Below are 122,257 nucleotides of genomic sequence, written 5' to 3' on the forward strand. Positions count from 1 at the left end.
TGCTGTTGAAGGACGAGGGTTGCGCGGCCCTCGCCTTCAACGATCTAGGATAGCAAGACTCTCATTTTGAAGCTTAGCCCCTTATAGCCGTTTTAAACTGAGGCGAGATGCCAATAGGCGTGTTTCGCATGCAAAGGACCGTACTGAGTCGTGGAGTATCCAAGCATGTTCAGAGGAGACTATCGAGCTGTCATGCCGACTCGGATTCAAGGAGCATGATGTTTGAGGTTCGAGAATGGGAGCGTCACACATGCTCACTGCGATTGAGCGTCAAAGTCGTGGCGGAGGGCAAACCCGAAAGGACTCGCCGGCAGTGACTAGATGTATGCGGAACAAAGATAATACCTAATCTTTTGGATGATAGAGCGCGAGTGATAAAACCCAGAGAGGACCGAAACCGAGCGAGAAACTCAAACGCTATAAGGGAAATAGAATCTAAGATTCCGGATTCGAGTATATGAAAGACAATGTATTAGAGTGTAAATTCAGTAGCACAATGGGATTCAATTGACACGATGACAAGAATTAGGGATCACAACAAAGAAAGGACGTTTTCGATGCAAAGCACCCATTTTTTTTACGTCTCTTTTCAAACTCAACTCTAATATAAAAGGCACTCACTTGTTTGCCACAAGAACGTTGAATAGCTTGACACGTTATATTCTATTCCATGTAGTAATCTCTCTCTCTCTCTCTCTCTCTCTCTCTTCAATCATCTCGAGAAAAGTCGGGAATGTTGATTAAAAGGGTTAAGTCGAGTCGTCGAAATATTTGGTACGAACGCCGGTAGCTCCCGCGTTCATAAGATCGCTTTCTCTTTCTCGAGAGAAGCTAAGGGCTATGGCTTACAGCTGTTGTTCTACGGATGGAGTCTTATCCGATAGCCCGTTGCTTGAGAAATTCGTACGTATCCGTGGCATAATCAAGCCAATAATTTGTGCCGTCCTACGTTAAGAAAACGAAAAGAAGGAAGCAAGAAAAGGCGTGTGCGTCTGTGCAGAATATTTTCTGCATCGCATCGGTTGGGCAGGAAGATCCGAATTTCCTAGCACGCGCATCCCCTCGTTCGTCGACTTGACGACAAAGAACTTTCCTCCTCGCCGGGGGTTGTTGCCACTAAACCAATTAAGTAAAAGCAATTGCTTAGCATGGCATGATTTGTCAAATTATAGTTGCGCAACATTGAAATTGAGTTCGACAAAAAAAAAGAAAATAGACATCGAAATCGTGTCATTAAATAAGCCATATGGTCGTGTCCCTTCTTGGTCCCCTCGAAAAACTCCAAACATTATATTAGGGGTAATTGTCCAAAAAGTCTTAAACCTATTATAGGATGATCAATTCAGTCATAAATCTTTCAATTTAGTTGATTTGGTCTTAAATTTTTTTTATGATTTGCCAATGTAGTCCTTCTGACCAATTTTAACCGGCAATTACTGTAGTGAATGTCAGCAACCGGTGGAGGAAGAAGGAAAAAAGAAAAAGAATAAAAAAGAATAAAAAATATAGAAAATCATAAAAAAAATTGCAAAAGTCGTCCACGTCGACACCGATCATTGCCATGTAGGATGGCTGATACTGATTGGATCTCAACATCAGCGATTTCCGGCCAATCATTGGGAAATTTTCAAAATGTTTAAAATTAAATGATCAAATTGATAATTTTAGGACCGAATTGGCCGCCGAATAATAAGTTTAGGTCTTTTTAGATAATTATTCCCATGAAATTACTCCAGAACGGGTATTATCACAATCGCATATGGTTTCGTCTCTCTATGCATAGCTTCAATATAATACTTGTCGTAATTTGTGTGATCTCGTGCCAGTATGACATAAATTTCATGTAATTGGACCCATGTCGATCCTATTTGTGAAAGAGTTTGTTAATTTGCTCGGAGTGATATCATCACTAATATGATTTGATGGGTTTTAATCGTTTTTAACTATGGATTTGACCGGGGAAACTATCCTGTTCGATTACATCAACCTCAAACAAGCACCAATTTTGTCCCAGTATTAACGATAAGAGCATGGATTGAAAAATTGAAGATGGAGGATCGCTCCGGATAGGAGAGGAAAAGCCAACCGAGTTAGGCGTCTTTTTTGCGAGCCAGAAGTTCGTGTCAAGTCAATTGAGAGTCTTTTAAATATACTTTAAGGTTTATGGGCTAAAGCGAGAGCTAATTTTCCCCATTTTAATCTTCCATTAGCTAAGTGCTGCTCATTCAATCGGGTTGATCCTTCCATTGGTCGTGACCACTCCGGCCGAGTCATTTTTTCGGACAGACCTGCCCCTGGCAAAGGAGCGAAACATGCACGCGTTCATAGACCGACGATCATCTTTATCGGCATTAAGTTCAAGGGTCATTTGGATCCAATGGATCAAATTTCCGGTACTTTAGGATAGGGGTGGAACCAGGAATCAGACCGGGAGAGTTGGTTCCCAAAATTGGGGATCGGAGATCGGACCGATCGGTCTTAAGACTGAGAACCGATCACTTTTTTTTTTTTCCACTACTTGATACCATGGCCACTATACATAATCACAAAAATAAGCGTGCAATTCGAGCCAATGCGATAATAAATTGTGTTTCCCATATTGACTATACAAAATCACAAAAAAAGAGTATATGTAGTCGATCTGGTTCGGTCTGGTTCTCCTTAGAATAGGGAATCGGATCGCCTGGACACTGGTTCTATTTTTGGGAATCGAGAACCGGACCAACACTCCGGAAACCATACCAAACCGGCCAGTCCAGGCCGATCTTAGTAGTTCCCAATTTGGGCGATTCGTTTTGCACCGACCATCTTTAGGACAAACTCAACACATGTGAGGAACTTTGAAAAACGGGCCCTTTTACCTCGCAAGCGGTTTTTGGAAATTTCCCCCCTCCGTGCACGGAAGGGCAGGTGAAGATGTTTTGTACCCTGCAGCCGCATCTATTTTAAGAACATCCAACCCCCCCCAATAAAAAAAACAGAAAATCCTCAGCCTCATAGTTTTGTCACTGATGTCATTTTCCATTTTCATTTATATATTCATTATACTTTTCAAAAATTTCATGTAAAGTGTGAGTTACTTTTTCCCAAATTCCTTCGCTACAGGGGCGTGCAAAACGGACCGCCCGAATCGGCCGATTTGGTTCGGTTCCCGGGAGTGTCGGTTCGATTCTCGGTTCTCAAAAGTGGAACTGATGGTCGGACAGTCCGGTTTCCGGTTGCAAGGACCGGACGGGACTGAACTGGACTGACTACATATTCTTTTTTTTTATTTCTTCAAAAAATTAGCAAAATGTGAATTAAACTCACATGCAACGCTTTCCCCTTGTTGTCGCATCACAATAACTCTTCATTTATCATTGCTTCCGTTAATATGTTGAAATTTGTCACTCTCTCTCATTAAGGTGGGAAAAAATAAAAAAAAGTGATCAGTTCCTAGTCTTATGACCAATCGATTCGGTTCCCGATTCTCAAAATTAGGAACCGGAGTACCGGTTCACGGTTCCATTTTAGAACCGGACCGGATCGGAAACCGATCACCCCTACTTAGTAGGTGTCGTCTCTTCGGGGGAAGATGCCAATAAATCCCTTAAAGTGACTTCCTTTTCTTGAAATTTCGCCGGACTCAATTTTACTCCAAAAGAACCTGATCACTTTAATCCAATAAACTCCCCGAGCGCATCGATCATGGAAAATGATGACCTGCCGATGAACACGTGCTTGCCATATGCATATTTCACGTCTTTCCTAGGACATCTTCGTCCGAAAAATACATATTCCCCCCGTTGCACTCACCTGCACATTAACAACCTCAAACGAGCAACCAATTTTGGTCCCGATATTAAGGACAAAAAAGAGAGGGCTCTCGAGCATGGATTGAAAAATTGAAGATGGAGGATCACTGCATAGATGTGAAAGGAAAAACATCGTGGAGTGAAGCGAACCCAGTTAGGCGTCTTATTGCGCGTGAAAAGTTCATGTCAAATCAATCGAGAGTCTTTTAAATATACTCCGGGGTTTCCGAGTTAAAGCGGGAGCTAATTCTGCTCATTTCAATCTTCTATGGATTAGGAGCGCCTCATTCAGTCGGATTTGATGCTCTGATTGATTGTGACCGGCTCGGCCGAGTCATTTTTCTAGATAGACGTGCCCCCGGCAAAGGGGCGAAACGTGTGCATGTTCATCGGCCGACAATCAATCTTTCCGGGCACTGAGTTCAGGGGCCATTTGGATCCGAGCGATCAAATTCCGGGGCACTTTGGAACAAAAACTCAATACACGCGAGCAACTTTGGGAAAAAAACGGGCCTTTTGCCTGGCCAAGGGGTTTTTGGGAATTTCCCCCCTCCGTGCATGGTAAAGGCGGGTGAAGATGTTTTTTTATATTCTGCAGCCGCATCTATTTTGACCCGACCCGACCCGACATCTGATCGGTCTCAGATCATCATCAAGCACGGGGCCCGAAAAAACGGGCGGTGATCCGCACATCGGTCGCACGGCACTAACTTAGTCGCGCCCGCACCTGAACACCAGGAAGGTGCGCAATGACCTGTGAAGTCGAGTCGAGTGCGAGCGAAGACAAAGAAGAACTTAAAGACTGCACTCGAGAGAGAGAGGGAGACGGACTGCGAAATTTCGCGAACGTACTTGTGGCCGGAGAAGATGCCTCGGGAGCCCACGGCGGTCGCGCGTCGGAGAGGAAGGTGATCGGCGACCGGCCGGCGAGGGAGGGATATCGCGATCGGGTCCTAGGGTTTTCGCGCGGGGGAGGATTCCCATGGCCGACTGTGGCGGCTTTCGCGACGGCAACGTTCGCGATTTGGTCGAGAGCAGATGCATCGACAGGCGCCACGTAAAAATTCTCGTCCTTTATTCGCGCTGGCGCTTTCGCGAGGTTTTAATCTTGTCTTGGATGGTCGAGGTCGGGCTCCGTGATGAGCCCGGGGGAATGCGCGACCGGCGTTTTCGAGTCGGCCGGTTGTGTCGGTTGATTGTGGAAGTGGGGGGGGGTGGGGGGGGCAAGAGCTTCGGCTGCGGTCTGTGGTGATCGGGGGAGTTTAGGTCTGTTGTTGCCGGTGATCATTTGCCGGGAGTGGGATTTCGCGATTTTCGTTCGCGTTCATTTGTGGGGGATTCCGGTGAGAAATTTTCGGAGGCATCGGACGCTGTGATGGGTCGACTTGCGTTTCTTCCCAACGTAAATGTTGCTTGGAAAATTTTGGACTTTTGCTTGGATAGTTATTCTTTTCAGCTAAGAAAGGCAAAGTTAGGATGTGAATAATGCTGATTACCCAATGGTATAATCTATTGCGGGAAAATAATCGGTGTCCATCAATGCACGACTTGTGGTATAATGAATGTAGGGCATGGTTTTTTGATTGGGATATGTATAGAATTTTGGAAATGGAGAGTCCCATGAGCCGGTGGGAAAGTTAAACATGAAGATCGGCAAAGAATGTTTAAGAGGTGTTGACAATGGCTCCAAATTTAGGCTGGAGTGGAAGGTGGATTTTAGGGCAATTGACATGTATTTAAGAGATTTAATGTACTGCTACATTGTTGCCTGAGGTAAACAGGTGATGGACCTGATAAGGTGCACTTCTCTGGTGTTGTGATGGGTGGTGATTCTTTTAGTTTATGGTATTTGGGTACCAAAAATCGAGTTTGAGCAAGTGAAGTTTGATACAAGCTTGATTTTTTTTTTTTTTTTCACTCTAAGCATCAACATGTTTATGTTTCTGCAACGTTCTTTATTTGATGAACCTCTGTAATGTATGAAAATGGAAGTTGGGATAATATTGGGCAAGTTGTTTCATTTTGGAAGAGGAACAAGAGTCATTATTTTATTTCTCAAATAGAAGTAAAGGGACTACTTTCTTTGTCATGTTTGTTCTCTCTCTCTCTCTCCATACGTGTGTGTGTGTGTGTGTGTGTGTGTGTGTGTGTGTGTGTGTGTGTGTGTGTGTGTGTGTGTGTGTGTGTGTGTGTTTATATGTTTATACATGTATATATATGGTTTGGTTTATGCTATCTGAGTTCTCCTTGATACTTTGACAGGATGCAAATCGTAGTCTGCAAATGCACTCGTCATTAGTTCAGAGGCTCTCCCATGAGAAAGCATTGGAGGTAGTTATAATCCATACTTTTGGTAACTCTATTTAATGGTTCAATGTACTTGGATGTACATCTTTACAATTTTTGTTTAAGTGCTTTTGGTTTGGGATAAATGTACTTTCATTCTTGTTATGGGCATAAATTGAGGATCAGTAGCGCATGTCATTCATTTTGACTTCTATTAGCATAAGCATTCGTATGTAACTTTCTCTTATGTGAGTTTCATATGGATGCATCATTTGGACGGCCTTTTTTCTTGTAAAACTTTACGAGGCAGAAGTTGGTTATTATCTTGTGATTGGCAAAGCCGACTGTTTTACTTGTCCCTTTCAGTTGGTTCCCTTTCTACTAGACTTTTTTCACTGCCAGGACTATATTATCTTAAGTTTCATATTTCTGTAGGATAAGTGGATGAATTTTCTTATAAATAAGGACCTCAACAATGATTTTCAATGAACAGAATTTTAGCAGCTTTCCAGTTTTCATTATTTTTCTGGAACCACAATTGAGGATGGCATACGAATTATGATTTGAGTTATGTTCTCATCTAATGTGTAGAACTCATATACTTCATATTTTTTGTCTATATATTGTATAGATAAGGTTTTGACTCTCACTAATTCATATTCTTTTTCAGGGACATCAAGGTTGTGTTAATGCTATTGCTTGGAATTCTAGTGGTTCACTTTTAATATCAGGATCAGATGACACTCGGGTACGACTTAATTCGATTCTTGAATTTATCTGAATGTGTGATATAGCTTAGAACTTGTCAATTTTGGAGATGGTGTATTGAGGCAGTGGAATTAAAGTTCTAATTAATGTTAGCAGCTTAATGTTTGGGAGTGAATGTGGATTTTCATCTGTGAATGGAAAGATGCAGTCGGTTCGGGTTGTGTATTTATTGGTCACATACTGCAATTAATGTGTAAGGTATGACTTACATGAGAGCGGGAGTCTTAAAACTGCATTAGAGGTACATTTTGAATCGGTTTCCTAACATTTTTAAGCTTTTAGGATTGGCGACATCCCAAACATTGCATGTGAAGTTGTTAATTATCTTCTTTATATGTCTTGGAAGCATGGTGAACCTGGTCCTAGTTCTGCATAGTAGATAGCTATGTATAGCAGTTATGGCCCTTGGTATAGATTGGTGTATGAATGGGGTGAGCGGTTCCCGGTCCGGTCCGGTCCAACCCAAGAACCGGGAGCCGGATCGAGAGGACCGGTTCCCAGTTTCTAGAATCGGGGACCGGACTGGCTAGTCTTGGGACCGTGGACTGGTTCTAATGGGACCAATATTAAATATTATTTGTGAACCGGGAACTGATTGTTCCGTTCTTTTCTTTGTAGTTCTGATTTGATCCTGTAAGGCCATGGAAAAAATTGGAAAAATATATATAATATATGAAAAAATTGAACAATCGGTTCCAATGGGATCAATATTAAATATTTTTCATATATATATTAAATATTATATATATAAAAAAATTAGAAAAATATGTATTTTTCGGTCCGGTCCGGTTCCCACCCTAGAACCCAAAACCGGACTGCCCGGAAACCGGTTCCACTTTTAGGAACCGGGAACCGGACTGATATTCTCGAGAAACGGACCAAACCGGTCGGTCCGGTCCAGTCCGGTCCGGTCCTGGTTTGGGTGGTCCATCTTACTCACCCCTAGACATGATGCTGACAACAAAATCTCACAAGACGATATTCGTTCAAATATTGACGTGTCTATTGAGTTTTGAGGAAGATGGACTTTACAAATCAAATATAAGTCCTAAGGGATGAGGATTTTTCTCATAGATAAATTTGCAGTCTTATGTCATTTAGGATTTGACTCTTAGTAGGATTCTATTAAGATTCGTTTTTAGTTTAAGTAGGATTTTATGTTTCCCAATTCTATATTATTTTTCTCATTTAGAGGTTTCCTATTTCAACGAGGAGTAGAAATTTAGAGTCTGTAAATGTCATTGTAACTCTTCCTTGTAGATTTGATGATTATTTGGAATTGGCGATTCTTTGCCTTGGGATTGTTTGATGCAGTTCTTCTCTTAGGGATGATGCTTAAGAAACCCTAGGTATGATGCTTAGGAAGCTTTTGGTGTAAAGCCTAAAGATTAATTCTTTGTTTTGGGACTCGTCGTCCTACAATCAATTTGGTATTAGAGCAAAGGTTCCTACACTTTTCCCCATAATGGTGACCAATGTTGAGTTGAAATCCAAGGTTGGGGAGTTGGACGCTCTGTGTAAAGATTTTGAACACTTTTCAAGCAACAAAACAACTTAAGCAAATAAAGAACTTGTTTATTGCCCTAGGAGCACAACCAATGTAAATAATAGTCGATCAAGGCCCTCCACAACATGAAAATACTAGAGGTGTTCAAGGTTTTTAAGTATTGGAAATATCCGAACTCAAGAAGGAAGATCTTGAATCACATGACGCTGTTGATTGCATGAAGGAGATAAAAAATAAAAACAGATCAAGCAAGGAGGATGGCTTAAAAGTTGTGTGCTTCAAGTGTGGAGATTTCAGTCATGTTGCTAATCAATGTCCAATGAACGTCCATGTTGGGCAAAAAAGGCCATTCTCTCTCTCTCTCTCTCTCTAAATGGAGAAAACCGAAAGCTTTGGCTGAATCAGGGACATTAGCAATTTAACAATCAATCTTATAGTATCTAAATTAGTCCACACGAGGCCAATCTTTCTGGCTGTTGTTTGTGTTGTTTAAAAAATCCTTTATAGAGAACTCGGTTTTGTTTATGTCTAATGTATAAGAATAGTCCACACTCTATTTTTATGGTGCTTCAAGTAGTGGGCAGATTATCTTGACTCTTGATTGTGAGATGTGCAAGGGAAGTCCCACATTGCACTGGAGTGCCAGGAGGACTCCTTGCTACGGTCTGAGATTTTGTGGACTTAATAAGAAAATTCATGTGTTCAAAGCAGTATAGTCTTGTTTGCGTTCAGAGAGGAAATATATGCTGGTCAGTAGGTGCTCTCTTTGCAAAAATATGCTGTGAGGCATCTTCTAGTTCATTGTCCCTCGACGAGTATACTTTGGGCAGCTTCTTATGCATGAAGTTGGTTTCTTTAGGTGGTTCTACTGAGCAAATATCACGGGCAGGAGTCATTTGCCATGTGGCAAGAAAAAAAGGATTACTTCAATTCCTCTCTGTTTGTGTTTGCTGATTTGGAAAGAGTGGAGCAAAAAACTCTTGAAGGAGAGGTCTTTTGTTATTGTAATTTATCAAAACTGGCTCAAAATCTTGCATTTTCAAATAGTAAAAACTTGCTGTAGATGTAAATGCATTGATTGTGGATGCTTTATCCTATATCTTAGCTCTTTCTGGCGCTTGAGCTCTTTTTTAAATTAGGTTTGCACATCTTTGGTGCCCTAAAGTGAATTTCTCTTTACCTATTGAATGAGCATATGTCTCAGCAATTAACTATTGTAATTTTCGTGCGCTTTATGTTTCTAGAAATTTCTATACTGACTCTGCCTTCTTGAGATTCCCATTCCTCTCAGCTGCTTTCTGTAGATGTATTTTGGTGTAAGGAATGAGAAATTAGCTACAGTGAGTTAACACTTGTGAAGGACAGTTGGATTTGGATTGCTAAATTTGAGTGCATGTGTTTCTTGTGTCCATTTTCTGAGGTGGCTTTAAGCATTAGTGAGTACACTTAGCTTAATGTTGCAGACCAGATTAGCAGCAGAAAAGTCATCATACCTATGTCATGACAGTGATTATATTTTTCTGCAAACACATATAATGTAAGTTTCTCTATGGGGAGCATCATGGACTTTCTCCTTGCACAGATCAATATTTGGAGCTATTCTGGTCGGAAGCTTTTGCATTCAATTGATACTGGGCACTCTGCAAACATCTTTTGTACAAAATTTGTCCCTGAGACATCGGATGAGCTTGTAGTCTCAGGAGCTGGAGATGCAGAAGTACTGTTTCCGCTTCTGATATTCATCATGATCATATTTGCTTCCAATAATTAATGCCTATAAATTTGCATCGTTACTGCTGCAGGTCAGGTTATTCAACTTGTCTCGATTAGATGGGAAAGGAACCGAGGAAAATGCTATTCTTCCATCAGCACTTTTCCAGTGCCACACAAGAAGAGTTAAAAAATTGGCTGTGAGTTATGGCAATTTTTAATTATTAATTGGTGAATATCCACATTTTATGCGTCTTCTGCTGTGAATAATTGTCCTTTCCTGTTTCACGTAGGTTGAAGTTGGTAACCCCAATGTTGTCTGGAGTGCAAGTGAAGATGGAACTTTGAGGCAGCATGACTTTCGGGAAGGTAATTCTTGCCCTCCTGCTGGATCTCCGCAACAAGAATGTCGAAGTGTTCTGGTGAGTTATAATTCTTGGGAATGCTTGTGTGCTATTATGATTGATCATTCTTGTGATGAGTGTATTTCAAAGTTTTTGAAAATCACATGATAATGTGGACTAAGAAGGAGAACTTATTCTTGTTATTTTCCTGCCGTAGCATTCTGACAATTGTTGGAGAATCTTGATTTGAATAATCGTGCTTGATGCATTTCCTTCATGTACTTATTACTGAGCTTATGTGCTTTTGCCTGCATAATGTTGTCACCTTGGTTTCTGGATTGGTTTTTTGTTTTTGTTTTCCTTGTCTTATATTGCAGCTGTCTTTGCTTGAAAACTATGTGTGAAGGGCACTGTGATTTAGGCAAAAGATGTATCTGGTTTGCTCTTGGATACAGATGATCCTGCATTTGCTGCATTTCTGCCATTCATTTGGCCGGTTAGGCTCTAAATTAGGAGAGTAGATCCATTCATTTAAATTTTAGAAAAGGGACATGAAAACTGACATGAGTTGAGAAAGATATAGTGTTTCCATCTTATGGTCATGGATGAAGTCCTTTATTTCCCTCTAATTATTTTTGTTCCTTCAATCAATGTGGACACTGCGCAGTTTGTCATATTTCTATATGCTAAGGAGGGATCAATTCATTGAACAGGGGGAATGAAGATATGTTCAGGCACATTTTGTGCTTGTAAACACATAATGTTTTGTTGGTTGTAGAGGCCAAAGTAGATCATGCACTAGGAGTGACAGCATCTTGAAGATATCAACTGTGATGTCATCATCTCGAAAATTATGGTTGTCTTTTTTATGACATTTTGAAGTCATTCTTCTCTCTTTGAATTTTGGCAGCTTGACTTGCGTTCTGGGTCCAAGAAATCACTAACTGATCCTCCGAAAGGAGTCCTCGCACTAAAATCTTGTGATATCAGTTCCACCAGGCCTCACTTGATCCTAGTTGGTGGGAGGTATTTTGTTGCAGCTGAAGCTTGTTCCTTAATCTAAATTTTCTTAGCTTCAACTAATACTCCATTTTTATGTCAGTGATGCATTTGGGCGGTTATATGATAGAAGGATGCTGCCACCATTGACCTCCTGCAGAAAAAAGATGGCACCACCTCCTTGTGTCAACTATTTCTGCCCAATGCATCTCTCGGACCGTGTTAGTTCCGAATTTTGTATTATTGCATTTCTGCACTGTTTTGTTCAAATTTAGTGCTTTTATTTTCTGAACTTGTATTTGTGTGCTAGAAATATGGTCTGCACTGAGCTTTCTGGTAAAGGCAGTGCTTTTATTGTGCTTAATGATTGTGATTTTATCTATTATAAGAAAGATGCAATATTTGTTCTTAATGATAACGGTTTGATATAAATGAGTCTATCATTGTCAAGTTTACTGCATTCTTAAGCTTGGAGTGGATTTTGTTGGCATATTCTTGTCATATGTACTATTATAAATTTTGTTTGATACATCCTTGCAAGTGTGGCTGATTATCTGGATCTTCTGACTAAGGGTCTTTAGGAAAATTCAAGTACTCAAATTTTTCTTGAAGTCTCCATCTGCATTTTTTTATGCCTTCTGCTGCTCCATTTAGCCTCCTTCTTTGCATCCCTAATCACACAGCATCTTCTCACTGAACTTTCTAAATGCTGTCATCAAGTGTTCAAACCATATTGAACAAACTTTTCCCATTTTATCCTTTATCAGGGGCCAATTTTTCCTTCAATTTTTCCTTCAATGCGGTCATTCTAAAGCCACTGGTATTTTGGGTGTTCCAAGAAAGCATTCTCATTGTCAATAAACTTACTTGTAGAACATGTAAGTTCTTCTTTGGATAGTGCTGCTACTTGACCACTCTAACACTCGATTCGGTAAAGCACTACCGGTCCTATCGTCATCTTATAGGATTTATTTATGTCGCTTCTCTTGATTTTGCACTATATACTAGACATCATTCTCTATTACATCTATTTTGCCTATATCCTTTGATAAAAACTCAAATAATTTGTGCGGCTTCACTGTTGTGGATATGTGATAGTAGAATTGCTTCACTCTTTTCCATTTGTTGGTTTTCAATTTCACTTCTGGTCTGCGTAAACTTCTTCCTGTTTTGAACTTGCTGTTAGTTTGTTCCTTTGATTAAGATTTCCTTCCAAAATGCAACTTTCAGGTCATTTCTTCTTAATTTTTGTCTAAGAGCACTATATTAGTCTATATCATTACTGGAAAGTATAGGTTGATGAATATCATGCCAATATTCCCAGTGAACTAGTCTATACCAAAACAAAGATAGATTCCGGTTGTCATATAAATTTTAGGTCAAAACATCATCATTTTTTCACACTCTATATCTTAGTATTCCACTAGATAAAACTAAAAGTGGCATGAAAGCTTTGAATCTTATAATTCTATTTTATTCAAGTTGTAAATGATATGAATCTGTTGGATGAATCTGTACAATGCTGAAACACAAGCTAATCTATTAGCTGTCACTGTGGCCCAGACTGTTTGTGTTGGAAGTATGATATTTGTCTGCAAAGAACCAGTTTCAGAAGTATTTTGTAGATGTTTGTTGACATTGCGTTTGGTACTACTGAATATTTCTTAGACATCTTATTTTAGTACATCTACTTATCTTATCTGTATCTGAGTCTTTAGAAACTAAACTTAGATGTTTCACTGAATCCATGATTTGGTTTCATTCGATATGTGAACCATAGAGAGTTCGATTCAATATCTCTATCTCGATTTGGCGATTGTGCTCTTGGTTGATAAATGTACATGTTAAGACTATTACTCAGTTTGCAAAAATAGCTTTTTCTGCTGCTATGGAAGAAGATCAAGTTTGTTACTTTCCACTTTTTGCAGGGACGCTCAAGCTTGCACCTGACTCATGTTACATTTAGTCCAAATGGAGAAGAGGTTTTGCTCAGCTATAGTGGAGAGCATGTGTACCTAATGAATGTAAACCCTGGTATGCTTGATCAATTTGTGTGTCAGATTGTACAGATGCTATGAAGTGAAATGTTGGGGAAGCAAGGATGAAAGCAATGTTCCCTTATGTAGTTCTTAGATGTCACTGCATTAGCAGGCTTTAGTGAAATGGCGGGATGGAAGCAGATTCGATCTTAGTATGGATAAAGAGAAGGGAAAAGTGATAGGACACTGCGAATATCTTTTTCTTCACACTATTACTATTGGGAACTCTAGTCATCCACATGCACAGTCAAGATGCTCTTCTTTGAGAGAATTTTAATGACTGAGTTAGTGTGTACCTACTGAATTCCTTTTGTTGGTTGTAACATATGATCATATATGTGAAGTATGTATAGAATGATTATCTGGTTAAATAGTATAATCTGGTCTCAGATTGATAATTGTGATATGAGCATGCATCTGTTTTTCTCATTAAAGTGTGATGATGCTGAAATTGTGCAGTATTTGATTCGGGTTTGAGAATTTGTTTCTTATGTAGAATCATGATCTCATTTTCTACAGTAGGAGGAAATGCGATGAAGTATACTGCAGCAGATGTCTCAAAGCTGACAACCTTCACTCCTTGGCCAAATGGAGTGGAAATGCGACCAACAGTTTCCAAAAACTATCCTCCTCATCTTGCGGTGCCATTCTATCTGAACCTAGTCTTGATATGTTTTTGTGAAGTGGAGCTGATGCTCTTTCCACTGTCATTTTGGCATGTCTAATACAGGCTTCACAGCTTGAGAAGTTCCGGAGTTTAATGCAGTTTGCAGAAGCATCCTTGAGAGAGGGAACAAACTATTATCACGGAATTGAGGCATGCAATGAAGTATTGGATGGACACGGGCAAGTGATTGAACCTGCCTTAAGGATTGAATGTCTGTGTACACGTGCAGCTTTGTTACTCAAGGTCTTTGGTGAACTAATTGTGATTTGTTAGTTTGGTTTTAGCCCTGTTGCTGTTGTGTAATGGACTGATTTTATCTTCTCTCATCAGCGGAAATGGAAGAATGATGTGCATATGGCTATAAGAGATTGCCAGAGTGCTAGGATGATCGACACTTCTTCCGTCAGACCGCTTTACTATATGTCTGAAGCCTTATGTCAGGTGGCTATTAAGTTTCCCTGTCAATCTGATTTTCCAGACTACCTGTTGCCTGAAATATGTCGTTTATATAGTGGTCCCTTGAGCCACACTCATTGAATGTAGGATTAGATCAGAAATGGACAATAAGTATAAGCTAGTGAAGTTGTTTCATGTCTTCATGAGTTGAAAATATGATTTATTTGAGATAGATGTTGCTTCATTCACCAGTTATAAAATACTGGTGTCCTGAGGTACTTCTGTAGTCAGTTTTAGTGAGCCCTCTCATGCTATTGTTTGGGTCTTTCTAATGGTCTTGGCGGCCTGTTCAGTGTGAGACTTAGACCATGACAATGGAGTAGGCCTGTATATGGGTGGGTCGGGTCGGGTCGGAAATGGTTCGACCTAAATTGACCCATATTTATGCATCACAAATTTAGCAACCCATACCCCATCTAACCCATATTTCTAAAACACATCCATATTTAACCCTTCCTATGAAAACCCATACCCACGCATTTAACCCACTTTGAGCTCCTTATGTGAATATGTTACTTGGACAGAATTCCATATCAAATTAAAAAGTTAAATAACAAAATAAAAAGATGTTTGTGTAAAATAAAATAATAAAAAAAGCTATAGATGGATATGCTGATAAAAAACTAAAAAGTCTACATATGTAGTGACGAGAAATAATCCAGATGCAAACTTTATTGATCCAAGTTAGTTTAATCTTTTTCTTTAGTCGCCAAATCCAATTTGTCCTAGTGGAAGATGCAGAGCAACTTGTTAATTCAATCTATGGAAGAACAAGACATCGATTGTTATATATTTTTTTTCCCGAGTGATTGACTTTTATTTAAACGCTATTTGGTATCTGTGTCCGTTTCTTGTATTGTTTTTTACCTTGTCAAGATCGTATTAACTTGGTCTAATAAGATGAAGAGTTTCTTTTCTTGAATTGGAGGTTGAATTCCCAATTTCATGATCTTTTACCTCTTAGCTGAGAAGATGACCCTGAGGGCTTGATGATGCATCTGATTCAATGGTACTTGGGTGTTCACTTCTGTAAAAAATATGTTCTCCTGGTTGGTAACTTGGTTGGCAGCCACAGTTTTCTGAAAATGGCAAGGGGGGCTATAAGGCTTGATGAAGCGACTGTACAATGCCTAACAGAAAAGATTAACTGCACCTGATCTGGTCCTGCATGTGGTTGCTTTATAATTGTTTGCAAAATTCATATAAATAGTTATTTCTTGGGTTACTATGCCCTTTACATGTTGCAGTTCTCAAATATGTATATTAATGATATGGATTTTGTTCAAAGACTCGCTAAGTTTATTATCATGTCTGGTTCCCTGGGGGGGCTTGTGCACTCATTTCTCCATGCAAACTCTTTGGCAGTTGGGCAAACATAAAGAGGCTCTAAACTCTGCTCTTTCAGCACAGTGCTTGTCTCCATCAGATCCTAAGCTAGAGGAAAGGGTACAGGATATAAACCGGTGTCTTGCTGCAGGTATATAGTTTATCTACAATGAGTCCTCCCTGTTTTCACTGCTGTGGTTGATTTTTCTGATCATCAGTTATCACTTTTTACTTCTTCCTAGCACATATATATCTGCTATCAAACTGCATGAGATTTTGGACATATTTTCCTTTTTGTCCTGCTGTATATTACTACAGGTTTTCTCTTATTCAAATTTTCCTCCCTTTGTAAATAATGGCCATTGATTCAGTTGATTTCCTGTTACTCAAACAAGTTCATCCTTTGGGTATAGAGAAATACAATGAGTATTTACAACCTATCCATTGTCCTACCTTTTGATTTGTCTATGCCTGTGTTATCTTATCATTTAGCCGAAGCAGAAAAAAATAACAAAGTAACAAACGGAGCACCAAGATATGAGCCTCGAGGAGCAAGAGTGCTATCATTAAGTGACATTCTGTTTCGATCAGAGGCTAATAGTGATGCTTCACAAGATGGTCCAAGATCTGAAAGAGAGGAATCTGATTATGATGAGGAAATGGAGGTGGATTTTGAAACGTCCATTTCCGGCGATGAAGGGCGTGATGTTGAATCAAATGTTCTACATGGAAGTTTAAATTTGAGAATCCACCGAAGAGGTGATTCATCTAGAGAAACTGCCAGCACAAATGATTCATGTGGATCCCCTTCATCATCATCGCAGAATGATAAGATCCCGTATCAGGTTCATATCTGGAACTTCTCTAATTCAAGATAAACTGCCCATAAACTGGTGGAGGGTACTGGTCTTGCCATGTATATCAAAAGAATCTTGTCCACAAGTTGTTTAATCATTTCCGTTGTTTCAAAAAAAAATATTATGTGATCCTTCTGAACTCCTCCATGTCAATAATTTAGTGACTTCTCTGCGTTGGTGAGAAAAGCATAATTTTATGTGATTTGTAGCCGTTATGTCTGATAATCCCCGCTTTGGCGGTGTTAACTTTTGTTGGCAATGACGGGTACAAGTGCTTCATGACATCGTAGCAGTTTTTGTTATGCCATAGTGGCAGCGTTTTTGTTGTTATATAGATTTATGCTCTCTGATTGACAAGCAAGAGCAAGATCTTCATATCAAAACTGAAATATTGGTATCTCATGGCTCTTTTCTGGGTGTAAAATATTAAGATTTCTATAATGAAGTAAAAGGAAGAAAAATGGAGGAAGAAGAGCTCTTTTGGCAAATTGTTCTTTACTGATCACAAGACTCTCAAGGAATAAACAAAGCAAAAAGGAAGTTAAGAACCGTCACTTGTGTGCGCGCGTGAGAGAGAGAGAGAGAGAGAGAGAGAGAGAGAGAGAGAGAGAGAGAGAGAGAGAGAGCGAGGGAGGGAGGGGGGGAGATGCTTTTGTGAGTACTTCTGTTATCGTCACTTGTGTGTGTGTGTGTGTGTGTGAGAGAGAGAGAGAGAGAGAGAGAGAGAGAGAGAGAGAGAGAGAGAGAGAGATCCCAACCTGTAATGTAATTGTTATACTTTCTGTGCAAGTAGTTGCGACATTACTACGCTTTGCCCATAAGTTTGGGCTCATTGGGTTAACGATTTTGAGATACTTTTATGTGTACTTCTGTTATTTGTCATCTTGTGCCATCAACTTACTATCTTCCTCTGTTGCAGCCTGAGGCAGTCATTGATATGACGCAGAGATATGTTGGACATTGCAATGTGGGAACTGATATAAAGCAGGCCAGTTTTCTAGGGCAGAGAGGTACATTTTGATATGCTGATGCTGCCCATTGCTTTAGGTCTTTTGAGAATATTTATGTTTATAGTCTCAGCCCGATGACATGATGTCGGTATCATGTGTGAGTGCAGCATTTTCCTTATTAACATACTGGCTACATAGCTGGACTGGATTGGTTTTATCCACTTAGTGATGTTCCCTGGCTTTCTTAGGTTAATAAATATGCTATTGTCGGTTGATAGGGTTAACACTAAGAAGCCTCTAAATCTCCTTGTTCATGGTTTAGGCCATTTAAGTAGCTGATTTTACAGATGTGAGCTAATCCTGGTACCGGTTTCATATTGTTGGTTAAGCATTCAAGAAAAAGCTGAAGCCACTTTTCACATGGTTTAGGCCACTTTTCTAAATGTATAATCTTCGTAAATCAGCCTGTACTGCTTAGTTGCAGTGCCGTACCGCCCATTTTATGAGATATTTTCCTAGTTTTTTTTTTTCGTTTGTCTTTGTTGTAGAATCTTTCATTTATAGCTATTTGTGCATTAATCAATGGAGGTGTAGAAATTTTTTGGCTTGGTGGGCTCATGCTCATGGGCAAATGATTGTGAACCTAGCAAAATTGCGGCTCTGCACTCTTGGTGATGTACTTTCTGATATACTATCTGATGACTTACAATTAGCTCCATATCTTGGTTGGCTTTCCATGAGTTTAGATTCGGTTAGAAAACCACTCTGGCCTTGGTATTGAGGTGTTTTTAGTGAACATTTCATCTTTGGTTCTTTGTTTGCCTCCATAACCTGAGCAACAAAAGCATGGTGGTATGTCTGATGCTTTTTCCTTTTACCAATCGATATTTGGCTGATGTTATTGCAAGCACTGAGAAGATTGGTAATTTCTTCCAAACAGACTTTTAGTTCGTATATCTTCCAGATATGGGTATTCAAACTGCTGTTAGTGCACTGGCACAAAAAAAATACACTGCTGTTAGTGAAGTGATGTAGATTTGTCATTTTATTTTCAGGTGAATATGTTGCGAGTGGAAGCGATGATGGCAGATGGTTTATCTGGGAAAAAACGACTGGTAGATTGATTAAGATGCTTCTTGGAGATGAAGCTGGTATTTTCTAGCATTGATGCTTTCACTTCCATGGGATGCTTTTCCTATATTTTCTGAAGCATGTTACTTATGTTCCTTCACAGTTGTGAATTGCGTGCAGTGTCATCCCTTTGATTGTGTTGTGGCGACCAGTGGGATTGACAACACAATAAAGGTGAGTCTTGTGATGGATTTGTTTGAGGACAGAAAAGGTACTTGGGAAAAATATTAAGTGGTTTGTGATGCTAGATATGGACTCCAAATGCGCCTGCCCCATCAATTGTTGCTGGAGTGGCAGCTGGACCCGAAACTGCCAATGTATTGGATGCTATGGAAAACAATGAACGCAGATTGATGAACAATCGTGAGATAATTTTGTAAGGCTCTCCTCTCTTGAGTTTTCTGGTTGTCAACTAATTAGGAACAGCAATTGATATCTTCTGTATACCTAACTGATCTAGTATATAAGGTGTGGCTTTTGCTGTTATCTTGGTTGAAAAATTCTATATGCCCTAACTTGAAAAAGGTACTTAGGTATATGAATGTGATCTATTTGTCAATGTCATTGTACGATAGAGGCCCATGAGCCCAAGAGCGCTGTCCCACCTTTCATATTGTATGAAGTGTGTGGGGGGTGTAGAAGCTACAGGAATAAGATGGAGGGTCCAGATTCTGGATCTGCCCATTTCCCATATACCTATTTTTTACAAGGATGTTCGGTTGTGAAATGGCTGTTGTACACTATTAAATTTGTTTCAAAAGCCGGGATAATTCGACATTTTGCATATTAGTGCCAATACTTGCCTTTTAGTCCATGCAACATGGGACTGCTAATCTCATAACCCCGACTTACGTCTTTATTACTATTCAATAAGAGGCATGCATTTTCTTTATTAGATCTTTGTCACAGGGGTGACATGATTTCATTCTATTAAATTAGATTTAACTAGATTTAATGGAATAGAAAATCATTTTGCTTTAGCAAAAATTGATTAACTCCTAGAAATAGTAAAAGTTTGTCGCACTGGTAGTTCCATTCTTTTTGGGTTACACACACCTGTTCATCGGCTAGATGCGGAGTCTTAGTTTTTGTTTTGGCCAAATTACTTTTTTCACTTTTCTTGTTGAGATTCATTTTTCCTTCATGTAATTCTTCCTTGCAGGCCCTTTGAAATCCTCGAGCGGTTTAGGATGCATGAGTCTGCTGAATGTGCCCAAAGTTAAGAGCAACTGAGGTATGTAAGCCATTACTCCCATGTTCTGAAGTTTGCTTATTTGCTGTAACTGGCTTGATTGACAAATTTGAAAAGTAAGTGTTTTAAATTTAAGCACTAGACTTTAGCACTGAAAATAGAATTTAAAAATTCTTTGACAGTAGTTGAAACTTACATGGTGAGTATGATTAATTTCTTATCAAAACTGTTTTTGTGGACGTTATCGGCGGTTTTAGCAATATAAGTAGTAAGATTTAATTCTCATTACTACTTTTTATATTGATTGAATTATGACTACTTCTCTTAACACATGAAGTAAATTCTTGACTTCAATTTTTTGTTTTTTAAAGTTAAAACAAGTTGTGAGTATCAAACTTGCTTCATCTTATGATGCTGAATATCTTCATTTTCAGTACTTAATTAGGTTTTTTAAAAGGCAATGAGCGTACGCCTCGAAGTTGTTGGGTCCGGGATGCATTATTTATTTTATTTGTGCTTTTCTGGTTTTGCCTTTTATGATGAGCAACTAACTAATTCTCATTTATAGCTTGAAGGTCTGCCAGGATTTATTTTTGCGGTGGGTCAATTTCATTAATCCTATTGTAGGTGAAGCCCTTTTTTTTTTTCACGAAGTGAACTCATCGTTCACAGTATTAACACTTTGACCAGCTTGTGCTCTAAATTTGCGTAAAGGGTTGCATTTTTCCAACCAAGTAAAATGCTTGAAACGTTGCATCCAATCAATCTGTTTTGCATATATTACTCTATCTATAGTGATGAATGATTGTCGCATGGTCTCCCTGTCCCGCTTCTCTCACTTATCATGTGCCCTTGTTCTCCCGCTGTTGATGGTCTCAGCTTATCCAGGTCTCTATCTCAATCTCATGCCTTCTATATTTATCGGGGCTTCTCAGGGAGAAAGTATAGTTGGATGTATACTTCAGCTGTAGTTTTCGACAGAAGGGACGGAATGGTTTCTGTAATAAAGCTTGAGGAGCAAAGCTCGAGAAGGAGAAACACACAACATGGATGATAACAAATTGCATCATGTCGAGCTATACAGCAGAAGTTGAATAAACTTAGTTTGCTTCTCTCTCTCTCTCTCTCGAAACTCATTTGCCACAAGTCTCTGGTTCCGTCCCGTGTTTTGTTTTTATTTTGTTTCCCTCCTAAATTATCTCTATGTATCTAGCAATCCTTCTATCTATGTCGCATGTATATTTGTATAGTTTTTGCTTCTCAAGTAATCGTTAGTGATGGTTTACTGATGATTAGCAAAGGTGTAGTCAGGATGACCTTTTCGGCGGCTTTCGAGTGATGCGATCTTCAAGTGAATTCCTCCGTCTTAATTACTTGTGTTCGCTTATGTCGATGTCCATTTTAGTTGTCTGTCTGCATTATTGTGGTGTACACGGCCTCTGTATGATGAGCAATGGCATTAGGAGCGGACTATTTGCGTGACTAGATGCGGTGTCTAATGAGCTGAAATACGTACTTCTGAAACCAAATTGGATCAGCTATTTGTTCTAATGATGGTTTTTTGTTGAAATATACATGCATCACTTTGTGCGCGTGCGTTAAATGTGGTTACAGTTTCAACATAGCGATTTAAGTGGTACTAACGAATTCAGAATGATTCAGATACCGTTTGCCTTCAAAGAGACTCGAAATGGGGCAAGCAAGGCGTTGAGGTACTACTCAAATCTGGTTTTTCTTTCGGGCCTAGGATTCATTAGGGCAGTCTAAGCCGAGGGCTTCGAGTTTGCCATGTAAAGAGCTACATAAACACCCATCAAGGATGTACAAGACATAGAAGATTACATTTTACGACTTCTGCAAGAGCAGGGTTCAATTGCGTAGACTAAAATTTTGAGGACTCAACTGCGAAACCATGCGAGTTAAGGTATTAATTGTAGAAGTTAACAAATCGCGCGTCATTATAACACGTGACAAGGACATGCGGTTTGTGAAGCCAATAACAATTAAGTGACTAAAATTTAAGCATCATATAAGATGATAAACATATGACGCGAGCATTGTGACCGGTCAATGACAGCATATTGGCCGTTGCACCCAAAGTACTTTTCCCTCCTAATCCCGAAAGTATAGTTGGTGGTTCAAAATGTGGTCATGATTCTGGGTCACTTACGGTCGAAATTCAAATGCTCAAGTTTACCATTGTTCTAAGATGATGAGGCCAGCGTTCCATTGGTTATATGCTGTTGATTTCTAGCAGCATACTTACGGACTGTTTCCTGAGCAAGTTGTGGGCAGTCGTCCCTGTTTCCTGTGCATAGGAAAATTCATTCTTTCCTTCTGATCTCGACTTCGCAGCCCTTTAGAGTTCGCTGTTTTCTGCAGTATGGAGATACATCGGAGCTATCGCCCCATCGTTGACAATTCGGAAGTTCTAGCCTTGTGCGACCGAAGGTATTTTGATGGTCTAAGAATGACAGGTACGTGGCGTGTTGATTTGGACTGAAACGAGTAGCGTATTGAAAGGGTCCAAACTTACTTTTAAGAGCTTACGATTTCAATAGTTGCCACGTTATAATCAAGAAAGAGCGATCACTGAGCTCCAACAGAATCGAAGAAGAAGAAATAAAGATAATCGTTGGTTAGAATGAGTCCAACACATCGTTAGTCAAAGGGAAAATTGTCTAAAAAGTCATGAATCTTTTCACGTTTTGCCAATTCAGTCAATTCAGCCAATTTTGAACGAAAATTGATTACGTGGATGTTGGCCGTCCTACGTGACACGGCCGACACTGACGTGGATATTTTTAATAAGTTTTTATTTTATTTTGTTTTGTTCGTTTTTGTTACACCTCTGGTTGGTGAGGGCTGACCTCTGGCCGGTGAGAGCCTTGTGGCCCTCACCCTCGCCTGGTCTGGGCAAGGGTGTTTCAACCCTTGCCTAGCGAGGACATTGACCTTGTCGCGGCCCTCGCCAGATCCAAGCGGGGGCTGCAACACCCTTGCCCATACCCGGTGAGGGTCGTTGGCCCTCGCCTGTGGCTAGCAATTGTGGGCCGGTGAGGTGTAAAAGAAAAACAAAAGAAAATAAAACAAAAGAAAAGAAAAGAAAGAAAAAGAAAAATATTAAAGTATTATTAGAAAAATATCCACGTTAGCACTGACCGTGTCGTAGGACGGCAGGCGTTCATGTTAACAATTTCCGACCAAGATGAGCCGGATGGACTCAATTGGTAAAACGTGAAAATGTTTAGGACTCAATTTGCAAAATTAAATAGTTTAAGATTGAATTGGCAAATACGAAATAGATTCAAAATTTTTTGGACAATTTTCCTTTGCTCAAAATGAGAAAAAGAAGGAAGAAAACCCACATCGGATCCACGTAAAAGAGACGAAATTTCTTCCACGCATCTTATGAAGGGTCATCATCGAGACAACGTCAATGATGGCAACACAAAGTGTAAAGAGAACCCTTAAAGTCAGTGATTGCTATTTTGACCCTATTGGCCAAAAGACCTTCGCTTTCACGAGCAACGGAGTCAACTCCACATGTATGGGCTTCTTCCTGCACAAATATCATCCACCACCGAAGTTACCCAATTACGAAATTCACTGTGCATAAATTTCTATTTGCATCGTCTGATTTATAATTATAACCTTGCAAGTAATGTCGCGGGGCACATACTCGTGGAATCTGCATAACTTTTCATTACGTTATACGGCAAGTTTAGTCTTCTTAAAGCATCTAAATCAAGCCTATGTAGTCATAGGCTCATAACCGATGTCTCGTCGCAAAGAGATGACTGACTACTGGGCAGGAGCCTCCGAGTAATACAGCCTAATGTCTGAGACTTAAGAACTTGACTAACCCTAAAGATTATTGGGAGCGTGCAGCAGAAGTTCAATACCTTCTTCCAGAGAGATCGCCAAAAGGGAGTCGAATCCTGAGCCTGTTAACTTTGAACCCGCCTTCATTTAAAAGTTTGAGTAATTGGTCAACTAGGCCTGTTTCACACCAGGCCAATTCTCCGATGTAGGATTTTTATAATACAACTCATATGTGCAATCCTTACGGATGTTATCGATGACGTCCGGGTAACATGCAAGGGTGACAATGAGCAAATAGTCCCCAAGGTGTATAGCTTTCTTCGTACACCGGGGGAGAATGGGAATATTGCAAAGAAGGAGAATGCTTCTGCAATGCCTCATGAACACGGGAGATTGTACAAAAACTCCGTAGCATTTCCATTTCGCTGTGTTTTCTATCCATTTCTATTTTGTCCATTACCGACGAGCGACACTGGTTTCACAAGCGACGCCAGAGATGTTGATATGGGGATGTAACGAAGGGATATTTATCAAAATGAATGGAGATTTCTGGGCACAATTGTCAACGTCCTAACACCGCGTGTGGAGCATCCGCGAGTTTTAATTGTCCGACTAAAGATGGAATCGGAGAGAACAAAATCTCGAAGTTGTGGTAGGCGAATAAGTTGCTTCTTTATATGAGAACTTGCCAGGAAAGTAATGCTTTCTCCTGCGTCAATTATTAAACCTTCCTTTCGTGGCAAGACCCAAGAACTTATAAGATTATTGCCTTTCACACGCGATCGACATGGAAAACGATACCAACATAAATATATGTGAGAGAGAAAAGGCAATCAAACAAACTTGTGGCCTCTCTCCCTCTCTCTTTCTTTTCTTCTCTCTCTCTCTCTCTCCATAATGAAACACAAGGACGAGGCAAAGGGAATGACAAGTGTTGGCATCGCAACCTCAACAACGACGAGCAACGAGTGTTGCATGTGTGGGGATCACGGATTTGCTGAGGAGCTCCTTCAGTGCAAGATTTGCCATTTCAGGTCTCAACACAGGTCTCTCTCTCTCTCTCTCTCTGCCCACCACGACCTTAACACGGACTAATGCGCAAAAGGGTTTCAATTCTTGATCGTTGATCTTTACCTTTCTTTTTCCCTTTTCATCGAGTATATTGCCAAAACTTTAGTGGTCATTAAACACCCCAGAAAAATGTAGGTACTGTAGCAATCTCTACCCCAAGGCCAAGTCCTACCAAGTTTGCAACTGGTGTCTGGCTGAAAATCAGGATGGAACCTCCATGAAGGACAAGTCGAAGAAAACTTCAAATTCTTTGTCGTCCCTCAAGAACGGCACTTGCGAAGAGGAAAGCAATAAGAAGAGCAAGAAGAGAAATAACAACGGCAGAAAAATAGGTTGCCGTGATGATCATGGCGACCCGAAAGGCGAATCGACTAAGTCTTTGCGGTTTCTGCGTGCCAAGAAACAGAAGAAGCTGCCGGAGAGCTTGGCTCTGACCGCCCGAAAGAGGATCATCTCCAATGGCGACTTGGAAGAGAAGAGCAGAAGGAAGAAGGAAGAGGGGCGGTCAAAGGCAGACAGCAATGTTGGCATTGGCATCAGAAAGCGGGCGGTATTAAGGAGCAACAGAGTCGTCAGAAGGTATAAACTCCTGGATGAAGTATCAAGCGGATGACGCTGCACCGTGCACAAGTCGGTGAAGCTTCGGTTACATTTACAGTAGACCGCGATGTACATGAGAAATGGTCATGTTTTCTGTTCCCATTTTTGTGGAGTTTGATTTCTCCCAAATGGGATTACCAGGTCGTTTAATATAAATAATGGGGTCGTTGGGAGACAGATGTGAGAAACGAAGATTAGTGAGAGGAGAAAATGAGGGTTCTTCTCGACTTACTGTGCAATTGCTTCCGTCAATGCCGGTAAAAACGACATGATTCGGAGGAGAATAGCAGACAGGAAATGCTTACAAGTCTTCAAGTCAATATACTACTAGCACTTTATAGACTGACTAGAAACCCCACCTTAGATGATGGAGGAGTTCAAACCCGCGAAAGTAACTAAACCCGATACGACCGGGATTTTCAAAACTTTTAATCACGTCATGAAATTTCAGCAGTGCATCTTTAGTCCGGTTCGATCCATTAACAATCTTGAAAAGGAAAAAGAAAAAATTGACGCGTCAAAAGAAAATCACAGAGTGTCTTTTCCTTTATAGAAAGTAAAAACTGTCGAGGAAAACTCCTATTAATTTTGAAGTTGACAAAACCTTCCATATAATTATAAGTCTGATACTTATTCTGAACTAATTTATTCCAGGTATTTATGTTCTGGAAAGTCAGAAGGAAATTATTCAGACTTTACAAACTGTCAAGTATGTTTATGAAGACCCACATAATCTAGGTTCTGAGATTCAGACGCAGAAGTTATTCATATGCAAATGCAGAAGCAGAAGTTATTCAGATGCAGACGCAGACGCAGAAATTATTCAGACGCAGAATTTCTTCAGACGCAGAATTCAGAACGAAACACAACAGCTAGTGATCTGGCATGGATTTCACAGGAGGAATGTTCTGATTGTCTCAATCTCAATCAAATTGATTGACAATCAAACATCAAGACAAGAATGCATTACAACGGACAAAGCTCTACTTATGGAAACCAAGATTCTGATTGTATGGGCGATCAGAATCAGCGGGATTCAGAATCTGTCATCCAACGGCTACTCAATCCTTATTATACAAATCTGTCCAAAGTGAAGATTGGAAGATGATCCTCTGAAAGCTGTCCAACGGCTAGTAGAGGAGTATTTAAGGAGATCAACGAGCAGCAGAAGGGATACAGAATCAAGAATCAACAAGTCCAAAGTCTGAGCATACTCCAATCATTTCTCTTGTCGTTCTGAGCAAAATATTAAGATCTTGAGGAATACTTTGTAAGAGTGATTGTGTGAGATAGAGAGTCTTATCATACACAAGAGTGTTAACACTCAGAAGTTGTAATTCCTCTTAATTACATAGTGAAATCCAGCCGGTAAGCTGTAAGCGTGGGAGAGTGGACGTAGGCTTGCTATAAGCCGAACCACTATAAACTTGTGTGCAGATTCTCTATCCCTTATCTCTTACTTTACATTCTGCACATCAAAAGCACCGTCTATATAATCTGTCTTGAATCTGAATTTTATTCAGACTCTTCTGTGATTTATTTTGTTTCCGCATAAATTATTAAAAATTGGTTAAGATCACCTATTCACCCCCTCTAGGTGATCCTTGCTAGCTACATAAAAAACTCATAAAACGAACCTAGGATGGAAACTTCTCAGAATGAGTACAGAAAGACTCCGCAAGCTCTTGTTATTTGGTAGGTCTGATAGGAGGTCAATTCCTAAGCGTCAGCCTTCATGTATTTCTTTCATTCTACTGCTTGAGCTTCATTAATTGTTTTGATATGAAAGTATTATATTGCTTTAGGTGGACGTGATTGACGGTTCCAATGGTCTGCCGGTCAGCCCTGAGGTCAATGGTGAAGGGGAAAAACTTTTATTTATGTCGCTCCCGATTCACATTCTAACTGAAACAATACTCTTGGGGCCAGAAGTTAGAATAGAATTCGATTGACTGAAGGCAAAGACTAAGCATAAGTTGTGCTCGAACGAACCTTAAAAGACCACGAACCTTGAGAAGTCATTGCATGTACCCTTATTACTTGTATTGGAAGTACCTCACCAAGGAAGGGTGTTGCCACTTGTGCAGGCTGCAATGTCTTGTTTAATGATCCGGCGGCTGGTCTACTTGCACACCCCTTGTCCCTCCTCTCAGTCCTCTGTGTGTTTTTTCTTTCAGGAGGAGGACTGGAATACCTTCTTATTTTAACATCCCGGAGTCCGGATGAAACTTTTTAAGGACATGCCCATGCCCAAAAAGACCATGAACCTTGAGAAGTCACTACATGTACCCTTATTACCTGTATCGGGAGTATTTGAACCCACTCGCAGCCCATCATATGATGGATTCAAGTTGCAGGATCTGGATGGGCATCGTCACATTTTAGATCCAAAGCTTGAAGTTTTTTTCTTTTTCTTGCTGGGACAAACTTTCCTTTCGAACAAAACAGTCAAACATTACAAGGAAATCCGATACCTGAATTAAAACGATAAAGCAAAGAAGACTCCACCAACGTCATATTTTTAACTCTAGGTGGGAGATTGTTAAAAATAAACAAAGATGTGGTTCCTATCTAATGAATAACCTAATTTGCAAGCTCATAAGCAGTGCCATTGTTGGGTCGGCGAGTCCACGTCAGACTCCATCCCGGGTTGTTGCGGAGTAGAAGGCAAGAGTCTGAGACAAAAATGCCGAATACTCTAAGGGCAGAGACCCGTTTGTTGAATGGCATCAATTAAGACTTTGCAGTCACTTTTAAGCATCGCTTGGTGGATACCAAGAGCCTAAGCAAATTTGCGGTTGAAGAGAAAAGCTGCAGCTTCCACTTCCTTTGGTGAGTTCCATCTCTCGTGTCTTGTCCATGTTTGGACATCTGAGCCTCTAGCCAATCGTGCAATAATATCCATGGCCCCTCTATTATCCTTCTATGTATCATATACGTTGAACTTCAATCCTTGATCCAGCGGGGAGAGCCATGGTTCTGACATTTCCCCAGTGAATCAGCTTCTTCGCTTTTCATGACTTTGTTCCCTTCCCTAAACATGTTCGAAAATTCCATGAAATCTTGTGATACTAGCTTGACCGCCAGGGAAGGATTTGGAATATACTGATTATGTAATGTTGCATTCCTATAACGCCACATTTTAGCATATGGAATTGCTGCCAAAAGGGTCAAGAGATTGCAGTCTATGCCCATTCTTTGTGCTATTTGTCATGGGTCAAGAAAGTGGTGTACCATGTCCTTTGGCAAGCTGAAGTTCCAAGCAAACGAGATGATTCCCCATGATCTTTGTCAAAACAAATCTGGGCCAAGGAGTATGTTGTGAACATATGGATTGAATTTTCCTCCTAGTTACCACACAACGGGCAAGAAGGGTTTGGGATGTGAAGCAATCTACCTAGTTTAGCGTGATAAGGCAAAACATTAGTCACTGTCCTCCATAACATCATCTTGTGCTGCTCATGAATTTTAGCTTTCTAGAATTTGTCCCAAGTCTCTGAGTTGTTACCATCCTCTGTACGAGACTTGATGAGCTTGTTGGCGGATTTAACCATGAATATGCCATCAGTAGCTGGCTGCCAAATCAGTCTATTAACCCAAATGGAGATCGGAACATGAATATGAAGAATGGCTTGGACCGACGTTGGGCAAAACACCTTATTCAGACTACTTATATCCCAAGTTTTCGTCCCCATGATAAAGAAGCTCTCTATCTTACTCAGCTTCAAAAGAGGGTCCAGCAAATGGTATAGGACAATGAGGAATCCAAGGATGATTGCCGACTTCAATCACCTTACCATCCCCTACCTGATAAAAGAGTTCCCAATTTGAACATTTCTCTCGTATCAATAATTGCCTTCCAATACCTCAATGTCGTGATTCCAAAAAATTGGAGCTCCGGAGATATTTCTATTACGGATCAATTCCCATTCAAAGCTTGGGGCTGGAGACAGCAAAAAGGTGATCATTTTCCTACCTGTTGGTTTGGGGAACGGAGGGTTTTACTACAGACCTTGATCATGAACACGGGCCGGCCACTAGGCTCGACGGGTCGCTTAGGCCGCCTAACCCCATCAAGACTGCGAAGCACAATTTAGATGGATATAGACAAGTGTATTCTCTGTTGAGCCTCGTCCTGCCGACTTAGTCCCCGATCGATCTCGTTCAAGTCCCCTTATTTTATGTAGAAAATTTAACACCTTTCGTATCATGGGCGGCATAGGGTAAGGTCATTTCGACTCAATGCTTTTACGAGGCCCTCTTGCGAGCCCATCTTTTAATAAAGTCTTAAGTTACTATTGGGAGAGAATTTGTAAGACCATGAGAACCAAAGAACCTCGAATCCCTTGTGTCCGCCTACTTTTGGGCGTTCAATTGGATGGACCCCAACGGATGTTGCGATCCGTTATTCAATGGGGCGACTTGCTGGCAAGACGAGAGTCTCCCAATCGTGCTACCCATACCCATGTCGCATCAATGGACAGAACTTGAAGAAGTCAAATTCCGTGTGTCGCTGCGGTGCCACTTCTAGATTTTGCTTTTCTTCGCCCTTGGGTATAAAATAATCGCTATCAAATTACACGTGAAATTACATAAATTCACCTTCTGTGAAAAAGAAAATGATTGAAATCTAACCATAGTTTATAGGCAATTATGTATACTCTCGGCTCCCCCCACTCTCTCTAATATACTCCTCTCTCATCCCCCACTTCCTCTTCCATCTTTCTCTATTATGTACTATATATTGGAAATGGAATTGTTACTCCACTAACTTGAAAATGCATTGAGTGCTTGGTATAGTTCTTCCCTTCTCTTTTGACAATTACAAACTGTGAAAATGAATGCTTCAGCTTTGGTAAGGTGCTTGACGAACATTTCGCATCTTCATCCGTAGTCTCACTAAGAGCAGCGGCTCTACACTCACTAGCACCGTGCTTAACAAGCATTAATATTCCATAGAAAACATCTTATCATCCAAACTTTATCATTTCTTTGAATCGCGTTAGTGTTATTTAGCCCAATTCAGAATTAGAAAAGATTTAGTACAATCTATACAGGTGAAAGGCCACTTTGAGAATGCGGGATGTCATTCCTAGCTTACTTCTCGTGCAATTCGATGACAACAATTAAGAGGGCATAAGCGGTGCGTTATCCTCTTTCTTATGCCTCTCATGTCTCTTATATGCAAGATCGACCCTACGAATGCAAAACCTCCAAAGTCATTTCCAGGTCGAGTCGTAACCGAGTTTGCCACATCCGGGATTGCACAGAACTACCAACCTGAACATGAATTAAATACGAAGCTCTACAAAGTCATCACCGTAAACTCTGCACAGAAGTAAAATACTTGAATTGCATTATTTAATATTTCAGAGGAATGGAAAGAAGACTCATTTTACAATCAAAGAACAAGGAACAAGGGGCACCTTCTTCTCAACAAGGAATTCCATCACCATCTACCCAGTTGAAATTTTCAAATTCAAGTTTAACCTCGGTTCATAATATCTATATGACAGACAAAACTTACAAACTACGTACCCGAATGACCAAGCATTACAATTTTAACCAATCAGAGCAGAGTGCATCACGAAATGCATCTAGTTTCATATCACACTGTGCAGGATATAGTTTGCATATAACTCTTGGGGCAGGGTGCACCACAGGCCACAAATAAATATATATAAGCTACACAGTATGCAAGCTATTGGGCTGTACTGCTGCTTGAAGATTTTTCACGGCACTGTCATACTGAACGAAGCCCAAGAACCAGAATTCATGATTGTCGACAGAAATAACCTGGATGTACTTTTCAGCTGTCTTGACCCTGCTTGCTGATGGGTTGACTGCCTTCAGTTGATGCAACGGAATGACCACCTAAGTTCGGTACAAAACATCAACAACATTGAGAAAAAGCATCATCAAACGTAAAATATAACCAGAGATGACACAAAGAAAGATTTGCACTAGAAGCAAGACAAAAAAGTTTGGTCTATGACATGCTCCACACCAGCCTCATTCACAATAATCAACTACTCTTAGGTTTACAATCTGACAAGAAAGTTTCCAGTTTGGCAAGAGGCTAACAATGGCAGAGAGCAGGCAGGTTAGAACTTAGTTAACACACCAAGTGTTCCCTGCCCCGACCTGTGCAACATGCGGGGCCTGACCTTATTGCATGTACCGGCTGTGTGGTATTGTGGTCCCTGAACTGACTCACACCCACAAACCACGAATTCCTTCAAATTCCTTTTTTTCCTTGCAAGAAGGAAAAAGATTGCAAAGCTCACACTACCGGAGTGAAAATCAACCATCTTATTATTATCTAGAACTCTTAATTTTCACTGATAAAGAGAAGAAAAACTATTTACTAAATGGATATTTTTCTATGACGACAAAACCTCAAATATGCAAAAGTAAAAATAAACAATCAATCGAGTAGCACAGAGGTAGAGAGATGCATTGGTGGACAGTGCACCAAACTCCAGCTCAGGGTTAGGTAAGAGCTTTTGAGTACAGTTGGGTTTGAGTTATAAACTAAGTAGACTCAACTTGTCACAATTACATCATTAACGTGAATCTTACACGAGCATCCTTTTTTTGGGCCCATCCCTACCCCAATATCCTGTCCATCCCACTTAGTGTAGGTCAATACCGGTCCCTCTCATATAATAAGCTTAAATGTGATAATTCTAGCATGCAGGTCCCATTGAGGCTAAGCAAATTGTCATCCCTAGAAAAAAAGGGTTGCTCCAGTAGGAAGTACTACTTAGTAATCAAGCTGACCAAAATGCCAAACTAGAAGTTGAAATGACAGAGCAAATTGGAATGACAAGATGATCTCATTGATTTCATCTCTTTCTCCCCCAGAAACGATCATCTATTCTTCTCTGTAAGCAATTGCATACAAAAGCATCGAGATGAAACATCCACATCTTCACAAACATCAAACATGAAATCATGACTAAAAACTTAACTCGTTCATTAATTCATGGTACAGTAGCAGCAACTAAAATAGAATTTTATAAAGTTCACCCTTTTAATTTTCTAGCAGCTTCTTCAAAGCCAAAACTTTAAAAGTGCAAAGTTTCCCTAATATCATCACATATTTGTGACAAATGATTCTAAAGGCGAGGAAACTAGCTTATTATCTTTATGTGCATTGAGAATTTACATCAACCGTTTGCGATTCTTATGTCTTTAGTTGGTCAGAATACGACTATGAGGAAATCATTCAAAGAGGTAGGTTCAACTTCACAGGTAAAGAAAAAAACTTTTGAAGGCTGTCCATACATCAGGTGGAATATATGACTTCAAAGAAAAAAATAAAAAAGAGAAGCTTTGAGAAAGAGATCCACCTTTTTCAAAGAGAAACAAAAATTCCCGCACAACTCCTTTTCACTCTTCCCTGATCTAATCTGATTTTGTTTGTTTAGGATTTATGCTGCTCTGACTTTAACTTTTCCTTATACATTTCCTGTATACTAGAGTGGGACAAAATTGTTTATTTACATAGAAAAGAACCCACAGCTTGCCCTCTCTCCTCTCGACCAAATGCTGAAGTGGTACGAAATCTCCAACATACATACCAGTAGCAAGTGATTGTGTGTGTGTGTGTCATGTGTATATATACATAAGCAACAACCATGCAAACCTCATGTTTCAAAAAGCAACCTCATTATAAGCACATATACTGAATTTAATTGCTCACCATGGAAATCAACATCGGAAATAAAGATAATGCTTTAATTTTAGAATGAGGATGCGCACCTTATAGTAACTATATTCAGTCCGATCACCAGATTTGTAGGAAAGAGGATTGTCGCTACAAAATGCAAGCTTCGCCGTAGACAAGTATAGAGTGCCCATCACCGGACCAGCAGACGTGGACAAATAACACGCAAACGACTTCAGAAGCTGCTCCTCAGGAACAGTTTCAAAAGTAGCCTGGAAAACCTTCTCATAACCGCCTTCCGCCAGAAGTTTTGTTCCCTGAGCAATTCTGCTGACAGCGGCATCGGCAAAGCTGGGGCCGGTTTTCACTGTTCAAATAACAATTTCTTTTTTAGCAATAGGCAAGCAAATGATCTTCCTTTTTTTCGCTAGCTGCATCAGGTGGCTTACTAGGCAAAGTTCTACATAAAATTACTCACTCCAACCAAAACTGTCAATCAGAAATCGCGAGTATCGACCTTGCAGAGAATCATGAATTTATCAGGTCATATCGAATGGCATAGCCAAATCCACCATCAAATCCCTCGCGAGGTCCAGAGAATTCTTTCGTCCCCGAGCTCAAGCAACAATTCTAAGGAACTGAAAAGAGGCAGGGGGACTTACAGTGCTGCCACATGTTCCCGGCGAGGTCCTCGGCCTTCTTAGTCGCCTCGGCCGCCTTCTTTCCCCATCTCCCAAGCGCATCCTTCACCGAATCCATCGTATCTGCGCATAATCAAGACAGATTCACGAAACCGACAAACAAACTAACTTAAACGAACCAAAGAAGGCAATCGACAGCTTCCTCAATTCTCGAATCCAAAGAGGAGTCGAGGAACCGCAACGAATCGGTAACACTCACTCTTGGCAGACGATTGCGGAGCGGGAGCGGGAGCCTGAGCGATGTAGGGATTCGAGTCCGCGGGCATGGAGGTGGCGGCGCTGCCGGAGATCGGGGCACGGGGGGCCTCGCCGGGGACGGCGGCGGGAGGGGGGGCGGCGACGTCGTTGGGGTCGAGCTTGGGGTAGGGCGCGTAATCGGAGGAGTGGGGCTTGGGATCGGGGTCGGGCGAGGGCGAGGGCTTCGGCGGGTGAGCCGGATCCGACTCGGCCTGGCTCATGGCTCGGCTTGGCTGCGGCGGCTGCTCGCGTTTTCCGGCAGGATCGGCGAAGGAGATTGATCGGCGGCCGGGCGATGAGGAGAAGGTTCAAGGAGGAGGGAGAAGAGGAAGCGATGACGAGCTGTTTGTTGTTGATGCTGTGGGGGTCGTTCTCAGGGTTTGAATGGTGCTGATGCGACGGTCAATATCAAGCCGATCTCAGATTCTAAACGTACATCATCAGGAAATGGGAACATGCAACGTTTCTCCCTCTCTCTCTCTCTCTCTCTCTCTCTCTCTCCATCTTTTTTTCAAACAATTGTTTATTTTATTTTATTTTATTTTGGGACTTTTCGTGATATTTGTAAGAAGAAACCGGAGATTACGGGCTTGATTGCATTAGAAGGGGCCCCACAGCTTTCGAAAATTTTGATTTACAACCTGGGATCGTCCGAAAGACGTGGCACCGCCTCACGAATCATCATCATTGCGTAAGGGATTCACAATCATATGGCGATTTCAAATTTGAGGCTATCTTTTTTTCAAAAACGATTCATCGTATTATTTGAAATAATTAATTAATAAAAAATATTTTTATTATCGACACAGGCAGTCATTATTTTAAAAAAATATCTTTTTAAATCATTCATTTTTCGCCAAATAAATAAATCTGAAAGAGCAATAAACTTAAGACTTTAAAGCATTCTCTCCTGTGCTATTGTTCATATGTGGCACTTGAGATCTCTTGGCATTGTTTTTAATTCTTTTTCATAGCATATAAAAAAGTGCAGGTGCTGTAACACAGAAAAAAAGGAAAAGAGGAAAAGAAACAGGTGAACTAAAATATGGAGAGAGAGAGAGAGAAACAAAGAAAAATAAATTGGCTTCCATCACACAACATGCAATAATTTCTAGTAGGGTGCTTATTTCAACCATAAGGCAAAGATGCTGATTAAAATATCATAAGAGAAAATAAATAAGCTACAATCCAAAAAGTAAGTGTCATTACATTTTAATTCAAAAAATTTGATTAATTAGATTGTGTAACCTTGATATCACATAAATAGTGTAATTCTTGCGCAGTATAACTTCCAACTCATTTTTGCAGATTTCAACCAAATACTGAAAAATTTGGCCATTTTCTAAAAAATGACTTCTTCGAAAACATTTTCCCAAATTGGTAAATTCCATGAAAGAAAAGGAGCCAAGAAGAACTAAATATCAGTTATACACGGATCTACATACCACGTATCCTCCTTTTTTTGTTTTTGGACACTCGACTTAATTCTTGCATGATAGAAGTGAATGAGACAAATAGTAATAACATAAAATCTGCAGAGGCATGCAGCTGATTCATTGAAAGAGGGAGGGAATGATACATTCCTGCGAACAACTTATGATTTCATGTCACAAACCCCATGATGTTAAAAGGGATGTAATATTTATTCGGCACGATACCATGATTGATGAATTTCACAGCGAGGAAGCTAAGGAAGCTAGTCAGGGAGCCAGTCGAACAATTCTCCAGACTCGTCTTCCATCGACCTCTTGTGGACAATACTGCAACCTGTAAGAAGACCATCCACAATCAACCAAATACATTGTGTGAACCGAAACCAAGCATGCCTCATTTACTCGGCATTACTTCCACATGACACATCTATCATTCAAGAATGATAGTTTGAACATTTACTCGAACATCATCAGTTTCTCTTCTGTGCAAAAAGATCCTGCACCATGGGATTCCTAACGCTCCCATACAGGTTCTTTTATCATTTCATTAATAAAATTTGCTCACATTAGAACTCGTGCAATATTTTCTGGCTTACTCTTATTCACAAGAATCCCCATTCCAATGTGCCTTTTGGCCAGCATAGCATTGAGCCTTATTACAGACTATCTAATTGTTCATTGTTAACACAGCGTAAAGTGTAGCCATAGTGCCATACCAATATGGCATCAAGTCCAAGATTGCTTCCCAACTAAACGGAATGCAGTAAGGTGTCTACTCCTATGAGACTACTTATTTTAACCATGAAGAGGTAAAATAACTCCAGCAAAAATAGCAATGGATCACAGCCAAATAGTTAGTAACGACTAATACAAAGATGACAATATCCAATGTAGATTCCTGTGATTACATCATCATCTAGAAATTGACAATTCGCCAAAAACCTTCCATTAGTTTCGTTTAATGTGATTAGAAAAACTTAGGCCAGATTAGAAAGAAACTATACCTGTCATGCAGGCGAGACTGCTGGCCTTGCCAAAATTCGAAAAGCTCTGGCTTAAGTCTGTATCCCCCCCAGTGTTTAGGCTTTGGAATCAAATTCCTGCATCCCATGCAGTGGAAAGGAAATTTCACCCCACGTATGTGATATACACGTGCAACAGGATAAAAATACTTCACGCCAGATCATCACAGGTATCATTGTCAAGTAGCATAGACCAGATCATCTTTAAAATACACGATATTAGATAAGATAAATTTTCATACAGATAACTGCAGTTCTGAGTGCTCATATAATCTGGAAATCTAAGAAGACAGCTTATGGAGCTGATCGTATATGATGAAGGTATATGCTAGAATAATTGTCACAACTCACACATCAGAAAACTTTTCCTCCAACTCTTTGTACTGTTGGTGGAGCACCTGCCTTCCAGGAACTATAGAACTCTGAAGGGAAAAAAAAAGTTTGTCTCATAAAATGGATGCTTACAATATTATGTGCTTTACGTCAATAATTTAAACCAAAGATACCTGGTTGCTGACTATTGCTCCAATCTGACTTCCATGAGGACGGCTGTGGAAGTACAGCTCAGATTCTTCATTGGAAACTTTCTCGACAGATCCTTCCACTCTTACCTAGATTCAAAATTTTCAATCAAGCTTCTCGATAGCTGATTTTGGTTTGTATAGGCAAAGGCAAAACAGCAAAATGGCCAGAAAAATTGGTAAAAGGTAGTCCCCTATCATTCTAGTGATATCACTCGAGAAAATGGTGATCATACAGCAACATGTTGAAGCACAGAGTAAGAAGAGAATAAAGATCCTTCTGCTCGTGCCTTATTAGCTTTAATCAAGGATAGGGAGTAAAATCTATGACGCAGTAAGCTGCAATGTTGTGGTTCACATTTCACACTATTGGCAGCTAGCTGTAATATTTACACCATTGCTGCTGCACAACTAGTTTAGTCTCCAGCACGCTGGTTGCTGCCATCATACCTTGCTTTTTTTCTTCTTTTGTTCTTTTCCAGTAACCACAGTACCGCCTTACTCCCCATTAAAATTAAATCCCCACATAACCACCATAACCACACCACCCCCCCAAAACCAAACAAAAAAGGAAGTAGCAGCATAGACTATGAGCTCATCCTGAGGTCGAAGTTCACCTCATTCTAAATGAACTACCCCGTCACAATCTAACATTGTAATAGAACAATTCCAGATTCCACGCCTCTCGGAGAATTTAATTGATCTGTGATATATCAAGCGACTGCTTTACATCAATTCACTTCCACCAGGATATGTAGAGTCCTCCGGAATAATTCACTCATCACGAGATCTGACAATTCTTAGCACGGTCCTCAGATTTGCATGCATTACCTGACGGTTGAGGCTTTCCCAGTAGAAAAGCAGTGATGCCCAAGGATTTTCAGATAAATCACGTGCCTTTCGACTTTCATAATTGGTGTACCTAAAGGGGGGAACAACATATACTAAATATTCGGCTGTCAAAAAGGTCCATATTCAGCACCTGGGCAATATTGCAACAGCAAAAAAAATAGCACTGACCAGACAAAGCCATCCTCGTCAACTCCTTTCAGCAAAACCATGCGTGATGAGCTGTGTCAAAAAACGACATTTTTTTGAATCATTCTAATTCATCCATGTTTGTTGACATGTCATTGTCACAAGGCATACTACACAAATATGACACGTGGATGTCGACAACCCACTATAAGCTCTTAGCCATGAAAGAGCCGTCACTGCAGCAAGACTAAAGAGTTTTCCGTACCTTTCGTCTGATTACGAAGTTCTTAAACAATATCTGGACATGTCAAACTCTTATAAAAATAGACAAATAGAGTTAAGACTTTCATAGAGACCATCGGAAGTCAGTATCTGGACGATAGTCAACTCAACTAGAGAATTCCACTATGTGATAGTTAGAAGACTAAGAAGTGGGAAAAAAGCACAAACTTACGGTTTCCCATCCTTGCCAGCAGTTGACAATGCCATGGCATTTGGTTCCCGCAACCCAGCAGTCACTGCTTCTTCAAACCATTTGCGAAACTATAGGAAGTTGTCACTCGTTGGTGATAAAGTGGAAGGAATCGTGGTTCAATAAGAAAAACAATTTTCCGAGGTACAAGTTGAAAAAATGTGCTAGACATAAAAAATTAGAGCAGATGACAAACTCAGTGAAAGAGGTGATATGCTTCAACATCTAAAATTACCTGCTTCATGGGGTCAGCCTCAACTTCTTCCTCACGAAACTCTGGTGAAATGTAGTTCTCTCTCATAGATGATATATCAACTTGAGGAACCTTGCCAATACGGACACACATCGATGTTCCAGGATATGGAGGAAGGCGGAGGTTATATCTTTCTGCTATAGGTGGTGGGACAAATCTACCTCCTAAAAAGTGATGTGGACCACGAAATTGCTTGGCACACAACTTTGGAGCAGTTAGAGAAACCTAAACAAATGAAAACCTACGGGCATGAGGTTGTTTTTTCAGTAGCTTGTAAAGAGCAACCACTTTATTGGTTTGATGCATTAATTTGAACACTTCAGAAGTCCCGCAAGAAATATACCAACATATCAGGCTTGATGCCTTCACCATCGACATCCCCTTCTTCAACATGCCATCCGGAAGGGATATCAACGGAGACAATTACAGGAGACTTTTTATTTGTTGGGTCACTTTTCCGCATTCCAACCAATCTTCTTATTATATCGTCAAAAGGCGGCCTTGCGGTACCTGAGGAATTCGAAAATAAGTTGATATCTCAGAAAAATGAAAAAGGAAAAATCAGTTATACAAAGAAAATTAAGCCAAAATAGCCATAACATAAAGAGACAGACAGAGGAGTACAACTAAAGTGAAAGAAATACCTTCTGCTTGCATGCGCAGTGGGAAATTGACTATTTCAGAGAGACAATCAAGAATGCAGGACAGTGATATATCCGAGTATTCTTTACAGTGGGGAAGTTATTTGATTATCATTGTCCTAGTGTCAAATTCCATACGTAAGACAATATTTTGTCTTCAGAAGGCGAAGAATCATATTTTTTCCGTAAACATTGTACTCTTGCGTGTTTGGTTAGGAATTTTCACCTGTTTAAGCCTTTATGGAAGTTTAGTGGAATTAAACAATTGTTAGAGAAATAATACCACTCAAATATATCCCACATAATCGAGTAGGGTTAATATCCTCCAACGCCGCAAAGTGTAGCTCTGTCCATGAAGAACAAGAGAATCTATAGACAGGCATCAAGTGAGTCTGCAATGAGTACCCGAAGTCTATTCAGACTCCACGAGAATGGAAATGCTAAAACATAAAGTTATAAGTTAAGAGGCTTCACCAGGCATATTGACATTCTCCTGTCATCTAAACATGCCCTAGTATGGTAAGCCTTTGCTATTAAAGTCAAATTGCGGTATTCACATGTAAGCCTTATATCATCGCAAATTGTAGGAACTCGGGTGAAACTTAAATTCCAGAAATAAAACAGAGATAATTTCCAATCAACACGGAACACCAAAGAAACTACCAAAAGAGAAGCCTTAACGTAAACCTTAAACTTGAGACGTTAAAGTAATTACCATGGAATGAGAACCCAAATACTGCATCCAGCAAGATATCAAACTCCGTAGACAAGTCTGAAGGAAGATCTTCTACTGACAAGAAAGGAACTCTCAGAGATTCAAGCTGCAGACAGGAAGATACCAGCAAGGTAATGTAAAAGCTGCCACTGAAAAACTGTTCCAGCATATTGGATTCAAAATCGTGTCCAACCTGAGTAACCAGACCAGTATAAAGAGGCTTCGGAGTACGCTTAGGATAACAAATGTATGGCTTGTACCCAAAATGAAACAAATGACGAGCAGCTACCAGGCCATCACCACCATTGTTCCCGGGTCCACATATTGCAAGGACGCGCTTATACTCGCTGGCTTTGTAGACCTGCCAACAAATCAGATTCACAATTAGCCAGCATAACAGCTACCCAAATTCTAAATGCTAAGAAACCCAAGCAGAATTCAGCCAACTAAAGCTGGAGCAGTAACCACATAATTCCACCACAAAGTTCTGGAAATAATGTCATGGCAAGTAGCAATGTACTTCTCTTGGTCAACAGAACTAATAAAAACAAAGTTTGTTGGACTGATCAGGACACTGAAGTCTATAGTTACATTATCTCCGAAGACAAAACCCAACAGAATCACAGTACGGACACGCATTCTGCGTACATTAGATGCTTATAATCCAGCGATGCATAAAACAGAGCATAAACTCTAAAACTGAACATATCACTCAGCCTAGCCATCTGTCGACCACTTACTTCTTATCCCGCATTTTAATCTCAATTGTTTATGAAGCCTATCGCTCCCTGACAATGCGCCCGCGCCATGGCAAACAAATCAAACAGTAGCCACAGAACAGAATCAAAGGAAGCCCAAGCAAGGCGTTACCTCGGCGATTGAAGTCGCCACGCTCAGGCCAGCCAACTCCTGCAGAAATCAAAAGCCAAAAAACGTAATGATATTAACAATTAGAACTAGCTGCAAACGAGACTCCACGCCCCCAAAAACACGACAATCACAGACAACGCGACCCGCGGTGCAATCACAGGCATGAAAATCCGAACTCGGGCACTGACCATGAGCTGATCGACGCTGAAGCCGAGGGGGCCCATGAGGTTCTCGTCGACCTCGGCGGCCTCTCTCTGCGTAAGGTACGACACGGAGCTCGGATCGGCGAGGCTCTCCGACCGCTCCGCCATCGCTCGACGCCCGGAGCCCGACCCGGAGCAGAAGGAACGAATCGCGGGGCCCCAACCAGTACCCCAAAATCCCTGGCAAAGAAGAGGAAGGAGGAGCGAGCGACGAATGTGAGGTGTCGACAAAATGGCGAACAGATAGAGAGTAGAGAGAGGAGAGACTCACGGCGGAGAGAGGAGGGAGGTGGCGGCGGAGGGAGAGCGGAGGGGAGGGCTTAAAAAGGGCGGAGCAGATAAGGGGAGGGTGTGATTGGGCGAGGAAGAAGCATGTCATCGCCGTCGTGGTGGTGGTGGTGGTTTTGTTGCGGAGGATTGACCGCCACATGCTTGCGACGACATGTACGTGAGCGAGGAGGCGAGTTCGAGAGTTTGGTGAGCATCGTCGTCGTTCACGCCAGCATCGGGTTCTTTCCTTGAGCCCCCTTTCCTTTTGAGGCGCGGCCTTTTAAAGCTTCTGTGGATGAGCCTTGGGACAGCAAAGCTGGGGCAGCGAGCGAGCGAGCGAGCCAGTCTCTTCACGCGACGTGAATATGGAGCTCGAGGTTCCGGACTCGGCCGCTGCGATTTGACTTACTTGTTCACGTGCCGCTCGGGAATTGTAAATGCACCGAGGTACATCCCCGGTCGTGTGGCCCGGTCCTTCCCCGCCTTGGTGGGATGCTTGCCCACGACGCTTGGTCCAGCCTATTGAGTAACCAAGGTGCACTGTCGGTTTGAGGTTGATTATTGCATTTATTTAGGGAAGGATGATGCAGAGTCTCTGAAGTTTGATCCAATGTGTAATGTGATCCCTGCACTTTTAATTTATTCAATGTAGTCCCTGAACTTTAATCTAATATGTAACGTGATCCATAATCTTTTTAATTTGTTTAATGCCGTTCCCTGAACTTATGTTATATGTTCAATTTAGTTCTTGAACTATATGAAAATATTGAATTTAATTCTTGAACTTGAATTAATGGAAGAACCATATTAAATATTTTCATATAGTTCAGAGACTAAATTAAACGCGTTTCATAAGTTCAAGGAACGATAATAAACAAATTAAAAGTTCAAGGACCATATTGAACGTTAAGCTAAAGTTCAATGACTATATTGAACTAATTAAAAGTGTAAAGATCATTGCACATTGGACCAGAGTTCAGGGACTTAATTTAGAATTCAAAAAAAGAAAAACGTGAGAAACGTTTTAAATTTCTCACATGAAGTGCACGGATGAGGTTGATTATTGCACTCTAAGGACAGTTAAGTAATTTTACCAAGTGCAATTTCTTAACTTAAAATAGGTAGTTGATTTCTTTGTTTCACCTTTTTATCATTTTTCTTTATTCATTGTTACCTTTTTTTTAAACCTCTTTTCTTTATAATAAGAAAAATAAGTTTATAAGGGCCAATAGAGAAATATAAAAGTCAGAAAAAAGTGTGTTTTGGCTTAATTATAAAGATATATATAAAACATAATTAAGTCATGGTTCAATTAAAAAGTTTGAGATGAGAAAATCCAATTTGAAAAAGGTTGACGGATTTAAGGAGTCGCTTTCGAGTTTTGACCAAACTTTGATTCAAACGAATATCAAATCTATTTTGAATTTAATATGGATAAATGCGTATCGGTTAATGTCCTCGGTCTAATTTAACTGTCCTATTCGCGAATACATATCCTAATTTGATTGGACAACTACACTTGCGAAAAGGGATTGTCGAACACTGAAAATTTTACGCATTTCAAAGTTGCCTCATACTTTTGAGAAACTAAATTTAATAATTTCGTAATTCGTTAGAGATTTTCTCTATTTAATTCATTTAAGACACTACATTCAAAGTAAGACGTGTCAACGAAGAGTACAATTCGACCAAAAAAAAAACAAACGAAGAGTACAATCTTAAAAAGTTTTTTTTTGAAAAAACTTCATCTAATCTATCTTTTTTTTTATTTATCAGATATAAATTTACGGTTTGAATAATCGTCAACCGAGAAAAAAAAAGAGAATTAAAATCACACAGCCTATCACAATCCGCCACGTCAGCAAGGAACACCATTCTCTCTCCGCCAGCTCATCCCCCTCTCCCCGCGTGCCACTTTGCCGCGCGAAGTTCCAACCGTCCAAAAAAACAGAAAGTCTCAGCGGCGTCTTCAACAGAATCTCCACCGGAATCCCAGTCGTAAACCCTGCCAATTGCCAGCGCTCCTTCCTCCAAGGGGTTTTCCTCTCGTTCTCTGCTCGGAGCTCGAATTTCGCGTTCCGCGCTTCGATGGCGGGGAGAAGTTCCGGCGAAGGCCGTCCGCTATACGGCGGAGCCGTTCCCTTCCGATCACAGTGAGCGACGCTCTCGGATTCTCGCCGTGCTGCTAAGTTTGATACGTGCTTAGCGCTTTCTGAGGTCGAAACGTCGGTTTGGGTTCTGATTCTGGTTCCGGTTTTTCGCGGTTTGATAGCCAGGGGCTTATTGCGAGAGCGGTGGCTCGCTCGGACGAGATGGTGTTGCAGATCGATCTGGAGGACGGTGACAGTGGCTTGGATCAGGAGGTCGGCTGTCTCGGTGGGCAGGTCCACCAATTAAGAAACGTAAGTTTTGATCAATGAATGGGCTCTTTTTTCGGTAACTATTCGACTGCTAGATGGCCGGATGCACTGAGATTGTACTAGTATGTGTTAACTACGATCGAATTTGTGATTTTTGGCTACGGTGCTCACGGTTCTGTTGGAAAAGCATGGTTCTGCGATATCGATATACTTTGGGTGATCAAGCATAGCTTAAGCATATAAGCAAGTTCTGCGGAAAAGATTGCGTAGATTCGAGCACGAGAGGTCACCGGGGAGTGGAAACTGTTTCTAACATTCATCGGTTTTTGTTGACACTTCTTGTCCACGTTCCTCATGGTACCTGGGTCTCCCTCGGAGGAGATCTTTCTGGGCTTTCCTTGTTCGTCTGTCCTGTCCATCCTCCTTGGGAGAGATCAATCGTATTCACTGTTTCTTGAGAATTGAGAACGTTGTTTTTAAGAAGTAGCAGAGTTACTTTGGGAAGCTACCGTTACTTTTGTTCAGGTGGCCCAGGAGATAGACAAAGAGAGGAAGTTCCAGAATGATATGCTCAATCAGCTGGTATATGTTTTACTTTGAACAGATAGCCATCACTTACTGTTCTTTCCTTGAAATCTTTAGGTTGGGCTATTTTTTATTTTTCTGAAAAAATCATAATCAGTAGGATAAATTGCTGAATGATGCTGTCTCTTCACTGTACTCAAGGTCTTATCTAGTGGGGAAACGAAACAGGTGGAGTATACTTTTAATCATAATCGTGTAATTAGCTCTGTAGTATAAAGTAACCATGCCGTGCAATCAGGCTATCAGCAGCCCGGAAACGGCATTAATAACAAGCAAGATTTGGGAAAATCCAGACACCTTGTGTTTTGAAAGATTATTGACTCCCCCCTGTCAAAATCTCTTTGATCCACCCAATTAAGAAAGTACAATCATTTTTACCATGCTTTTTTTTTAAAATAAAAAGTTCAAATATATAGAAGCTAGCTGCTAACTAGGGATGTATCAGTATGTGTATTGGCAGAACCGGGTGACTACCATTGGTGTTAGACTAATCTGTCGCAACAAATGGAGTGACTGCCAAAACACGATTGTGTGAGATTAAGTTCCCTGATGAAAAACTGGGGGAATTCTAATTCAAGCTGCTTGTTGCCTATATGTTTATTCTTCTTGCGACTATGTAAAACATTATGACCAGCACTTGGTGACCTGCATATGCAGCTGAATAATATAAAAATTATCTTCCCCGTCGTTTGAGGGCATTGCAAGTCTTGGATAAGATAACCTTGAAGACAGACCTCAAAAGGATGGTTAGGGTAACACTTATCTATCCAATAGCCAAAAAATAAAAAAACCAGTTCATCCTCTCACTTTTCAACAAGTGAAATTTCCTGATGCAACTTCAATTGATGGTGATTTCCATGTCCTGTGAGGAGGCTGCTGAAGGTCATTGTCTTCATTGTCAATAGTTTTACGATGTTGGAGGTTATAATTTTGTCATTATTATCCGCTCTCTTTCCCTCCCGCTGCTGATGTCATATATCTGTTCACTGCTTCTGTTTCGAAAAAATTGTTATCTGGACAATTGAAGTGAGTAAACTATATGTGCCATGTAATACATGCTAATGCCTAAAATCCTCCACACCTTCGGCTTGACAATGCGACCCCGTTATTGAATGAACAACTAAAGAAATGAGAAGAGGATTTTCGAGAACAGCATCATAGATTTTGATTCAAGTTTCCACTTGAGGTACCAGCCGTCGCCTAGCTATTGTGCCATTGTCATATGTTCTCACTGATTGGTGTTATCAATGAAGCTTCACTGTCAGCTACACCCTGTACCAGTTCTTATATGTTATCTTGTCAGAATGCAGGGTCATAGATGATTGATAGTTACCGTTTTGGAGATACTAAAAAGGCCCGTGATTTCGTTTCTAAAGTTATTTGATGTCTTGACAGCAACCGACTCTGATCAAAGCTCGAGCAGGGGTTAAGAACAATGTCAGAAGACTGCACAAGAGCATTGTCCAGTATGGCTCAAACAATGTTGTACCCATCATCGTATTTGCATTGATTTGTATCTTCTTGGTCTACCTCTGGTACAAGATCTCCGGATGATCAGGAGTTGGCAATTTGCCTCAACACTCTGTTGGACGCACTCCCTAGATTTCAGTAAAGATCACTCTAGATGGAATTGTACAGGCACAAGTAGGACATCCCCTTTTTTCCTGTGGAATTTCTGACTGCTTGTTTGAGCTCTGTCTGCTGTACAGGCCAGATGTCATTCTTAACACTCTTACGGCTATGTTAGGTCGTGCGTTTTTTGTCTGGTCAATTAAGTACCTCTTGGGAAGCATTGATTCGAAGATATCGGCTCTTCAAAGTCGTGCGAAGGGTCGTGTGAACACCGGGTCTAGCAATCGAACGTCCTTGTATCCCGAAAGCTTCCAGATCCATGCATCCATCGAAGAAATTATCATAGGTGTCGAACTTTAGTCAACCATATGCCAAATTGATTGGGACTACCGTCATTGATAGACCTGCAACGTCATAACCTTGTTATCTCTTAAGCCGATCTTACGGGTTGGATGTACCAGCGACAATCCATTTTTTCTGGGTTAAAATTGCAAAATGCAAATATCCAGTTATTTCCAAGAGCTTTAGGTAGTTAATAATAAATCACTGCGAAAATAAGTGAAACAGTACATATAATCGTTCTATGAGAAATAAAGGAGAGAACTTGCTACACAAGCAGCAGCAGAAAGGCCAAAATGTTAATATGGGAAGCATCCAAGATTAACTAGCTCTTCCAATTTTGTGTCCTCCGACACGCTTATCATGATCGAACTACGTGCGGATATCGCTTGAGACACTTGTTGCATGCTTGGACGATACTCTGGTTTTGCACTTAAGCAAGAAAATGCCATCTTCACGATGAAAGCCACTCGCCCCAACACGTCATGTTCTGGGTGTGGAATTCTTTGATCTAGAACTTGTTTTAGTGGCCAACGTGAAGCTGTTGAATTGCTTGATGATGATGAAGATGAGAATGCGAGAGATGATAGGAGATCGCCCGGATGTCTACCCATGATTACTTCCAATGTCACTACTCCAAAGCTATAAACATCGCATTTCTCCTTTACCTCCATTGTGTATGCGAGCTCTGCATACGGAAAACAACAAAAAAAAATTTCAACTAATGCTATCTGTTTTTTGGGCCAAATTCTTAGTAATGCTATTTGAGTGATTGTTTTTATTGAAGAAACCAACTTACCTGGAGCTGAATATCCAAAGGTCCCCGCAAAAGAAGTCCAATTGGATGCATAAGGTTCTAGAACCTTAGCCGTGCCAAAATCAGAGACATGAACTTCATATTCTTCATCAAGTAAAATGTTCTTGCTCGTTATGTCTCGATGAATTATAGGAGGAGAGCATTCATGGTGCATGTAGGACAAAGCATAAACCAAACCTTTAACAACATTGAGTCTCTTATTCCAGTCAAATGCCGTTATCCTTCCTTCATTGTTCAATACATCCTTTAAGCTGCCAGGTTCCAAGAACTCATACACTAAAAATGAGTGTCGTGAACTCAAGCAAAAGCCATAGAGCTTGATGATATTCCGATGGCGGGTTTTGGTCAAAACATGAATCTCTCTTCCAAATGCTTCTCGACTAGCCATTTCGACATCCGGTGCTTCCTTAAGTTTCTTCACAGCAACAATCTCACCTGTTTGCAACTGGGCCTTGTAAACACTCCCATGTCCTCCCACACCGATGCAATATTTGGCATCAAACTCCTCCGTGGCTTCAATAATGCTCTCATAAACCATTCTTCCATCAAAGCTCCAAACTCCCCACAGGTTTTCACTGCTTCCATTGTTCGAACTGGGCCCCGTTTTCCTAACTCTTCGGCATACAGTACTTGAAGCTCCCACAATAAGAAGCAAAGAAAGTAGGCAACCTAAAGTAGGAATCACAATTAACAACAACTTTTTGGTTTTGTTTTTGCCTTTCGACATTTTTGCTGTACAAGGGTCGAGACAAGCAAAAACTCCACACAAGCCTTTGTTCCCTCTCACAACTTCAATTGTAGCATTACGAAAGGCTGGAATGTTTGGTAAAGGACCCTCTAACTCATTAAACGAAATATTGATGAATGTCAAGCTTACCATATCATCAAAGGTCGATTCAATTGAACCCGAAAGCTGATTGTGTGAGAGATTGAGTATTTCCAATCTGTGCAATCGTTGCAGTTGTCTAGGTATTACTCCCGTAAGCAAATTTTGACTCAGATCGAGAACTTGAAGAGACCAGAGATTGCCGATCTCCACAGGAATACTGTTTTCCAGATTATTCCCGCTTAAATTCAAGAACTCAAGGTTGGAGCACTCCTTGAGTTCTGTAGGAATTGAGCCACTCAAGTTGTTTCCTGCAATTTTGAGTTTCTGCAGACGGGACAACGCTCCAAGTTCTTGAGGGATGTGGCCTTCAAGATGGTTGCAGTCTAATGAAAGCTCCAACAGCAACTTCAATTTTCCTAGGTCTTTAGGAATTTCCCCAACAATATCGTTTGAAGAGAGGTCGAGTTTGCCCAATTTATTCATGTTTCCAAGCTGAGGTGGTATGGTGCCGGAGATTCTATTGTTGGAGATTAACAAGCTCGTCAAATTTCTACATTCAACCAATGTTGGTGGTAGCACACCGTAAAGTTCATTGTTGCTCAACTCAAGGTAATCCAAGTTGGGGTATACACCAAGAGCATCGGTTATATTTCCGGTGAGCGAGTTGTTTTGGAGCCTAAGTCTATGCAAACTAGAACAATTTTTTAGGCTTCTCGGGATGGGTCCAGTGAAGTGATTGTTCAAAGCAGTAAAATTCACAAGAGCTTGGCTACTGCATATTTCTTGTGGCAATTGGCCAACAAAGTCGTTATAAGATAACCTTAGGAGTGTGAGGAATGTGAGATTATTCAATCCGGTGGGAAGAAAACCCACCAGATTATTCACACGTATACTGAGCTCATTGAGCTTGCTTAAGTTTCCTATACTGGAAGGAATAGAGCCAGAGAAATTGTTCTCATCGAGGAGTAAGATAGCCAAATTTCCCAACTTTCCTATTGAATCAGGGATAGAGCCACTGAAGTCATTCTCGACGAGAGCGAGTGTCGAGAGAGATGTAAGGTTTCCAATTTCTTGAGGGATAGGACCAGAAAGCTTATTACGTGAAAACTCGAGAACTTGTAAAGATTTCCATGACCCGAGTTGAGTTGGGATGCTTCCTGAAAGGTTATTTCGAGACAAGTCCAGATGAGTAAGCTTGGCAAGAGAAGCCATGCTCGGTGGGATGTTCCCGAAGAGCGAGTTGTTTGACAGCTTCAGAGTGACCAAGTTTGGTAACCGGGAGAAATTGAGATGATGAAGCGTACCGTGCATGGCAGAATCTGAAAGTTCCAAGCTCGCGATGCTGCCGAGAGGGTCGCAATCGATTCCGCGCCACGAACAAGGGTTGCTTCCGTTCCACGACGACAACGCATGGCGGCTCTGGCGGTCTAGCGTAGCCTTCCATGCTAGGAGCGCCTCCGCTTCCTCATTTCCCGTTCGGTTACCAGCACCGGCAAGGGCCACAGGAGAAGAGCTTCGAGACGAAGCGAGGCAAGGCAATTCTGGCACGAGCATGAGGAGGACACAAGCGAGGAACAACATGGAGGGTTGTTTCTGAGATGAGGAGGCCATGACAGGTTTGTTTTGGTTTATCTGGGGTGGTCTTTTCTTCGTTTCTTGCACGAGCATGAGAAGCACATCCGAGGCGTCCTTATAGAAGAAGCTCGGGACCATCATTCGACAACCAAGTCAAATGATCATGGTTTTACGTTCCCTCCTCGTTGCGAAACTCTTCCATTCCTCTCAAGAAAAACTTACAAACACTCTCGGGAGATAACGCTCGCACCTATGAATGATCACCACTTGGTCTGGTTATTTCGAAAATACTCCCACGTGGATCGGGTCAAGCCTCACGTGCCTGGCTGGCGGCTAAGAGAAAATTTCAAATTTGGATTTTGTCAAGGTTGCAGAATTTGCGTTAGGACAAATCGGACTTTAGTGTGGGGATTGAAAGGTAAAGCTTGAAATTAGGGAAGAAGATAGAGGAGTTTTCTTGTCGGTTTTTACGTGGAGGACAACCTAGTCTGCCTCAAAATAATTTGGAAAATTACCAAAAAAAATCTTAAACTTATTGCAGTTGTGTCAATTCGCTTCTAAATTTTTTTTTGGCCAATTTAGTCCCATATCTTTTACATTTGTGCCAATTCAATCCATCTGGCCAATTTTGATTGGCGATCCTCCGCCGGCGCTGACGTGGATGCCATCCGTCCGGCCAACGCCAACGTGGATAATTTTTAATAATATTTTTTTCCCGATTTTTTTATTATTTTATTATTTTCCTTTTCCTTTTCTTTTTTCTTTTCTTCCTTCTTTTCCCTCAGTGGCCGGCTAGCCTCCGAAAAGGGTCACGGCCCTCGCCTTGGCCTTGCTGGCTGCGGGTGAAGGCGGTTATGGTCTCGCTAGCCATGGGCGAGGGCCGCGACTCTCGCCGGCCAATATGGGAAAAGAAGGAAGAAAAGCAAAAAGAAAAAGAAAAAAAATTAATTTTTTTTGAAAAATATTAAAATATTATTAAAAATTATCCACGTCAGTGCCGGCCGTGCCACGCCAGCGCCAATTGTACCACGTGAGCTCCGGGTGGCCAAAATTGGCCGAATGGACTCATTTGGCATAAATGAAAAATGTTTAGGACTGAATTGACACAATTATAATAGGTTTATGACTTTTTTTGGTAATTTTCCCCAAAATAAATTCAGTCTTCCTTCCCTATCGTTCTGCTAACGTAATTGCACTTATCAAATTAACGATCAACAACAAAGGTGAAAACACTTAATTTGTCCAGACGAGTCACGTCGCGACCTGTTTTGCGAATTTGCAAAGACTCATTCGTCGGTGGAGGAAAAGTCGAGAAGGTTTACCTCCGCGAAGAAGTGGGATATTGCAATTTAGAGAAGATTCTCTCCACTACCGAAATAGCGGCACCTAAAAGACTTGGACGGATTCTCGTACATTTTGCAACTTGACGTCAATGGAGGAAAAGTCAGGAATTTGGGATAGTGCTTGAACTTTGAGGGGGAAAAAAAGGAAGTAGGAAAATACTGCGAGGAACAACTACTGTCTATTTCAACTTACTTATTTATACGGAATTTACCGCCCCTTTTTCCGCAATCTCTAATGAAGAGAAAATTCCCTTCGACCAATCTCCGTTTGGTGGTGCGTACATGTAGATGTAGGCATTCTCAAATTAAACTCAGGTTCACTAAACATACAAGAAAATCTAACCGAACCAAGGGTGGCCTACCGGCATCCACACCCTCTCCGCCCCATCTCTTTCCCCCTCGCCATCTCCACCACGTTGCTGCCTCATCGTAACCACACAGTCGCCGTCCTCTGCGAGCTCCGATGCTCCTCTGGTGGCTCGGTCTTCAAATTGACATAAATCCAAGGTCATCTACGTAAGGGACAAAAGGGTCAACCCATCTGGCCTGACCAGGCCACCGTAACCTCATATCTAGTTTGACCAAATATGGTACTCCGTAGGTGATTTAGCCTCAATAGTGAAGTAGAACAGATGAAGACATTAACAGTATGGTGGGGCTAGCGATGGCCCCCGTGGTTATAACCTTCCAATCAAGAGTAAATATAGCAGCTCGTGGAAAGTTTTGTTTACTCTGATGGTGTACTTTATAATTGCTATGAGACTGTTGTTTATAAGTGTGTAAGAGGCGAAGTTCCAGAATGATATGCTCAATCGGCTGGTATACAGTTTAGTTTGGACCGATAGCCATTACTTAACGTTTCCTTGCTTGAAATCTTCCTGTTGGGCTGTATTTATTTTTTCTGAGAAATCATATTGTAGTAGGATAAACTGCTGAATAATGTTGTCTCTTCTGTGTTCTTAAGTTCTTAAATAGTGGGGAGATGAAACAGGTGGAGGATCCTCTTAATCATAATCGTGCAATTGCCCTGTAGTATACAGCAACCATGTTGTTCAATCAGAAGATGTTGGTATTAATGACAAACAAGAATTGGGAATATTAAGAGATTGATATGAAAAGCTGGGCAAATCATTCAGACACATTGTGTTTTGAAAACTTTTTGACTCCCCGTGTCAAAATCTGTTTGAACCACCCAGTTTTTATAAAAAATTCAAATATACAGAAGCAAACTGAGAATGCATCGGTATTGTGTCCTTGGCAGAACCAAGCGACTACCATGGGTGTTAGACTAATCTGTCACAATAAATGGAGTGTCCGCGTGATTCTACTGCCAAAACGCGGTGGTGTGAGATTGAGTTTCCTCATGGAAAAACTGTGGGACTTCTAATTCTAAGCTGCTTGTTGCCTATTTGTTTATTCTTCTTGCGACTGTGTAAAACATTTTGAGCTGCGTTTGGTAACGTGCATATGCAGCTGAACAGTATAAAAGTTATCCTCCCCGGCATCTGAGGGCATCGCAAGTCTTGGATAAGATAACCTTGAAGACCGACCTCAAAAGGGTGGTTAGGGTAACACTTATCTATCCAATAAATTAAAAAATAAAAAAACCAGTTCATAGTCTCACTTTTCAACAAGTGAAATTTCTGATGCAACTCCGATTAATGGTGAGTTCCATGTCCAGTGAGGCCGCTGCTGAAGGTCAGTGTCTTCATTGTCAATTGTTTTCTGATGTTGAAGGTCATAATTTGGTCATTAATAGCTGCTGTCTTTCCCTCCCGCTGCTGGTGTCATATATCTGTTCACTACTTTTGCTTCGAGAAACTTGTTAACTGGACAACTGAAGTGAGTAAACTATATATGTGCCTTATAATACATGCTAATGCCTAAAATTTCCCTCACCTTGGACTCGACAACGCAACCCCGTTAAAGAATGAACAACTAAAGAAATAAGAAAAGGATTTTTGAAAACAGCATCATGAATCTTGATTCATGTTTCCACTTCAGGTACCAACAGTCGCCTGGCTATTGTGCCATTGTCATCTGTTCTCACTGATTGGTGTTATCAATGAAGCTTCATTGTCAGCTATAGCCTGTAATAGTTCTTATATGTTATCTTGTCAGAATGCAGAGTCATAGATGATTGATAGTTACCGTTTTGGAGATACTAAAATGGCCCGTGATTTCGTTTCTAAAGTTACCTGATGTCTTGACAGCAATGGACGTCGGTCAAAGCTTGAGCCGGGGTGAAGAACAATGTCAGGAGACTGCACAAGAGCCTTGTCCAGTATGGCTCAAACAATGCCGTACCCATCAGCGTATTTGCATTGATTTGTTTCTTCTTGGTCTACCTCTGGTACAAGATCTTCGGATGATGAGGAGTTGGCACTTTGCTTTAACACTTTGTTAAACACATACCCCAGATTTCAGTAAAGATCACTCTAGATGGAATTGTACAGGCACACGTAGGACATCCCCTTTTTTCCTGTTGAAAACTTGGAATTTCTGATTGCTTGTTTGAGCTCTGTCTGCTGTACAGGCCAGATGTCATTTTAAACACTCTTACGGCTACGTTAGGTCGTGCGTTTTTTGTCTGGTCAATTAAGTACCTCTTGGGAAGCATTGAATTGAAGATATCAGCTCTTCAAAGTTGTGCGGAGGGTCGTGTGAACACGAGTTTAACAATCGAACGTCCTTTTATCCCGAAAGCTTCCAGATCATAGGTATCGAACTTTAGTCAACCATATGCCAAATTGATTGGGAATACTGTCATTGATAGACTTGCACTATCGTGACCTTTTTATCTCTTAAGCAGATCTTAAGGGTTGGATTTCCCAGCGACAATCCATTTTTTCTGGGTTAAAATTGCAAAATGCAAATATCCAGTTATTTCCAAGAGCTTTAGGTAGTTAATAAATCACTGCGAAAATAAATGATACAGTACATAATCGTTCTATGAGGAATAAAGGAGAGAACTTGCTACACAAGCTGCAGCAGAAAGACCAAAATGTTAATGTGGGAAGCATCCAAGATTAACTAGCTCTTCCAATTTTATGTCCTCCGACGCACTTATCATGATCGAACTACGTACAGATATTGCTTGAGACACTTGTTGCATGCTTGGAAGATACTCTGGTTTTGCACTTAAGCAAGAAAATGCCATCTTCACGATGAAAGCCACTCGCCCCAGCACGTCATGTTCTGGGTGTGGAATTCTTTGATCTAGAACTTGTTTTAGTGGCCAACGTGAAGCTGTTGAATTGCTTGATGATGATGAAGATGAGAATGCGAGAGATGATAAGAGATCGCCCGGATGTCTACCCATGATTACTTCCAATGTCACCACTCCAAAGCTGTAAACATCACATTTCTCCTTCACCTCCATCGTGTATGCAAGCTCTGCAGAGGCAAAACAACAATTTTTTTTCTATTTCTTAAAAATGCTATCTTTTTTGGCCAAAATCTTAGCAATGCTATTTAATCGATTGTTTTTATTGAAGAAACCAACTTACCTGGAGCTGAATATCCAAAAGTGCCCACAAAGGAAGTCCAATTGGATGAATAGGGTTCTAGAACCTTAGCCGTACCAAAATCAGAGATGTGAGCTTCGTATTCTTCATTTAGTAAAATGTTCTTGCTCGACACATCTCGATGAACTATAGAAGGAGAGCATTCATGGTGCATGTAGGACAAAGCATGGGCCACACCTTTAACAACATTCACTCTCTTATTCCAGTCAAATGCCGTTATCCTTTGTTCATTGTTCAATACATCCTTCAAACTGCCAGATTCCAAGAATTCGTACACCAAAAATGAATGTCGAGAACTCGAGCAAAATCCATAGAGCTTGACAATATTCCGATGCCGAGCTTCGGTTAGTGCATGAATCTCCCTTTCAAATGCTTTTCGACTAGCAATTTTGATGTCCGCTGCTTCCTTAAGTTTCTTTACGGCAATAGTCTCACCCGTTTGCAACTGGGCCTTGTAAACACTGCCATGTCTTCCCTCACCGATGCAATATCTGGCATCGAAATCCTCCGTGGCTTCAATAATGCTCTCATAGACCATTCTTCCGTCAAAGCTCAATACTGCCCAGGGGTTTTCATTGCTTCCATCGTTCGAACTAGGCTTTGTTTTCCTTAATCTTTGGCACACTATACTTGAAATTCCCACAACAAGAAGCAACGAAAGTAGGCAACCTAAAGTAGGAATCAAAATTAGCATCAACTTTTTGTTTTTATTTTTGCCTTTCGACGTTGTTGCCGTACAGGTTTTGAGACTAGCAATAACTCCATACAAGCCTTTGTTCCCTCTCACAACTTCATATGTAGCATTATGAAAGGCTGGAATGTTGGGTAAAGGACCCTCTAACTCATTATATGATATGTCGATGGATGTCAAGCTTGCCATATCATCAAAGGTCGGCTTAACTGAACCCGAGAGCTGATTGTGTAAGAGATTGAGTATCTCCAATCTGTGCAATAGCCCTATTTCTTGGGGTATTTCTCCCTTGAGAAAATTTTGACTTAGATCGAGAACTTGAAGCGATAGGAGATTGCTGATCTCCATGGGAATATTGTTTTCAAGATTATTCCTGCTTAAATTTAAGAACAAAAGGTTGGAGCATTCCTCAAGTTGTGTAGGAATTGAGCCACTCAAGTTGTTTCCTGCAATGTTGAGTTTCTGCAGACTGGACAAGGCTCCAAGTTCTTGAGGGATGTGGCCTTCAAGACGGTTGCGGTCCAATGAAAGCTCTAGCAGCAACTTCAATTTTCCTAGGTCTTTAGGAATTTCCCCGACAATATCATTTGATGAGAGGTCAAGTCTATGCAACTGATTCAGGTTTCCAAGCTGAGGTGGTATGGTGCCGGAGATTTTATTGTTGGAGATTTTCAAGCTTGTCAAATTTCTAGAGTCACCCAATGTCGATGGTAGCTCACTGTAAAGTTCATTGTTGCTCAACTCAAGGTAATCCAAGTAGGGGTACACACCAAGAGCATCGGTTATGTTTCCCTTAAGCGAGTTGTTGTCGAGCCTAAATCTATACAAACTCGAACAATTTTTCAGGCCCCTTGGGATGGGTCCAGAGAAGTGACTGTTTGTTGCAGTAAAATTTACAAGAGCTTGGCTACTGCATATTTCTTGTGGCAATTGGCCAACAAAGTCGTTTTCAGATAGATGTAGTTGTGTGAGGGATGTGAGATTACTTATCTCGATGGGAAGAAAGCCCCCCAGATTATTCATATGTAGAGACAAGCCAGTAAGCTCGCTTAAGTTTCCAATCTCTTTCGGAATAGAGCCATTGAGGCTATTATTGGAGAGATATAGTACCCAAAGAGATCTAAGATTTCCAATTTCTTGAGGGATAGGGCCAGAAAGCTTATTGTTGTATAGGGCAAGAACATTCAGATTGCTCAAGTTCCCTATGATGGGCGGGATAGGACCAGAAAGCTTATTGTTGTATAGGGAAAGAACATTCAGGTTGCGCAAGTTACCTATGGAGGATGGGATAGGACCTGACAACTCATTTTCGAAAAGGGAAAGAACATTCAGATTGCTCAAGTTCCCTATGGATGCCGGGATAGGACCTGTTAAATCATTGAATAGTAGTTCAAACTGTATGAGGGATCTCATTCCTCCAACTTCCGAAGGTATGGGGCCAGAAAGTTGGTTGCCATAGAGGTAAAGAAATGCCAAATTACTCATATTTTCTAGAGCTATGGGGATGGATCCATTGAGATAATTGATTGATAAATCAAGTTGATTTAGAGACCCCAACATTCCTATTTCCTTTGGAATGGACCCAACCAGTTGATTTCTGGAAATCCGTAAATCCCACAACCTGCTGTTGTTTCCAATGGAAGAAGGAATTGGACCGATAATGAGGTTGTTCATTAGGTAGAGATAGTTGAGAGATTTGAGCATTCCTATTTCTTTAGGGATGAAACCGGAAAGCTTATTATCCGAAAGGAATAAGCCCAACAAGTTGGTCAAACTACCTATCTGACTGGGAATTGGGCCGGTGAAATAATTATGTGAAAGCTCAAGAACTTGTAAAGATTGCCATGATTTGAGATGAGTTGGAATGTTTCCCGAAAAGTTATTTCGAGACAAATCTAGATGAGTAAGCTTGGCAAGATCAGCCATGCTCGGAGGGATGTTCCCAAAGAGCAAGTTGTTGGCAAGCTTTAGAACAACCAAGTTGGGTAACTGGGAGAAATTGAGATGATGAAGCGTACCACGTATGGCAGAATCTGAAAGGTTCAAGCTCGCGAGGTTGCCGAGAGGATCGCAATCGATACCGCGCCATGAACAGGGGTTGCTTCCATACCACGAAGACAAAGCATAGTGACTCTCGTTGTCTAGCTTAGACTTCCATTTCAGGAGTGCCTCCGCTTCCTCATTCCTCGTTTGGTTACTAGCACCAGCAAGGGCCACTAGAGAAGGGCTTCGAGATGAAGCAAGGCAAGGCATTTCTTGCATGAGCATGAGAAGGACATAAGCGAGGAACAACATTGAGGGTTGTTTTTTAGATGAGGCCATGACAGGTTGTTTAGGTTCTTTGGGGTGGGCTTTTCTTTCGATCTGGCTTGCGTGAGCATGAAAGATACAACCGAGACGTACTTAAAGAAGAAAATTGGGACCATCAAGTCAACAACCAAGTCAATAATCTTGGCGAAATTCCCTCCTCATTGCGAAAGTCTTCAATTCCTCTCAAAATGGTTTGGACTTTTGTCATGGCCGTCGAATTACAAGAAGGTTTGAAGCTAGTCAAGAAGGTTTACCTTTGTGAAAAATTATGTAATTTAGAGAAGACTATCTCAACTCGTGAAACACGGCAGACCAAAGAAGGTTTGGAGCTAGTCAAGAAGTTTTTACCTCTGGGACAGTGCTTGAATTTCGAACGTTAAAAAAAGGAAGTAAGAAAAAATGCAAACAACAATACTATCTGCTCGACCATGTTGCTTTAATTGATTTCACATTTTGATTAAGTTCCACTATGACTTAACTTGATTCTCTTCTCAATGTCTTACATAGTATGTAAGCTCGTTTGGACCGTTAATCATGTGTGCTTTATGAATAAGTTAGAATATAGTAATTTAGAAAAGATACTCTCCCCTCGTGAAAGATGGCACATCAAAGACTTGAAAGGATTCTCATACATTTGCAACTTGGCATCAACGGAGGAAAATATCGTTTGGACTTTTGTCATGGTCGCCGAATTACAAGAAGGTTTGGAGCTAGTGAAGAAGGCTTACCTCTGTGAAAAATTATGTAATTTTGAGAAGATTCTCTCAACTCGTGAAATACGGCAGACCAAAGAAGGTTTGGAGCTAGTCAAGAAGTTTTACCTCTGGGATAGTGCTTGAAATTTGAACGTTAAAAAAAGGGAGTAGGAAAAAATGCAAACAACAATACTATCTACTCGACCACACTGCTTTAATTGATTCCACTTTTTGATGAAGTTCCACAATGACTTAACTCGACTATCTTCTCGATGTCTTACATAGTTTGTAAGCTCTTTTGGACCGTTAATCATATGTGCTTTGTGAAAAAGTTAGAATATAGTAATTTAGAGAAGATACTCTCCACTCGTGAAAGACGGCACATCAAAGACTTGAACGGAATCTCGTACATTCACAACTTGGCATCAATGGAGGAAAAGTCTAGTAATGGGATAGTGCTTGAACTTTGAAGGAAGAAAAAAGGAAGTAGACAAAAATGAAAAGATTAAATACCATCTAGGGTTAATATAACGAAAAACCCCAAACTGGTTCACTTATGACAAATTTACCTAAACTAATTTTTTGATCACCAAAAATCCAAAACTGGTACACATGTGATAAATTTACCCAAAACTAATTTTTTGACCACCAAAACCCCAAACTGGTACACTTGTGACAAATTTACCCTCCATTAAATTGGATTAATATCACAAAAAATCACAAATTGGTAAATATGTGATAAACAAAGGGGTAAAACCCAAACTGATACACCTATCAACTGTCACCTGTCATCCAACTTAGCAATTTGATGGTAAAATTTAACGGAAACTAACGAAGGGTAAATTTATTACATGTGTACTAATTTGAGGTTTTTTGTGGTCAAAAAATTAATTTGGGGTAAATTTATCACAAGTGTATCAGTTTAAGGTTGTTCGTGGTATTAATCCTACTATCTATTTAACTTACTTATTTATAATGAATTTAAATCTACTGCTCTTTTTTCTCAATTTCAAATGAAGAGAAAATTCTCTTCTACCAATCCACATGGCCTGGCCACCATAACCTCATATTTAGGTTGACCAAATATGGTACCCCTTCGTTGACTCAACCACCAATTGAGGTCAATATGAGGCTATCGATGTTTGGGATAAAAGGATCAATAGTGAAGTAGAAGAGATGAAGACATTGATAGTATGGCGGGGTAAGCGATAACACCGGTGATGGAGGAAGGCGCACTGGCATGGGGGGATTGGCATTGGAAGGAGATATTTTTGGAGAAAGAGAGAGAGGGGTTTTTCTAAAGAAAAAGTAAACATAGGTCGGCAGTGTGAAGAGAACTTTCTATAAGCAACCATATTTATCCTTGATTTGATGGTTAGTGAGAACGGGATTAGTTGCAACCTTCAAATTAAGAGTAAATTAGATTGATTGTGAAAAGTCTTGTTTACACCAGTGGTGCACTTTATAATTGCTCTTTTTAAATTGGCTCTTGTTTATAAGTGTGTGAGAATTTCAAAACTACTCATAGAGTTTGGGAGGAGGGCAATTTCTTCCTATCAAAGGAAGAGCAAAATATGGCCTTTTTCCTCCCTTTAGGCAAAATGACTCTTTTTCTTTTTTCTTCTTTTTTTTGCGGTATTGTCGATCTCTCAAATCTCCTTACTTATTCATTTATATTATACACTAGCGAGATGTCCGTGCGTTACATGGATCTAAAACTATATTCTTTATACTATACTAAAACTTTGTCGTCGATCTATTTTATATTTATTGTTGCGTCAAGTTAATTATTGGATAGATTGAATGTTGATTGGAATTTGTCCTTATCGCTCTACAAAAGAATATATTGATAGGACATATTCATTTCATTGTAAAATATGTTCTATTAATATTTTTCGATGATGGATAACGTGCTTATCGATACTTTAGTACGAATATTAAAATATAGGAAAAACTTATCGCTTTAGTTTATCTCTGATTTCCGAACAAAAAAACAATATCTCTGATTTCATTTAATCATAATCAGATGGCATTGCTTGTTATGCATTAAATCTTATATATTTATAAAGTACGGAACATTGTGTAATATATTAGAAATATCTTTTCCTCTATAAACATTATGAAATGATGGTGCCAGCTCCGGCCACAATCCAGACCCTTTGTAATCGATCGATTTCTCTCCTCCAATTTTGTGATTTTTTTTCGAATTTTTCAAACGTTTTAGCTTTTTTTTTCTTTTTGATTTCGCAATTCTATGCTTTTTTAGTTGGTCGTGCTTTTTTTTTCTATTTAATTTTCCAGATTTTTTATTTACGTGGGCCTGGTGAACAGCACACCAAGGTCGCGTGGCATAAAAGAACATTAAAAAGGTGACGTCAGTATTTTTTCCATATTTAAATTGGATGAAGTTAATGAGGTACTTAGGGCCTTTTTGGTTCAACTTTTGGGAAATGTATTTGGCAAAATGCAAAGACCTTTGAGCTAAAGGGGTTTCCGAAATGCAAGTAGTATTTGGTAATGTGTATTTTAAAATTACATTTGAAAGCAACTTTGGCCTAAATACCGTTTGGTAAAAATTATTTGTAAAAAGGCTTTTGCTGATATTTAAAAAAAAAAAAAAAGTTGGCGACCGACCACCACCGCCGGCTAGATCTGGTCGCCGACCAACCGCCGACGACCAGATCTGGTAGCCGGCCAGCCTTGCCTGACCTCAGGCAGCGGTCGCCTGGGGGTCGCGCGACCCCGGCTACCGCCGCCTGGGGTCGCCGGACCTCAAGCGTTGCCTGGGTCGTGCGACCTAGGCAACGCCTAAGCTCTAGCGACCCCAGGCGGCGTCGATGGGGTCGCGCGACCTCAGGCGGCGGTCGCCGAGGTCACGTGACCCCCAAGTGGTGGTCGCCGGGGTCGGGCTAGCCCTCAAGTGGCGGTCGCCGGCCGCCGGACCTCGGTTTGGGAAAGATGAACAGTGTCGATGAACAGTATCGATGAACAGTGCAAATTGTATTTCGAAAATGCAACTTCCCAAAGTACCTCCGGTGGAGCATTGGCCGAAGGTCCCTTAGGGAGTATTTCAAATGCAATTGCATCTCCCCAAAGTGAGTAAAAAAATTGCCAAACACAATTTGCATTTGGCTAAGGGACTTTAGAGCCCAAATGGGCATTCCAAATGCTGAACCAAACGGGGCCTTAATTGCACATATATAATTTTTTTAATTTAATTTTTTTTAATTAAATTGTATGTCCATGACAAGTTTTTAAACTTGTCTCATGTTTGTTGTACGATTTTCAAGTAACTCAGCTTTTCAAACTGTTCTTTCGGGACCAACAAAAAGCGTTAATACCCGATGATGGGCTTAAATAATTTATACCATAATGCACGTTTTAGCAATTGTAGAAATATAAATGCTGACATTTAAAAATGTTATATAAAGGTAAAAATATTTCTACAATAATAAAAAGTTTATTTCACAACTTTACATATAGAATTTATATCTTTAACAGCAATGACAACTTTTTCAACAACCATTTCACATCATTAAGTGTTTATTATAATATTTGTGAAAGAAGCTGTTGTGGGACAATTGTCACCAACGTAATATGAATTGCAGAAGGAAGTAAAAGAGGAGACAATATAGATAATGACAATTAGAATTTCAGTAGTGCCACTTAATCAGGATTAGGACATTGACGCCATTAGTAAAGTCCACATTTGAACGAATAAAAAATTCCAAGGACGACACTGTAGATTCGGGCCAAAGTTTAGAAACCATCGGTACTTCTAAATTATAGTAGTGGGCTTCTAAATTGCAATTACGTAAACAGTTACTAAACTTTGGTTAAATATGCAATTTGATACCTACACTTTTTATTTGTTCAATATAGTCATTGAACTTTAGCCTAATGTTCAATGCGGTCCCTAAACTTTTAATTTATTCAATGTGGTTCATAAAATTTTGGTACATGTTCAATATAGTCCCTAAACTATACGAAAATGTTCAAAATAATCCCTGAACTTGAATTAATTGAATGACTACATCGAACATTTTCATATAGTTCATGGACTAAATCGAACATGTATAAAAAGTTCAGGGATGGCATTGAACAAATTAAAAGTTCATAAACCACATTACACATTGAGTTAAAATTCATGGACCACATTGAATAAATTAAAAGTTCATGGATCAAATTACACATCAGGCCAAAGTTTAGGGATTACATTGGACAAATTAAAAGTTCAGGGGTCACATTACACATTAGGTTAAAGTTTAGAGATCATATTAAATAAATTAAAATTTCATGGATCAAATTATACATCGGGCCACATTTGTGTTATTTTCCCTACACGATACTAAAAAAATCAAGACTATTACATGTTGAAGGCAGTGGCACCAACAAAAGAGAGACGGTTTTTAATCAACCGTTGCATAAACCCTAAGCTAAAACCCCCCTTTCCCTCCCCCACCTCCTGGCTTCAAAGCTCAGGCACCAATGGCAATGGCGGTCCTCCCTCTCTTCTTTGCCTTGATGTTCAAGCCACGCCTTTGACCCCCACTCCCCTCCGTCTCCGAATCTCCCCCGATCGCCGCGATTTCGAGGGATTTCCCTTCTCGCATGGGCGGGTTCAGCTGGTTGCGATCGGTGAGCGAGTTCGATCGACCCACTTTCAGGGCGCGCGGTCGGCTCTGTGATTTTGCTGATTTTTCTCCCGTCGTCGCTGTGCAGTGCCGGCGGCGGTTGCTGTCTTCGGTTACGGGCCGGACGAATTCGATTGGGAGTAGCTTGGTTTCGGATTCGCGGAGGGCGGCGTTCTTGCTCGCCCGAAGTAACCTTTCTTTCTTTCTTTCTTTCATTTCTTTGTTTTCTTCCCCACTTGGCAATGTAGTTATTGGCTTGGCTCATGAGCGGAAGCATGTCGGCAGCTGAAGCTTTTCGTCCATCAGCTTCGTACGGTTGCGGTTTTCTTACTGGGAATCCTATCGATCGAGAGACCTTGAGGTCGCCATGGAGGTATCGGCGTCTTCACGCGACGGGTTTGTTTCTGTCATTTGCTAGCTATGGAGCAGTCCGTTTTTACTTTCCTCGATTTTTTAAAAATTGTTTTTTTTTTCTGGGTTTGGTTGGGTGAATATGCAGCGGATAATTCATTTGATTGAAGTGATTCATGAAATTCAGGTGTTGGTCTGCTTGTGCTATTTCAGGTTCTTGTCGCCACCCTGAAAGAAGCTATTATGACATTCTGGGTGTTTCGGAGAATGCCAGCCGAGATGAGATTAAGAAGGCTTTTCGTGCGGTGGGTAGAACTTATTATGTGCCGAACGAAGTTGAGGGAAACTAATGGGAATCACTGTGGTGTTTAACCAATTCATACCATTGCATTGAGAATGCATGCTCTTTGGTACACGGGTTTATGCGATAAATTCCTTTTGACAAATAATGATGATTACTGTGCTCCCAAAGAGTACTTTTGTGAAGTTTGAAAAAGTTCTTTAATACTTTTAAGTCCTCTGAATTTCAGGATTCTGCAAGAACTATGCAATATATATTTCAATAGAGTTCATCTAGAAAATAAAAACTGAGTTGTCCTGGAAGAACGATTTGAAAAGTACTAAAAAAACACTGCGTGAACTGAACACTGACATTTTAGCATAGTATGAGTAGTAAGAGGTTCTTTGTTACTTTTACTTTGTGGAGTTGAGGCTGATGTTAATACGTTGATCACATATTCTTGTTGATCATGCATGTTTCAACCAGAAAGAAAATGAGTATAGTCCAACAAGATTCTCCTGCTGCTTCTTCGTCAGCCCCTTCCCCTTCATGGTTGAGAATAAAGTGGATATTTTTAAAACTAGAGGTCCAAGTACCTCAGTCAATTTGATTGTTATAATTGACTGAACTTCTCAGTTAAATTCTTTATGCCACTGGCACCTCTTTTAGTTGTTATTCAACTCCCATATCTGATTGAGTTTATTGGCTTGTCTGCAATGCAGCTTGCAAAGAAGTACCATCCTGATGCAAATAAGAATAATCCTTCTGCGAAGAGGAAATTTCAAGAGATAAGAAATGCTTATGAGGTTTGTCTAATTGATTAGATGCCAGTGGAGGAAAACTATTTTTCAAAGATTGTTACATGGTGTTTGGATGTCTGATACATTGGAGGTGACAATTTTTGTCACCCGCCTTTTCAACTAATTTCAGACTTTGCAAAGTTCCGAAAAAAGAGCAGAGTATGACAGGGTAAAATCTCTAACTCTCTGTACTTTCAACTGAATTACGTAGTGAACTTTAGCATCTGAAAGCATAGCTCTCATTTATTAGAGCATCTTTAGCTCACTGAGCCTTTTACATTACTTTATTGAAGAAACGCTCTAGAAGTTCAGTAAATGTTGAATATGGTGAAGGAGATGCTGAGGGGTTTACACATGAATACGGGAGGCATTTCTCTAGTTCCTTCCACAAGATCTTTTCTGAGGTAATCCCAAGTGTCCTGCATGTCACGATCTTCCAATATTCTGATCCACGATATCTAGCTAAGAACCATTTGATGTCATTTCAGATTTTTGAGGACAAGACAGATCAATTTGCATCTGATGTTCAGGTTCACAATTATATTCTTGGTCTTGTTTGTTTATGAGATAATATTACTCGATATCTAGTCTTGATCTAGTTTGTTGTATGAGATAATATTACTCGGATTTCTGACCCATTAATCCGCAGATTATGTTGGAACTTTATAGGTGGAACTGATACTTTCTTTCCTCGAAGCTGCGGAAGGGTGCACAAAAGAGCTGTCCTTTGAAGCATATGTTCCTTGTGATTCTTGTGGTTAGTATAGTATTTTGATCACGCTGGTTACAGTACATCCTTCTACCTCTTGTTTCTGCTATGTCCCTTGTTTATATATCTAGCTTTAGAAACTAAAAGTGCGAGCACTTTATGCTCACTGGTACTCTGCTCTAATCCAGTTTGCTTGCTAAATGTATGTCAACCAATTTATGATTAGTTTTTTGCACTTTTTGGAGGTTTTGGCATGTCCTTGTAGAACTTGAAAGTAGGATGAAAAGCACGGGTTGTTTATCATATATGAAAAGCAAGACTTATGAGTGCCTGTAAAGTGTAAGGCGAATATGCTTTTAATAAGAATTAGATTGACTGTTATTTTCTTGTCATTGGCTGTACATAACCATACGAAAATCCTAGTTTCTGTATCTTGCTTATGATATCCTTTGATTTTTATGAGTCATTCTAATTGTACATTTGCTGTAGCAAAATCATGAAGATCATGTCTACATGGTAATGCAGATGGGCGTGGCTATCCACCTGGTGTCACGGTGAGAGTGTGTCCAACTTGCAGAGGCATTGGGAGGGTAAGAGCTTTCATGAGCTCTGCAATAACGCTGATTAGTGGTTGAGTTCTGGACTGGTTGCTCCTGAGGATAATTGTGTGATTGATCGGAAGTTTGAAGGACCATCACTTAGTATACATGACATGTACTTTGGTCTTCCTTGCTATTAGGTCACAATTCCCCCATTTACAGCAACATGCACTACCTGTAACGGCTCGGGCAGAGTTGTCAAGGTTTAACATTACTTCTCACTACCGTCTTTAATTTCAGTTTTCTTGGTGAAGCTGCTAATACTCGGTAACTTTGGATAGGACCAATGCATTCCGTGTGGAGGATCAGGAGTTGTTGAAGGCACTAAGGAAGTTAAAGTTACAATTCCAGCAGGTAGGTCAGAGTTTTTGATCTCTGATACAGTTCTATGGGTATTTTGTTGGATTCATTTCTGTGATAATGTAAAATGATTAATAAGGCTGATTGGGTGAGATATGGGAGGGTAACATTGTTGTGCATGATCATTTTACAGCTTTATGGCTTTAGTTCTTTATGTTGAATGCATATGGCTTCTGTCATTAAAGTTGTATTTGTCAAAAAAGTGCTTCTGTAGGCTTCACTGTTTAAGGGCGCGTTTGGTTTAGTATTCCCAAGGGGCTTTCGAGGCTTGGGGAAATGCTGAGGCATTTGGCGAGCATTTCCAATGAGCTTTTGGCCAAAAGTCAGCATTGGGAATGCTGAAAGCCCAATGCTGGTTTGGACCAGCTTTGAGCTTTCAGCATTTGCCTAATGCTAAAACCAATTTTTTTTCTTCTCAAACTACCCTAACTAATTCCTCAATATTCCAATTTTGCCCCTCATGACTGTTCATCTTCCTTTGGGCTGAGGGCGGCCGGTTAGAGCCGCCCGAGGCCAGATCAGACGGCGAAGTGCTGGCGAGGTTGCCCGTCCCCGGCGACAGCCACCTGGGGTCGCACGACCCCAGACATCGGCCGCTGGGTAGCGAGACCTCAGGCCTCCTCCAGGTAGCGCAATGGGCTACGCCCGCTGGCAAGCCAAATTTGGTGCTGGCGTCCGTCGCCCTAGGTTGGGCGACCCTTGGTGAGGGTCGCGCGACCCAGGCGCGCCGGCGGCCGTAGCCCATCGCCGGCTCCGGTGAAGGGTAAGCTTTTTAAAAAAAAAAAAAAATTCCAAAGCCCTTTGCAAAATAAGATTTGCTAAACACTACTTGGGCCAAAGTAGATTCACAAAGGATTTTTTATCAAACACAATTTGCATTTCCCCAAGGGGCTTTAAGTTAAAGGTATTTGCATTCCTCCAAACCCCTTTGGGAATGCTGAACTAAACGCACCCTTAGTATTCTGCTTTGAGTGTAAATTCCATGTACATGGGTTCAGGCTGTGTTGTTAAATCTATATTTATATACTGAACTTAATTTTTCTCCGATGATTATTTGGGGATGATTACTCAAGTTCTGTTGCTCCTGTGTTCTTCCTAGAATATTTTCTCATGGTTAATTCTATGATGATCTCAATGAGGATTTCCCGTGTAAAGAAATAATTTCTTGTTGACACTGCAAGGCTTTTACTGCTCCATATGACGGCTGCACGAAAACAAACACCAGTAAAATGCAGAGGAACGCATGCCTAAAATTTGAACCATGCTGCACATGATGTCTTTTGTCCGCATCATGTGGCTTCAGTAGCATCATAGTCCTCGTCTGTCTCATTGAGTACTAGTGAACCTGCAAAACTTTTAATCACAAGAGTTTGCTTTATCTCAAGTTTCGTGATTTGTTTTCCCAAAACGAGAGCAATACTAGCTTTATCCTTTTCAATATTTACCATTCTTTTGGAAATCGTCTCTTTTATACATTGTTAACTCGAATGCTGTAACAATTCTCTCTCTCTCTCTCTCTCTCTCTCTCTCTCTCTCTCTCTCTCTCTCTCTCTTACATGCGCTCACTGTTCTGAAAGTTAGGGTGTCAGAACATTTAAATATCAAACAATGCGCAATGTAATAAGTTATGCTCTTAAAGAAGTTGTCTATGGTCCCTTATTACAACATGTAGAGTAGAAGGTCTATTTTTCGAATATCTCCAGGCCTCTTGTTAGCCTCCCTTGGCTGACTCTTAACATACCTGGAGAAGAAGTGTAAGATCATTTGACTGTTAAAAGGTGCCATAATTGAACAGCTTTTCCAAAATATTAAGTTTTTCAGATAAGTTGGCAGTTCCACATTCTAGAAAAAATATTGTGATTCTTTGCAATTCTTAAAGGGCTGACTCGTAAATTCATCCACTGTGCATGAGTGAAATCTTGCAACATAACTAACTTCTTATGCCATAATGTGTTCTTTTAAATTAGCTATCATAGTCGCTATCTTTTCTCTCTTTGGGTAGTGGGAATGGCTTGTTTTTCCAAGGACATATTCATTCTTAAAAGAAATGGCTTACAGGGTAAATCAATGCAGTAGGGACTCATGACATAGATCCTCATGTCATCAACATGAATTACCTTTATCAAAAAACAACACAGTGTCTGATGTTCTCTTCAGTGGATAAGCTGATATTTCCATTCCTGAATAGTGTAGGTGTGGATTCGGGAGATACAATTCGTGTGCCAGAAGCTGGTAATGCTGGAGCACGGAGGAGTCAACCTGGCAACTTATTCATCAAATTAAAGGCACGATCCCCTCTTCTTTTCTGGTTGTATGGTAATGATGATCTTAAGGACAACTTTGATCTCACTTAATGGTAGACGCTTTGTCCTGCTGTTATTGGAGCTTTCCTGTGAAATCTTTACTGCTTTACATCTTTTCTCCTTTTGAAGTCTCTCACACGATTCAGCTTTGGATGATTGTGAAACATTTTGAAGTCTTGCATTACATAATCAGTCAGCTGTATCACTGTCAGATTGCCAACCCATGTGCATGTAACTTGTAACTGTGCTCATGCAGGTGGCTGAAGATCGTACCTTTACCAGAGATGGTGCAGATGTATATGTGGTCTCAGAAATTAGCTTCACACAAGTGAGAACAAAACTATTGAGCATGTTATGTTTTTGCCTCTCTTTTTCCACTTGTAAAATGTTCCCCTACCTAGCTTTAGCTCATGCCATATATGAAATCCTCCTTGTGTTTCAGTTTGTAATTGCTCTCATCAATCATGATGGTTGTAAAATCTTGTAAACTTTAATGGATATTAGCTTTTACTCTAACCAGTGCACGCTGAAATTGATACTTGATTGTTGTGGCATGTTCAATGTACTTTAATGGTGTGATTAATGTTGAACTATTCCTTGCTTGTGCATTGCTATCTGTTGTGACTTTACTTTTGATGTCATCTTTACTTTGTATTTTTTATGACAGCATCAGTTCCATGTTATTCAGATACATATCTGTAACCTGGTTCCTTGACTTTTTGGGGTTTGCTTCTGTTACAGGCAATTCTTGGTGGTAAAGTTGAGGTCCCAACTTTATCGGGGAAAGTACAAGTTAATGTAAGAACTGTCCATGCCACATGGGACATATTTGTGCTTGCAGATTTAATTGGAGAGTGTTATTAATAACTAACAATAAAAGGACATGAATGTCGGATGACCGTTGACCTTTTGAGCGGAGTAGAAGGGTTAAAATGAGTAGTCAACCTAATATTTGGAAGCAGCAATAATGTAACAAATCACTTTTCCAAGTGTTTTACTGCTTTAACCCCTGGTTTAATTGTGTGGTTTAGTGTAACATCCTACCACTCTTGTTATTTATTTTGGGGGTCCTTGTCTCGTGCAATGGAAAATAAAGAATATGTACACCAGTAGTCACCAAGAAGAAGAGGGTATGCCACTTGTCTTGAAAGCAGTTTTTTTGGGGTAGATTGAGTCGGTCCACATCTATATTGAAGGAAAACAGTTCACTATCTTATATAAGAATGTACTCATTCTTTTTAGTTGGTTTTGTTTCAAAACTATAAATGATGGGCAACATTGACTACTTTCTTGAGTAAGTTATCACCATCAGAATATGTTTTGAACAAAAAAAATAAATGTGTTAAAAAAATGCAAATACTACAAAATAGGTTCTTGAGTAAGTTATCACCATCAGATTTCTGTTTGCACTTACATGGGTACATGGTTGGGTCAACAGCATGAAAATATCTAAAATCGGAAGCTGTTCCTGGATTGTTGTTTACAAGGTGACACTGACAGTACTAGAACAATCCATGGAGATATTCTAACAGTTATGCGCTTGCCTGTTCTCTTTTTTGGGTTGCGGTTGGGGGAGGAGGGGAAAGGGTGGCATGGACCCCTAGGTTCTCAAATGTTTTACCAAGAAAAACAGTAGAAAGAGGGCATTTACCTATAGAAAATAGTGATGTCTTGTGAGTCAATAATATATGCCACTTAAATTGAATCCTTTCTCCGGCTTTCATTGTGATTCGATAGACTTTTCTTCCTTGCTTACACTAATAATATATCTTTTTGCAAATTTACCTTCTCAGATACCAAAGGGGGTACAGCCTGGACATCTTGTGGTTCTAAGAGGAAAAGGTTTTTAGAAATAATAAATTATTTTGCATTAACTGTGGTGCCTTTTTGCTACCAAAATTATTCTTAGACGCTACATTGCTGCAGGACTACCAAAACATGGTTTTCTTGTCAGTCATGGGGATCAATTTGTGAGATTTCGGGTTAAATTCCCCAGGTACGCTATTTATTATTTTGTTGTCTTTTTTTGTAATCATCAGTTTAAATGATTTTCAATCATATCCTTTTCCTCCTCTTCCTCCTCTTCCTGGTTCTGGCTTCTTCATGATTGGTCGGGTCAATATGCATCTGTGGCTAGTATTCATTTGGGTTGCCTTTGTGGATGATTTGGAAATGGAGTTACTACTTCTCATGGAGGCACAGTGCACAAGTAATGTTAGAACATTAACTTTATTCACTAATGAAGCTCTGAAACATGCACATATCTAAATCTTTTGTCACTGGGCTTCAACATATTCCCTTTGAAGTCGGGGACTATCTTTTTACGTGTCAACAAGTATCGCATTCGTAGGAGGACTTCCATTATTTTTGTACATGGATGGATTGTTCCCACAAAAGGAACAATATTATAAACCAAACTAACGGAAGTATTAATCAGGAATTCTTACTTCTAGTATTGATTTCTTATCGTTGATTGAAACCTTAGGTCTTGGTTGTTTGGCCATCAAAATTTGATGCTATATATTTACTTTCTATGACTGGTTACTTTTCAGCGAGATAAATGAACGACAACGTGTAATTTTAGAAGAATTTGCTAAAGAGGAGATCAATAGTGAAAACAATACGTCTCAAGAGGGAAATTGGTATGTCCTCTCTCTTAATTCTTTTTGTAGTCGCATCTAGTGTGCATGTATGCATTCATCGTTGATGTTTGTTTTTATTGTCCGATTCATGTAATTGTCATATCAGTAGCATTATCCTTAATGATATCTATAAGTTCTAATTGATAGGGGGTGGATCCAGCACCTCTGAAACAAAATTTTATGTTGTCTTGAACAGAATCGATCCTTATGCCTTTAGTTTCATGTTTGGATTCTTTGCTTTTGGTTTGGTGTTTTGGTTTTACTTTCGTTTCTCAATGGATCATTGCCTGAGGAGTGGTAGTTATGTTGTTTTATAGAATATGACTTTTTGTGCCACTGCCAACGCAATGCCATCTGACCGTTGCAGTGGGGATGATGGCAGCCTTGAGTGAGAGCTACATTTTGACTTCCCTTGCACTTGCCTTTGGGACACCTCTGAATTAATAGGTTGATGCAACTACCAAGAATGTGAATCACATGAGATGATTTGCATTCTGTTCCTGAAATTGGTGGGAGTGTGCAGGTTAGCAGGAACTGTCTAGAATGCACCTGATGATTACTTTAAGGTGTTTTCCACTTGGACTAGTCAAAAGAGGTTATGCTTGGAGAATCTAGAAAAATAGTTAATAATTTTACGAGGTCTACCTTTCACCTGATGCTTTGTGTGGTAGAAAGAGAGGGGAGGAATATATAGTGTGGGTGGTGAAAATTTAAAATTTTGCCTCCAAAACCTTCTCGCTAGAAAATTCAGATTCTTCCAAGTTTTCATACCTACCTTTCTTTTTCTTCCCCTCCCTTTCTCCCAAACAAAGCCTAAGTGTCTGACATCATATATCTAGACCACGTAGACAAAGTCCATTTAAACCATTGATCATGTGTTCCCGCAGTGTAACCTATATATTTAATAGTTGAGATAATGGTGGTCTTCATGGTATAGATTGTGCAATACTTCTCCTGACATGCGTGACCATTTCGGTTTTTCTGAGTCTGTCATCTAATGTTCATGTTTCTGGAAGGTGATGTTTGTTAAATTGACTGACCCTCAAGTGTTTTGGACTTTGGTGCATTTGGATTGCACATGTCTATGTTCACATTTCTCTACCAGAAAAAAAAGGGTATTTTCATTTGATTCGACTTTTGAATGGTTAATGGTTGCTACTTCTCTGATTATGATGGGGATCCTGAAATGGATAACAGGCTTTACCAGCAGCTATGTACTGGTTGAACTTTCAGGTGGGCACAATTTCTCAAACGCGCAGCGAGTCCTAAGTTCATGCTCGAAATGTCTCTGCTCCTGTTGATCCTCATGCTTCTGAAGAAAGTGATGGCTTGAGCACATGCCTCAAATTTGCAGTGACTGGATCAGATGATAGCTCTGATTGAGACTGGTTGTGCTGGAGGATTCTCCCCAGATTATAATTTTAGGTCAAGTTATTTCGATAGAAGGCATCATATTTTTTTGGGAGGTGATCACAGTTGCTCAATTACAAGTTCATCAAAGCCATTCTTTTGCCCCCACAGCTCACCATTTTTAAAGGTATATACACCTTTTTGTTCTCTAGAAGTAATGTACACAAATTACATTATCTTAATAAAGTTTCAAATCCTTCACCTCTCTCTCTCTCTCTGTGACGAGCAAGATCTCGGTCGTTAAATGACTATATTGTTAGAGGGATTGTCAGCCAAATATTTGAGCTAATCTCCACGATCTTCATCTAAGTATGCCAAAGGCAGTAAAATTCAGCAACATGAGCTTAATAAACAATATGAGAATTTAACGATTTTTGAGACTTTTGTTAAAGGGCGACTTTTTGATTTCCTTTTCCCTTCTTCTTTCGTTGTATTTTTGTGTACATTGTCTTAATGTTCGATGTGACAGTGAGGCATCTCTCTTCGAAGCACATGCATGCAAATGGCGACATTCAACCAATAAAATTTCTCCCACCCTGAACCACTCCATATTGTTCCTCCATAAGCTATCACTCACTTTTGCTTTTGGTCTAATACCCCACCAATCTTTACGGCCTGTCATCGAGCTAACCATTCATATGGAAACGGAAACTCCAACATATTATTTGTAATAGCAATGAGTATCAAATAAACACTTCGTCTTTTCAATACAACGATGACTTGAGGTGGGAATATGAACACATTACAAACCAGCCCGATTACATTGAATTTTATTACACTCTTATCACGACAACCCAATAACAATGAATAGACAGATCGCTAAATTTGTAATGTGGAAATCAAATAGAGTCGCTCAAACCAAGAAGGTAACGTAAGCTCAGCAGGGACGTGGATGTCCTGGAGGATGACTCGGTTCGCATGGAGGGCCGCTGGCACTGCCTTGACAAGCGCCGGCCGCTGCTCCACTGACGGCACCACTGTGAATTATCACATCATCTTCGATATTGACAGTCATGATTTGCTTGCCGCACGGCCCAGTGGCTATTGTCTCGTGGACCACTTCATGCTCCTCCACTTCTACACACGGAGGTGGTCCCGGAACCATGACCGGCCTCTTTCGCCTCTTGGCCATGCAAAAGAGACCGACCGCGAGGAATGCCAGCATGAAGAGACCACCTAATGATACACAAACGGCGATAACAATCGTGTGGTGGCCGCCGCCACCAGGGGGTGCATTGATATTCGATGAAGGTGGCAGCGATGGAGGCGGTACACCGTAAATAGGAGGTGATTGGCCATATATGGGGGGTGGTGCAAGGTACGATGGAGGTAGTTTAGGGGTTGGAGTTGGTGGTGGGTGCTTAGAATAAGGAGGCGATGCCTTTGGTGGTGAACTTGGAGGGCCCTTGCTTGGGCTGGGAGGATAAGCTTTGGGAGGCGATGCCTTTGGTGGTGAACTTGGAGTGCCCTTGCTTGGGCTGGGAGGATAAGCTTTGGGAGGCGATGCCTTTGGTGGTGAACTTGGAGTGCCCTTGCTAGGACTTGGTGGGTAAACACCCTTAGGTGGAGGTGCACCACCACTTGGAGACGGAGGTTGAGCGCCGCCCTTTGGTGGTGAACTTGGAGTGCCCTTGCTAGGACTTGGTGGGTACACCCCCTTCGGTGGGGGTGCACCACCACTTGGAGACGGAGGTTGAGCGCCGCCCCTTGGTGGTGAACCTGGAGTGCCCTTGCAAGGACTTGGTGGGTAAACCCCCTTAGGTGGAGGTGCACCAGCACCTGGAGACGGAGGTTGAGCGCCGCCCTTTGGTGGTGAACCTGGAGTGCCCTTGCTAGGGCTTGGTGGATAAGCTTTGGGAGGTGAAGCCTTTGGTGGCGAACTTGGAGTGCCCTTGCCAGGACTTGGTGGGTAAAACCACTTAGGTGGAGGTGCACCGCCGCTTGGAGACGGAGGTGGAGCATCGCCCTTTGGTGGTGGAGTCACATAAGTCGGCGGTGAAAGTGGAGTGCCCGTCGGCACCTGAGGTGGAGGTGCATGTGGATGGTGGTGGTGGTGATGGTGGGTGGATGGAGGCGGTGGCTTGTGCTGGTAGCTCGAAGGTGGCGGCGGCGGCGAAGGAGGAGCAGTGGTGTTACATCCCGGAGTAGACGGAGGCGGTGGCGACGGCGGTGGCGGAGAGTAGTATGGGTATCTCATATTGTCCGCTTGAAAGGTGGTATGAGACGCACTTTGCGCTAATTAGTCCAAACTGGCAAGTGCAAGAAGATTGGTGGTGGGATGTTATGGGACTTGAGGGGCTCTATTTGTACTGGCTGGAGGGCTAAAACTCTACGAAGAATCAAACTACTCTTCAAACAAGAAGGTTGCTGAATACCATGTATGTTGAGTTGTCGACCCATTTAAAATTGGAGGACACAAAGTTATACTAATCACAATAAACTCCTCGACAATCATGGTGTTCAAACATGCATTATTAGCTTCCCACGAGTATTCTTCGCTCGAATATCGCATGGGTCCCTCAAACTCAAAGTAATGAGCACATGACAAAAATAGAAAAACAATTCTCCAATTGCTTACGAGAACTTCTCCTCTTGTTTGATTTTTAGGTATGCCCTCCTACTTTTTTGCTTTATTAGATGAGTTTCCAAGAACATCCTCAGTTGCAAGTCCCAACTCGACAAACAGAACACCATTGAGGCATAAAGAAATAGGCCAATCATCTAATTGATGCTACCAGCAAAACGAATATTAATCACCGGTTTCACTAATTTTTAGAGGTTGGCCTCTCAATTACGAGCCTCAATATTGTACTTCTAACGTGGAAATCTATTTCATTTCCTTCTATTCCACACGAGCACAGACCAGATCAAATCTAAACTACCACATACAAGAAAATTTAGCATGTGCACAACTATATGTTCTTTCTCTTGTCCATTGACTTTCTATGTTTGATTGTTTTGTTATCTAGGGTGGTCAGCTCATTAGTTAGATCTCCAAGTCTACCATTGATGATAGTCAATTAAATCAGCCGGCTACTTCATGATATAGATAGATAAATGTGTAGTTATTTCTTTAAGGGGAAAATTATCCAAAAAGTCATAAACCTATTGTTCGGTGGTCAATTTAGTCATAAGCCTTTTAGTTATGCCAATTCAATCCTAAACCTATTCTATGGCGGCTAATTTAGTCCTAAACCTTTTAATTGTGCCAATTCAATCATAAACTTTTTGACGGTTTTTCAATTTAATCCTAAACCTTTTATTAATTTGCCAACGTAGTCCTTCGGCCAAAATTACCTAGAAGGACTACATTGGCAAATTATCAAAATGTTTAGAACTAAATTGGCAAATCGTCAAAAAGTATAGGACAAAATTAGCACAGTTAAAAATTTTAGGTTTAAATTGGCACAATAAAAAAATTTAGGATTAAATTGATCGCCGTAGAAAAGGTTTAAGACTTTTTGGACAATTATCCTTTCCTTTAAGGGTATAATCATTACGGTTGAGCAAGTATCATTATGACATTTTGAGGGGAAATTATAAAAAAAAATTATAAACCTATTGCAATTGTGTCAATTCAGTTCTAAACTGTTTTTTTGCCAATTCACTCCTAAACATTTTGTTTTTATGCCAAATCAATCCATCTGACAAATTTTGGTCTGCCAGCGCTAATGTGAACGCCAGCCATCCTACCGATGTTGACGTGGATAATTTTAATAATATTTCATTTTATTCGAATTTTTTTATCAAATTTTATTTTTTCTTTTTCATTTTATGTTTTCTTTTCTTCCTTTTTTTTTTCTTTTTTCTCCACAGTGGCCGGCGAGGCTCTGACAAGAGCCGCGGGCGAAGGCGGTCATGGCCTTGCAAGTTGAGGGCGAGGCTGGTCTTGCCCAGATATGGGCGAGGCCACCGTGTACGTGACCCCTAAGCCTTATGACCCTAGCGAGGCTAGCCTCGCCCGCGGCCGCGCCTCTTCGTATGGGCATGAGGCTTGAGGGCCGTGACCCTCGCTGGCGATCGGGTGAGGACTTCGCAGCCCTCACCCAGTGGCCCGCATGCCTTGCTGGCCACCACGGGGAAAAAAAAAGAAAAGAAGGAAGAAAAGGAAAAAGAAAAATAAAGAAAAAAATTAATTAAAAAAATTCGAAAAAATAGAATAAAATATTATTAAAAATTATCTACATCAGCGTTGGCTGGCGTCCACATCAGCACCGGTTAGCCAAAATTGGCCCGATGGAAAAGGTTTAGGATAAATTGGCAAAACAAAGTTTTAGGACTGAATTAGCAAAAAAAGGATATGTTCACTAAAAGTCCTAAAACTTGTTATGAAAGTGCAATTGAGTCCTAAAACTTTTAAAAAGTACAATAAAGTCCCAAAACTTAACAAATTGGCTCAATCAAGTCCTAAAATTAACATCATTAATTTGTCTAACAGAAAATGCTAACGTGGCATTTTTAAATGATTTCTCTCTCCAATGTGGCATTTTTTATTTATTCAAATCTTATTTAAATTAAATTAAAATGGCTAAAAATTAAAAAACAAAACAGAATAAAAAAAAGCAGAGAAGGTGCTTTACTAGTGGGGTGCCGCAGCTTATTGCCGGAGGGGTTGGCGAAGGTCGCAGACCTTGGACGAGGGTGGCTGGCCTTCTTCGGCCCCCGTCGGCCTCGGGTGAGGCCTCATTGGCCCCGAGCGAGGGCCAGTAAGCAGCCCTCGCTAGGCCAGGGCGAGGGCATCTGGATCTAGGTGACGCTGGCCCTCACCTAGGGCTGGCGACCATCGCTTGCCCTGGGTGAGGCCTCGCCGGCCCCAAGCGAGGGTTGGTGACCCTCACTAGGCCCGGGCGAGGCATCACCGGCCTAGCGAGGGTCACCAACCCTCGTTTGGGGTTGGTGAGGCTCACCCAAATTTGTGTTGAGGGCAGCTAAATTTGGGAGATGCTCGGCCTTCGCCTGGGGTCGATGAGGCCTCGCCCGAGGCTGGCGAGGGTCAGCCACCCTCACTCTTGGTCGGCGACCTCAGTTGGCCCCTTCGACGTTGGGCGGCAACCGCAACTCCCACATGCAAGTGCTAGTACTTTTTTTTTCCAGTTTTGTTTTTTAAGTAAATTTTAGATTTTTTTTAGTTTCTAAATTTAATTTAAATAATTTGAATAAAATAATAATAATAAATGCCACGTAGGAGAGATAAATTTATTTAAAAATGCCACGTTAGCATTTTTTGTTAGACAAATTGACGGTGTTAACTTTAGGACTTGATTAAACCAATTTGATAAGTTTCAGGACTTGATTACACTTTTTAAAAGTTTTAGAATTCAATTGTACTTTCGCATCAAGTTTTAGGACTTCTAGTGAACGTACCCCGCAAAAAAAAGATTTAGAACTGAATTGGTACAATTTCAATAAGTTTAGAACTTTTTTGGTAATTTTTCCCCTCGGCAATACAGTTTTAAAGAGCTAAGATATATTTGCGAAAGATAATAAACTAAGAGTTCTTGGAAATGATATATGTCCTTTATTTCATGGAAAAAAGAAGATGTATGCTCACCGTTCATGTATCCTGACGCAGATTATATGATGATATTGTTCCTCCAAGGACCACTGTGACTATCGTAGTACAAGTCATCAATTACACAAGCTAATCGCTCGCTTTTGCTTTGTTCTAATACCCCACCAAGAAAACCAACTTCCTATGTACCGTGTCAACCATGCAGTCTAATTTTGACGGGCTGTCATCGAGCTATATTATTCATATGGAAGCTCGAACACATTATTTGTAATGGCAATGAGCATCAAATAAACACTTATTTTGTCTTTATAATACAACAATGACTTGAGGTGGGAATATGAACACATTACAGACCAGCCCAATTACATTGAGCTTATTAAACTCTTACCACGACAACCCAATAACAATGAATAGACAGAGCAATAAATTTGTGATGAGGAAATCAAATAGTGTCGCTCAAACCTAGAAGGTAACATGAGCTCAGTAGGGACGTTCATATCCCGGAGGATGACTTGGTTCGTATGCAGGCCCGCTGGCACCGCTGTAACTAGCACTGGCCGCAGCTCCACTGACCGCACCACTGTGAATTATTGTGTCATCTTCGATGTCCACGGTCACGGCTTGCTCGCCGTACGGCCCTGTGGTTATTGCCTCGCGGACAACTTCACGCTCCTCCCCATCTACACAAGGTGCTAGTCCGGGAACCATGACTGGCCTCTTTCTCCTCTTGGCCAGGCAAAAGAGACCGATCCCGAGGAGTGCCAGCATGAAGAGACCACCTAATGATGCACATGCGGCGATAACAGCCGCGTGGTGGCCGCCACCACCAGGGGGTGCATTGATGTATGGTGAAGGTGGGAGCGATGGAGGCAGTGTGCCGTAAATAGGTGGTGATTGGCCATAAATGGGGTCTGGTATAATGTATGATGGAGGTGGTGTAGGGGATGGTGGTGGTGGTGATGGTGGCGATGGTGGCGGCGGCGGTGGTGGTAGTGGTGGTGATGGTGGTGGTGGTGGTGGTGGTGGTGGTGGTGATGGTGGTGGTGGTGGTGGGTGATGGTGGTGGTGGTGGTGGAGGTGACTGTGGCGGCGGAGGAGCAGTGGTGTTACATACCGCAGTCGATGGAGGCGGCGGTGGCGGAGAGTAGTATGGGTATGCGTAGCTCATATTGTTTGAGGGAAATGTGGTATGAAATGCACTCGCACTAATTAGTCCAAACTAGCAAGCGCAAGAAGATTGCTGTGGGATGTTACGGGACTTGAGGGGCTCTATTTGTACTGGCTAGAGGGTTGAAACTCTACAAAGTCCTAAACTATACTCTTCAAACAAGAAGGTTGCTTAATACCACGTATGTTGAGTTGTCCACGCATTTAAAATTGGAGGACACAGAATTATAATAATCACAATAGGGTCCTCGATAACCAAGGTGTTTATGCATGTAGAATTAGCTTAGCACGACTGTTCTTCGCTTGATATCGCATGGTCCCTTGAACTCAAAGTAATGAGCACATGAGTAGATTGGGAAAACTATTCTCCAATTGCTTAGAAGACTTCTCCTCTTGTTTGATTCTTAGGTTTGTCCTTCTACTTATTTGCTTTATTAGATGAGTTTCCGAGAACATCCTCAGTTGTCGGTCGCAACACGACAGACTTAACTCCATTGAGGCATAAAGAAAATAGGCCAGTTCTCTAGCTGATGCTGCCAGCAAAACGAATATTAATCACCAGTTTCATTAATTTTAGAAGTTGGCCTCTCAGTTACGAGCCTCGATATCTTGCTTGTAAAGTGGAATTCTATTTCCATCTATTCCACACGAGGACAGACGAGCAACTTTAAACTACCAGATATATATTGTGAGAAAATTTAGCACGTGCTTAATTATATGTTTTTCCTATTGTCCTTTAACTTTCTATGTTTGATTGTTTTGTTATTGTTAAATTATGTCTCGAGTTTGAGATGTGTACGAAACCCGACTCGTTTAGAAGATTTTGATTTGTTCAAATTCTAGTGTTGCCTTTTACGGATAATTATCTTGGATTACATTGGATATATATATATATATATATATATATATATATATATATATATATATATACCTATATATATCCAAGATTAGGCATAAGATATGCGGTATTTACTTCTTTTATCAAGATTTGATCCGTTTGACCAAGACCAAGTTCTGCACACTCAACTGACGGAAGCTCCCCTTTGGCCGAATATCGAACTCTTCTCTTATAACCTTTCAAAGAAGGGGCCCACAAGTAGGGTTCGTTAGAGGAAAGAGAACAAAAGTAAAATATAGGGTTTTTTACTTTTTGGCCTCTCTCGTTCCTTGAGCAAGCTCATTGAGTGCTTTCGCATGCAAGATTAGGCAAAAAAATTTGAGTAGAAGCAATGAACATGGCATATTATCTAGTTAATCGATCTCCATTATCTACTATCGAGTGAAAAACTCTTGAGAAAGTATAGTCGGAGAGGACAATGAGTAAATGTACCGTGTTCCCTATTCTAGTGCAGTGAGTAATATTATGTATGATATGGTACGCATTAAGCCTGATATTTCACAAGTTGTGAGCGTAATTAGCCATTATATGAAGCGTCCTGGTAAAGCTCATTGGGAAGCTGTGAAATGGATCCTCAAATACTTAAATGAGACAATAAACGTTAGTATAATGTATCGGAGAGATAGCAATGGTGGTGAGACCACTGGATATATGGATTCGGATGACACCGGCAACTTAGATGAGTGTAGGTTTTTAGCAGGGTGCGTGTTTACGCTTGTAGGTGCTGTAGTTAGTTGGAAAGCGTCCATACAAGATCATGTTGCCTTGTCTTCAATTGAGACAGAGTGTATGGCACTAAACCTTTATAGCAAAGGAGGCGATTTTGCTAAGGGGTTTGCTCTCGACTTTGGGTTACAGAAAAGCGTTGATATATACTGTAATAACCAAGGTGCAATATATCTAGCATATAATCCATTTTATCACGAGCGAACGAAGTATATCGATACTAGGTATCATTTCATCCGAGATGTCTTAGTCAAGAGTATGGTTGTTGTGAAGAAGATTGTGATAGCGAAGAAACCAACACACATAATGACTAAGCTTGTTCCTTTGGCGAAGCTCAACCTTTGCTTGATCATAATTAATGTATGTAGAGAGTGAGTGCCTATCGGGGGTTGGGAGAGCTAACATGAATGATGATGAGTACTATGACTTAACTTTAAACGTCGAGCTAAGATTGAGAATTATTAAATTATATCTCAAATTTGAGCCATATTCGAAATCCGACTCATTTGGAAGTTCAAAATCTGGTGTTGCCTTTGACGGATAATTATCTTGGATTACGTTGAATATATATAAATTCAAAATTAGGCATAAGATTTGCCGTGATTGCTTCTTTTGTCAAGATTTGACACATTTGACCAAGGACCAAGTACTGCACGCTCCAGCTGGTGGACGTCTCCCTTTGGCTGAATATTAAACTCTTCTCTTTTAACCATACAAAGAAGTGGCCCACGAGTCGGGGTAAGCCAGAGGAAAGAGAAGAAACGTAAAATATAAGGTTTTTACTTTTTGGCCTCTCTCGTTCTTTTCTAGGCGCAGACGCCAGTGGGTTCCTTGGTCTCCTTTGGTCTTCGACAGAGAAGCAACACAGTGAAGATGAAGCCGCAAGGTGAGCTCGACAGAGCCCCACAATGATGAACGCAAAGCTAAAGAAGCGTGGGTTGTATTGGACAACCGTACGAAAAGCTTTAAACACAGGCGGATTCGCGTTGTGTGTGTATAATATCCCAAATAAATTATTTATTTGTAAACATTTTGGATTTGTGCTTGATCTAACCGTAAAAAACACTCGAAGGAGTGAGCGATTGTAACTTTTGATTTTCCAATTATTGTGAATTATTTGCTGCTGGCTCTCTTCATGAATGCAGGTTTCAATATCCGGACCGAATCATGTAAAATTTTGGTATCCTCTATTATTTCTTGTTTATTTCTCTGGTTCTCCCGCTTCATTCTAATTGCAAGATCTTACGTTGCTACCGAGTTAATTTTACAACAGTTATCTTGGGTGGTCAGCTTATCACTTATAACTCCAAGGCTACCCTTGATGATTGTCAATTAAATCAGCTAGCTACTTCATAATATAAATACATAAATGTGTTTTTATTTCTTAAGGGTATTATCATTAACGGTTGAGCAAGTTTCATTCTGACATTTTGAGCACATATATTTGACTTGAAAGAATATATGTACCATCGTTCTTTATTGATTTAAAGAAAGTATAAAGCTAGACCGAGATTTTAAAGTCATAAACCATGAGTTTAAGTTCCTTTCATCGACGTAATTAACGAAAATCCTCGCGTTTAATTAAAATGGGGCACAAATGTAATAGATATGAAATGGATGGCCATATGAGAAGATGATTAAGGTTTCATAGAATCCTATTTTTAGAAGAAAAGAGACATTTGCGAAAGATAATAAACTCAGAGTTCTTGGAAATGATGTGTCCTTTATTTCATGGATAAAAGAAGATGCATACTCACCGTTCATGTATCCCGACAAAGATGACAACGCCACATCTACTTATAGAAGATTTTAGCGTATGCATATCACTTATAAGTATATAAGCATACGTATTTCCTTCTGATTCTTTACCAAGGAAAATGGGGAGATGACTTTGGATCTGCTCTTGTACGCCATTATGATTGCTGCTGCTCTATCAACTACTCCCTGGGGCCACATGTCGATTAAGTGAGATGTTCGCAATCAAACTAAATTTTTAAACACGATCACTTTTATATGAGGGATCATGAATTGCTTACTCATCATGGGCAATATTATATAAATCTGATGGTCGGTACTCAGAAGCAATCGTGATGATCAATGTCATAATCACTGACGATGGATAAACATCAAGTTAACTCAAGGGTATCAACTCACTTTTGAGTTTCACGGCTTTCTATTTGATCCATAGATCCTACACAAGGTTGGATTGGATAGTACTTTTCCGACCCAACATTTTTGCATTATCGTTCATGCTCTTCGGACCGGACTTATCCGGATTATGATCGCCCAACGCGTGCTAAAGCCGGTTACCGAGTACAATGAGAAAGCATGTAGACCATTTTACAAATGGTGCCATGTCTTATAGTCTATTACATTTGAAATAAACGATGGTTACACATAAAATGATTAGGGTTATCTAAAGGGCGTTCTGAAACGTAATATGGGGCCAGAGACAACTTTAAGATGGTCCTATCTTGTCCAGACATTTGTCAGCTCGGCTTCTGCATATTCCCCTCTTGATGTACCAGTCAAAAGAGGCGAGTTGAGCTTGGCTGGCTGCTGAATAAACAAAGCACATTCATATCCAATGACCCAAGATTTCTTTTGTTCTTTATGTCTCAGATTTTTTAATAAGCTCAAGCCCCACCTAAACCCTCTGTCTCCGTGTCCAACTGGAAATCATTTATACCCACCTTTCTTTAAACAGATAGCGAAATCTGGACATTTGTTCAAACATTATTTTGGGAAGTATCATATCAACTTGCATAGACTTCTTGCGTGGGAAACAGATTGGAAGTGCAAGCACAGTTTCCTCGAAATTAAGGCAAGCTTATCTGTTCTCGTTTCTTATATTCGTTTTCTTACTTCTAATAAGGTTACAGTCACTTGTCCTTTAAGACAGCTTGGAGGCCCTCACGCATTGGAACCCTAGGGTCATGTGCATTAATCATCGAATTGATTTGGTTCGTTGGCGTGCAGCCCGAGAGTAGAGTCTAACCTTGACTTCTGATGTATCGTCTGACGTTGCATAGATTGAAGCCATGCAATCTTTGACCTGACGTACACGGTTCCTTGTTTAACTTGTTTGCGTAACGTGTGAATGATTATCTCAAAAGAAGTGAAGTATTAATGGCGTTCTTTCTTCGAACTTGGAATGCCAACTCGATGTCATGGATTTCCTGGTTGTATGTAAGAACTTAGAACATGCTAATCATCGTCGTTTACTTGTAAAGCAAAATTCCCCGTATATTCTTATAATTTAACGTGGAAGTGCACCTTTAGAGAGTATCTGTATCGCTAAATTCTATTGTGAGAATCAAGACTAAGATAATCATCTGGACTATCTTGGTGGCGGTCTTATTCTCTGTCATTTATTCTTTTCCTTTCTGATCTTTAGCAGCATAAGTGCAGTATTTTGGTTACGTGAAGACCCATGGAACACCCTGTAGATTCCACGAATAAGTTAAGTTCGGGTCTTTCTTATATAAGTGGCTTTAACCTCGAGTGATTTGCACTTACTTGATGAGATTTAAGCATTTGGCCTCTAGTTTCTAAGTTAGAAATATTCCCGACAGCTCAACCAACTGTATCAATTTTGAAAAGTTTGTGACTAAATTCACATCCATTCAATAAGTTTAAAACTGAATTAGTAATTATATAATTGGTAGAAATTTCTCCCATGTAAAACAACAATTATGATATGCGTTGCTCCTGGAAATTCTGCGGTAACACTAGTTTCGGAAAGTTACCTTTACTATGATTTTAGGCAACATTTTTCTCAAAAGGGTTACTTCTATAATTGGATTTTTCAAGTGGATACAAGTATCGTTTATAACCTATAATAAAAGAACAGACGAAATTATGATGGAATTATTCAAACAAGATTCAACTATTTGACGGTGTTAATCTATTTTTTAATATATAAAAAGTTGCAAAGTTCGACAAAATAGACAGTGTGTAGCCTAGTGGTTAGTTATGCTATGTAAATTAATAGGTCCTTGGTTCAACTTTATTAATTGTTTTTTCATACTTCTGACTTTCGTCTTCCTTGTTCTCTTCCTCTCTGTCCTCCGGCCAATTCTTCCATCATGCATGCTTAGTCTCAAAGCTACAATACTTCTGCTACATCACCAATCAGTGTAATAAAGCTTGTGTCTTCCATGGCATCTCCATAGTAATAATCTCTCTTGACCTTACAGAGAATAGAGCTATATTAATTTTGCTAATATTATTTTGATTGCCATTAAATTTAGCGTGCTTGTGTCGTGAATTATTTATCCAAAAGGATTGTTGCGAGTTTAATGTTCACTACCAAGGATTCCAAATATTAAAGCTATATGAGACCGGGATGATATGACCGTATAGTTGGCAGGGTCCCCCTTGAAGATCTATGTCGTTATAATAACTTGCCGAGCAACTTGGTCGCTGCCGGTGAACTCGCGGTCGCTCTTCGAGCCTGGCTCCCACCTCCGGTCAAGCCAAGCCGACGATTGCCGCCGTCGCTGCATCCCCTTCTCCTCCACACCCATAAACTTTGTGATGAGGCCTGAAACAATAATGAGGAACGGACGGGATGTGGATCAGAGAATCCAAGCGATTCTCTCCCATTATGTCTGCAACTTGCAACTTGCATCTTCAATTTGTTCATTTGCTAGACTTAGTCCCATCTTGTTCAAATTAGGTCCTTGGTTAGTCAATTTGATTTGCATAAAATGGTGAAAAATTCCTAGGTCTTGTAACTAGGCAGCGGATGGTATGGCGAGATCCGCCATAACGAGCTCAAAAAGAAAATCGCAAAACCATAGCCCGAAACGTAATATGATATTCCATGCACAGTGTATGGTGAAATTTAATCAAGCTACTGTTGTGCCTTCAATACTGTGATGTATGAGCGTTATTTAAAAAGGGCATATAAACTTTGGGATGTTGAAATGTAGAGTGATTGATGAGTAAAGTAGGCGTTCTCTTTCGGTGAATCAATGATTCCATCCGACCAATGTCGAAACTACAACATGACAAACTCGCAAGAACATGCTTCCTAGGGACAACACCGATAGCTCCAAATTCACAGCAGAGCAAATGTAGATCCCAAGCTGACGTTACTAATAGAGATATTCAATTGCACGTCAGTATTATCCATTCATTCAAATTGATTGGAGATAAATGGAGATATTCAATTGCACGAATTGGACAACAAGAGGACTTATTTGCACTTTTTGAAAGTTTTAGAACTCAATTACATCCTCGCGATAAGTTTTAGAACTTCCAACATACTTATATCATTATCTTACTGATCAAACAGGTTACAAAGAATAACGCTAGCACCAATCAAAGCAACACACATGCTTTTAACATTACAATAGCTACTCCATAAAATAACTTCCAGACGGGAAAGTAATGGACGGAGGATACCGTGAAAATAGGTCCGTGGAAGTTTTTCAATAAAAGTTCAATAAATTGGTATGATGATTTAAGAGGGTGACAGACCAAATTAAGCTCTTTTTTAGGCTTCTTTTATTTTGCAAAAAATAAATGATTTATAAAACTTTTTCCATACAAATGATCGCTTGTAATGCTTATAAACATGAAATGAATGATATTTTTATCGTCCCCGAAAATGTTATATAAATTGTTATCGAGATTCGAAAACGAAAATATTTTTTATTGATTGATTATTTTAAGCGATCATTTACGAGAAAGTAAAGATACCCCAAAAGTGAGGAGCTTAGGTATCAAAAGCTATAAACGATGGGACTCACGGCCCACAGTCACAACGAAAAGGACACAAAAATGGCCAAAAGCCCCAAATGCCGATCACGCTACATTGGCCCAGTGGGCTTGAAGAAGCCCAACCACATAGAAACCAACTAAAGCCCATGTGGAAGGGCCGCTTGTCTGTCGAATGAGACATCCAAAGTCAACTGTTGACCTGACAAGTTGCGACATTCGATTGTGTTACGACTCTCCTATGTAAAATTTCGAACCAAAATCAATCCGAAAATCGGATTACATGGATAGGGAAAAAAAAAGATAATGTGACCAACATGAGAAAAAATGGTCGTATGACTACGTAAGTGATGTGTACTCGCTAATTTAGTATTTTAAATTCGGATTTTAAGTGTTCTCTGACCTTTTTTATACTCTTCGTAAGGTGGATTTATGATTATAAAGATAAGTTGCAAATTAAACAAAATATCGTCGTGTTATGTCTTCATTTATGTACTCCTTCTTGATTTGATCCTTTTGTTTTGGTAGGTAAAAAGTCTCCATTTCATTCATATTGAATACAGTCGCAGATTGGGTTGTAATGTCCATATCCATAATACCATCCCTTACACGGTACTTATCCAAACTATATAACATGGTTTTTTGCTTTGGTATTAATAATACTCATGTGCAATTCCAATCCACAAAATTTGTCTTTGATCCTAGCCCAATAATACTATTTCTATATTATCTGAGATGGAGACTATTTACTTCTAATTTTTCGATTTTTAACCTTTGAGACTTTGGTTTAGTTTAATATATGAGCATCCTAATTCTAATACATATGTTCAATTACTGTCTTGTGCTCGTGCCTGGGAGTCGGGTATCTGAGCTTGAGATTCGATGCTCATGCCAGGTTCCTTGGCTACTCATACTTAAGTCACCAACGTCCAGATAATGCATGTCTCTTTTAGAAAATCAAATGAGTTTTTCCTTACTAAACGACGGAAAATGATTTTCAGTTACTTTTCAAGTCTCAGCAAAATATCGGAAAATAATTTTATTTTCCTGAAAAATGGCTTCGAGGAAAACGTTTTTCAGAAAAATGTCACATTTGTCGCGAAATAAATAGAGGTTTATTTCGCGAAAAATGAATAATTTGAAAAAATGCTTTCAAAAAAAAGATTATTTATATCATTTATAAAAATAAATGGATATAAGTGAAATAAATAATTTCTTTATAAAGTAATTTTTAAATTATCCAAATAGAATCTATTGTATTCGAACTTCACTTTGGTTCGCTCGCGTGATTGATGTGATATGATGGTTTTCTTTCTTTTGCAAGTGGCCGCAGACATACTAAAGAAACCTTTCTTCTGTGGTTCTTGAAGGTCAACCTGCACTTGTCATGCTCCAGTCCGCCATTGTTGGAGCTGCGGTGCACAATGGGCATGACCGAAAGAGAAGAGCAAGACCCATTGTTGGTATCTCCATCCCACGATGAAGATGAAGGCCGGGGAGAGAAAGAGGACGGTTCAGACCAGGTGGGTCTGATCAGCCGCACGTTGTCGGAGTCGAAGGAGCTGTGGCGGGTCGCCGGGCCTTCCATCTTCAGTCGGGTGGCCCTGTACTCCATAACCGTCGTCACTCAAGCCTTCGCCGGCCACCTTGGGGACATCGATCTCGCCGCCATCTCCATTGCCACCACCGTCATTATCTCCATCAGCTTCGGGTTCTTGGTTTGTGCTGCGCTCTTTCGCTTTTTCTTCTTACCCATTTCTTCTTCGGTCGCAGAATAGGTGGTGGCGGATGAAATGAAGAGTTTGGTTTGTGGAAGTTGAAAACGTGTGTGCACATTGCTCTGTCCATCTGCATTTCCGTTGTGGTTGTTAGAGTCGGGTTTGGGATGAATGGGCTTTCAATCAAATTGAAATTGCGTTCTTTATTTCTTTCTAAAGTTCAGGAATTTATAGATTTGCATGATCACATCGATTATTTTGTGCTATGGGACTAGTTAGATTGTCAAATTAGAAATTGTTTGGATAGTGGTGATACTGGTTGTTGGAAGTGGCGGCGGTGGCAGCGGAAATAACTGGGGTGGTGGAGGTGGTCAGGTGAGGGGGTGGAAATGGTGATGATATCTTGAAGATGGTGGTGGAGGTGACACTATGTGGTGGTGACAAAAATGGGATTTGTATGGCAGTGGTCATGGTGGCGGCAGTGGTGATGAGGCTGATTAATTGGCTTTGGTTATGATGGTCATCATGCCATGGAAATTTCGATTGCAAGTTAGAATCTTAGTTCCTTGATGTTAGCCTTCAAATTGGATTGACAAATGTCAACGATTTGGAATAGCAATCAAAAATTAAAATTACCGCTGTTAGAAATGACGAGTAAACAGTGGAATTTTAAAGAAGAAGTGTCTTCAATAGCAGTACTCACTCTCAAATTTGATGCATAGAGAAAGATTTTTCAGATTGTTTCTAATTTAAACTTTTGGGCTGCTTGTCTAGCTGGGCATGGCTAGTGCTCTGGAGACTTTATGTGGCCAAGCCTATGGAGCCAAACAATACCGGATGCTAGGCATATACCTGCAACGTTCCTGGATAGTTCTATTCACATGCTCAATTTTAATGCTACCTCTTTTTGTTTTCACTACTCCGATTCTGAAGCTCATTGGTCAGTCCAGCGCAGTGGCTGAGCAGACGGGTGTGGTTGCTATTTGGTTAATTCCATTCCACTTGTGCTTCCCATTCCAATTCACGCTACAGAGGTTCTTGCAGAGCCAACTTAAGACTGCAGTTATTGTATGGGTCTCGGGGGGATCTCTTGCACTCCATACGCTTATTAGTTGGCTGTTTGTTTACAAATTGAGAGTTGGGCTCGTTGGAACGGCTTTAACTATTGACTTCTCCTGGTGGGTTACAGTCCTTGGTATGTTTGCTTACACTGTTTGTGGCGGTTGTCCTCTTACGTGGACTGGATTGTCAACTCAGGCCATCATTGGGCTGGGGGAGTTTTTCAAGCTCTCCATTGCTTCAGGAGTCATGCTCTTGTACTCTCTCTCTCTCTCTCTCTCTCTCTCTCTCTCTCTCTCTCTCTCTCTCTCTGACATTCTTTACAGCTTTGTTAAACATAAACATGGAATAAACTAAATTCTCTTTCTAAGCATAGAGTTTTTGGCTATGTATATAACTTTTTAAATACTTCTAGTTATTATATCAGGAAGTCAGAATCGTGACAATTTACAAAGTCGCAGCTTAGTAAGCATCAGAACACGGCAAAAGCCTAGTAGCACAGCACAAAATGTAAGCCACCGACATTCGACAGAGTCTCTAATTATAGTTTGTGGTTTTTGTTTTCAGGTTGGAGAATTTCTATTACAGAGTACTCATCATAATGTCAGGGTATTTAAACAACTCAGAGGTTGCAGTTGATGCCCTGTCCATTTGGTTGGTTAACTTATGATAATAGACTTATGAGTTGTTTGCAATTTCTCTGATATTGCAGTACTGTTCTCATGCTTTACATTGATTGACAGCATTACTATGTTTGGCTGGGAATCAATGATTGCACTGGGATTTTTGGCTGCAACTGGGTAGGATTACTAGTCTCTCATGCTCCCAATGTATATGTTTTCAAAAAAATGGACTTTCAGTCCATAGACTTTTTCAAATGGCACAGCATCAGCGAATTTTATTATAGACATTTCAATTTTGTGCTGCTGGAGGAAATTAGCTCCCTTGTAGCTAGAAAAAATGAGGTTATTATGTATCTATACATGTGGCAACTTGAAGTTAAATACTTATACGGCCATTTTGCTTAATAGATGCTTCGGACTGATACACCTGAAAGCAAGTGACATGAACTACAGTCCCTTGAATTTGATTATGTTGGTTTATCCGTTAGTTGATTTTATCCACGGTAGGGACTTTGTGGAGAGCAAAATTTGCATGTCAAAAAAGTTGAAGGAGGGAGCCATGTGCTTTTCCTTCTTTTGGTGCCTCTTGCATTCTTGCTCGACCATGAGAAAAATATAACCTTCTCATCATGCGGAAACTGTGTGTGGACTGTTTTGAACCTTTTATATATATATATATATATATATATATATATATATATATATATATATATATTTCTGTATCTTTCATGTGAGTTGGTTTACAGGAAATTCTCTTGAGACAGTAAACATAAATATGCATTACTTTTTCATACTGCTCTAGCAAGAAAATAAGTTACGAGAACAATGAGCAAAAACTATTGTCCATGATGAATTTACAGTGAAAAGTTAAGCAGAAACTTTTTTGGCAATAAGCACAGGCTGAGTTTACATGCATTTTGCATCTATAGTCTCTAATTCTTATGTTTGCAAGATGGGATTGACTTATACATACTTCGGTAATTCTTTAGTAACTTCATAGTACCATCATGCCAGAATGCTCTTTATATTGACTTTTTTTGATTGGCTTAACTCCTAGTTACTTGATTGTGTTTATTTCTGCTCTTAAAATCTTCTGAAAAATGAGCTGCAAATTCCTCTGGATGATCATGTTATTATTGTGGATATCCTTTTTTCTGAGGGAGCTTCCCTGTCATGGAACCACAAAATTGCAATCAGGGTGTATATGAATTTCGTAGATTCTGAAGATGTCTGCAGAAATAGGCTGATTTAGAATATTTAATTAGAAATTGTCAAGGACGAGCAAGAACAAAAAAAGAGTAAAAATCGTCAACTTCGATTTTAATCTAAGTGTGCATTTTTATAAGGAGTGTTACTATGTGAACCGTTTTACATAGAATGCTCTATGAGCACTTTTTTTTAGCATACTTAACGTGGAACTATTGGGACTGGCTACTGGTATCACATGGAAAATCATTGCCTTGAAATCTGAAAACTTTCTTTGTTTGATTGCTCAACAGTGTCATCTGAGAGCGCTTTGAGAAAATCTTTTATCTATAGGGTTTAGGCATGATACTTTTTACAACAATTGGTCAGAAGTCTCTTTCCTCTACTCTCTCAAAGTTGATTGCATCCAAGATAGCTTTCTGATGCAAATTGTGACCATTTTCACGTTCAAACGAAAGACATCCCACCTGCAAGCATATATAATTCACTTTAGTCTATCAGTCTGTTCTCTTTTTGAGATGTATTTAACTTCTCAACTCAGAGTCCGGGTAGCAAATGAGCTAGGTGCAGGTAATGCGAAGGGTGCCAAATTTGCTCTACTGGTGTCGTTGTTCAGCTCTCTGGTGGTGGGGATACTCTTCTGCACTATTGTTATTGCCTTCAACGAGAAGCTTGCAATGATCTTTTCCTCGAGCGTTTCTATTATAAAAATGGTCAATGAGCTAGCAGTCTTATTGGCATTCACCATTCTGTTCAATTCAATTCAACCAGTACTGTCAGGTAATTCAGTAGGTTATGTAGAGACTCCAGATTTTGTGACCACGAAATACTTACATGGCCAAGTGATTTTCAGGTGCAGCTGTTGGATCTGGTTGGCAAGCATTAGCAGCTGTGGTTAACATCGGTAGCTATTACTTAATTGGGGTTCCCCTTGGAGTTCTCTTTGGTTGGTTTTTGAGTTTTGGTATCGCGGTATGATCTCGGAATTTATTCCTGTTTCAATTAAACTCCTACATAAACCATTAAAATGAATTCTTCATCCTACAAGTGAGGTCAGTTCTTTTTTTTGTACATGAACATGCTCCATTTCATGCCACGTTATCAAATTTGTGACCTAAGTCCAAATAGTTAGGAGTCTCTATATTTAAGATTGAACCCCAAGCTTGTTTGGGATTCTTCCCTACGAATTTTCCAGAAATGCATGGTGGCCACTCAGTATAAGGCATTACTCCCATGAGGTTTCAATTTTCTCTATTTGCAGTCCAAACTCCTGATTCAGCTTGTTGCACAGGGGACATGGGCTGGGATGATCAGTGGAACTGTGGTCCAGACATTGATATTAGCACTTATCACTGTCAAATGTGATTGGGAGGAGGAGGTAAGAGACTAAGGGCCTGTTTGTTTCCTAAAATAGTTAAGATTTTCTATTCTAGTTCTAATTTGAGAATGAAAATTCCCATAAAAACGTGTTTGGTGTTCTCTTGAAAATGTTTTCAAACGAAAACGTGGCGGAACTCGATTTCAGTTTTAAGCTGGAGAAATGAAAACAATTTCTTTTATCATTTTCACAATCTTCAGTGCCAAATGAAAAGTTTTCATGCAGAAGCTAACTCACTTTCATCCTGTCATCTTTCACATGTCTCAAACCCAGAAAAGAAAAAACTCGTAAGATCAATAATCGATACCCATTATTAGCTCACCTCCCTTGCACATAATCATCAAAATCAACACTATAAAGAGTGATTTTAGCCAAAAAAAAAAAGAAACACTCTGGAAGAGTGAGGCACATGGAGAAAGAGAGAAAAAGAGTGCCCTTCTAGTTCTTGCTGGAGGTGACTAGTGCAAAATTGATGAAATTGTGATAAGAGATGTAATCATCGCAGATTTGCTTGTCATAATGAAGAGTTTAATTTCTTCCACTTCTTGTTCCTTCCTTATGGAGAAATGCTGAGTATTCTAAGCCCCTAAGATTGGTGTACTTGGTTGGTGCGTTAGGTGGCTCAGGAACTAGTTATCTGTTAAAATCCCACCAATTGTGTGCACATTGTTTGGCATTATTATAACTTGCACAGGCCAAAGAGTTGAACTTGATTGGTGTTCCATGGGTCTTTAGGTAACCGAGCCTCTGTGTTTGTGCACCTGGTTTACAAAATAATCAAAAGATGAGTGGTCCACATAATTGTTCTACTAACTTGTGTGGCAGATTGCATTTGAGCCTTTAAACAAGGGGGTCACTCTTGACACTCGATAAAAGTAGTACATCAATGGTTTAAACGAGTTTAGTATGCCTAGGATCTTTCTTGTTTTTGTTAACTCCTTTCTTTGCTTGGCTGGGTAAGATGTCACTGCTAGTTTTTGCACCCCAGCCAACCCCACCAAACCAAGGAACTTAGCCTTCAACACATGCTTTTTCTCTCAGCGCACAGAGATAGAGAACCACAACCACGCCCACTAGCCCATCTGTGCTTGAACTTGCACAGATGTCCATCCATTTATCATGCAGTTCCTAAACGTGTTTTCTGATAAACATGTCACTTGCAGGCTCGGAAAGCTAAGACTCGTGTAAGGAATGAGGCAGGTTTGATCGGTGATACGTAATGTGCTGCGTGCAATCACATGATTGATGAGGCTTGTATGGTGGTATATGGCATTGTAAATCTCAGGAGGACAATCATTGAAGAAGTGATCGAAGAATTAAGTCTGCAGAGCAGGTATGTCTTGCCATAGAGTATCATTCTGATTGATTTTCAGGGATGGATCTAATTCATGCAGAACCAAAGTGAGTCATACGAATGTTGGTCTTAATATGCAAACTTGACAAAAGAGGGTACATTCCAACTCCATGGAAAATCAGTAAAACAAGCTATTAGCATGTCCCATGATGTTTGTATAACTTGGTAAGGTTGTCCATTTGTTTGTGGGGTGGATGGCGGTACTGGTGTAGCGTAGTTTCCATGGCTTGTTAAAATCCACTCAAAAATCACGATGTGTGATTTTATTCGCTAAAGTATATTGGCCTCACATGATATTCACGTCATGTAGGTCGAGTGGCTCACATGTTTCGGGAGCATGTGAGAATGAACTCTTTATTAACTGTCGACGAGCCGATGACTCTTTATATAGCTTGGCGGCTCATCCTAATGTAATTTATGGTATAAGATAAACAAGTAATTGTGATATATAGTTGCTTCAATAATCAACATTTGTAAAACATAGACATTATGTGTGGCAAATGGGAGCAATTCCTAAATTATTTCCATTACTGTTATGTAGAAATGAAATTTGAGATTTAATATGCACAGACAACTTAAAGTCTCTACGAAGATGAATATGTATGTGCAAAGTGAAATGTTTTTCTATGGCAAAAAAAAATTGACTTGGAAATTTAACATCGGCTCCGAACAATGAAGGTAAACAAATTTTGAATAGATTATTGAAAATCTTCGAATTAAAGTATGTTCTAATATTAATTAAACACCTATGGATATGTGTTATGTGAGGTGTCTCTGAATTTTTTTATGCATTTCCCAATTTATCCTTGCCTGGAGGCCATAACCCCGACACGCAATGTTTCTCGCCGTTTATGCATTGTACTTCTATGTGTTGCATTTTCGTATTGCAAAATTGATGTGATTAAAAAAATAATTAGTAAATTGTGTCTTTTTTGTTAGGAGAAGCATTTATTAGGGAAATCGTATGTTCATTCGAACAATGTCTCTTTAAGTTGCATTTGAATGAGTAGTCATCTATTATGAAAAGACGTAACACATATATATAATTGTGAGCCCACGAGATTTCAATTGTTAATTTACACAGGTCTCACACAATTTGTCACATCATTTAAGGTCGAGGGACACATTTTTCAAGAGCACGGGAGAACAGTTGCCATCAAGCCGAAGATTTTATTTTTTTTTGCCTAAAAAGAAGGAAGGATAGGTTGAAGTATAGAATTAATATAAAAGAGTTCTGCTTATGAGTGCCTAAGTAAGGAATATTTTTTAATTTTAAGAGTATAGGAAAATTTGAAAACTGCAATCTTTTTCATATTTTTCTTAATAAGTATTTTGGAAGCACTACTTAATGAAATCTTAAAAAGAAAAGTCAGATACGGGATAAGCTTGCCAGCTTAATAAAATGAACAAGGAAGGAACTGACATGCCTGCCTCGTCCATCCTTTGGGGTTGATGTTCCTTCCGGTTCTCGGCCATCCTTATGTCTTGATAATTCGCGAGTTGATCTTGTCTCATGAGGAATGTTATTTCTACTATAATTGTCGTTTCTTTAGGCACGAGATGCGTTGAATTGGGAAAACTATTCAAAAACTTTTAATCCTATTGTACGGAAACCAGTTATGTCCTAATCTTTCAAATGTGACAACTTAGTCCTACATATTTTGATAGCTTGTCAATTTAATCTTAAACCTTTCAGTTTTGCCAATTTAGTCATAAACCTTTTAATGATTTTCAAATCATCAATATCAATCAACTTTTCAGTTGCAAAATCCTCTCCGTGCCACTTTGGAGATTTTGCTTTTTGAAAAAAAAATGCGTTCATTTCGAGACATATTTTCAAAATTAGTTCGTATAATTTCGATTGAGTAGAGTAAGCGAATCCTGTCAACAATCGTGCCTAATTGCTTGATTAGCAAACAAGTCAGGTCATCGAAAAAAATTAATTCGTAATCACAATTTACCCAAGTAAGCAAAATTTTACTTCTAAAAGTAAAAGACGCGTGATTGGAAAAGAAAATCTTAACATATTCGATTGAACAAAATCTTAACACGTGATTTGAATAAGTAGTCATCTACCGTGAAAAGACGTAACAAATATATATAATTGAGAGCCCACAAGATTTCAATCGCTAATTTACACGGGTCTCACACAATTTGTCACATCATTTAAGGTCGAGGGACTCACATTTTTCAAGAGCATGTGAGAACAGTTGCCATCGAGCCGAAGATTTTTTTTTTTTGCCGAAAAAGAAGGAAGGATAGGTTGAAGTAAAGAATTAATATAAAAGAGTTTTGCTTATGAGTGCCTAAGTAAGGAATATTTTTATTTTTATTTTTAGAGTATAGGAATATTTGCAAATTGCAATCTTTTTCATATTTTTCTTAGCAAGTATTTTGGAAGCACTATTTAATGAAATCTTAAAAAGAAAAGTCAGATACGAGATAAGCTTGCCAGCTTAATAAAATGAAAAAGGAAGGAACTTACATGCCTGCCCCGTCCATCCTTTGGGGTTGATGTTCCTTCAGCCTTGAGGTTCTCGGCCATCCTTATGTCTTGATAATTCGCGAGTTGATCTTGTCCTAGAAGGAATGTCATTTATACTATAATTGTCGTTTCTTTCGGCACGAGATGCGTTGAATTGGGAAAACTATTCAAAAAAATTTAATCCTATTGTACGGAAACCAGTTTAGTCCTAATCTTCCAATTGTGACAACTTAGTCCTACATATTTTGATAGCTTGTCAATTTAATTTTAAACCTTTCAGTTTTGCCAATTTAGTCCTAAACTTTTTAATGATTTGTAAATCATCAATATCAATCAACTTTTCAGTTGCAAAATCCTCTCCGTGCCACTCTCGAGATGTTGCTTTTTGAAAAACATGCGTTCATTTCAAGATATATTTTCGAAATTAGTTCGTATAATTTCGATTGAGTAGAGTAAGCGAGTCCTGTCAACAATCGTGCCTAATTGCTTGATTAGCAAACAAGTCAGATCATCGAAAAAAATTAATTCGTAATCGCAATTTGCCCAAGTAAGCAAAACTTTACTTCTAAAAGTCAAAGACACGTGATTGGAAAAGAAAATCTTAACATATTCGATTGAATAAAATCTTAACACGTGATTTGAATGAGTAGTTATCTATCATGAAAAGACGTAACACATATATATAATTGTGAGCCCACAAGATTTCAATCGCTAATTTATACAGGTCTCACACAATTTGTCACATCATTTAAGGTCGAGGGACTCACATTTTTCAAGAGCATGTGAGAACAGTTGCCATCGAGCCGAAGATTTTTTTTTTTGCCAAAAAAGGAGGAAGGATAGGTTGAAGTAAAGAATTAATCTAAAAGAGTTTTGCTTATGAGTGCCTAAGTAAGGAATATTTTTTTTTATTTTTAGAGTATAGGAATATTTGCAAATTGCAATCTTTTTCATATTTTTCTTAATAAGTATTTTGGAAGCACTATTTAATGAAATCTTAAAAAGAAAATTCAGATACGAGATAAGCTTGCCAGCTTAATAAAATGAACAAGGAAGGAACTTACATGCCTGCCCCGTCCATCCTTTGGAGTTGATGTTCCTTCAGCCTTGAGGTTCTCGGCCATCCTTATGTCTTGATAATTTGCGAGTTGATCTTGTCCCAGAAGGAATGTCATTTATACTATAATTGTCATTTCTTTCGGCACGAGATGCGTTGAATTGGGAAAACTATTCAAAAAATTTTAATCCTATTGTACATAAACCAGTTCAGTCATAATCTTCCAATTGTGACAACTTAGTCCTACATATTTTGATAGCTTGTCAATTTAATCTTAAACCTTTCGGTTTTGCCAATTTAGTCCTAAACTTTTTAATGATTTGTAAATCATCAATATCAATCAACTTTTCAGTTGCAAAATCCTCTTCGTGCCACTCTCGAGATGTTGCTTTTTGAAAAAAATGCGTTCATTTCAAGATATATTTTCGAAATTAGTTCATATAATTTCGATTGAGTAGAGTAAGCGAGTCCTGTCAACAATCGTGCCTAATTGCTTGATTAGCAAACAAGTCAGATCATCGAAAAAAATTAATTCGTAATCACAATTTTCCCAAGTAAGCAAAACTTTACTTCTGAAAGTCAAAGACACGTGATTGGAAAAGAAAATCGTAACATATTCGATTGAACAAAATCTTAACACGTGATTTGAATGAGTAGTTATCTACCATGAAAAGACGTAACACACATATATATATATATATAATGAGTAGTTATCTACCATGAAAAGACGTAACACACACACACATATATATATATATATATATATATATATATATATATATATATATATATATAAATATAATTGTGAGCCCACAAGATTTCAATCGCTAATTTACACAGGTCTCACACAATTTGTCACATCATTTAAGGTCAAGGGACTCACATTTTTCAAGAGCATGTGAGAACAGTTGCCATCGAGCTGAAGATTTTTTTTTTGGCTGAAAAAGAAGGAAGGATAGCTTGAAGTAAAGAATTAATATAAAAGAGTTTTGCTTATGAGTGCCTAAGTAAGGAATATTTTTTTATTTTTAGAGTATAGGAATATTTGAAAACAGCAATCTTTTTCATATTTTTCTTAACAAGTATTTTGGAAGCACTACTTAATGAAATCTTAAAAAGAAAAGTCAGATATGAGATAAGCTCGCCAGCTTAATAAAATGAACAAGGAAGGAATTGACATGCCTGCCTCGTCCATCCTTTGGGGTTGATGTTCCTTCCGGTTCTCGGCCATCCTTATGTCTTGATAATTCGCGAGTTGATCTTGTCTCATGAGGAATGTTATTTCTACTATAATTGTCGTTTCTTTCGGCACGAGATGCGTTGAATTGGGAAAACTATTCAAAAAATTTTAATCCTATTGTACGGAAACCAGTTATGTCCTAATCTTTCAATTGTGACAACTTAGTCCTACATATTTTGATAGCTTATTAATTTAATCTTAAACTTTTCAGTTTTGTCAATTTAATCATAAACTTTTTAATGATTTGCAAATCATCAATAACAATCAACTTTTCAGTTGCAAAGTCCTCTTTGTGCCACTTTGGAGATGTTGCTTTTTGAAAAAAAAATGCGTTCATTTCGAGATATATTTTCGAAATTAGTTCGTATAATTCCGACCAAGTAGAGTAAGCAAGTCCTGTCAACAATCGTGCCTAAATTGCTTGATGAGCAAACAAGTCAGGTCATCGAAAAAAATTAATTTGTAATCACAATTTACCCAAGTAAGCAAAACTTTACTTCTAAAAGTCAAAGACATGTGATTGGAAAAGAAAATCTTAACATATTCGATTGAACAAGGTAACGTAATGATGCAATAAAAAGTAAAGGATTAGAGAAAAGTACGATTCACTTCTATATAATGAACACACACCGTCTCCTCCCCTCCAAGTCCTGTAGGTTTGCTAGTCGATTTACAGACTTGTGCGAAACACTAGCAGACATGCAGGAAGTTGAGACTTTATTTCTTGTCATCTTAGGCATGGGAGGCTGCTATATCTGTTTACCTGGAGATAGTCAACCGAAATTAACGTGGTGTTTACCTTCACCACTCAAGAGGCCTCAAGTTCTCTCCATATCTTTTTCTTCCCTGGAGAGAGGGAATACGGAAAGAAACTTGGGAACGAGCCTCCATCGTATCGGAGAATCCCTTCCTCTTGTTTTTTCCTTGAGCCTTTTAATGTCTTGCTCAGGACCGAGAGTAAGCAACAATTGTGCCTAAATTGCTTGATGAGCAAACAAGTCAGTGTTGGAGTTGGCGAATACTTCGGGGACCCTTGTTTCTCACACCGGGTACGCCCACGTGAGCTTAGGGAAACTGAAGTGTTGTCCAACGACATGTGACCCATGCGTGCGGAATGCGGGGTTCGGGCGGCGCGCCCGACACGGTGTTCCCTTGCCCGGCCCGGGCGGGGGTTCGGGCGGCGCCCCTGACGGGGTTCCGCCGACCGGTCGGCCGGACGGCCGCCCCGCTCGCCGGTGAGCGGGCGGGGCTCGGGGCGCGCCCGAAACCTCAACGGGTTTGGGCTGGCCCGTATAGTGCGAGATTAAGAGATTTTATATAGGTTTAGGTTTTGGGCCCGTTTGGGGCATATATATATTTTACTCGTTTTTCGATCATTGTAACGAGTTGAGTGGTCAGTAAACCGAAAACATAGTGAAATCTCTTTGCAGACGTAGCCCTAATCGAGGGTGAACCGGTAAATTCGTGCATCGTCTATTTTCTCTGTTTTCTGCGTGATCGTTCTGTTTCGGTTCTCGACACATCCCTTCAGTCAGGTCATCGAAAACAATTAATTTGTAATCACAATTTACCCAAGTAAGCAAAACTTTACTTCTAAAAGTCAAAGACACGTGATTGGAAAAGAAAATCTTAACATATTTGATTGAACAAGGTAACGTAATGATGTAATAAAAAGTAAAGGATTAGAGAAAAGTACGATTCACTTCTATATAATGAACACACGCCGTCTCCTCCCCTCCAAGTCCTGCAGGTTTGCCAGTCGATTTACAGACTTGTGCCAGACATGCAAGAAGTTGAGACTTTATTTCTTGTCATCTTAGGCACGGGAGGCTGCTATATTTGTTTACCTGGAGATAGCCAACCGAAATTGATGTGGTGGTTACCTTCACCACTCAAGAGGCCTCAAGTTCTCTCCATATCTTTTTCTTCCCTGGAGAGAGGGAATACGGAAAGAAACTTGGGAACGAGCCTTCACCGTATCGGAGAATCCCTTCCTCGTGTTTTTTCCTTGAGCCTTTTAATGTCTTGCTCAGGACCGAGAGTAAGCAACAATCATGCCTAAATTGCTTGATGAGCAAACAAGCCAGGTAATCGAAAAAATTTAATTTGTAATCACAATTTACCCAAGTAAGCAAAACTTTACTTCTAAAAGTCAAAGACACGTGATTGGAAAAGAAAATCTTAACATATTCGATTGAACAAGATAACGTAATGATGTAATAAAAAGTAAAGCAACAGAGAAAAGTACGATTCACTTTTATATAATGAACACACGCCGTCTCCTCCCCTCCAAGTCCCACAGGTCTGCCAGTCGATTTACAAATTTGTGCGAAGCACAAGCAAACTTGCAAGAAGCCGAGACTTCCTTTCTTGTTATTCCAGGCGTAGGAGGCTACTATATTTACTTATTCGGAGATGCCAACGAAACTTGACGTGGTGTTTACCTTCATCACTCAAGAGGCCTCAAGTTCTCTCCATATTTTTTCTTCCTTGGATAGATGAAATACGGAAAGAAATTTGGGAACGATCCTCCATCGCACCGAAGAGTCCGTTCTCCATATTTTCTCCTTGAGCCTTTTAAGGTTTTGCTTAGGGTCGAGAGCAAGCGAGTCATGTCAACAATCGTGCCTAAATTGCTTGACGAGCAAACAAGTCAGTTCATCGAAAAAAATTAATTCGTAATCACAATTTATTCAAGTAAGCAAAAGTTTACTTCTTAAAGTCAAAGACACGTAATTGGAAAAAAAAATCTTGTAACATATAACGTAACGACGCAATAAAAAGTAAAAGAACAAAGAAAAGTACGATTCACTTCTATATAACGAACGACGGTCGACGGCCGTCTCCTCCCCTCCAGCTCCGCCATATCTCTTCCTTTTCTCTCCTCTCCTCGCCTCGCCTCGACGGTCGGCTTCGCTTTCTCCGATTCAACCGCAAAGGCTTTCAGCTCTCGATCTCCGACGACGATCATGGGCGCCAAAGGGTGTCTCAGTTCGGACCAACTCGAGTTCTTCCGTTCTCAAGGTGCCCACTCTTCAAGAACCAATTTCTTGCTTTTCTTCCCGTGTTTTTTTTTGGGTGCGATACGATGGGAAAATGATGTAATTTGCTGAGGAGTGACCGCTCTGTTCTGCCGCAGGTTACTTGGTGTTGGAATCGTTCGCTTGCCCGGAAGAGATCGATGCCATGATGAAGAGGATGGACCAGTTGCTCGACGACTTCGACTGCTCCACCGCCTCGATCTTTTCTACCAAGAACCAGGTTCCGCAACTCCAGAGTTTCGTCCTTTTTAGCTTCGTTTTCGACTATGTTTTTCTCGCCCCGAGTGTTATGGATCTTTATCTCGAATTTTGTAGCAGCAACACACCGATGATTATTTCTACGAAAGCGCCGAGAATGTCTCGTTTTTCTTCGAGGGTACGGGTTTTCATTCCATTTTCTATGTATATTGTGGTCGAAACGTGAAGATATTGGTTGATTGATTTGTCAATTACCATTTTCTTGAACTTGAGTTTTGCCGCACATGGTAGCTCTTAATGTCAGCAAGACTGGTTTTAGATTTTTGTGACCCCTCTTCGTGCGTGTTGACTTTGGACTCGGGCATAGAACTTTTATCAGATAGGATTGTGATATTCTGTCATTAGTGCGCATATCAGCATCATTGCCGGAGTGCTACTTTTCACTAATCCTGGTAAATTTCGACAGAGAAAGCATTTGGTGATGATGGAAACTTGAAGCAACCCAAGCAATTGTCCATCAATAAAGTTGGTCACGGTATGCTATGACTGCTACATGATATGGTTCTGGTGCTGTCTTTTTGTAAATGATTGGTTTCGAGTGCTAAATTTTGCTTTTTTATCGAGACTGGTTCCAACGGTTGTCTTTTCTCAGCGCTGCACGAGCTTGACCCAGTGTTTAAGGCCTTCTCTAGCTCAGATAAAGTCTGTGGCATGCTGTCATCCTTAGGTTACAGAAGGCCTATCATCATTCAGTCGATGTATATATTCAAGGTACTTATCTCAGCCAATTAGATTTTTAAGATCAGCGAGTAGCTTAGTATATTATATTGTGCATTCATTTCCAAGGCAAGTTATTGATCTTAGTCTAGTATCATTGGTTGATGAATTAGCCTCTTATTATGGGTTCAGCCAGATGGTTGGTGGTTTACTGCATTTAGGCAGCAGACCTTCCATTCTTCATTTGCGAATATCTGCTGCAAGAGCGCAATGTTGGCCATCTTCCTTTTAACTTGTATCTGTGATTAGAAGATGGATTGATGCTGGCTAACTTTTAGGGACTTGCATTTGATGATACTTCCAGCAATCTTGTGCATAGATGTTGCTTGCGTTTGTCGAATCACCAGGCAATTTTGTCCTTGTCGTATAAAAAACTAGTGGTTATATAATTGTATACTTGACACATCCTAACATGTATGTGATTGGTGGATACCGAAATATAGGTTTAGAGTTTGTTTGGGGTGTGGAAATAGAGAATTTTCTCTTAGTCTCTGGCTGGTAAAGCAGAACTGCTGTTCCTGTATGGGTGTGCAATCAACGCTACTTGATCCCACTATATAAAGATGTTTAGGTTTGTACTATTGTACTCGGTATTATGTCCTAGGTCACCAGTTGAAACTGCTTGTTATATGAAGTGAAGATGTCTAGAAGAGATGCTATGCTAAGATGATCTAAAAATTTATATACACCAAATTTCATTATAGCTTTTGCTGTTCTCATCTTTGCTTTTTATGTAGATCATTTATGTCTCGACTGGTTGAGATATGATCATGTGGGCAATTGTTTGCCAGGATAGTTATCTTGCATATGTTGGCTAAGCCACGGTATCCGACCTAGCAAGTGACATGTTCTTATGTGTTCAATGCTTGAATCCTTTATCCACTATTCTGTCAAAGGCATTTTATTATCCAGCAGTCTTCTTAGTTCTTCTCACATAAAATTGTGCATGCAGCAACCTGGTATTGGAGGTGAAGTAGTGCCACACCAGGATAACTCATTTCTTTACACAGAGCCACCTACTTGCACAGGGCTGTGGTTGGCCCTAGAAGATGCAACTATAACCAATGGCTGTCTTTGGGCTATCCCTGGATCTCACAAGAGTAACATTGTCTATTGTGTAACTCATTATTTGCCTCGCAAGCATATTTCACTCTGAAATTAGTTCTTATCTCTGATCCTTCATGTTTTCCAGATGGCCTTGTGAGAAGGTTTATTCGAGGTGAAGGGGGAGTTTCCTTTGATCGCCCTTCCCCAACTTATGATACGAAAGATTTTGTAGCAATCGAGGTTAAAGCTGGGTCTTTAGTTCTAATTCATGGCGATCTTATTCATCAGAGGTTAGTCTAGAAGCTTTTTTTGTTTGGGACCTGCCAATATCATTTATTGTGCCATGATGATCAAAGTAAAGAATTTGTTGTTGACTTCAGCTTCTATGGCTCCTAATTTCTTCCAGGTTTGTTTTCAATTTTATGGATGCCTTTTTTTTTTTTTTGAAATAATGATTGGCTACTAAAGTTAGTGGTTTACACTAAATCTGCTGAACCTGTTAAATGTTGAAGTGGTCACAAACTCGGTTCTTCTCTGGTTTGGCTGTAAAATATTGTTTGGAAGATTCTTATGAAGCTTGTTGACTCTTAAAAACATGGTGCAATACTCCATGCTCAAAATGAAATGGTGGCTAATTCTTGACTTCTTTCCACTTGTTGACTCTAGCTTTGAGAACCAGTCCTCAAAGTCGAGGCATGCCTACAGCTTACATGTAGTGGATACTGATGGTTGCAAATGGGCGCAGTCAAATTGGTGAGGACATGAGAATTGCTTTCTTCGTTTGGTTTTCCATCATCTTGTTCTGATTTCATTTCTGGTAGATTCTCATCTTCATTAAAAGCTTAGAAACCTTAAAAATGATTTAGTTCAACTTTTTGAGCTGCGATGATTAAATACATCCCTTAATCTGTATTTCTCTTAAAAAAGAAGTTAGCATGACTGAAGACTGCTTTTGCTTCTCTAATTGCTGATTCGGAGTTTGGTGATTGGTTTCCAGGATCAGGAGAAAAGTCGAGGCGGAGCCTCTCTTTGTAGCTTGATCTGATCCCACCTGTACCGGGGTTGCCATGTGTGAGGCAAGAGAATTAAATCATTGAGGCAATCTTTTATAATCAATCTGTACATGGAGGAACTGCGTCAATCTTCAGAGAAATCACCATGGTTGTCACCTTTGCAAAGTCATAAAATGCCCGTTTCTTTTATCTGTAGTATTGGGATCTTGAAACGTTCGCTTGCGGAATGTAAATCTCGGACAGGTCGCAATATGAATAAGAATGATCAACTGAAAGACCCATTGTTGGTCTGGGAAGTACATGAAAAATGATTGGAACAGATCTACTAGTAATCCCTGTATGGCGTGCATTGTGAATTGTACTGGTGCTTGTCAACCTAAAGTTATCTGAACTCTAGTTAATTGTGGTCTTCATTCCTGCCCTGTGCCTAAGATAAGGAAAATAGACTGTATTCTTTTGGAGTTAGCCAAAAACCAGAAACGTTTGTAAGCTGTAGGAATTTTAAGCTTTTAATTTAGGGCTCCAACTAGGGTGAATCCTAAACTATGCCCATTTGAACTGATTTATCATAATTTTTTCAAAGCACCTCGAATACTCCTGAACTGACGATGCCTTTGGGACAAGCTTACTCTAGAACTATTAAGGGAGCAAATGATAATCATTCTGTTTATCTATTTTTTTATTTTTCTGTTCTTAGGAATAGGTTTGAAACAGAAATTTGTTTGGTAATGGAATTTCATTTTTCTATTTCTGGAACAAATTTTTACTTCAGAAATAGGTTTGGAACAGAAATTAGCAGTAAAAAAAATATACTTTTCTATTTTTGGAACAAAAATACGAAATAAAAATTCTTCTCATCGCTTGTTTTTGCTAGTAGCCAACTGCCCATCCACGTCGACCAAAAAAAAAAAAAAACTGCCCATCCACCGCCCTCCGTCGCCGGTCGCCTCCCACCATCGTCGTCCGTTGCCGTTCGCCGCCGTCCACTGCCGCCAGCTATGTCCCACCACCTCCCAATGCCGTCCGCCACCACCTGCCGGTGGCCATCCACCGCCGCCTGCCATCTGCCATCCTCCGCCACTACCCGACGCCATCCGCCTCCCACCATTGGCCACTGCTGTCCACCGCCGTTCACCACCGTCCGCTGGCCACCTTCTGTCGTCCTTCGTCGATCGCCTCCTCCCATCCTCCACCATCGCCCGACACCGACTGCCGTCAGTCATCGCCGGTCGCCTCTTGCCATTGGCCGCTATCCGCTGGCCAACTCCCACCACCGTCCTTCGTCGTTGGCCGCCGTCTGTAGTCTTTCGCCGTTGCGCAACCCCGGCCACCTCCTATCGTCAGCCGCCGCCCGCTGGCTGCCTCCCGCCACCGTCCTCCGCCGGCCACCTCCTGCCACCGTCCTCTGTCGCCGCCCATCGTCATCCGCTACCACCCGACACCGACCCACTCCCCCCACCGTCCTCTGCCGTCAGCCGCCATCTATAGTCCTCTGCCGTCATGGGACACCGGCCACCTCCCACCATCGGCCGCCATCGCCTTTCGCCGTCGCCGCCCATCGTCGTCGTTCGCCACCTGGCACCGGCCAGCTCCCGCCATCGCCGGCAGCCTCCGACCACTGCCCGCCGACTTCTGGAGAGGAAGAAATTTTGTGTCGTTATCAAACGAATTTCTATTTCGGAAATAGAAATTTTGTGTCATTATCAAACAGATATTTTGGCAAAGAAACTCGTCCATGGAATAGAAATAGAAAAATTGATTTCTGGAACATAATGGTTATCATTCGTGCCCTAACTCTCTTAAATTCAGGAATATTTTGTCAAAACTACCAATTTTATCCTTCAGGTTCTTTTATTATTAATTTTCTTTTTTCTTTCTTGCTGAAGTAGTGCCACACCAGGATAACCCATATTCAAAAAGTTTTGGTTTGGTTCACGTATCACAAAAATCCGTACCGAACCAAACCGAATACCTGACAGCCTTAAGTAAAGGAACTCTCGCTGTCTGATCTCAAATACTTGTCTTATGCGTTATTGGATTTTTCACAAGACTGCATGGGGATGATGTGAGTAGGAAATCGGGAAAATTACCAAAATAGCCCTAAACCTATGGCAATTGTGCCAATTTGGTCATAAACTTTTTTTTATGCCAATTTAGTCCTAAACCTTTTGCATTTGTGCCAATTCAATTCATTCGACCAATTTTGGCTAGCTGGCGTTGGCCGTCCAGCCAACGCTTACATGTCAATTTTTAAATATTATTTTTTGAATTTATTTATTTATTTCTTTTCTTTTTCCCTTTCTTTTTTTTCCTTCACCTTCATCTTCAACCTCTAGCCGGTTGTCGTTCCGGGGACTGGCCAGAGGCGAGGCTGACCTCGCCAGATCTGGCAAGGGCTTGTCCTGAGGTCAGCCTCGCTTGCCCCGTGTGCCGGCGAATTCAAGCCTCACTAGATTTGGTGAGGGCTTTGTCCTCACCGTTGCTGGCCAGTGAGGTCAGCCTCGCTTGCCCCCGTGAGTTTAAACCTCACCGGCAATTGTAAATCTGGCGAGGTCGACCTCGCCTAGTAATGGCAAGGTCAAGCTTAGCCAGCGGTCGGTAGGGCCGACCTTGCCTATCCCTGCTCGACGATTGGCCAGAGGTTGAAGATGAAGATGAAGGAAAAAAAAAGATAGGAAAAATAAAAAGAAAGGAAAAAGAAAAGAAAATAACAAAGAAAATAAAAAATTTCGAAAAAAATAATATTAAACAATTGCCACTTCAACGTTGGCCGAACGGCCGGCGTCCATGTCAATGCAGGCCGGCTAAATTTAGCCGGATGGACTTAATTGGCACAAATGCAAAAGGTTTAGAACTGAATTGGTACAAAAAAAATTTATGGCTGAATTGGCATACTTGCAGTAGGTTTAGAATCGTTTTATTACTACTCATATTATTTTGTTAGAAAAAATGAAATTAGAAAAAAATAACAAAAGAAAAACAGGCTCTCAGGTATACCTTGAAAACGGACTGAAAAAACAGGATATGTTCCAAAACAAGTTCGAGGACAAACATGATAAGTTTCAAGTTCTAAAAACTGGGAACCGGTTATAACAGGGTAGGTTTCAGGTTCCAGGTATGGAATATACCCATCCTGAAACTGATCACCTCTACATATAAGGAAAAGGCCAAAAGAGGAGGAGAGCTAAAAAAGGAAAGGGATAAGTGCACTAGAAGTCATAAAACTTGTCTGGAAAGTACAATTGAGTCCTAAAACTTTCAAAAAATGTGATCAAGTCCTAAAACTTGTTACAAAAGCGCAATCAAGTCCTAAAAATTTCAACAAGTGCAATCAAATCCTAAAACTTATCACGAAGGTGCAATCAAGTCCTAAAACTTATCACGAATGTGCAATCAAGTCTTAAAACTTTCAAAAAGTGCAATCAATGGAAGGACTTGATTGAACCAATTTGACAAGTTTTAGGATTTGTTTGGATTTTCGTGACAAGTTTTAGGACTCGTTTGCACTTTTTGAAAGTTTTAGGACTCAATTGCACTTTCCTAACAAAGTTTAGGACTTAATTGCATATTATGAAAGTTTTAGGACTCAATTGCACTTTCGTGATAAGTTTTAGGACTTTGAATGCACTTATCCCAAAAGGAAATGGATAAGTGTACCGGAAGTCCTAAAACTTGTTATGAAAATACAATTGAGTCCTAAAATTTTCAAAATGTGCAATCAAGTCCTTCTATTAACTTCGTCCAACTGGACAAACGGAAAATGTTAACAAGTTTTATGACTTAATGACACCAACTTGACAAGTTTAAAAACTTGATTTCATTAGCTTGACAAGTTCTAAAATTTGATTGCACTTTTTGGAGAAAATATTCAGTGGTATGTGCGCGCCACGTCATAGGCTGACGTGACGCGTATTTATCTAGTTGGATCCATTCACCATTTGACATGTGTCAATTGAATTAAAATTAAATAAAAGCAAAATTTATGACTACCTGCTGGATCATTAATGGGGAGCAACTTTTTAGGAAAATTTTAAACACCCACCCAAAACCTGTCTTCAACCTTCATTCACAACTTCAGAAGAAACCTTCATTTTTTCTTTCTCTCGGATCTTACATTTCAGACCAGAAAAAACCTTCTTCCTTTTTTTTTTTTTAGCTCTTACGTTGCAGACCGCCGCTCAACCCCGCGCTTAGATGACCTCCATTTTCGCTTTGAAGGTCGCCGCTTCTATGACCTCCATTTTCGCTTTGAAGACCGCCGCTCGACCACCATGTTTCAAAGACCGTCGCTTGACCACCACACTTCGAAGACCTCCATTTTCACTTAGAAGACCGCCACGCTTCGAAGACCTCCATTTTTGCTTCAAAGCTCGATGCTCAACCACCACGCTTTGAAGACCTCCATTTTCGCTTTGAAGACCGCCACGCTTCGAAGACCGCCATAACTTTGAGATTGCGGAATGTCGAGCGGGGTGAGCTCGATCCCACTCGACATTGAGCTCCAATGTGCCTCTTGTAAGCCGTCCGCGAGGCGCGGCTGAGTGCCCTAGGATCGCCATAGCAAGAAATAGATGGTATGGTAAAAGAATAGACGGGATTTGTGCACCTGTTTTGGAATCCATCGCCTCTGAATGCGGAAATGACGACGAACAGGTGTCGGAGCTCTTCTCCCCTATAACTCCCGGAGTCCTTAGCGCTATGAGATCGCCTCAGCCCTCACAAATACCGTATGCGAGGTTTAAGAGTGTTTGAGAGAGAGTTGGGATAGGGGAGGGACCTCCACCTCTATTTAAAAAGTTTCCAGCCAGGCCCTCTCATAACTGGCCGGGCTCAACTCGGCCCACACAAGCTAGGCCCATATCAGATTGATTTAGAATCCTTATATCCAATCTTATTAGATCAAGCTCGTAAACGGTTAATTACAATCTCAATTAATGTAGCCCACATACAAGAAAACTCTTACATTCTCCCACTTGGGCTATATTAATTGAAATCGTACCGTATGTGTGCACTTTTATATTGGTCTAGGGATTATTCTTAAGAGTCAATCCGATCCCATAAAGTTTTGAACACCGAATCATGGTGGTAACTGCATGAACATCAAACGCAGAGCCTTCCATGGTTACAAGTGCCTTTGACTTTACTGATATAGATTCGATATGGTTGTGCGGTAAATGGATAACACCTCATAAAGAGTTATACCTTATGTGTCATCCCCTTTGTTAGTCCATATTCTCTCTCCTTAAGTATCACAAAAACCTGATGTATCACTAGAGAATATCTTTATGGTTCCAATGAACCTACATATGCCTTATCCTTATTGTTAATATTACTTTATGTGTAATAAGACATATCCTTAAAGCTAATAGCTGAATGCCCATAGCCTTTATTCAAGGTTTACACAGTACCTTAAAATTTTCACCTTATATGTGTATTTAACATGACAATAATGCATTCAGAAACACCTTATTGAATGCAAATGAGTTGATACACATCCAAAATATTACTAAATGTAACAAAAATACAGATGTAAACTTTATTAGAGCAAAGATAAAAGCAACTCTCACTAAACAACAGCATCCCATGATACTCCTAAGCCCATGTTAACAACATGTCGTTCATATATATAGGGGCGAAGGCCTTTAGTTAGTGGATCTGCTACCATATCATCTGTGGAAATATGCTCTACTGTAATGTCACCATCCCTAACTTTTTCCTTTATGGTCAAATATTTGACCTCTATATGCTTAGACCCCTTAAGACCTCTGTTGTTGTTAACAAATAACATTGCAGAGTTATTATCACAATATAACTGTATGGGCCTATCCACAAAATGAAAAACGGTCAACTCCCTAATGAAGTTCCGGAGCCAAATTGCCTGAGTAGCGGCCGAAAAGCATGCTACAAACTCCGCTTGCATGGCAGAGGATATCATTGATTTCTGTTTTTCACTTTTCCATGATACTGCACCTCCTGCTAACTTAAATAATTAACCCGTCGTCGACTTCTTTTCATCCTGACAGCGAGTATGTCTAAATCCGAATACCCTACCGGCTGTAGGTCATGAACATGTTTGTAGATCAGCATATAGTCTTTTGTCTTTTTTAAGTACCTCAAAACCTTCTTGCAGCAACCCAGTGATCGTGTCCTTGATTTGACTGATATCTGCCTAGAAGTCTTGTTGCAAAAGCAATGTCTGGTCTAGTGCAAACTTGAGCATACATGATACTTCCAAGTGCACTAGCATAAGGTATATCCTTCATTTGGGTTTTCTCAACATCTGTATGAGGACACTGTGACAGACTCAGTTTATCACCCTTTATGACAGGAGCAATTCCTGGCTTGCAGTGCTACATACTGAATCTTTCTAAAATACGATCAACATATGTCCTCTGAGACAAATCCAATACTCGGCGAGAACGATCCTTCTGGATCTCAATGCCTAGGACAAAAGATGCCTCATCAAGGTCCTTCATGTCAAAATTCTTCGACAACATTCGCTTTATCTCATGTAGTAATCTAGTATCACTACTCGCAAGCAAGATATGGTCTACATAGAGTATGAGAAAAATAAATTTCCTCCCACTGACCTTGCTGTATATACATTGATCCAACTTATTTTCAATAAAACCGAATAAAGTGACAACACTATGAAACTTCAAGTACCATTATTTAGAAGCTTGCTTGAGGCCATAAATAGACTTTTTTAGTCTACACACATGCTCACCTGAATTATTAGTTGTAAAACTTTCGGGTTACACCATATAGACTTTTTTGTCAAGGTCTCCATTTAGAAAGGCAGTCTTAACATCCATCTAGTGTAACTCCATGTCAAAATGAGCTACTAATGCCATGATCACTCTTAAAAATCTTTAGAAGAGACTAGAGAAAAGTTACCTCATAGTCTAACCCTTCTTTCTCAGTGAAATCCTTGGCTATCAGTCTGGCTTTGAACTTCTCAACCTTTCCTTTGGAGTCCCTTTTGATTTTGTACACCCATTTGCAGTCAATAGGCTTGTAACTTTTAGGCAATTCAACAAGCTCCCAAACATCATTATGTTTCATAGACTGTATCTTGTCTTTCATTGCATCCACCCACATATCTAATTGAGGACAAGAAACAACATCTGAATGAGTTATTGGATCAACCACGCAGCCTGTATCGTAGTCATGCTCTCCTAGATAGACCATATAATTTGGTGGTATAGCCGATCGTCTCTGCCTAATAGATCTTCTTAGTAGAGCTATTACAACCTCATCCTGCACCTGAGGGGCTTGAAGTACTTCATCAGGAGCTGTTTGAATAACAGGATCCTGGACCACAACAGGCTTAGTTTGTGGCATAGGGGTCTCCATTATCATCTGTATAGGTAGAGAGAAAGACACACTAGTACCTACCATATTGTTATCCTTAATAGTCTGAGAGCAACTACCTTCTTCGGCCACATCAAATTTCAAAAACTTCGCTGTCTGTGATTCCACAGTTCTTGTGCCTTCATGGGGATTGTAAAACCGATACCCCTTCGAATGATCTAGGTAAAATATGAAGTAACACCGAGTGGTTCTGGATTCCAACTTGCTCAATGTTGGATTGTATAACCTTACTTCTGCAGGACACCCCTAGACTTTAAGATGATTCAAGCTAGGTTTACGTCCAGTCCAAAACTTAAAAGGAGTCAATGGAACAGCCTTGGTAGGAACATGGTTTAGAATGTAGAGAGCTATTTTCAAAGCTTCACCCCACAGAAAACTAGGTAAGTTTGTTCTACTAATCATACTCCTCATCATGTCCATAAGGGTGCGATTCCGCCTTTCGGCCATACCATTCTGTTCAGGACTCCCGGGTATAGTAAACTAAGCCACTATCCCATAATCCTCCAAGTATTTGGCAAATGGCCCTTTAAGCTGTCCAGCATCGACATGTCTGCCATAATACTCACCACCTCGATAAGACCTGACAACATTTATGACTTTTCCCAACTGTTTCTCGACTTCAGTCCGAAAAATCTTGAACTTGTCAAGAGACTCAGACTTTTCTTTAATCAAGTACATATAACCATATCGGGAATAGTTGTCAATAAAAGTGATGAAATAAAAATTTCTACACAATGTTGCCGTATAGGGTCCACTGATACCTGTGTAAATGACCTCCAATAGGTCAGAACTACGGATTGCGGTTTTCTTCTTTATCTTGGTCATCTTACCTCTGCAACAGTTTACGCAAGTATTTAGGTCACCTTTAAGAGCAGGTAGGATATTGGACTTTATCAGCCTTTCCACTCTTTCCCTAGAAATGTAACTAAGTCGTTTATGCCATAATGCATAAGACTGTTCCTTAGGTAAAGGTTTTTTAGAAACGACCTTTTTAGCTGTATAAACGGCGTATATATCATTGGGAGTTAAACATAATCTGTACAAACCATTTGATATATTGCAGCACCTAACCTTATTTGAATTAAAGAACATAGAAACAACATTGTTCTTTATTTCAAAAGAGTAGCCACACACATCCAAACAAGATATGAAAACTATGTTCCGTCTGAAGGAATGTACATAAAAGGTATTTCTTAACATCATATTAAAGCTAGAACTCAGAATTAAAATGACATCTCCCACGAACTCGACATCGACTTTCTTGTTGTTTCCTACAGTGAGCTTTGATTCATCCTGATTTGGCTTCCTTCTGTGTGTGAATCCCTGAATGCTCACGCTTGGAGAATCATGTTTTATATCTATTACAGTCTTTCTTCATGTGACCGTTCTTTCTACAAAAGTAGCAATGAACACCATCCTTTTTTAAGGATGCTATCTTAGGACCCAGATGGTCAGAATGACTGGTGGTTTCAGGAGTTCCTTTATGAGTATGATTTTTGACCTTCTTACTCCTCTTGCTGCTAGAACTAGAGGCATAAAAATAAAGATTTCCTTTATCTTTCTTTAGTTTCTCTTCCTCTGCCACCACCCTAATTATCAGGTCATTGACTGACCAAGTTTCATCTTGGAAATTATAACTGATCTTTATAATTCCAAACTCAGTAGGAAGGGTGTTCAGGGCTTGATGCACAATGTAGGCATAAGAAAGGACAATATTATGAGCCTTCAGTTTTGTCTGCAGGTCTACCATCCTAAGGATGTAATCCCTAACCCCACCAGAACCGTCATACCTCATATTGTTGAGTACTTGCATATAAGTCCCACTCTCAGCATTAAACGAGACACGATTCCTTGCTTGCAAGGTTTCCATCATTTCTTTAGCAGTACAGTTAGCTGGCAAACCACTCTTTAAGTGGTCCTGAATGGATCGCTTCATGAATAACAAGTAAATTCGATTGCTCTTTTCCCAAGCAGCACGGTGTGTCTTTTCTATATCCGTACTTTCAGCAGTGATGTCTGCTGGCTTATTCTCAGTAAGAGCAATATGAATATCTGCCAACTCCATACCAAACAAAAAATCCTCTTTCCATTTCTTAAAGTTTGAACCAGTAAGAACCTCAATACTAATAGAGTTGCCGTTTAGAGAGTAGGTGATTGAGAAAACAAACAATGTTTATAATTAGCATTATGTGAGTACTATCTTGAGAGTTATATACATCATCATATAATTACCTTTGGGCAGAATACATGACATGCAGTTGTATACCCTCTACATGACAACGGCCATGAGAATATATTCCAATCTTTTATGAATTTACCACCTTTGGGTGTATGAACCACTAGGATTAGTCATTCCTCAAGCATATGCTGTACATGTATCCCTCCATAAATCAATACATAATCACCTCTTTTGGGAGTATGACAACACATTAGAACAAGAGATATCTCTAACAATACGAGACTGATATTTCTCAAACCCAATCAAGTGTGCCACTTTGGCGGTCACTACCCAATTGAATCCTTGAAACTCTCTCATACCAAGGATATAAGCTTTATGTATCACATTCATCATATACATGTAATTCTAGACTTGAAGACATAGGCAATGTCACTAAAATTACACACCATGCTAATTACATCTCTCTAATCAATGATATATGTTGAACCTTATACATACTATCAATGAATCATGCTCTACACATTCTTTATGTGGTCATGTATATGTAAGCTTTAATCTGTATCTTTGAAACCATAGAGAAATACAGGAAAATACGCAAATATACCCTAAAAATACACGTATATAGGGTTATGTATGTATTTTCATATCCCTAAAAGCATCAAACATGTAAAATAAATATATCAAAATGTAGATAATCTTAATACGAGCACACTGGTACCTTACAGCTCCAAACGGAGCCCGGACGCGCCCTCACGCGCCTCCTTAATGCGCAACGCGTGAAGCGCACGCGCCGGTGCATAGTCCGTCCTAAAAAGGGCCGGTCCGACCGGTCCAAACCGGTCCGATCGCAGACCGATTCGACCGGTCTGGTCAACGGTCAACTTGGGACGGGTCACCCGGTCAACGGGTCAAACCCGAGTCTGTTCCGGAGTCGGGTCGGGTCAGCCAGATCGACCTGGCTCGTGGAAACCCCAGCGCGTGGCCGCGCATGTGCCGCCGGGGCTCACCGACGCCCCGGCACGTGGTGGCGCGTGTGGCCACTTCCGGCAGCCCCAGGAGGCCGGCGACCACTCAAAATTCTTATTTCGAGCCGACCTATCTGTTTATGTGATTTGTTCTATCTTTCATGAGACGAAAAATCGAAAATCACATACGAAACGGTACGATCTAATCCTCGACTATGGCGGCTCTGATACCACATGTAAGTCGTCCGTGAGGCGCGGCTGAGTGCCCTAGGATCGCCATAGCAAGAAATAGATGGTACGGTAAAATGATAGACGGGATTTGTGCACCTGTTTTGGAATCCATCGCCTTTGGATGCAGAAATGACGACGAACAGGTGCAGGAGCTCTTCTCCCTTATAGCCCCTAGAGTCCTTAGTGCTATGAGACTGCCTCAGCCCTCACAAATACTGTATGCGAGGTTTGAGAGTTGTTGAGAGAGAGTTGGGATAGGGGAGGGACCTCTAGCTCTATTTAGGCAAAAGTACACCACAAGTGCCATAACTTGTGTACGGCGATCACTTTGGTGCCATAACTTTTTTTCGGATCACTTTGGTGCCAAGTCGGAGGAAAAGAGATCACTTTAGTGCCAATTTGGCCGGAAATCCGACGTGGCATTTTTTATTAATTTTTGACGCTGACGTGGCTCGCCGGAGACTAAGTCAGCGTGTACGGTCAGCATTTTTTATTTTAAATATTTTTTTTCCTTTTTTTTTCCTTCTTTCCTTTTTCTTTTCTTTTCTTTTTTTTTCTTTTCTCCCCTCGCCGGCCGGTTGCCGGTGGCCGGCCGGCCACCGGCGAAGCCCGGGAAGGGCTGGGCGAGGCTTGCCCATGGCCGGCGAGGGGCGGCCTCACCAGATCTGGGCGAGGCGACCCTCGCCGGCGACAAGCGAGGCCGGCCCCCGCCGGCCCGGCGAGGCCGCCCTCGCCCCCCAGCGAGGGCCGCCTCGCCGGATCCGGCGAGGGCGACCTTCGCCCGCCTGTGCGAGGGCTTCCTCGCCCGATGCCGGCGAGGGTCACCCGACGCCGGCGAGGGTCGCCCTTGCCGGATCTCGGCGAGGGCGGCCCTCGCCGGCGTAGGGCGAGGAAGCCCTCGCTTGGGCGGGCGAGGATCGCCCTCGCCTGAGTCGGGCGTGGGCGACCCTCGCCCGATGCCGGCGAGGGTCGCCCTCGCCCGGATCCGGCGAGGGCGACCCTCGCCCGCCCGTGCGAGGGCTTCCCTCGCCGGATCGGAGAGGGCGACCCTCGCCGGCGTCGGGCGAGGGAAGCCCTCGCCCGGGCGGCGAGGGTCGCCCTCGCCCGACTCAGCTAGGGTCGCCCACGCCCGACTCAAAGCCGGGCGACCCTCGCCCGCCCGGCGAGGGCTTCCTCGCCGGATCCGGCGAGAGGCGGCCTCGCCTGGGCCAGCGAGGGCCAGCCTCGCCTGTCGCCGGCGAGGGTCGCCTCGCCCAGATCTGGCGAGGCCGCCCCTCGCCGGCCATGGGCAAGCCTCGCCCAGCCCTTCCCGGGCTTCGCCGGTGGCCGGCCGGCCACCGGCAACCGACCGGCGAGGGGAGAAAAGAGAAAAAAGAAAAGAAAAGAAAAGAAAAAGGAAAGAAGAAAAAAAAAGGAAAAAAAATATTTAAAATTAAATATGCTGACTGTACACGCTGACTCAGCCTCCGGCGAGCCACGTCGGCGTAAAAAATTAATAAAAAATGCCACGTCGGATTTCCGGCCAAATTGGCACTAAAGTGATCTCTTTTCCTCCGACTTGGCACCAAAGTGATTCGAAAAAAAGTTATGGCACCAAAGTGATCGCCGTACACAAGTTATAGCACTTGTGGTGTACTTTTGCCGTTCTATTTATAGAGTTTCCAGCCAGGCTCTCTCATAATAGGCCGGGCTCAACTCGGTCCACACAAGCCAGACCCATATCAGACTGATTTAGAATCCTTATATCCAACCTTATTAGACCAAGCCCGTAAATGGTTAATTACAATCTCAATTAATGTAGCCCACATACAGGAAAACTCTTACACCTCTCACTCAGTAGCTTGGAATTAGTTTGACTGGATTATAGTGATGCTCATGTAATACAGTCTCACGTTTGTTTGGTACCTAGAATTTTTTTGGTTCAGTGCTAGAAAATTTTGTTTGAATATTCATTGGTGATTGAGATTAGAACCCATCAATCGAGTTGGTTTTCCAAATAACACGCGCTGAATATAATAACAATTATGAAAAAGTCAGTGTCCAAACACCAACGACTTCGTTGTTGCATGAAATTCCCCTGGATCGTAATTTCTCTCTTTCCTTTATGAACTTTGCGTAATGAGATTTTTAGAGTTTTCCTTCTGTAATTTATCTGACTGCATTTCACGGAAGAGAGCCAGCTGGATCTCCCAAATAAGGTAATGGATAAGAAAACATGTTGATTCTCTCTTCTTTTCCTTTTGCCTAATCTTGCACAGAGCATACTGAGAAATTCCAACAGCTAGTATGGATTAGTGGCATTTGAGAAGAGCAAGTATATTGCAAGAGGGTCGGTAATAAATGAACAGCATCAAGTTGATTGGTCGTTGAAAATAAAGTTGCATAGTGAGCAACAAGCTACTAAAGGTCACGAATCTTTGGCAATATATGAACTGAACATGAACATGGTTTTCCATCTGCTGAAGTTGCAGATGTAATTGTTACTCTTCAAGCTTCCAACTATGCACGGCTTGAATCAAGTTAATTGAAGGCAAAAATCGTGAAACTGATTTTCACATATCCCGCATCCAAGTTTAGATTTTTCCAGTGTTCGAATCTCCCGTACTTATCTCGTAACTTCCACTGTCGTTATACTGAAATGTTACCAAAAACAAAAAATCTTCAATTCAATAAGTTGAGGGAATGTTTCAAATGCCTTCAACTTAATATTGTTATACTGAAATGCTTTAGCACATCCCACATCTAAATTTTTCTTCTGCATAAAATAACTCGAAACCAAACACTCCACGGTGAACTTTCCCAGCAATTTTAGTAAGATGTCACCTGTTTGGTATAAGTTCTGAGACACTGTAGACAAAAAAACACATTCTTCCCGAAATCAACATACAAGTAACCTGCTCATGAGATATTTCATCAGCCTTCCAAAGCTCTAAATTAAGATGAAGCATTTTCTATTAGGGGTACATGATAGTCGGCCAAGAACAGCCATTCAATTGTCTTGAGAACCATTATCTTCTTGGCCGTAGCAAATTTGCTCTCGGCCATGAGTTTAAATAAATAAACAAATAAACAAATAAGCAGAACAAACTCAGCTTGGACTGGGAACAAAACTCGGTTCTTCCAAGTGAAAATGGAGGAGAGAAATGGAGAGATAAGGAGCTAAGTTAGGGTTCGAAGAGCTGTGGTGGAAGCCATTTTTCTCTTTAGGCTACCCTGTATCCAAAAGTCCTAAGCGGCCTTGGCAACCTTCAAAGCGAAAATAGAGGTCTTCGAAGCGTGGTGGTTGAGCATCGGGCTTCAAAGCAAAAATGGAGATCTTCGAGGCAGCGGTCTTCTAAGTGAAAATGGAGGTCTTCGAAGCGTGGTGGTCGAGCGACGGTCTTTGAAGCGTGGTGGTCGAGCGGTGGTCTTCAAAGCGAAAATGGAGGTCATAGAAGCGGTGACCTTCAAAGCGAAAATGGAGGTCATCTAAGCGCGGGGTTGAGCGGCGGTCTACAACGTAAGAGCTGAAAAAAAAAAAAAGGAAGAAGGTTTTTCTGGTTTGAAACGTAAGATCCGAGAGAAAGAAAAAATGAAGGTTTCTTCTGAAGTTGTGAATGAAGGTTGAAGACAAGTTTTGGGCGAGTGTTTAAAATTTTCCTAAAAAGTTGCTCCCTATTAATGATCCGGTTGGTGGTCAGAAATTTTGCTTTTATTTAATTTTAATTCAATTGACACGTGTCAAATGGTGAATGGATCCAACTAGATAAATGCGCGCCACGTCAACCTATGACGTGGCACGCACATACCACTGAATATTTTCTCCATTTTTTGAAAGTTTTAGGACTCAATTGCACTTTTGTGTTAATTTTTACAACTTAATTGTATTTTTTGAAAATGTTAGGATTCAATTGCACTTTTACAAACAAGTTTTAGGATTTTCAATTATGGGTGATTGGTTCTCGAGCGATCCAGTTCCCACCTTTGAATCGGGAACTAGATCAGGATGACCGGTTCTACCGGTCCCCATGCGATCTAATGGAAGCGGTGGATTCACAATAATTGTGGCAAATTTTAAGTATAAAACACCACCGTACCACCACTACCAAGTTAATGGCCACCACCAGCCACCATTGAACAGTATTGGGACACATGAGAATATAGAAACAGGGCAAGGCCGGGACATATAGCCGTAAATTCGAATAGAATGAAAGTGAATGCGAAATAGATGAACCGAAGATGAGTATAAGATGAACATCAAAGTGTTTTGATTCAAAATATTTTCCTTAAACAAGAACACAACTTCGTTTAAGCATCATTACAAACACATAGCGACTAGTTTGAATACACAGCATTGAGGCAAGTATGCACAAGTTTGGTTCAAGCATTTCATCGAGCATGTGGTGAGATGGAGTGAGGAGACGACGTTGACCGTTTTTTAGAACTCGAACCCATACATAGACCCAAACGACCATCAGGAAATGCTCGACATCAGAGAAATCAACTCAATTGGATACAGAACACTCAAAAACTAGAGAAACCAAGCTCGGCTCATCCTTTAATCATAACAAGGTGGAGCAAAAAGGGTTCGCAGGGACGAGTATTTAATCGCGGGGGTCCCTACTCGGTTCGAAGACGGTGGGGTGAATTGGAGATGAATCGAACTGTGGCCAACCGCCTCGCCATGTTCTGAGCAGGGATCCTCGAGAAAGAGCGAGCATGAGAGGCTAACGGAAAGAACGAGCGTGAGATTGGAGAGGGAATAGCCGAACATGGAAAGAAAAGAGAGCTTAGGATTTCTATGAAGAATTTTAAGAAATAAAAAAAATAATCGATTCGGTCTTGTTGGTCCATCCACCCCAGAATCGGGAATTATGGAATCGGGAATCGGACTGGGACCCTGGCTGGCCGGTTTGGTTCCATCAGGGTGATTCCCTATTTGGGCGGTTCTTTTTGCATACCCCTGCTTCTGGTGTATTTATCCCAAGTGACAAAAGAAGAAAGAGTAAAAAAGTGAAGAAAGAGAGAGGAGCGTCGTCCTCTACCTTGGGTCTTCTTCCCGACGAAGTTTGCAGCTTCAGCCCTCCTTTCCAGCCACGGTTTCACTACCCGTCTTGATCAACGTCGGAAAGATCCTAGTCTCGCATGGTGATTCTCAGCGAAAGCCAGTCCACCGGCATACTTGCTCGCTATTCAACCAGTTCCTTCAGTTGAGTTTCAGTCAAGCCACTTAAGTCTCCAGTTTCCCGGTGAGTTTCCGGTGCGCCCAGTAGTTCTTGTTGCCAAGACCAGTCGATTTCGCCGTCGCCACAGCATCATCTGTTGGAGAGAGCACTGCCTTCTCTCTCTCTTCCACTAGATTTTTGTAGAAGTTTCTTTCTCTAGATATTTCCAGAAAAATAAGGCAACAAGTCAAGTAACTTGTCAACTTGCACACCACATCTAGAAATCTGTGGAGGAAAATTTGCCAGAGCAAGATTAGCAAGCAATGAATGCTTGCAGGAGTCCACCGACTTTAGCAGCCTATAAATAGGAGCACTTGCTCCTTGTGCGTGAGTGTAGAGGTGTAGAGAGTTGTGTGGTGTTGTGCAGTGAGGATTATACGTGAGTGGGGTCTTCATAAAGTGTTGTAGTGTGTGGCATTAGTGTAGAGAGTCCACTGAGTGTTAGGCATAAAGATATGCCTATTGTACGAGTGTGTATTTGAGTGCACTTGTAATATTAAGAGAGAGTGTTTTATTTTAAGTTGGAATATCAACTTGAGTTCAACGAGCAGTATTAGAGCTATGCCGCGAAACTCAACATCATCGTGAGCTCCCTGCAGCACCGGTGATCGCGCAGCACTATCTCAGTCACCACCGACACAGTGGCGAGCTTCTCGGTGACGGCAACTCCCGGCGTTTTCTGCAGTCCTACCCAACGATTCCAGCGAGTCCCTCTGCAACAGCCGTGCCTGCAGCGTTCCAGATCGGGCTCTCCTGTCGCTTATAGTCAGGCGAGTCCTGGCTCGCACCAGTTCCTTTGCTGCTGCTCTTCACCAGATCCTGATGCTGCCAATTGCTTTTGTCATCGCCATTCAGCAGCCCCAGCAACACTCTCACGCCTGCATTGACGTCTTACTGAGGTTTTGAACAAGCACTTCTGTGTTCAGGGCCTCCAGCAGATCGCCCAGTTTACCCAGCCACTGTGACGAGGCCCTCACAACTTTGGAGAACCATCTATCAAAGCTTACACGAGCTACTGCTCCCGGGGTCGCTCTCGGTCGCCGCCGTGAACCCATTCATTGTCCTCGTGCCTAGCAACACCTCGTCGACGCCGGAGAAATCTCTTAGCTGTGGTGTAACCGTGATCTGCCGCCGGTCACATTTAGATTCCGAAAAGAAATCTCTTAGGTGTTATTCTAATCCTAAAAGATTGTTTAGGTTATTTTTAAATTCCGAATTTCCATGAAAATCCAAAAAGAATGATGCATGTTTAGGATAGGTTTAGGATAACTTTCTTTGAATAAGTCGATAGAATAACCTTTTTATTTAAATTAGGAATTAGAGTAATTTATTTCCTAGTTTAATTTAGATATTATCCTGATCTCGATGGTTCGTTTTGGGGTGATTTTAATTTCGAATTATCATAAAAAATACCCAAAAGAAGTCACTTTAGCATAGGTTAAAGTACGTTTTCTAGAATTGATTGCATGTTAATTGAGGCATTTTTTTAATTCCGAATTTCATTGGAAAAATATCAAAAATAAATCATTTGCCTGTCATTAGAAATAGGTCATATTGTCGCATGTCATATAGTTCGCATGCTAGGTCGCATTAATCGCATGTCATTTTTTGCACGTCATTGCATATAAGTTAGTTTGCATTTTAATAAAGCGCAAACCATAAAGAACATCTTGAGTGCCTTGCTTTGTTAATTAAAAATCATATTAGGATTGTCTGTGTAATTTTCTACTAACGATGCAGATGCTTGCATTGCTCTAAGGTACGTCATTCTCCTAATCTTGTAATTTATTTATTGCTTTCTTGGGTGTTAAATTGGTGGTTTGCGTACCCGCACGAA

The 122,257-nt window shown here is 40.6% G+C and overlaps 11 protein-coding genes across 35 annotated transcripts; 6 read left to right on the plus strand and 5 right to left on the minus strand.

The window, feature by feature from the left end:
• Positions 1 to 4,586: 4,586 nt before the first annotated feature.
• Positions 4,587 to 21,315, plus strand: LOC115676404 (protein ALTERED SEED GERMINATION 2). 17 transcript variants are annotated; one of them, XR_008816600.1, is made up of 21 exons: positions 4,587 to 4,851; positions 6,057 to 6,125; positions 6,751 to 6,828; positions 9,938 to 10,072; positions 10,158 to 10,265; positions 10,359 to 10,487; positions 11,320 to 11,435; positions 11,512 to 11,629; positions 13,337 to 13,442; positions 13,967 to 14,088; positions 14,178 to 14,357; positions 14,445 to 14,555; positions 15,936 to 16,047; positions 16,389 to 16,741; positions 17,673 to 17,763; positions 18,759 to 18,854; positions 18,938 to 19,008; positions 19,083 to 19,210; positions 19,997 to 20,072; positions 20,595 to 20,653; positions 20,915 to 21,315. XR_008816600.1 is itself a non-coding variant. In XM_056311527.1 (20 exons), the coding sequence occupies exons 1-19, from the start codon at positions 4,777 to 4,779 to the stop codon at positions 20,055 to 20,057; spliced, it is 2,259 nt and encodes a 752-aa protein (XP_056167502.1). In that variant the 5' UTR covers positions 4,587 to 4,776; the 3' UTR covers positions 20,058 to 20,072; positions 20,915 to 21,315. The 17 variants fall into 17 exon arrangements, 7 of the variants coding, with proteins under 7 accessions (XP_056167502.1, XP_056167501.1, XP_056167503.1 ...); XR_008816599.1 differs by having other exon boundaries at positions 20,962 to 21,315; XR_008816602.1 differs by having other exon boundaries at positions 20,595 to 20,649; positions 20,906 to 21,315.
• A 3,324-nt stretch (positions 21,316 to 24,639) lies between these two features.
• On the plus strand, positions 24,640 to 28,113 carry LOC115676487 (uncharacterized). 3 transcript variants are annotated; one of them, XM_056311820.1, is made up of 3 exons: positions 24,641 to 24,897; positions 25,058 to 25,501; positions 27,328 to 28,113. In XM_056311820.1, the coding sequence occupies exons 1-3, from the start codon at positions 24,749 to 24,751 to the stop codon at positions 27,335 to 27,337; spliced, it is 603 nt and encodes a 200-aa protein (XP_056167795.1). In that variant the 5' UTR covers positions 24,641 to 24,748; the 3' UTR covers positions 27,338 to 28,113. The 3 variants fall into 3 exon arrangements, with proteins under 3 accessions (XP_056167794.1, XP_056167795.1, XP_030455294.1); XM_056311819.1 differs by lacking the exon at positions 27,328 to 28,113 and having other exon boundaries at positions 24,640 to 24,885; positions 25,058 to 25,695; XM_030599434.2 differs by lacking the exon at positions 27,328 to 28,113 and having other exon boundaries at positions 24,642 to 24,897; positions 25,058 to 25,695.
• Positions 28,114 to 30,858: 2,745 nt separating this feature from the next.
• Positions 30,859 to 34,594, minus strand: LOC115676478 (GEM-like protein 1). Its single transcript, XM_030599419.2, has 4 exons — positions 34,095 to 34,594; positions 33,857 to 33,958; positions 33,290 to 33,561; positions 30,859 to 31,396 (listed from the first exon to the last, which is right to left on the minus strand). Exons 1-4 carry the CDS (start codon positions 34,351 to 34,353, stop codon positions 31,208 to 31,210), a joined length of 822 nt encoding a protein of 273 aa, XP_030455279.1. The 5' UTR covers positions 34,354 to 34,594; the 3' UTR covers positions 30,859 to 31,207.
• A 1,044-nt stretch (positions 34,595 to 35,638) lies between these two features.
• LOC115676479 (pyridoxine/pyridoxamine 5'-phosphate oxidase 1, chloroplastic) lies at positions 35,639 to 41,872 on the minus strand. The gene is made up of 14 exons (XM_030599420.2): positions 41,512 to 41,872; positions 41,226 to 41,420; positions 41,038 to 41,076; positions 40,361 to 40,528; positions 40,168 to 40,273; positions 39,155 to 39,321; positions 38,794 to 39,036; positions 38,541 to 38,629; positions 38,129 to 38,179; positions 37,940 to 38,030; positions 37,094 to 37,198; positions 36,939 to 37,009; positions 36,570 to 36,665; positions 35,639 to 35,899 (listed from the first exon to the last, which is right to left on the minus strand). Exons 1-14 carry the CDS (start codon positions 41,668 to 41,670, stop codon positions 35,833 to 35,835), a joined length of 1,647 nt encoding a protein of 548 aa, XP_030455280.1. The 5' UTR covers positions 41,671 to 41,872; the 3' UTR covers positions 35,639 to 35,832.
• A 1,628-nt stretch (positions 41,873 to 43,500) lies between these two features.
• Positions 43,501 to 46,257, plus strand: LOC115676516 (bet1-like protein At4g14600). Its single transcript, XM_056311136.1, has 3 exons — positions 43,501 to 43,663; positions 43,783 to 43,912; positions 45,851 to 46,257. Exons 1-3 carry the CDS (start codon positions 43,599 to 43,601, stop codon positions 46,007 to 46,009), a joined length of 354 nt encoding a protein of 117 aa, XP_056167111.1. The 5' UTR covers positions 43,501 to 43,598; the 3' UTR covers positions 46,010 to 46,257.
• Positions 46,258 to 46,556: 299 nt separating this feature from the next.
• On the minus strand, positions 46,557 to 49,788 carry LOC115676466 (MDIS1-interacting receptor like kinase 2-like). The gene is made up of 2 exons (XM_030599404.2): positions 47,166 to 49,788; positions 46,557 to 47,054 (listed from the first exon to the last, which is right to left on the minus strand). The coding sequence occupies exons 1-2, from the start codon at positions 49,726 to 49,728 to the stop codon at positions 46,666 to 46,668; spliced, it is 2,952 nt and encodes a 983-aa protein (XP_030455264.2). The 5' UTR covers positions 49,729 to 49,788; the 3' UTR covers positions 46,557 to 46,665.
• A 4,149-nt stretch (positions 49,789 to 53,937) lies between these two features.
• Positions 53,938 to 57,441, minus strand: LOC115676323 (MDIS1-interacting receptor like kinase 2-like). The gene is made up of 4 exons (XM_056311402.1): positions 57,034 to 57,441; positions 56,182 to 56,529; positions 54,440 to 54,708; positions 53,938 to 54,326 (listed from the first exon to the last, which is right to left on the minus strand). Exons 1-4 carry the CDS (start codon positions 57,414 to 57,416, stop codon positions 53,938 to 53,940), a joined length of 1,389 nt encoding a protein of 462 aa, XP_056167377.1. The 5' UTR covers positions 57,417 to 57,441.
• Positions 57,442 to 62,610: 5,169 nt separating this feature from the next.
• On the plus strand, positions 62,611 to 72,446 carry LOC115676463 (chaperone protein dnaJ 1, mitochondrial). 6 transcript variants are annotated; one of them, XR_008816698.1, is made up of 20 exons: positions 62,611 to 62,791; positions 62,876 to 62,975; positions 63,073 to 63,183; positions 63,352 to 63,443; positions 64,141 to 64,224; positions 64,349 to 64,387; positions 64,512 to 64,622; positions 64,707 to 64,748; positions 64,888 to 64,975; positions 65,453 to 65,517; positions 65,667 to 65,729; positions 65,808 to 65,880; positions 68,080 to 68,171; positions 68,446 to 68,517; positions 68,931 to 68,987; positions 69,983 to 70,031; positions 70,116 to 70,185; positions 70,742 to 70,831; positions 71,199 to 71,354; positions 72,065 to 72,446. XR_008816698.1 is itself a non-coding variant. In XM_030599398.2 (19 exons), the coding sequence occupies exons 1-19, from the start codon at positions 62,765 to 62,767 to the stop codon at positions 72,054 to 72,056; spliced, it is 1,353 nt and encodes a 450-aa protein (XP_030455258.1). In that variant the 5' UTR covers positions 62,611 to 62,764; the 3' UTR covers positions 72,057 to 72,446. The 6 variants fall into 6 exon arrangements, 3 of the variants coding, with proteins under 3 accessions (XP_030455258.1, XP_030455255.1, XP_056167931.1); XR_008816700.1 differs by lacking the exons at positions 71,199 to 71,354; positions 72,065 to 72,446 and adding an exon at positions 69,766 to 69,862 and having other exon boundaries at positions 68,931 to 68,996; positions 70,742 to 70,820; XR_008816699.1 differs by lacking the exons at positions 71,199 to 71,354; positions 72,065 to 72,446 and adding an exon at positions 69,766 to 69,821 and having other exon boundaries at positions 68,931 to 68,996; positions 70,742 to 70,820.
• A 434-nt stretch (positions 72,447 to 72,880) lies between these two features.
• LOC115676355 (vegetative cell wall protein gp1-like) lies at positions 72,881 to 74,627 on the minus strand. The gene has a single exon (XM_030599247.2). It carries the CDS (start codon positions 74,436 to 74,438, stop codon positions 73,119 to 73,121), a length of 1,320 nt encoding a protein of 439 aa, XP_030455107.2. The 5' UTR covers positions 74,439 to 74,627; the 3' UTR covers positions 72,881 to 73,118.
• A 12,951-nt stretch (positions 74,628 to 87,578) lies between these two features.
• Positions 87,579 to 93,914, plus strand: LOC115676435 (protein DETOXIFICATION 27-like). Its single transcript, XM_056311554.1, has 8 exons — positions 87,579 to 87,989; positions 88,764 to 89,305; positions 89,616 to 89,702; positions 89,792 to 89,848; positions 91,419 to 91,657; positions 91,731 to 91,849; positions 92,169 to 92,255; positions 93,419 to 93,914. The coding sequence occupies exons 1-8, from the start codon at positions 87,696 to 87,698 to the stop codon at positions 93,473 to 93,475; spliced, it is 1,482 nt and encodes a 493-aa protein (XP_056167529.1). The 5' UTR covers positions 87,579 to 87,695; the 3' UTR covers positions 93,476 to 93,914.
• A 7,309-nt stretch (positions 93,915 to 101,223) lies between these two features.
• LOC115676500 (phytanoyl-CoA dioxygenase) lies at positions 101,224 to 104,786 on the plus strand. Of its 2 annotated transcripts, none has more exons than XM_030599448.2 (9): positions 101,224 to 101,415; positions 101,531 to 101,652; positions 101,751 to 101,808; positions 102,097 to 102,165; positions 102,283 to 102,401; positions 103,360 to 103,507; positions 103,600 to 103,744; positions 104,121 to 104,207; positions 104,452 to 104,786. In XM_030599448.2, the coding sequence occupies exons 1-9, from the start codon at positions 101,361 to 101,363 to the stop codon at positions 104,492 to 104,494; spliced, it is 846 nt and encodes a 281-aa protein (XP_030455308.1). In that variant the 5' UTR covers positions 101,224 to 101,360; the 3' UTR covers positions 104,495 to 104,786. The 2 variants fall into 2 exon arrangements, with proteins under 2 accessions (XP_030455308.1, XP_030455307.1); XM_030599447.2 differs by having other exon boundaries at positions 101,225 to 101,415; positions 101,748 to 101,808.
• The last annotated feature ends 17,471 nt before the right edge of the window (positions 104,787 to 122,257 follow it).

Source organism: Syzygium oleosum, unplaced genomic scaffold (genome assembly GCF_021117445.2).
Source record: "Syzygium oleosum isolate NSW1041296 unplaced genomic scaffold, Sole_v2.1 Sole_v2.05, whole genome shotgun sequence".
Classification (NCBI taxonomy): Eukaryota; Viridiplantae; Streptophyta; class Magnoliopsida; order Myrtales; family Myrtaceae; genus Syzygium; species Syzygium oleosum.

Coding starts and splice junctions, on each gene's coding strand:
- LOC115676404 (XM_056311527.1), top strand. CDS start 4,777: ATGGCCGACTGTGGCGGCTTTCGCGACGGCAACGTTCGCGATTTGGTC. Junction 6,829..9,937: donor CAGGATCAGATGACACTCGG/GTACGACTTAAT, acceptor CTCCTTGCACAG/ATCAATATTTGGAGCTATTC. Junction 11,436..11,511: donor TTGATCCTAGTTGGTGGGAG/GTATTTTGTTGC, acceptor TTTTTATGTCAG/TGATGCATTTGGGCGGTTAT.
- LOC115676487 (XM_030599434.2), top strand. CDS start 24,749: ATGAAACACAAGGACGAGGCAAAGGGAATGACAAGTGTTGGCATCGCA. Junction 24,898..25,057: donor CATTTCAGGTCTCAACACAG/GTCTCTCTCTCT, acceptor AGAAAAATGTAG/GTACTGTAGCAATCTCTACC.
- LOC115676478 (XM_030599419.2), bottom strand. CDS start 34,353: ATGAGCCAGGCCGAGTCGGATCCGGCTCACCCGCCGAAGCCCTCGCCC. Junction 33,959..34,094: donor TCCGCAATCGTCTGCCAAGA/GTGAGTGTTACC, acceptor GATTATGCGCAG/ATACGATGGATTCGGTGAAG. Junction 33,562..33,856: donor CGGGAACATGTGGCAGCACT/GTAAGTCCCCCT, acceptor TTATTTGAACAG/TGAAAACCGGCCCCAGCTTT.
- LOC115676479 (XM_030599420.2), bottom strand. CDS start 41,670: ATGTGGCGGTCAATCCTCCGCAACAAAACCACCACCACCACCACGACG. Junction 40,529..41,037: donor TGGCGACTTCAATCGCCGAG/GTAACGCCTTGC, acceptor ATTTGTTGGCAG/GTCTACAAAGCCAGCGAGTA. Junction 38,180..38,540: donor GCTGGCAAGGATGGGAAACC/GTAAGTTTGTGC, acceptor TTTTTGACACAG/CTCATCACGCATGGTTTTGC.
- LOC115676516 (XM_056311136.1), top strand. CDS start 43,599: ATGGCGGGGAGAAGTTCCGGCGAAGGCCGTCCGCTATACGGCGGAGCC. Junction 43,664..43,782: donor GCCGTTCCCTTCCGATCACA/GTGAGCGACGCT, acceptor GCGGTTTGATAG/CCAGGGGCTTATTGCGAGAG. Junction 43,913..45,850: donor AGGTCCACCAATTAAGAAAC/GTAAGTTTTGAT, acceptor ATGTCTTGACAG/CAACCGACTCTGATCAAAGC.
- LOC115676466 (XM_030599404.2), bottom strand. CDS start 49,728: ATGATGGTCCCGAGCTTCTTCTATAAGGACGCCTCGGATGTGCTTCTC. Junction 47,055..47,165: donor CTTTGGATATTCAGCTCCAG/GTAAGTTGGTTT, acceptor TTCCGTATGCAG/AGCTCGCATACACAATGGAG.
- LOC115676323 (XM_056311402.1), bottom strand. CDS start 57,416: ATGCTCATGCAAGAAATGCCTTGCCTTGCTTCATCTCGAAGCCCTTCT. Junction 56,530..57,033: donor ACTCATCTAGATTTGTCTCG/AAATAACTTTTC, acceptor TGAACTACTATT/CAATGATTTAACAGGTCCTA. Junction 54,327..54,439: donor TTTTGGATATTCAGCTCCAG/GTAAGTTGGTTT, acceptor TTGCCTCTGCAG/AGCTTGCATACACGATGGAG.
- LOC115676463 (XM_030599395.2), top strand. CDS start 62,765: ATGGGCGGGTTCAGCTGGTTGCGATCG. Junction 63,184..63,351: donor TCGGCGTCTTCACGCGACGG/GTTTGTTTCTGT, acceptor GTGCTATTTCAG/GTTCTTGTCGCCACCCTGAA. Junction 63,444..64,140: donor TTAAGAAGGCTTTTCGTGCG/GTGGGTAGAACT, acceptor TCTGCAATGCAG/CTTGCAAAGAAGTACCATCC.
- LOC115676355 (XM_030599247.2), bottom strand. CDS start 74,438: ATGAGATACCCATACTACTCTCCGCCACCGCCGTCGCCACCGCCTCCG.
- LOC115676435 (XM_056311554.1), top strand. CDS start 87,696: ATGGGCATGACCGAAAGAGAAGAGCAAGACCCATTGTTGGTATCTCCA. Junction 91,658..91,730: donor AATTCAACCAGTACTGTCAG/GTAATTCAGTAG, acceptor AGTGATTTTCAG/GTGCAGCTGTTGGATCTGGT. Junction 91,850..92,168: donor TTTTGAGTTTTGGTATCGCG/GTATGATCTCGG, acceptor CTTGTTGCACAG/GGGACATGGGCTGGGATGAT.
- LOC115676500 (XM_030599447.2), top strand. CDS start 101,361: ATGGGCGCCAAAGGGTGTCTCAGTTCGGACCAACTCGAGTTCTTCCGT. Junction 101,809..102,096: donor TGTCTCGTTTTTCTTCGAGG/GTACGGGTTTTC, acceptor AAATTTCGACAG/AGAAAGCATTTGGTGATGAT. Junction 103,745..104,120: donor GGCGATCTTATTCATCAGAG/GTTAGTCTAGAA, acceptor TGTTGACTCTAG/CTTTGAGAACCAGTCCTCAA.